At 43.1% G+C, this 127812-nt stretch overlaps 1 protein-coding gene across 2 annotated transcripts; it reads left to right on the top strand.

The window, feature by feature from the left end:
* The first annotated feature begins 7976 nt into the window (after window positions 1–7976).
* On the top strand, window positions 7977–121457 carry LOC133502180 (voltage-dependent calcium channel subunit alpha-2/delta-1). Of its 2 annotated transcripts, XM_061822671.1 has the most exons (39): window positions 7977–8254; window positions 21928–22009; window positions 23596–23712; window positions 44383–44442; window positions 45164–45199; window positions 54036–54165; window positions 64657–64788; window positions 66122–66191; window positions 68391–68441; window positions 68558–68657; window positions 76654–76812; window positions 78429–78533; window positions 79378–79456; window positions 79555–79604; window positions 79701–79790; window positions 80935–81009; window positions 81098–81178; window positions 81267–81341; window positions 82996–83067; window positions 83143–83214; window positions 83290–83351; window positions 86576–86652; window positions 93536–93596; window positions 93722–93813; window positions 95508–95589; window positions 99613–99675; window positions 102674–102777; window positions 103300–103395; window positions 105092–105159; window positions 105246–105284; window positions 105359–105430; window positions 107804–107956; window positions 108039–108091; window positions 108399–108454; window positions 108950–109079; window positions 110390–110502; window positions 112293–112375; window positions 112966–113068; window positions 116671–121457. In XM_061822671.1, exons 1-39 carry the CDS (start codon window positions 8166–8168, stop codon window positions 116682–116684), a joined length of 3246 nt encoding a protein of 1081 aa, XP_061678655.1. In that variant the 5' UTR covers window positions 7977–8165; the 3' UTR covers window positions 116685–121457. The 2 variants fall into 2 exon arrangements, with proteins under 2 accessions (XP_061678655.1, XP_061678656.1); XM_061822672.1 differs by lacking the exons at window positions 7977–8254; window positions 21928–22009; window positions 23596–23712; window positions 44383–44442; window positions 45164–45199 and adding an exon at window positions 49836–49900.
* The last annotated feature ends 6355 nt before the right edge of the window (window positions 121458–127812 follow it).

Below are 127812 nucleotides of genomic sequence, written 5' to 3'. Positions count from 1 at the left end.
CGGGGTACACCCTGAACCAGTTACCAGCCATTTGCAGGGCACATGGAGAACAAACAGCCGCACTCATAATCCCACCTACGGGCAATTTAGAGATTTGGGAATGTGGGAGGAAACCAGTGAGTCCGGAGAAAACCCACGCAGGCACGGGGAGAACATGCAAACTCCACACAGGCAGGTCCGGGATTGGACCCGGGACCTCAGAACTGTGAGGCCAACGCTTTACCATCTGATCCACCGTGCCGCCTGAACCACAGCATATTTACAATTATTATTTAAAAAAATATATATATTGTTAAACTCTTTCAATTTGATGCCTGGAACACTTAAAAATAATTTTAAAAAGATGGTAGTGGGGCATGTTTTCCACTGCTCATGAACCTGGCTTGGCCACTGCCAAGAGGGGCGTGGCTTTGGCCACTGCCAAAAGGGGCGTGGCCACGCCACTGCCCTGGGCGGTGACAACCTTCACCGCTCACAGCTGTTTCACATCGGGACTGAAATTAGACGGCCATTTAAATTGGTGAGTTTTTGTCACTGGGATTTGCCATTTTGTTGTTGCAGTGAGTTAGTGAGTTGCATTCACTGTTAGTAGGACTCTCCACCACTGAAAAATAGTGTCGTGTTGATATATATACTCGCCACAGTTTAGTCCTGGTTCACGTCTCCTAGTCATCAGACCTCGCTGCATGTCTTTGGGATCCTGCCTAGCCTATGAATAACACTACGCTTAACATCATGCAATCATCTCGGAGTCCTACATATGTGTCCAGCCTCGCACCGGAGGTTCGTGACATCACCTTTCCTTTTAACAACACCCAAAAAGGGCACTTTGTCCGTGGAATTGTTTCTAATTTTGCTTGATGTACAAATTCAGTTGCTCAACGGTCTGGGGTCTCCGTTGTTTGATTTTATGCTTCTTAATGCACTTGGCAGGCGTTTGCACGGTCTGAATTTCCCACTCACCGGTCCCAAATTGGTCTTGTGATGGCAATGTACGGCCACTAGAGGGCAGTCTCACGTAACAAATTAACAGAGGAAGAGCGCTTGGGCTTCCGTTGTTTTATGGCGACTTTCTCCTGCTGTCTCACTTTTAAACTGTTCCTGGAGGAAACATCAACCAGTGAAGGTCCACATTAAAGGTTTCTATGCACTTCAATTATGACTTTATTGTCACCCTGTGGGATCCTTCACGTTGAGGAAATTGATGTAATGGCTCGTAGAGAAATATTAGTAATCATATGTGAATGCTAATAGCAATGATTAGCGACAAGCGTGTTTGTGGCCTGCCTGCCCACCCGTCAAGTGTGAAATAAAATGATGAAATTTCATCTTTTGATAGCCACCAAGTTGTGTGTAGTTTTTCTTTTTTGTGGTACATGTCCAAATTAAATGTCTAAATTGTGCATTATTTTGCAATGGTTTAATCATTCATACATTTTTTTTTTAATCACAGTACAGTTGTATTCAACTTTGAAGTACAGTACATGGATTTGAATTCAGAACTGCTTTCTTTCAAACATTTAGATGCATTTCTCAGTATGCCGTTTTATTTCTCCTATATTTAAGCACAGTTGTTTAAGTTGTGTATTATGTTACAGTGAAAAATACAAAGTACTGTCTCCAAAAATGAAAACCCAAGACCTGCTTTTCCTGACTCGCTCACTTTTTCTTTATTTTTTTGTAGACTCGAGGCTCAACAAGTAAGCACCTCCGAGCTCTTGCCCTCGTCGTCATGGTAACAAAAGTTCTCCTCTGCTTTGGCCTTGCAATAGAGGGAGTCGGAGGGGTGAACAGTTTTTTTTTTTTTTTTTTTTTTTTTCGAGACAGAACCACCTCCCTGAATCGGGCTGATTTCAGCGAGCTTTCAAAAAGTGCGCTGTAATCGTTCGTACTTCTATGTTTGCGTTTTAAATTTTCTGTTATCATGGTTCCTAGCGGATTTGAACCCAATCTTATTTTCCTCTGATGGATCCCAGGTACTCTCTGCCATTAAGTAAATAAGCCGCAGAGCTGCAGCGTTAGCAAAGATTAGCCTGAGTGAGGCTACCAGCCCGGAAAAAACTCACGCCGGGCTTCGGGTTCCTCCCACATCCCAGAAACATGCAACATTAATTGCATACTTTAAATTGCCCCTAGGTGTGATTGTTAGCGCGGCTGTTTGTCTCGATGTCCCCTGCGATTGGCTGGCAACCAGTTCAGGGTGTACCCCGCCTCCTGCCTGTTGACAGCTGGGATAGGCCCCAGGACACCCGCGACTCTTGTGAGGATAAGCGGCCAAGAAAATGGATGGATGGATGTTCCTGATTCTAATGCCAAGCACAACACAATTCAATACTTGATCAACATAGCACAATCTGTTTTAAAGCTACCTGGCATGTGGAAAAAGTAATGGCCCTCCTCGTGAGGATAAGTGGCGAAGAAAATGGATGGATGGAGGGATAGGCTAGCAGCAGTTCCAAGGTTAGCGTCCAATACGCAACATATCCTCAGCTGTCAACATGATGGTTTTTGGTGACTTGTCTCCGGCAAGTGCAAAATGTTCGGATCCTCCCGGCTAAGTGAAAACTTTAGTGGCGAAGTGCTGCATCCACGAGTGAAAACACAATCCTTGCTGTTACTTCCCATATGAGGAATTGCTTCTTTTCCCCCTCACTTTGGACTTCCCTCGACGCAACCCACAGCTCACCCGGCTAACGAAAGTGGATTGAATTCAGCGGAACTCCCAAACAAGGTGATTCCCATCCATTTTCTTAGCTGCTTATCCTCACAAGGGTCGCTGGGAGTGCTGGAGCCTATCCCAACTTTCAACATGCTGGAGGCGGGGTACCCCCTGAACTGGTCGCCAGCCAATCACAGAACACATGGAGACAAACACTCACAATCACACCAATTAATGTGCAATTAATGTTGCCCGTTTTTGGGATGTAGGAGGAAACCGGAGTGCCCACCCGGAGAAATCCCACGCAGGCACAGCGCGGGACATGCAAACTCCACTCAGGCAGGGCCGGGATTGAACCCGGGTCCTCAGAAGTGTGAGGCCAACGCTTTTACCAGCTGATCCACCGTGCCGCACTCAAGGTGATATGTTTACTGTAAATTTTTTTTAAATTTAAACTTTCAGGCTATTTTCACAAATACTGCAGACAGATTGGAATTGGTTTGAACCCCGAAATGCCGAACGTGTCTTATTTTAATGATTATCATGATCACATTTTTTTTACCTCCCGCAGTTATTCGAAATTTTAGCAGGCGATACATTAAAACTTCACGGTATTGAAAATGAAGGTGTTGCTGGGATGAGTCTGACACCTCTTATTCAGCACCGAGGCGCACGTTAAAATGAGAAGAAGAAAAGTCCGCCTTCACTTTTTTCATTTTTTTTCCTCCAGCTATTGTATCCCCGCATTCGCTCACATTCGCGTCTTTCCCATCCCGGCAGAAGGAGGGAGGGGGGGGGGGCAAAAATAAAAAAAAAGTTCCTTAAAAGGTATATCTGCAGAATTTGGAGAGGCGCTGAGGTGATAAGATGAATGTAACCGTGTTTGTCGAGACCGGATAGACAAAGCGGAAAGAAGAAGAAGAGGGGGGGGGGTGAGGACGAGGGGGAGGAGGGTGAGAGGACACAAGAGATGGTGTGTGGTTGCCAGGCAACGATTGATAACCAAGTCCCTGAGCATCCTGCCTGTGCTACCACACTCCCCCCCCCACCCCCTCAAGGCTGCATTACACACACATGCACACGCATGCGTGCGCACACAGCACGTTCAATGTCCCCCCCCCCAATCAAAATGCTGATGTTCGCCTAATTCAAAACTGCCGACAGAAAAGAAATTAACGATACTATCGTGCAGAATTTAGTAGCTTCTACCAAAAGGTTGAAATGCGACGTTCACGGGCCGCAGTAAAGGCCGCAAACGCGATTGTGTTTTTTTTTTTATCCTCACTGTAACCTCAAAGGTCAAGTGTCATGCCAATGAATATTGTCATCAAAAATACACATAACATTATTCACTTCAATGTCCATACGAAAAAATAAATATGAGCGGCGAGCGCGTCATCCACGCGCAAAGTTGCGGAGGTCTCATTCGACAGCCGAGTGGTCGCCAAATTGAAGTGACCGAGACAATATTATCCTATCGCTTTGTTTCGAGACACATTTAGATGATATGTGGATCACTTCTAACTAACAGACTCCCAGACAGTATGTATGAGCCAGCCCGACCGAACTCGTCCGCCGCGGACACAATCGAGTGAAGTGACCGGGGCAATATTATCCTTTCGTTAAGTTTAGAGCCATATTTAGATGATATGTGGATTACTTGTAACTAACAACAGACTACCAGATAGTATGTACGAGCCAGCTCGACGGAAGCTCTGCCCCTCGTCGGAAGCCGTGCTTGGCACTAACGGGTTCGTCAGCACATTTAGCACCCCTGACTTACCTGCGCTGATCTTTAGTTACATTCTGAGAGGATTACGTCCCCCCCCCCCCCCAAACTTATTTTTTTTTTTTTTTTTTAGTAGCTGTATACACACCTACCTGTCATTTGGAACCTACGGAGCTCTCGTCCTTTGCACCCGTGCAATCCATTTCTCACGACGAACTGGGTCTTTTGGAAAACTATCCAGAGTGAATCCATCCTCCGAGTGTTTGAACATTATCCAGCAATACAGCGAGCCGCCATTTTGGCTAACACGAAGGAACAAAGAGCTACCTTCCAGCAAGTAAAACTAGTATAAACAGAGGAGACCACTTGATTGAGCGTCTGCTACTAATGTCACTTCCTGCTTCTTCTCGAAAACAAATCCCTCGAAAGGATTTTCATGGCGGGGGTGACTAAAAGCCGTATACATCAAAATCAATTTGTGTGGTGAAAAAACGAATGGGTCCATTCCGGCTGCCATTTTTTTCTTCATTCATATCATATTAAAAATCATGCATTTCATGACAGTGCCACTTTAGGCACAGTTTGAACATCGGCGTTGTGAATAAATATAGGAAAAGAAAAATGTGATTCAATTAAAATGCGTTGAATATAAATGTTCAAACTATTTTTTGAATGTGTAGAAACAAGCAGTAAGTAAAGTTTAACTGCAATTCTATTGTACAGTATTTGATGGTTAAATATAAATGACATTTTGAAAAATTGTACAGTAAATGAAAAATGTACGTGAAAAAGTTTCAACCCTCTCTTTGCACTATTGTATTTGATTGAATTTCCTCTTTTACATGCAAATTGTATTGAATTGATTCTTTCAAAAATCACTTGATAGAGCTCGCATACATCACATTTTGACAATCGTTGATCGAAGGGCTCACTAGGCGCCGGTCACAAGATGAAGTCTGCATTTCTTTGCTTCGGGATCATTTCAGCGCAAGGCGACAATCGGTGTCTGCCTCTCCCAGATCAGTTTTTCCCAAATGTGCTGCCCCAGGTTAAACGCAATGTTAGGCAGGATGGCCAGAAGCTAAAGCTTCTCTCTCCTAAATTATCAAAGCGTTGGATTTTGCGTTTGTTTGACTCTTCCACTCACAATTCCGATTCCATCAACTCAAAATTAATTTGATGCACTTGTGGCGCTCTCCTAAAATATCCATATTAAAAACAATCCCTGCCCTTTTAAATGTGGATGCCTCTTTCACGTTTTTCACCTGTCGCCAACAGTTAGCACGAACACTCAATTTAGAGCTTGCTATTTGGGATCTAAATAGACATCTGGCAATACAACACTAAAAATGATTTGAGTAAAATCATAATTTGCTAAAACTAGCATGCACAAAATAATACTACAGCACAAATGTATACATATTTTTGTTGGGGGGACATACAGTGAGAAAAATACGTCAATTTTACCATAGCATCGAAACTAAATAGATTACTACCATAATTTCCGGCCTATAGCGCGCACCTGATTATAAGCCTCACCCAGTACATTTGTAAAGGAAATACCATTTGGTACATACATACGCCGCAACTGTGTAAAAGCCGCAAGTGCCCACATTGAAACTCACGTTGAAACACGAGATATAAGACGGTACACTGAAACGGTTTTCAAAGTTTTAATACCTTAGCTTAGCTTAACATAGCAACAACATGGTAGCAGGAACAGGGCTGGTAAAGAAAAAAGATAGATAAGATAGATAGACAGATAGATAGATAGGATTAGATAGATAGATAGATAGATAGATTAGATAGATAGATAGATAGATAGATAGATAGATAGATAGATAGATGAGGAATGAAAAAGGAGGGCCTGGTAGAGTTAGAGAATTAAGAGTTTGGTGGTCACAGTGAATCTTAGTAAAGTGAGATAGAGGGTTTTGGAAAAAGATAGCTAGCGAGAAACTGGGAGAGGGAGGCAGAGAGAGAGAGAGAGCGAGAGAGAGAGAGAGAGAGTTGAGACTGGAAAAAAAAGCGGGAGAAGTAGTAGAGTGAGGGATAGAAACGAGACCAGAAAAGAGATGAGGATAATGTGAACCAGAAACAGCTGCAGAGAGAGAGAGAGAGAGAGAGTGTGTAATATGGGGATCAAGCGAGATGAAGAGAGAAAGTGAGAAGAAAAGAGAGAGAAACCGGTAGAGGTAGAATGGAGTGTTTGGTATGTTGTGAGTGTGTGAGAGAGGGGGGGAGAATGAGGAGCATAGTCTTAGATAGATAGATAGATAGATAGATAGATAGATAGATAGATAGATAGATAGATAGATGATAGATAGATGATAGAGCAGGGACTGAGAAAGAAAGAAAGATGAGTGTGACAAGAAACAGTTGGGCAGATAGAGAGAGAGAGAGAGAGAGAGAGAGAGAGAGAGAGAGAGAGAGAGAGTAATATGGGGATCAAGCGAGATGAAGAGAGGAGTGCGAAGAAAAGAGAGAGACCGGTAGAGGTAGAAATGGAGTGTTTGGTAGTGTGTGAGTGTGTGAGAGAGGGGGGGAGAATGAGAGAGCATGAGTCTTAGATAGATAGATTATAGATAGATAGATAGATAGTAGATAGATAGATAGATAGATAGATAGATAGATAGATAGATAGATAGATAGATAGATAGATAGATAACAGAAAGACAGACAGATAAACAGATGATAGATAGATAGATAGATAGATAGATAGATAGATAGATAGTAGAGCAGGGACTGAGAAAGAAGAAAGATGAGTGTGAACAAGAAACAGTTGCAGAGAGAGAGAGAAAAGAGAGAGAGAGAGGAGAGAGAGAGATAGAATATGGGGATCAAGCGAGATGAAGAGAGAGAGTGAGAAGAAAAGAGAGAGACCGGTAGAGGTAGAAATGGAGTGTTTGGTAGTGTGTGAGTGTGTGAGAGAGGGGTGGAGATGAGAAGCATGAGTCATAGAAGATAGATAGATAGATAGTCAGTAGATAGATAGATAGATAGATAGATAGATAGATAGATAGATAGATAGATAGATAGATAGACAAAAGACAAACAGATAAACAGATAGATAGATAGATAGATAGATAGATAGATAGATAGATAGATAGATAGATAGATAGATAGATAGATAGATAGATAGATAGATAGATAGAGAGAGATAGATAGATAGTAGATAGATAGCGCAGGGACTGAGAAAGAAAGAAAGATGAGTGTGAACAAGAAACAGTTGCAGAGAGAGAGAGAAAGTAAAAGGGGGATCAAGTGAGATGAAGGGAGAGAGATACTGGCAGAGTGAGAAGAAAAGAGAGAGACCAGTATAGGTAGAAATGGAGTGTTTGGTCGTGTGTGAATGTGTGAGAGGGGGGGGGGAGAAAGAGAGAGTATGAGTCTTAGACGACAGACTGGTAGAGAGATGAGATAGATGGATAGTGCAGAGACTGGAAAAGAAAGATGTGAGGAGTGTGGTCAAGAAACAGCTGCACAGTGAGAGAGAGTGAGAGAGAGAGAGAGATGGAGAGATCGTGCAAGCAATCGGGAGAAGGAGAAGGAGAAGGAGGGGCAGGGGAGGGGGGAGGAGCCCCGGCGCTACCTGTCCTGTGACCGCCGTCTGTTCCGCTGTGGCTCTGATCTGATTAGAAGCTTTGGAGCTCGCCAGCAGCGAGGACCGACCGAGCCGGGCGGCACCGGCACAAGGACGGAACGTCACGCCGCCGCTCTCGCTCGTTCGTCGGCCGGCCACCCCTCCCCGCCCTGCGTCCCACTCGATCGTTTCCAATGGATACCCGCAAGGCGCCCGCCTGGGTGTTCCTGGTGCCGCTCCTCTTGGGCGCCTCTCGGGCTTCCCAGTTCCCCTCCCAGCTCCTGTAAGTATTTAATCCAATTGGTTGGGGTCTTCCCCCCCCCCCCCCACCCCCCGAATCTCGCCTTCCGCGGGCTCCTCCTGCTCGTGGTTTTGTTTGCATGCGGGTTTGTCTGTCTGTGCAACGGATCTGCGCGCGTGGGCCGGGCGGATGGATGTGCGTGCGAGTTCTATTGTCGGCGCCATGGCCGCCGTTAACCTCATCGTCAAGTTGTTGCTCTTCATCGAGTTCGTCCTGCAGCCCAACTCACTTTGCCCGAACGAGTACACACTTGGTACTGCATGATAGATGATGTGATATTTCAGAGGCAACGTGCTGTACTTTCCGTGATCATTATGTGTCATATTTGCTCCAGTGCTGGGGAAAAAAAAAAGCTCCCTAATGAGGGTGCATTAATTTTCCGCTGCTATATTTAGGAACATATGCAACGCTTAGTATACCTTATACATACATTTAAAAAATTATGCCAATTTTTTTTTTTTTTTTTTTGGTAGAGTGCTTTTAAAAAGGTTCTCAAAGGAACGGTACAGGTTAGGAACAGAAATAAATTACAGCAAAACAGGCAAATCATAGATTTCATTTTTTTTCACTAATAAACTGCAAATTGTAGAGATCCATCCATTTCATTGGATAGCAACAAAATGACGATTCATTTTTCATGCAATTTCAACTATAGTTCCTATTAGCGACTAGAAGATATTATTGACAAATCTTGGGAGTTTTTTTTTTTTTTTAGTTATAGCACAAATAGAGCGATTTTAATATTATAAAGCGTCATCTTTAAATTGGAAGCTTGTTGAAATTTTGTGAGAAAAGTATGCTGATAAGTGACAATCGACGACTATCATATGATGACTGCTACGATATTATGAGCTATTGCGTTTATTCAGGAGCACGACTTTGTTTTATCACATCACATCACAAAAACATGCAAAATTAATTGGACACTCTAAATCGCCCCTAGGTGTGATTGTGAGTGCGACTGTTTGTCTCAATGTGCCCTGCGATTATTTGGCAACCAGTTCAGGGTGTACCCTGCCCCCTGCCCGTTGACAGGTGGGATAGGCTCCAGCAATCCCTGTGACCCTCGTTAGGATAAGCGACAAAGAAAATGGATGGATGGATGGATATATGCTTGTTTTCTCCATGTATGGATAATGGCTCTCACTATCTTTTACTGGATTCCTAAAGCTTAAGAAAGGGCTTTGCAACCTTTCCTGATAGATGTATGACAAGTGTTTTCTTTCCCTAATGTATTCTTGATTTTTTTTTTTTTTGAGGGGTTGAGGCATAGTTTTGAAGCTTTTTGAGATATTTTAGCCAGATTTTGTGAGACAGGTTTTACTGAAGTGATTTCTGAATTAAACAGGTCTAAGTGTAATCAGGATGAGGTCTGGCCAGTGAAAAGAAACGTTCTGATTTGCCGCGATGAATTCAAGGAGGGTCATCACTTTTTCACATGGAGCCACGTACCTTTAAAACAAATCGTGTTATGTTGATCAGGTATTAAATTGTGTTGTCCTTAGCATTAGCTGCTTATCCTCACAAGGGTTGCGGGAGTGCTGGAACCTATCCCAGCTGTCAATGGGCAGGAGGCGGGGTACACCCTGAACCGGTTTGCCAGCCAATCGCATGGCACATAGAGATGAACAACCGCACCCACAATCACACCTAGGGGGAATTTAGTGTCCAATTAATGTTGCATGTTTTTGTGATGTGGGAGGAAACCGGAGTGCCCGGAGAAACCCCACGCAAGGCACGGGGAGAACTAGCAAAGGCATGTGCATGCACAATTCTTCGCCTTGCGGTAGGGCCGGCTCCATTGACCCACCAAGGATATCCCCGGCCTCCCCGCGGGGCAGTCCGCAATTGATACGGGCTCCCGGAAGCACTGATTGTATTTTCCCTTGTGGAAAAAGTACTTCATCAACCTGTCATCAATTGGATAAGCGGATCATTTTTCTGGCAGAGGGGAAGTCAGCAGTGCATCTCACTTGAAAATTCACAGATCTTCACACAGGCTAGCGTTTAATTCATCTGTGGTGAAACTTGGCGTGGTTGGCAGGATTGTGTTATTTCAAATGACCCATAACTCAGTTCTCGTACAACACCCTAAAAAGCCAGTTTGTTTTATTCGGCATCATTAACTCTGTTGCTATATTCTCTGAGGATTCAGACCCTTCAAACAGCTATTTAGACCCCCGCCTCCCAACCCAAACCCCGAAAAGTAGCAACACATCAAGAGACAGTTTCTGGTTCTCTTGGAGACATTTGGAGATTCCCCACAAGCCATTGTCAGAGCAAGAGATCTTCACCCACAGCTTTTGGTTTTGAGAGAGTGTGACGTTGAGACTCGTCTGTTTTCCATAAAACAACTAGCAACAAACCAGGAGGCATTTTGTGGTGTTCTTTCAGAGACTCCCTCTCAGCTGCAGTCAGACCAGAAGCTATTTAGCCACAGTTTTTGGCATACATGTGCTTCTGAGTTCTCAAGATTTACTTGAACTCATACATACCGTACGTAATCTACGCACATGCATTTTAGCTAACACCTCATTCTTCTGAATCGGTCTTTTTCCTTTCAAAACTTCCCCCAGACGGACAACGTCCCCGACAAATATTAACCGGCGAAGGCAAGTGCCTTTTAATAACTCCGGCAAGATTTTTCCAAGTCTCCCGTCCATTCATCACCGCGACAACGAGAAGGTTTCATCGCGGTGGCAAGCAATACGCCCGCCTGTCCCCGCGCGCATCCCGATGAGATGTAAATGGTTCATTTAGCCACACAAGAGATGAAGCAAAAGAAATTAAAATGAGGCGCTCGCAAGCATCAGTTCATCCATCATTAGGTTTACCTTGAAGGAATGAATAAGGGGGTGGGGGGCGGTGGGGGGGGGGGGTTATAAAACGAGAAGCAGCTTGTTATTGGAGTTTAATTGCATGGCGTAGTTGTTTTTGAAACTATCCATGAGGGTAAATGTGAGAATCAAAATACAACCGCGGCGACAGCTTTTCGATGTGTCGTACAACTTCAAAAATTGATCTTTCCGATGACGATCCGAAGCTCCGCCCCCTTATCCATGTCCGACAAGCTTCCAAAATGGCGACTGAACACATGTTTGAAGTTGATTCTCTATCGCGTATTTCCAGATAATATCGCGGTATGTTTTTTTGGCAAATGCGTCAGACTTGACCAAGAGAGTTCTACATGGAGGTCTAAACTATTACACGGAATTAAGAGTTGGGTCGGAGCAGGACGCAATGTCAGAGTTACGGCGAAACGTTGGCGATCGACGCGAAAAAAGTTTGACGGCTCACAAACTTCATATTGAAATCTAACAGGATAAAATAGTGGAATTGTACTGCGCATGTAAAGCAGGGTGAGTACTTTTTACTTGGAAAGATCACGAGTAATATCATTGTGAGTGGGTGTATTCATTTGACTCGGCTCATAATGGAACCCAGTGTTCTGTTTTAAAAGTCTGATGTGATACAAATCGGCAAATAGACATTTCTCTCGCATGACGTGGCACATTTACGTACCCCTAACCCGACTCTTCGGCATAAAACATGACACACTTCATTCAGCAAGTCAGTGGTACACGAACAAATTGAAAGTTGTTCTCCTGCAACGTATAAAGCAGTGATAATAATTCAATCAAACTCTGAGAAGATACTTCTCCCTCACTTACCTTCGAACATACAGCCTTGTGTTTGTTGATATTGTCCACATTTAACTGTACGTGCGCTCTTCCGCGAGTCTTAATCCATCGTAGACACTTCGTCAACTATGTTTTGGGCTTTGGAAAATGAATCAAGCGGGCCCCTTGTAAGCTAGCCGAATATCTTTCATCAGAATTGCACGTTCCGTTTTCTTTGTAACATGAACTTTTCCAAGCGCACGCTACTGACAACCAGCATTGCTTGTGGGACAATACGGCGAGCGGGGCGTGTCAAGCCAGGGGTGAAGGCAATGCAGCTATCTGATTGGCTATTATTGTACGAGTGATTGACAGGTCGGAAAAGATGCATTTTGCATCCGAATATCACGTGACACTTCATTTGTAGCACCGATTCTCAAAATGTTGAATGTGTGAGTGAGCACCCTTTAGTGAATTTCGAAATGTGGGCAAATTCCAGGGCTGTTACTTTGTCAAAATCCACTATGGATTTCACCCTCACGAGCCCCAACCTAAAGCAGGTGTCTCAGACAGTTGGACATCCCTAAATTGTGAAGAGTTTTTTTTTTTGTTTTTTTTTTTCTTGGCTACACCATCTAACGTGGCCAAAGAACGCAGTCAGAGTTTGATCCAGCTCGTTATTCCCTCCGAAGTGACGGCATCATAACATCTGTCTCTTGCTTTTCTTGCATTGTTTCGCCCCATTTGCATCCCATTTGCTCCCCCCACCCCCAACCCCCCCCCCCCCCCCCGTCGGAAAAAAACAACACGAGCAATGCGTCTGACCCACTTGCCTCCGGTGCGCCTCTGTTTTAATTGCGTGCTGCTGTTGTACCGGGGACTGGACTAATCAAAACACAGCAAGCCGAGCAGGAAGAATGCTGTTCACACCATCTAAACAGCAATTATTTTCATAACCTGAAGAGTTTTGAATCAGCTACACTTGCATTTACCCACGCATCCCTACGCTTCACCAAATGACAAACGATAGAGCGAGGACGGTTATTAATTTGTAGCATTTCTGTCGTTGGTTGCAATCAATCAACTGCAGCTAACCCCTTGCTGACCGGCACATGTTAGCACACCGGCGACAACATCACATTAGCTCCAGTACTGGGCCTGGATTAAAAATTCTGCTCCTCGAGTGCCTCCCTGCAGGGATTTTGTTTATAAAGGCATGCCACAAAATTAATGTAGTTGGTTGTGGTCCAAACAAGGGCAATGCTGATCGACTTGAAAATTTGAAGAAAATTGTACAGCGTGGTGCGCGAGTCGTCGGCACATTTGCTTCGCCGTCGAAAGGTTCTGCCGGGGACTAATCTCAGCTCAGACTTCTCCGTAATCTTCTCAAACATACATGATTCAAAGGTTCCTTGACAAATGTGAAACATTGTTTGTCTAACAGTGGCTCAGGAGCACTTATCTCAGTGCTCACAAACAATAAAAAAAAACAAAACACCATAGATAGGCGAACAAATAGCCTGAGGGTCCTGGTGCTGGAACTCTCAAAGCAATGAATGTTTGAAGACAAATCATGGAGCAACACACGTAGAGAGACACAACATTGCTCAAAAGCATAAATTCTTTATCCTATGTGAAAACTGACGTTTTGACCTCCTATACAATAGTATGCTGCCCCCTGGTGGCCCAGCCATATACACCAGAAGGAGCTACATTAAATTGGACCCTCTAAATTGCCCCTAGGTGTGATTGTGTGTGCGGCTGTTTTTCTCGATGTGCCCTGCGATTGGCTGCCGACAGGTTCAGGGTGTACCCCGCCTCCTCCTCGTCGACAGCTGGGATAGGCTCTAGCACTCCCCGCGACCCTCGTGTGGATAAGCGGCTAACAAAATGGATTGATGGATGTTTCTTTGCATTCTATTTAGTTCTATGATTACTATTTGTTTGTATAAAGTACAAGATTCTAGCGTGATGGTTTCGTTATTAAAAACACTTTTAGAGGAGAGGAGATAATGAGGTTTTTTTTTTAAATTAAAGTGAATTAAATCCATAGCTTAAGGGACTAGTGTAGAATTTTTTTTTTTTTTGGGGGGGGGGGTGGAAATCATGTCCTACAAGGTTAGTCGTGTCTGATATCCTGATGGCGTTTATCAATCCGATAAACTATAGCAGCATGTAGGTCAGGTGAGATGTTGAAAATACATATTTTAAGGGGCCGAGGATATTAATAGCACGCTGGAAAAATGTCCCCAACACAGCTGACTTTTACTGTACATCCATGGCGGTCCAAGAAGTCCTCATTCCACTCTGCACGAACATACAAACTGGGAATACGACTAATTGTGCTGCTTTCAAATGCTAATTCAACAGCCGCAGTCCGTGCCCGTAGGACCACAAAAGAAAAACGAACGGGACGGGTAGGAATCATTTGATTAAAATCGGGGTATCCTATTAATATGCTGCAGCGGCGACGAAGGGTTGTTGGTGTACAGTGTGTACTGGAAGGGTGTGGAAAAAGTCATGTAATGGGAGAGGGGGTGAGGGGGGGGGAGGTGACGCACTAGATTACTTTGACATTTATAGCCAGAAAGTATATTACCTTTACTTGCAGCCCTTTGCCAAATGCTCTTACCTTTTAAAAAAATTGCCATATTAGGGAAAATGATTTTTTAATGGCTTGTATAGAAATACTGTTTGGAGTGCCTGCCCACCCATCAAGTGTGAAATTAAACAACCGAAAGGCATAAAGACCATAAGGTGTCTTATTTACATAATAAGGGCCCCAACATCAGGTTTTCTCACCTATGAACACATCCAGCTTACTGTGACAAAAATTAAATAAAGTCAAGCAAGCAAATTTATTTGTATAGCGCATTTCATACACGAGGTAACGCAACGTGCTTTACATGATTAATGGCATTTAAAAACAAAGAGATAAAACATTTAAAATGGGATAAAAAAAATAAAAATGACTATTAAAACCGCATACAGTGCAAGTAATATGATAAAAAAATTATATATTCTAAAAAACATGAGAAAAAGAGTTTTCAACCTGGATTAAAAAAAAAAAATGACACTTGGGGCTGACCTCACCTCTGTTGGCAACTTCTTAATAGCTAAATGCTGCTTCGCCATGTTTGCTTTGGACTCTGCGCTCCACTATTTGACCCGAGTCAGTCGATCTGGGAGCTCGACTGGGTTTGTGTTCCGGAAGCATTTCTTTCATGTATTCAGGACTTAAATCATTTGGTGATTTATAGACCAGTAGCAGAACTTTAAAATCTATTCTAAAGCTGACTGGAAGCCAGTGCAAGAACTTTAGGATTGTAGCTATATGCTCTGACCCTTTTGTTTTGGTCAGAACACGAGCTGCAGCTTTTTAATACTTTTTTTTTTTGGGGTGGGGGGGGTCCAGTTAGAAGATCATTACAATAGTCAAGTCTACTTGAGATAAAAGCAAGGATGAGCTTTTCCTGGTCTGCTTAACACACACTAAGACTTCACTCTAGATATGTTCTTCAGATGGTAGAAGGCAGTTTTTGTGATTGATTTGATATGATTCTTGAAAGTCAGGTCAGAATCAATCACAACACCAAGGTTTGGGTCTTGGTCTTTGGTTTTTAAAGATAGAGAGTCCAGGTGTTTACTAACAGCATTTCTCTTTTCTTTATTGCCAAAAACAATTGTCTCCGTTTTGTTGTGATTTAGTTGAAGAAAATTTTGGTCCATCCAGTTATTTATCTGATTTAGACAGCGGCACAATACCTCGATTGAACTGTAGTCATCTGGAGACAAAAATATAACTGTGTCATCTGCAGAACTATGGTCGTCAAAATTAAAGTTTTGGAGAATTTGACCCAAGGGTAGCATATCCAGGCTGAACAGGAGAGGTCCAAGAACGGACCCTTGAGGGACCCCACAGGTCATTGCCATTCGCTGAGACCGAGCACATCCAATGGTCACAAAGTAGCTCCTTTCCTCCACGTAGGACCTAAACCATTTGAGGACCGTTCCATTTAGTCCTACCTACGTTTCCAACCTGTTTAGCAGTATGTTGTGTTCTACCGTATCAAAAGCCGCGCTGTCAAGACAAATGTTCACGAAATTTTGAGCTAGTGATACAAACTTGCTCAGTCACAACATAAATTTGCACACTAGTAGCCAAATACACTACTCAGTTTCTGTACTAACACATTCACGATGACATCGTTTTAAAAGGATGACAGCATGTCTTTGCAGGTTTTACAGTCACAGATGAAGTTAGATCGTATTTCTTTTGTTCTTTTGTTTATTTGTCAACAGTGGAACATGGGTTGGTTTAACTATAAACGCCGGTATATAAAGATGAGGAAACAAGGTGTTTGCAAAATAAACATTCAAAGCAGAACACTTTGATGCTAATATAATTTGCTTTCGTGACAAATCCAAAACAAGTACAAGACTGAAAAAGGGCTTTTGATGACTCACCGATAGTGTGATGTTAATCACTTTTTTTAGCGTCATTTGTCACAACCGTGACACAAACGTTATATTTTTCCCAGCGCAACATAGACGCTGTTTATACCATGTATATACATTCTTTGTCCGAGAGTGAAGGGCTAAACCCATCTCCCCTCTCATAATCGATGCGACTCGCTGAGCTTCACTTCATAACCTTTATCTTCTACTCAAAAGCTGTTCTGAACTTGAATGTAAAGTGGTGCAATTGTGCCATCTACAGGGATATGATAGGTATTGCAGTGGTTTACAAACCTGGATCTCAGACAAGCAGGGCAAGACCCACTTTCATGAAAAATGTATTTGGAAAATACTGTAAACCTCTGTGGTGGTAAACATTTGGATTCCAGTTGACGGATGTAAACGTCCCCGGCTGTGAGTGAGTTATTGTTCACGTGTCAACTTTGTTTTATGGACTGAAAACTTTTGAATGAGGCTCTCAAAAATGTACTTTTGAACAACTGCAGTATTGTTCCCAAAAATCTTCTAAAGCAGGGGTATCTGGCTCTTTTGATGTTTTGCATATGGCTCGCAGAGATGCCCTTTCTGTCACGTAGGCCAGTGATTCCCAAACAGTTTGCCAGGGGTACAGTAGTGTGCCGTGAGCGCTCTTCAGGTGTGCCGTGGGAAGTTATCCAATTATATGTAATTGCCAAAAAAAAAAAACAATTTATTCCAAAAAATAATGTATGTTTATTCATTTATTTATGCCAGTGAGGGACAATGACAGACACAACAAAAAAAAATCCTCTACTATTAGATTCCAGGAAGTGAATACAGTAAATAATTGATCAATTTTTGGTGACATTTACTTCTGTTGGTGTGCCGTGGTAAATTTCAATTGTAAAATATGAGCCTTGGCTCTATAAAAGTTAGAAATCACTGACGTAGGCAACGCAAATTAGCGGAGACAGTTTGTCCTAGTGGGGTTGCCGTAGTTCACCGTAGCAGTCGATGTGCGCAGGCGCAGAAGGGTCCAAAAAAGGTGGCGAAGTGTACAGTTTTCGGCAAGACTGGACAACCATTCACAGATGGAGGAGTGTACCAAAGCATTCGAGCCTGATGTTGCCAATTAACTTTTTCACAACTTTTCGCATAAAGATAATCAAACAAAAGATTGTCGGCAAGAACCGTTCACCACGGTACCATCGTGATGGAAAATCAAATTTAATTACGTTCACGATGGAAGTCTCGACGCCTGCAGGAAGTTTCATCTAATGACGTATGAAAGACTAGAAAAGCCATCAGCAAAACCGAAAGTCACATTAATGGTAAGAAGTGCTTTTCTCATCATTGGTTTGCAACATCATAACAATGTTATTTTAAATAATTCAAGACTTATTGTACTCTGAAAGTGTTGGTTCTACATAAATACACCTGTATTTAGTTTAGTTTATTTATTTATTTTTTTAAATATAGCACAGCTCTTTTGAAATTACTTTTTGGCATTTATGGTTCTCTCGGCCTAAAAGATTCCCGACACCTGTTCTAAAGTGTTCGTGCCGTGCAAAGTGTGTCTGTTTTGCAATGTAAATTGTTGTTTTTTTTCCTCTCTCTCTCTCTACCGGGAAGGATTAAATTGATTATTATTATTATTTTTTTTTTTTTAAATGTGCTGTTGCTTGCTATCCCTTGTCAGCATATAAAAGGAATTAAATAGTAGGTAGCGGGCAAGGTGCTGCGGCTGCACGTCGACACTTGAGAATATACAATTATTATTATTGGTATTTTTTTCATAAGGCAGCTGCTCAGTCTGCAGTGCTTGTCCGGAACCACCTGGCTTTGGGAATTAAAGTCAAGCAGCTGCTTTGCGCTGCAATTTTTTTTTTTTTTTTTTTTTTTTCCCTATAGCCCCCAAAACAATTTCACTTCCCTTGCTGCCACCCAAATGGTCTCATCTTTCTCAACCATTAGCGTTCGATATATTCTCTGCGTACAGTCAATCGTTGTCTGTGACACATTTTTCGTCTGGCTCCTTGGGCTGCCTCAGTACTTTGCACCTTGCTTAGACTGATGTATGGCTCGTAGACGACGGCCATTACGCTCACCGGGAAATATCCTGTGGCTGAGCGTATTGCTTTTTCCATGCTTAGTCTGCCGTGTGTGATGGGAAGTAGTACATCTGTTCATACAAATGCCCACAAAGTACACCATAACATTAGAATTTTTGGCTTAGACTCATTTTTGTTATAAAAGTTGTTAGCATTATCGTATTTTCCGGCCTACAGAGCACACCTGGTTATAAGCCTGACCCAGTTCTTTTGTCAAGGAAATACCGTTTGGTACATAAATAGGGTGGAGTCTAAAAGCCGCAAGTGCCCACATTGAAACCAACGTTGAAACACGAGATATTTACAAAGAAAGACGGGACACGGAGAGTTTAACGCTAACGCCGCCACGCTAACGCTAGCCCCGCCGTACTAACTCTAGTGCTAGGCCGCCGTGCTACTGCTAGCGCAGTGCTAACAGGGCCGGTTAAAAAAAACATACTGGTAAATATCACTGAGACACGGCAGTAACACGCTAACGCAGCGCTAATAGAGCCAGTGTGACGGTCTGAGCGCTCCCCCGTGCTGAAAAGTCTCCTTGTGAGGAATGCGCAGGCGGTACTAACAGGGGAACTCTGGGTACGTAGTAGACGGTTACCTGGGTAAACCAACCTCTCATAGTTCCCCTTCTTCTACATAGAGCGAGCCAACATACGTTATATCCTAACCTAACCTTAAAACAAAAGTACACACATATCCGTATGTTCGCTGTGTTCATCTTTCTGAGACGTCCATAGCGGACATGAACGCTCGGCGACAAGTTATTAAATGGCACACGCCGAAGCATGGATGCGGATGTTTCAGACTGGCCGGAGATTTACAAATTATACGCGCATGCGCATTAATATACGCGCGTGCGCATTAATCACAAGAAGAACTTTCAGCACCCGGACCGCTCAGACCTTCGCACCAGACCGGTAAAAGTTACTTCCTCGGCAAATATATTCCACCGGTCTCACTCTTACCTTTTCCGCTCGAGTGCCCGCTTGCGGCCGTTAGAAAAAATGCACAAATTAGCCACATCAGGGTTGAAAGCATGTGAAAAATGTCGCGGTTTATAGGCCGGGAATTACGGTAGATACAAAATTTTGCAAACACAAGTAACTTGCCAAAAATGCTCAGATTTTGACCATTTGCACCGGCTAGCACTTTCAAATTAGCCACATCACCCCATAAAACGCAGGGTTGAAAAAAGTCGCGGCTTATAGGCCGGAAATTATGCTAGTGCCAAATTATTCTTTCGCCAGTTTTGATTTTTGTGGATTATTTAGTGTTTATTTTTATTTTTTCTTACAGAAGACTGATAATATACCAGATGTCTAGATTCCAAGTTCATTTACAAGTACAGTTCAGCATACTGTGGATTTGTGGATATTTTTGAGCATTAGTTTAATATTGGAGCAATGGAGCAATCGACGTTGCCGAGCAAATTCAAATTCAATGTACAGTTGATGAGAAGACCGTTAAAACCACCAATCGAGCCATCAATCCTGTTTTCTCAATCGCTCTGCCTTGCTCAAACGACATGTAAAACCGTAGATGTGGAGCATATCGAAAATACTCCGTTTCTTGCCACAAAGAAGTACGCGTGACGTCACAGCCAAAAGGTCTCGTCGTCGTGCTTTCCGGACCTGATCTCCCGGGAGATCTCACAGACAAAGCGCGGGGTTCTAAACTCGCATCAGCTTCATCGGCACCGACGTGGGACTCATTTCGCCCACTTGTCGGGAAGCGGTCTGATGAGAATCTATTGAACGCTGCCCCTTTCAATCAGATTGAGTGACCTGCTCGGTGACACCTCACCCAATGAGTCTCTTGTTTGTTTTGATCTCTCGCTACCGAGCCGCTCGCACGTCGCCGGCGGGGCCCGACGTGATTGACAGCGTAATAGACTTTTTTCAACGTGACGTCACACGTCTTTCTAGGTGGCAAATACTCTGACAGCACGAGTAGTAAATATATTTTTACTTATTTGATGAAGGGGAAGTGATTGGGGAATACATTGAATGATGATTTGAGCCCTGGTCTTTGTAGCTGTCATGTAGATGTAGAATGTGTCGGTCAAAAATAAGTTGTTAGGTGAGGTCATTTGCTTCAAAAACAGACAAAGTCCTGGTCTACAAACTAGATAATTTCCCGCAAATCCAGCGATGGATATTTGGTTCTCAGTATCCTTTGCCCCTTTCTGTAGCAGTCTTGCAATTCTCCCTGTGCAATTTACAAAATTGAGTCAATTTATCACAGGTTCTGTTAGATTATTTAGTTTTTTTTTTTTTTTTTTTTCTAAAACCGAATCCTTTATCTGGCGGTGTGACCCCCCCAAAACATGTTCATTTTTACTTCAGTCTCTGCCAGAGGTGGGATTCTCGACTCACATGACTTGACAGACTCGAGCCGTCACTTTTAGGACTTGCCACTTGCTTGGCAAAACCTTGTGAAAGACTTGACTTTAACTTGGTATTCAAGAGACTCGACTTGAATTTGGCTTACATGATAATTCGTTTTGTTTGGAGTTGAAAATCTGCATTTCGGCCACATGTATTTTTTTTTTTTTTCTTTCAATGTCATTGGTGCAAACCTGGGAACCGACGCCGCTGTGATGTGCACTTGCACAGTGTTGGGCTCGCTGAAACAACCCAAGGATTCAAGGATTATGTTTTCAGTATAACAGGCACTGATATCAAATAACAGGCCAGGTTTTCAACTCAAAGATGAAACAACGATGACCCCAAACTTAATGATTCCATCACTCCTTAACCCCAAAAACTAGATAACACTTTAGCTAGCTGATAGCTGGTTAAACAGACTAATTTTGGGAGATTTTGTGTTTAATTGAGAAGACAACAAAGTAATGGCTGGTTTAGGACCATTCACACCAAGATGATAGTGACTGTGGATTGTGAACCGTAGTTAGTGTCAACTGTTTTAGTTCTCCTGGATCCTGGTCCTTTTTGTTCAAATTCAGTGGCGTCAAACTCATTTTTGGCACGGGCCACTTTGTAGTTACGATTTCCCTCAGAGGGCCGTCACGACTGTGAAACCATAAAAATCTTTAATCCTGTCATTATTTTTACACATCAAATTTATGAACCGGTTTTGGAATCAGAACTCAAGGGTAAAGGCTTTTTCAGTTATTATTTATGTTTGGTAACACAAAAATGCTTCCCGTGTCTCAACATTATCATTGATAATATGATAATTTGAAATTTTAGTAGAGATTTATACAAGAATCATGGAAAGTTGACATTATTTGCCTTCGCAGGCCACATTAAGGCCACATCTTGAGTTTGACACCTGTGAGTTACATTGATTTGGCGCATTCGGCAACCCCACCCCCGAAGATTCTCATGTTTGTTTTGATGTGTCAAGAAGGAGCGGTTGTTTTCTGTGGGGGGGGGGGGGGGCGACGTAAATGACTGCTTAATTGCCGTCGTGATGTTTCCTCCGAAGTGGCTTGACTCAGCTTCTGTGCGTGTCTTCTGTTGCGCAGGATTAAAGATTGGGTTGATCAGATGCAGAAAGAGCTCGTCACCCTTGCAGACACGGCCACGGCTGGAAAGAGTCTTACACAGGTATGCCGTTAAGTCCTATTATGGAATGCTTTAGCCTCGTAAAAAAAAAAAAAAAAAAAAAAAAAATATATATATATATATATATATATATATATAGATAGATAGATAGATAGATAGATAAAATCTTGCAGAAGTGTGTTACGGATATTTTGATGATATTTTGGGCATGAAAAACCTGGCTAGGTTGGGTTTTACCCTGATAAAGTTGGATCATTTGTGGAGATAAATGGGTTTACGTGGCGTTAGCGTACATACAATTTTGTAAAATGTGTATCTAGGTCAGACTTTTGATATTTTTGGGGTGCTGGATGCAGCCGCCGAATAAAGTCATTCGTGAGGCTTTATCGTGCTCAAATAGCATAATTTCCGGCCTGCGGCGCGCGCCTGATTATAAGCCTCACCCAGTATATTTGTAAAGGAAATACCAGTTGGTACATATATAGGCAGCACGTGTGTAAATTCCGCAAGTGCCCACATTGAAACATGAGATATTTACAATGAAACATGGTCCACAGAAAGAGTTTTTGAACTTTTAATACCTTAGCTTAGCTTAACATGGCAACAACACAGTAGCGCAAACAGGGCTGATAAAAAAAGAGAAACGGTAAAAAAAAAAAAAACAACCACGGCAGCTACACAGTAGTAACACAGCACTAACGGGCCAGTTAAACGCAAAGTGTTGAGAAACACGGTCCACAGAAAGAGTTTTCAAAGTTTTAATACCTTTGCTTAGCTTAACATAGCAACAACATGAACATGGCTGATTAAAAAAAAAAAAACATAACGGTAAAAAAAAAAAACAACCGCAGCAGCTACACTGTAGCAACACGGTAACACAGCACTAAAGGGCCGGTTAAACGCTAAGTGTTAAGTTAATGTTAAACGTTAAGTGCTAAGGCAGTGCGGCGCTAACAGGACGGGTTAAAAAAAAAAAAAAAAAACATATCTGTAAAAATCACTGAGACGCTGCAGTAAGACAGCAGCAACACACTAGCGCACTGCTAACGGGGCCGGTTAAAAAAAAACAACAACATACTGGTAAAAGTCACTCCCTTGGCACGTATATTCCACAGGTCTCACTCTTACCTTTTCCGCTTGAGTGAGCCCTTGTGGCCGTTAAAAAACATGCACAAATTAGCCACATCAGGGTTGAAAGCGTGTGAAAAATGTAATAGGCCGGGAATTACGGTACATACAAAATTTTGCAAACACGGGTAACTTGCCAAAAATGCTCAGATTTTGACTATTTGCGCGGGCTAGCACTTTCACATTTTCCGAGTCCTGAATGTGACGTGCCAAAACCTTTATTTCTCCCACTCCAAAATGTAAATATGATTCATGTAAAATAATTAAAAGTCCTGCGGCCACCCCGAGGTTCATTGCTCAGCACCATAATTGGCGAGATTCGTTAATCGCTCTCATCTCAAAGTCTTAAAGAGCCAAACCCGAATTTGGGTAGGAGTAAATCATTTTGATTGAACATGAGAACATTATGCGGACCTTTAACAAATGCATCCATCTTCAATTTCTTCCCAAATGTAATTAACGTTGTGGTTTTTAATACGCGACTATGTTTGCGTGTGCAGATTTTCCTAAGGAACAAGCACCTCTACACCGTGGAGCAAAACGACGCCGAGGAGTTGGTGGCCCGAGCGGCCAGGAGCATCGAACAGCTGCTCCGCAAGCGCTCCGCAGCCCTGGAGGTAAGACCGGAAAACAGCGGAGCAAGCGAACGTCTGCGTGGAGGTGCGACGCCGACGTCTTTTACTAACGAGGCCTTGTGCCGAGAAACGACAGATTGCTCAGACGATGACGCTTTCCCGAGGCGAATTCATCAACCTGACGGGATGCTTTACCGTACAAGAACGCGTTTCAAGCGTGAGTTAGCTTCCCCGAAATCACAAACCCCCGAAACTTGGGTGCCCCTTTTGTGTTGCAGTTTGCAGCTGGCTCTCGTTTTGTCAAAGCGAGCCGAGCCGCGTTCAAAGACATTTTTCTTGACTTTTTTTCAAGATGTTGAGCCGCGAGAGACGCGGCCTCACCCCAGAAACCAGAATTCGAATGAATATCGCATGAGGATTTTGGTCCCGTTTTCTTTGACTTGGTTCGTACAGGATACAATGTGTGGTCACAGTCCGGCCTGACGCTGACTCGCCACTTGCCCGACCCATATCTCATATATATATGTGTGTATATATATATATATATATATATATATATATATATATATAAAAGATATAATAGAATTCAACATGAGATAAAAAGGTCACAAAAAAATAAATGTTGAAAGGTAGCACACTAATTTAAAAAAAATTAATTTAATTATAACGTATGTATCAAAAAATTACACTTAAATCATTTGTATAAAAAAAAAAAAAATTCATCCATTCACTCCTGCTTATCCTCACGAGGGTCGTGAGAGTGCTGGAGCCAATCCCAGCTGTCATCGGGCAGGAGGAGGGGTACACCCTGAACTGGTTGCCAATCAATCACATTGCACATAGGAATTGTGGCAGAACTGGTTTGAGCGTTGGCCTCGTACTTCTGAGGACCAAGGTTCAAATCCCAGCCCCGCCTGTGACGAGTTTGCCTGTTCTCCCCATGCCTGCTTGGGTTTTCTCCGGGTGGGCACTCCGGTGTTTCCTCCCACATCCCAAAAAGATGCAACATTAATTGGACACTCTAAATTGCCCATAGGTGTGATTGTGAGTGCGGCTGTTTGTCTCCATGTGTCCTGCGATTGGCTGGCAACCAGTCCAGGGTGTACCCCACTTCCTGCCCGATAGCTAGGATAGGCTCCAGCACTCCTGCGACACTTGTGAGGATAAGCAGCTCAGAAAATGGATGAATGTATACGAGATCTGGTGGCAAAGGAAATCCCTTGAAGTGAGTTGCGATATAAGCGATACACACACACACACACACACACACACACACACACACACACAGAGCTCTCATAAATATATAAAAAAGACATAATAATTGCTCCGTAGATTACGTGCTTCAGTTCTGACATTGCTCCCCGTTGCAGCGTACAAAACAATTTAGATGACATAAATCTGTGCGATCACCTCCAAATAGGTGGAGGGGTGTTAATTGTCAATTATAATTTGTTCATAAGGCATTCATAATTATATTCATTAAACAGATTTCAACAAACATCTCCACTTGAGTTTATTAACATCTTATTCCCCCCAAATATCCAGATTCCAGTCGCCATCTGGCTCCTAATTATCTGAATCATATGTTGAATTGTTTGGCTGGCTGAGCGTCGGCCGTCCCCAAGGGACGCCGAATCGAATTGTTTGCTTTTTTTTTTTTCTCGTGATAAATAAGCGGCGTCGCACTCCTCCGCGTTGCAATAATCCTCTGGCAGCTCACTTCCCCTTCCAAATACAATCAAACATTTTTGCCCAATTGCTACTAGACGCTCACAGTCGCGATGCAAAGAAGCATCCAGGCGGCTTCCTATCGTCTCGTTTTGACCGCATCTGAAGAACTTTGAAGTGGGAGAGAAAAGAAGACTATGTTGTGTTTCCCTATCGAGCCGACCAAAGCTGAGTCAAATGGCTGCTGGTGAGAAACTAATAGGAAACTAATCTGACCAATTTCCTATGAGTAATTGCAGGATTTAAATGAACAAACGTGACCATTTACAGGCAATTAAGGATAGTTGAATAAAAAAAAAATAATAATTCTAGTGTTAAAAAAAGGGACACGGGCTCGGTGTCATCTAATGTTCCCTCTAAGCTGCGCACCTGCGCAATTGCGCACTTGCTTCACTGATTCAGCGCACTGACATTTTTTTTTTGTCTCTAATAAGCTGCTGCTTAACCACACCTTGCCACACACTCTACTTCCTGATACCTGACACCGCCCACCGCCGGCTCTTAAAGGGGCACACTCATAATTACAAACACCGCCCACTACCGGTGCTTTAGTAGTCTAGGCAACGTCGAGCAAAGACGAGTTAGATGTGCTGCTTATATTTACTCTAAATAATAATGGCAAAAGTAAAAAAAAAAAAAAAAAGAAAAGAAATGTTGTTGCTTTAATGAATGTCTGAGTATGTGAATAATAATAATTAATAATTAAGAAAAAGTGGTGAAACTGGATGAACAAATTAACTTCCCGCTCTTAAAGGGGTACACTCATAATTACAAACACCGCCCACCACCTGTGCTTTAGTTAGAAACACAGTCTGGGCAACGTAGAGCAAAGACGAGTTAGACACGCTGCTTATGTTTACTCTCGATACAAATGGCAAAAATAAAAAAATAAAAATACAAAAAAAATGCTGTTGCTTTAATGAATGTCGGAGTATCCGAATAATAATGATGATAATAATAATAGTAATAATAATAATAATAATAATGAAGAAAAAGTGGTGAAACTGAATAAAAAGGTCTGGTCTGAAGCCAAAGTAGAAAGTGCAGGATAAGATGGTGTATAATGTTAAAATTCCACCTTGGCGCAGCCTGATAGATTACGAAAGCACAGACAATACAGTGCACAAAAAGCTAATTCTGTATTTGAAAAATAAGAGACCTCATAACATTCACCTTAAAACCGTTTGGCAGCATCATTCAGCTTTCACCATGCATTGCTCAAAATATTCTGCAAGCAATAATTCAGTTTTACACCAAGAAAAACAGACGGGGATATCATTGTTGGTTAAGGGAGCAGACATTTCCAATTTACAGTTCATAGTTGGCTCTGTTTGGCTTTTTGTTTGTTGACATTTTCATTGCAAGTTTGCAAAAACATAAATAAAATTCTTAAAATTTTCTGATGGTAATGTAAATGCTCTAATCTGAATATTTTAATGAGACATGTAATGGATGACACGGATCTGACCACAGTGCATCCGCCTGATGTTGGCCACAGTGGTCAAAGGGGGCGCTCACGGGCTTAGCATGTTTGCTCATCATCATCAAAAATTAGAGGGAAAGTTGCTCTCATCCCTCTTTGGAGTCATAAAAGTAGTAAGAAAACAAAATTCTCCTCAACTGCCAGGAAAACAGGCCTCGTTATGCCAGTCACGTCAAGAAAAAAAAAACATTAATGAAAGTTGCAACCCCGAGGAGGTTGCTTTCCTTTTTCCATTTCTTCTAGGAAAGAAGTGGGTCGTCGACAGACGCTCGTCTACGCGTCCCGTGCGCCGAAAGCGTTGGTCTCGCCGCACCGCCGACGCCCGTATGAAGACGCGTCCTCCTGCTCGTCTTATTAGGGATGCAGACAGTGGCTTCACAAACACGTCTCCTGCCAAGTGTCTGTCTCGCGTGTTTTAAGCAAGCAGCGGGAGCAAGATTGCCGCTGTGCGAGTGCAACGGATTTCTGGAGCCAGCCAGCGGTACCTTCGCTTACCATATCGATGCATTGAGCGACCAGACTCGGAGCTTAAATCCGTTGGTGTCTCAAATCGGACTCGGCCACTGACATGAGCGGAAATGACGGGAAACTGTTCCACGTTTAGTTATCCCTTATTCTTCTGGGGATAAGGGAGGGGGCGGTCGGTCCATTGTCAGTTGCCAAACCAGCTTCGTGGTGCTTTAGCGCCCCCGACTGATAACGTCCTTCCACTGGATGGAAGCCAATATGAATTGATGGTGGCCTGCCGTTGCGAGGCGGCGGTTTGGGAACCTCCGATTTTGTGTGCGTCCATGTGTGTGTGTGTGTGTGTGTGTGTCAAGACTCCGACAGTCCAACTCGCCTCCGAACATCCATCGCCTCTTGCTCCTTATTGCGTCTTTCTCCCGTTTGTCTCGTTCCTGCCCTGTGAGTGACCTCCAGCCGTATCGGTATTGCCTTCAGCATGCCTGAGGACACACATAATTGGATGAATGAGTGACTGAGTGAGTGACACGCACACACCCTGGTAATTACAGCCATCGCGCATGAGGCAAGTCCACCTTTCACTGGGGTGACAAATAACTTTCATATTCTGCCCCTGCTCAACAGTTGCAGACTGAGGCGACGCTTTAACCAGCCACCAACCTACCGTACGTGTGGCTACGCATGTGCACTCATGCCTCCATAAATAAGTGTGTGGGAAGAGCGCGCCATGCATTATTAATGAGCACTTGGCCGCACGCCGCGAGGAGAGCGAGCGCGCTATCAAAGGCTTCACGATCCACGCCGGGCGCGCGCATTTGCACACGGCGGGCCGTCGCGGTGTTTTGCCATTCGCCGGCTGTGGTCGCACTGATCCCCTTGCCCGGTTCATGAACCCGAACAGATAAAAATGAAAGCCAAAGGCTTGACGGTCATTTATGCGACACCTTTTCATCTTAATTGTTCATAACGGACTGACTTGAATAACTCAACTACAGAGGCAAAAAAAAAAAAAAAAAATCTATATCATGCTCAACGTTCCCTCTAATTTTTGAGGTGTCTGAGCAAACACGCTAAGCCCGTGAGCGCCCCCTTTGACCACTGTGAGCAACATCAGGCGTATGCACTGTGCTCAGATCGGTGTTATCCTTTGAAGTTAATCTGCCTCGTTTAAACATTCATTTTACAGCATTTACATTACCATCAGAAAATGGGAAGAACAATTTTGTGTTTTTGGAAACAAACAAAAAAACATTGCTAACCAATCCGAGCCAACTATGAACTGTAAATTTGAATGTCCCCTCCAACTTTGTTTTATTTATCTATTTTTAACCCACAATGATATCCCCGTCCGTCTGTTTTTCTTGGTGTAAAACTGAATTATTGCTTTAGCAATGCATGTTGAAAGCTGAATTATGCTATCAAACAGTTTCAAGGTAAATGTTACGATGTCTCCTATTTTTAAAATACAGAATTAGCTTTTTGTGCACTGTATTGTCTGTGCTTTCATCCTCGATCAGGCTGCGCCAGGGGTGGAATTTTAACATTATACACCGTCTCATCCTGTACTTTCTACTTTGGCTTCAGACCAGACCTTTTTTACTCCAAAAAAAAAGAGAAATCTCATACAGTTTCATCACTTTTTCTTCTTCATTATTATTATTATTATTATTGTTGTTCACATACTCCGAAATTCATTAAAGCAACAGCATTTCTTTCTTTTTTTTTTTTTTTTTGCTACTATTATTGAGAATAAACATAAGCAGCATGTCTGGCTCGTGTTTGCGCTACGTTGCCCAGACTGTGTTTCTAACTAAAGCACCGGTGGTGGGCGGTGTTTGTAATTGTGTGTACCCCTTTAAGAGCCGGAGGTGGGCGGTTTCAGGTAAATAAGGAAATAGAGTGTGTGGCATGGCGTGGCCGAACAGCAGCTTGTTAGAGACAGTGTGAAATAAAAAAAATCAGCCTGTGGTTCACTGGGCTCGATCGGTTTTCATGTGCGCTACAAGTGCGCAATTGCGCAAGTGCGCAGCTTAGAGGGAACATTGATCATGCCTTTGTGTTAATTTGTTTATAAAGACCACTACTTGCATGACAAGCAATATTTTTTGTTGAGATGTGTTTTATTTGAGATAAGGCATTTACGTGTTCAAGTGGATGATTATTTGAAGAAGAGCCGGGGACACTATTTGAGGAAATATTGTTGTTATTTTAAAATTCTGTTGTAACCACGTTTAAGTATTTGTGCAATGTAAGTTGCAATTTGTTGCACCAGTCATTATTCTACTGTTGGTTTGTGTTTATTGGAGATGAGGCATTTATTTGGATGGCAAAGAAATGTGCGGCACGGCATCTGTTAGAGTGAAAGTGAGGTTGAGTGTATTGTTTCCATATCAAAAGATGAAAATAGAATTCATATTTTGAAGTAAAACGAGGAAGGTAAGAAAGGAGACATTTCTTTGTGATGAGTTATAACAATAAGAGGTTTGTGTTTCCCCCCCACACCCCAAAAAAACAGAGCTGTGTGGAGGTTTGTAGTCAACATTGGGATCATAGAAAAAAGGTGGTTGCTCCAAAGTGGACGACCACGACGGAATGACTCAAATTTTATTGTGATCTTAATTGAAATGTTTATGGGCGGATTCGGTCTTCAGTGGATCGCAAAGAGACAGGGCAGGGTGCTGATGTAACGGGAATATAACACACCACCTGTATTTTGTGTACGGCATGTAGTTATACTGCAGGTGTACAATATTTCTTCTTTTATTACATGCTAGATGCTGACGCCGGTTATTGTTCTGCACAAACACGCGATAATAAAGCCGTACGGGCATTCAAATGTCGACGTGCAGCTTGACAAAGGCCAAGAGGATTCAAGCGACAATTCAGTTTTTGTTTTTCGTTGTTTTTTTCCTCTGGTGGCACAATTCCAAAGTGTGTCAAGGCAAAACCGCACAGACTGCCCCCCCCCCCCAAAAAATGTAATGGCTGCCAATGTGAGTGTAGCACAAACGCACCATGACATCATCAAAATACACCGATTGGTGCGCAAGCACACCTGTCTGTGACCCCTTAAGAATTCCCAACTGTACATTTCAGAGCTGTAACGAAAAAGTTTAACGCAAGTGCGGGGCTAGCGTTAAACTCTGTACCGAGGCTTATAACCAAGTGTGCTAACGCTAGCACTGCGCTAACGCTAGCGCCGCATCACCACATAACCCCCAGGGTTGAAAGCGTGTGAAAAAAGTTGCGGGTTGTAGGCCGGAAATTACGGTATAAAGTACAGTGATACCTCGGTTTTTCGAACGTCTTGGTTTTCGTACAAATCGGTTTTCGAACGAAAATTTTCGATATTTTTTTTCTTTTCCTTTGGTTTTCGGACGAAAATCAGTATTGGACCAGCTGACCCACGACGATTTTGTTATTGTGCTTTCGAACGCACCCCTGAAAAAAAAGGGAAAATATGTCGCGCGGCGCAACCAATTGACTCACACACTCCTCTGCTTGCGAACGATTCCGAGTACTGTTGTGACTTTTTTTCTTCAAATTGAGCAACATTAATTGTCGACTTCAAGAATGATTTGATAGCCGAGCACGAATCTGGTCCGCTGTTTCTGGAAGGGAGGAGATGTCGTCTGATGAGGCTGAAAGCAGGAAGGATGTCTCAAGTGCCTGATATTAAAGCTATCTGCGCTAAATGGAACGACATCCATAATTTTGTAGAACTTCATCACTTGAAGAAAGCTGAATGTTGTAGAGCATTGCAAAATTTTAATGATGTTGTTGTGAGCCACTTCAGAAAAAGCGCTTAAAAGACGACAGAAACAAACAGATTCGTTCTTTGTGAAAATGGGGCGAGTCACCCCCACCGAAGACATCTGAAACTGTTGTTTTGCATCGCTTTTTTCTTTTGTTCCATTAACCCTACCTCTAGTTGCAAGTAATTTTTTTTTACGTTACGTACTTTCTGTGCAAATAAAAAAAAATTTGTTCAACCCCCCCCCCCCATTATTGTTTGTTTAAAGTTTTTCTGCAGTTTTGTTAATAAAAAAAAAAAAAAAAAGGTTTACAAGTCTGGGGGCCGAGTCGCTGCAGATACGGCAATGCGCTCCCAGCCTTGCATACTCTATTAGGCTAAAGCATACATTTGAAGCAAAAAAATTATATATTTCTTAAATGATTTAATTATATAAAGTAAGTTTCTTTCGGCTTGTCCCTTTCGGGGTCGCCACAGCGTGTCATCTCAGATGAACGCACATATATGTTTGGCACAATTTTTACGCCGGATGCCCTTCCGGACACAACCCTTCTCAGGGAGTGGAGGCCCCAGTGGGATACGAACCCACAACCCCTGGTTTACCAAACCAGTGCTCTAACCACTGAGCCTCAAAATGATTTAATTATATAAAGTATTTAAACTATACATGTATTTTAACATGCAGTTTATTATCAGGATAAGCTGAAAAAAATGCTTCAAAAAATATTTTTTAGGCTTGGAACAAATTATTTCATTTTCCATTCATTGTAACGGCAAAACATGCTTTGGTTTTCGAACATTTTGGTTTTCAACCAGCCTTCTGGAACGGATTGTGTTCGAGAACCAATTGACCACTGTATCTGTAATGTCCCAACTGTGCATAATGTTACAGTAGCTTACAATCATAGTTCATATAAAGCCTGTGTGGTTGGTGGGGGAGGAGCCAGCCCAAAACCAACTGAACACTAATATTTCCATTATTTATGGATTGTTTACCTCTGTGTTGACACTCCCTGGTGATGATGCTTGTGTTTTTTTTTTCCTTTTTTTTTTTTTAAACGTGTGCTTTAAGAGGTCGGCACATTCGTACAAACAGCCAGCCGTACATGGAAATACTGTTGGACAAGTGCATTAAATCAGAATCGGACATTCGGGTCTTGGGGTGTAAACCCAGCCTAGTTCTTGTCCTTGGTGGGCTTCTCAACCTCGAGCATCCCGTCAAAGCATCCCTCCGTTATCTCCCACAAAGCAATGAGGCGCTTTCAACGAGACACAGGGGCCGCACGCATGTGGCGTTCAAATGAAAAGCCACGGTCGCGCTACGACACGTCAGGGAACGACGTATAGCATGATCTACTTTGTGGGAACGCCGTCGTCCGGATGTACGCTGCTCTCAGATGTCCCGTCGCTTTGTAGAAAACCAAATTCTGTAAAAACTGTGATGTGGATTGGTTTTGCTAATAGTTGGCCACGTCATATGAGCTACAAAACAGATTTTGCCAAAGATTCAGTATGAGGGAATGAAAATATCTGGTTGGGATTTCTTTGAGTAATTCAGCCAAACTTAATCCCTTGCTAGTAAAGGTTTGGCCTCACAGTTCTGAGGACCCGGGTTCAATTTCAGTCCTCCCTGTGTGGAGTTTAGATGTACTTCCCTTGCCTGTGTGGGTTTTCTCTAGTTTCCCTCCACATCCCAAAAACATGCAACATTGATTGGACACTCTAAATTGCCCCTAGGTGTGATTGTGAGTGCGGCTGTCTGTCTCGATGTGCCCTGCGATTGGCTGGCGACCAGTTCAGGGTGTCCCCCGCCTCCCGCCCGTTGACAGCTGGGATAGGCTCCAGCACTCCCCGCGCCCCTTGTGAGGATAAGCGGCAAACAATAACAGATGTATGGATAGACTACAGCAACAACCCAGCTAACTTAGGGGGTTCCACAGGGTTCACCTTTCGGGCCCCTGCTTTTCTCTTTGTATTTACTGTCCCCGGGATCCACCCAGTCCAATTTATATGCCAGAAAAAGGAAAGAAAAGACGTCTTCTCCTGAAAATGGATGGTTGCGTGGAATCCCTTGAGAACACCATCAAAAGAGCAACTTTTTTTAGCCAGTCACGCCAAAATCAAAACGGCTGAACTTCCACTCCCATGCATTTTTAATACCTACCTACGAAAATATAAATCGTGTTTTCTCTCCCTTTCGAGCAGTTTACCTCTTTTCATCCGAGATTTCACACTTTCAAACCGTGGCGAGGGGAAAAAAGAAGGCGTTCACCGTTCCAGCCATTTCTGCTGTTTTTCCAACGGCCCCACCTTGGTGAAATGACAGACGGCTTGGTTTGCGATGAGCGCCTGCAACCCGGAAGTACTTGCGACGCCGCGTCAAAAGGTCGAAACACGATGCCTCTCCCAGGCCTACAATAAATCTCGTTAGAATTCCCCATCTGCGCTGCGCCCTCTCGAACCAACGCACACACACCCTGACACCTCTCGTCTGCTTAATAGAATCAGTGCGGAGCGGAGCCGGACGGTTGAGCAAAATCTGCTCTGGAGACCGAGACATCTCCGATCCTGTCGTAACCTGCGCCCATTACGGGAGACGGACCGATTAACAAATATCGGCCGGCCCCCGCGACGCTGGGCCACAGCGACCATCAAACGTTACGCAAGAAACCACTCGATACTCTTTGGACGAGAAGACGTGATTTGAATTATTCACGAGGGAAGGACTCACTGAGATTACATCTATGTAAATACAACAATTAGGGAGTATTGCGCATTATAATTCCAACAGCAGCATTGTTGTATCTCGTTAATAAGGGCATAATAACAATGATCGTGCGAGAACCTTCTTTGTTTTCAAGATGGCCTGAGGTGGCCGATTATAGTAATAGCCAAAAAAAAAAAAAAAAAAACCACGAGTAATAGACGCTCCATGTAAAGGTTTACAATTGCCTATATTGATATTTAAAATGGTAAACACACTCACAAAATATGTTACTTCAACATTCTGATATAGTTTCAAGGTCATTTTACAAAATAAGCCTTTAAAATATATGACTCAGGCAATTATTCAAATTGGCGGCACGGCGGCTCAGCTGGAAAGCGTCGGCCTCACATTTCTGGGGTCCCAGGTTTGATCCCGGCCACGCCTGTGCGGAGTTTGCCCGTTCTCCCCCGTGCCTGCGTGGGTTTCCTCCGGGCACTCCGGTTTCCTCCCACATACCCAAAACATGCAACATTAATTGGACACTCGAAATTGCCCCGAGGTGTGATTGTGAGTCTGGGTGTTTGTCTCCAAGCGCCCTGCGATTGTTTGGCAACCAATTCAGGGTGTACCCCGCCTCCTGCCTGTCGACAGCTGGGATCGGCTCCAGCACTCCCCGCGACCCTAGTGAGGATGCACGGCTACGAGAATGGGTTGTATTATTTAAATTTTAAAAACAAGCACTCGGTGAGTGGACTTTACTTCTCCGCATTGGCATTTGAAGTTAGTTCTTTTCTCATTTTTTTGTATTTTTTTTGTGCATCTTGTCTTTTAATTTTTGTCAGTTTTTACAACTCTGCTCTCTGCTCCCATCCATCCATCCAACAAATTGACAGTTTTTCACTCAAGAATATCGGTTCACCTCGCTACCTTCGGCTAATCCGCCACAAGTATTAAATTATTCATAACAGCGGGACCGTGGGACTGGTGCCGAGAAACATGTAAAGCGCCACGGCCAAAAATGTTCTGTCCAATAATGCACGGGCAACGACTGTGCTAATGAGAACGTTAATCATACGCACCAACATCACAACCTAAATGGGTCTTCGTGGCAGATCTGAAGGAGCACAAAAATATCAATCAAGGTGTGTCTTTCATTTAATTAGATGGCAAGTCCTGCTCAAAAAAAAAAAAAAAAAAAAATGGAATAGGTAAATTCATGAATTGTGAACCGCGAGTATGCCGGACTCGTTTTCTGGAGCCATATGTGCAGCAATCTGGGCGGCGTGAGCATGTTGTTCTCGTTTGTTTTCAATTCCAAACAATAACGATCTGATAAGATCATTGCTGCTTCTGTTCGCACAAACTTTGTCGCCTCCTAGCACTTGCTTCACACGCTTCCACATGTCCGAACGAGTCTGGAATATTATGCACATAATTTATTACACCGCCCCCGATGCGGAAAGTTATGTCTTTGCCGAGATTTCACGAGTCAAAGAGCTAGTTTTTCACGAGCACAACAGGGTGGACAGATGTTCCCGTTCACTTATTGGGCAGGGGTTGGTCCCCGCTAGGGAGTGTGCAGTGATGCCCCCTGCAGGACTGGTGTGCATCCTGCATCTCTTCCAGCAATACTCAGTGCTTCCGAGTACTGAATGTTGGAGCACAATGTGGTACTTAAACTAAAAATGTGGAAGTCCACATTTTGAAATATTATATACCGTACAAACGTATTGAAAAGGATTAAAGATCCGCGATGTAGCGAGGCCACAACAGAAAATCACGATAGTCTTCACTGGCAGTGCTGGGAAGATGACTTTGGAAAGAAGTTGGTTACAGTTACAAGTTACCATATGGAAAATTTGATAGTAATATCAATCTGTGAATTACTTTATAAAGTCGTTTCACCAAGTAGATTTTCTCGATTTTACTAGAATACATCAACGGTACCGTTGGATGTTTCCTTTGGAAAGCCTCATCGAGCGATGAAAAGAAAATGCTTGGTGGAATTTTATCATTTCATGTCCACTACTGGTTATAATATTATTTTTATTGCTACACGTTGCCAAAAAATGTTGACTTTTTCGTAGGTTAGTGCGGATTAATGGCATTTCAGTTCATTTCGATGCGAAAAGTTGATTTGCGATACGAGAGATTAGAGTCAAGGTACCACTGTGTTTCCATCCCCTCATTATCCAAGCTGCTTATCCTCATAGGGGCCACGGGAGAGCCGGAGCCTAACCCAGCGAGCTTCGGGCGAAAGGCGGACTACACCCTGAACTGGTTGCCAGTCAGTTGCAGGGCAGATATCGACACCATCGCTGAGCGGGAATCGATCCCGCGCTGCCCGAACCAAAGCCAGGCGTGTGAACCACTACGCTATCAGTGACTCCACTGTATTTATAATCAAATTATCCTTACAATTCTTCTAAGACTCACCGATGGGGTAATTGTACATTCCGGCGTTGGCCCAAAGTCGGCTGCGGCAGTCTGGAGCTTCCTACAACCCAAAACAGGATAAGCGCTACAGAAAATGGATGGCTGGATGAATGAATGAATGAATTAATATTTATTCATATTGTTCACGCTGTATGTATGAGGCTTTGGCTGACATTTTCTGCCACTCGATGTTCTCAAAGTGAGACGGCGTTGACATCAGAGCGAGAGACAGAAAGCAGCTGCGTACATTCCCACGGGAGATTCGAGCAAGATTCTCCCACAGGGCCTCTCAATTTTTTTCATTTTTCCTTTTTTTTTTTTTTTTTTTTTTAATACCTCCTTGCCTCCGCTGCGGCCTTCCCCCTAACCCTTTGCCGCGCTCTTCTATCAAACTGGAATATAAAAACCAACATGTTGTTGATCTGCCCTGACCTCCAACATCTCACGTTTGATGTGTGTCATATTCCCTTTTTTTTTTTTTTGGAAAAATGGAATAATCCACTTGCGTCTTCAACCGTGTAGAACAAGATATTTATGAGTGGAGGTTTTCCGCGCTTTTGTTGTTCTCCGTTTTTAATGAGGTGTTTTCCTCTTTGCCTTCCATTAATCAGTGAACCTTGCAATCCTCGGCTCACTTCTTTCGACCCACCTTCTAATCTCGATGTCCGCGCTCGTCGTAGTTCTTCTATTTTTTTTTAATAGGCTTACTGATGAAAAGATGTGGATTGACGTTAATGGGCGGACACAATACAAACATTTGTGTGCGTGCGTGTGCGCGTATTAATGATCTTTTCGGGCACTAACGGCGCTTGCGAGTCTCGCTTTGATGCGTAAGAGTGAAAGCCGTGTGCTGTGAATGGATCATTGATTTCAGGCTTCAGGAACCTTTTATTTATTTTTATTTCTCACACGGGCACACAAGAGAGTCTGCGGTTAAGTCGAGCTGATCTTGTTTTTCCAGTCCATACGTGCTATATATTTTATTTCCCCCCCTCTCTCTTCAACATACTCTCCTGGTGATTGATGAGAAATGGTGCAAAAAGATTTGAGCGCTGTATTAAACGTGAGAATCCGACTACGTTCTGGCGACATCAGTTGGAAAAGATGAGTTTTCCTGAAAATTCTTTTGCATGACATAAATTCAAAAGGTTGAAGGGAATAGATAGTACTTTTGTCATCTTCTTCTTTTCCTTTCGGCTTGTCCCGTTAAGAGTCGCCACAGTGAGTCATCTTTTTCCATCGAAGCCTATCTGGTGCATCCTCCTCTCTAACACCAACAGTCCTGATGTCCTCCGTCACCACATCCATCAACCTTTTCTTTAGTCTTCTTCTCGCTTTCTTCCCTGGTAGCTCCATCCTTACCATTCTCCTACCACTTTCCTCACTCTCTCGCCTCTGGACATGTCCAAACCATCGAAGTCTGGACTCTCTAACGTTGTCTCCAAAACATCCAACTTTGGCTGTCCCTCTAATGAGCTCATTTCTAATCCTATCCAACGTGTTCACTCCGAGCGAGAACCTCAACATCGTCATTTGAACATTTTTGTTGTTTTCTTGAGTCTGAAATCACATTAAATTTCTATTGGAGCAGGACTTGGAAAGTAAATGACACCCGGCTACACCTCTTCAACAAACACTGCCACTCTTTCTCCCGTCTTGACTTCTGCTCTAAACTCAAACACTGGTTCTTATCAAACTTTCTTCAAATCAATAGTGATAAAACTGAAAACCGCTAGCCAAAGTTGACACTTGATAGTTCCTCTCGTTTTCCCATCGCTGTTTAAGAGTCTGGATGTCATCTTCGAAAGGATACGGTCCTTACAGTCACACATAAACAACATTATCTATTGTACATACTGTACTTTTGACTTATAAATGATAAACCGCCTCAGTCCATCCCTCAAGTCCACACTGCTGCTGGCCTTGTCGTCCAAAGGCTCATCACTTCCCGCCTGGATTATTGCAACTCTCTCCTTTTTGAGCTCCCCTGCAAGTCACTACAAAAAACTACACCTTCTCCAGAACTCTGCTGCCCCTATTACCACAAGGAAACACCCCCCCCCCCCCCCCGTCCCCCCACTCGGCACATCACTCACACCATGCAACAACTTCACGTACTCTCCATCTAACACTGGATCCAATATAAAATCCTGACGAGCACCTTCAAGGCCATCAATAAACTCACCCCATCGTATCTTGCTGGACTCCTTTACATAGCCACACCCTTGCTGATCTCTCAGACCTCCATCCTCCATCTTCCTTCTGCCGCTCTGTTCCCCATCTTTGGAAAGCACCACCACCTAACATCCGAAACACAGACCCGGGGACCCTGTTCAAATCCAAACTCGCTGCCTATTCATGTTCCCATCTCTTTTGCCCCTTTTGATAAGCGCCTTGCAAAATAGATGGGTGTTTTATGATTTGTTGTTTTTATGGTGTCATTCGATACATTTTGTACGGTGACCTTGAGACCTTGTGACTTTATTATTACCATTATTATAAACTCCCTCTATGGAATTTGCCCAAATGAGCCCCAATCATAAGCAGGCATTCTTTACACATGGGAGTTAGCCGAATTACATTTTTTTTCAGCACTGATATGCAGTTGTAGTGAATGTGTTTTGCTGGCTCTGCATGATTCTTCTTCTTCTTCTTCGGCACTTTTCAAACATCCTTAGATTTGAAAACGAGCTCTCCCCCTCCTCCTCCTCCTCCTCCTCCTCCTCCGCGACGAAGGTAATCGCTTTCCTCGGGTCTCCAGCGGTCAGCCGCAGAGATCGGAGTGGACTCGTTACTCCGTCGGAGCTCAGCCATCTACGCCACGATCGCAGAAGGAAATATTAATGAGCAGTTACGCCACGATTGTTAGCTATGCCCATTAACTCAATTGTTGCACCGCTGAAATTTCCTCGCGGTGGAGATCAATTTGCGCAAATGGCAACTTGTATTACGTCTCCGAGGCACCTCTATGTTAAAATAGTGTGAGTAGTGACTTATCTTCGATATCTCGCTCTTGTATTGCATTGTTTCCTCTGGAATCTACTGAAGCTAGCGTTTCCGCCTTTATTGGCTTGTCGGTTGTCTCCGAAGGGTCCCAAGACGACACATGGAAAGATCGGTCACGTCACGGAGAGCCCGGGGCTCCGTTAATAAACGCAGCTTGATATGCTTTCCCCTACAAAAGTCTTGGAACAGTAAGATTTGGGATTCGGGAGTCCTAATGAACAACCCTCGTATGAGCTCGTGGTTTGTGCTCATGAAGTCAGCACACTTTAAAAAAAATATAGAATAAAAAATATGGAGATTGCAAACATAGTTTGGTGAATGTTGATTAAATAGTGACAATTATGTCAATATGTCGTTTTAATGTGACTGATTCTCATAACTGTCATGAGCAAGGCTGGACCACGGCTTAAAGGGGCGTGGCCTGGCCACCGCTATGACACCTGTCACCGGCCCCAGTTGTTTTCCATGTGGACTCTAAATAGACCTTGTATTTAAGTTTGAAGTTTTGTCACTGGCGTTGCCAGTTGGTTGCCTTGTGTCAGTGTGTTGCATTCACTGCCAGTTGGATTCTCCACCACTGAGAGTAAGTGTAGTGTTGAGCTATCCCCGTCACAGCGATTCTCTGCCCTTTGATTAATCCCGTCCTGTTAAGCTCGTTAGTTCGCCCCAAAGTCATCGGACCTTGGTAAATGTCTTTTTTGATCCTGCCTAGCCTAGCGTTTTTGTGCCTCCACCTTGTTATGGACTGCTTTTTTGGTATCGACACGCTTCCGAACTAAAACCACGTCTAACGTCATTGCCTCATCTTGGAGTCCTGCATTTGGGTCCGCCCCCGCACCGTTGGTTCGTGACAATAACAGATGCTAGAGCAACACAAATAGCTGCTAAATAAAACTATGCAATTTACTGCTTTAATTGACAGCTTAATTGTTGTTAGCATGTCGGCGTGGCCCCCGTTTGAGGTTCTCACTTGCCCACCCTGACTTGCAGTATGGGAATGACAAGATTACTTGAATCCCACTCCACTCCCCACCACCCAAAAAAAAATGCAAAACACAGTCGCCGAATCCCCACGGACACACTTTAATCTGGTGCACTTTGATTTTTGTCAGTGTGCAACAAATTTTCTGCACCTTCACTTATTTTGCTTAAAGACTCACAACATTGAACATGAGTTTAGGTCCCATAGTATTTTTTTAATTTTTAATAGTTGCTCTATTGCTGTCAAACTCGACAAATTGATATTTATTCCTAAAGATGCTTGACCAATAAAAATGATCCAGTATTTGGAACTACTGTATGTACAAAATAGTAATGATAATGAAAAAAAAAGAGAAAAATATTTAAAAAATGCCAGAGGTGCAATGATATGCATAATGGTTCCATCTCTGAAGTTTGGTGCTACTGTGAAGTCATATTTTTCCCCCTACAGAAGTTTGATGAAGTACCGAACCGTTAGGCTGCATGAATTTCTAAAAAGTCGACAAGTTTTAATCAAATTCCATCGGTGTGTGTTTAACAAAGAAATATTCTGCTGTGTATATATAGTTAGCGATACGCTTATTAAGCTATCGCTCCATACAGACTCACAGCCCCTCCCCCCATACATCCCAGAAGTCCCGTCATGAATTTTTAACAAGCGCGTCCGTCCGTCTGCTCTCCACTGAGCCGCGTTTGTGTGTTTGTACAGATTTGTCCATGCACGTACACGTATGCACGTAGTTTAATGCAGTATTTTTTTGAGCACGCCATCCAAATTAACAGCATGTGTGATCGTCGGGGCGAATGACTATGATCATATCGCACATGGAGAGGATAAAGCGCACGCTTCATCTTCCTATGTGCGGTGACTAAATGCGTGTGGAACCATTAACCATTTTTTTTTTTAAATTCTCTTGTATCCCAGGGCGTATTTTTTTTACTTTAACTTTCTGTGCATTGAATTATTGATGAATGGGAATGAGTACAATGATCCAATCCCCCCCCCCCCCCGTTTCATAATCCATCTACACGGCTATGGAAACATTAGTTAATATTGTAACGTGTCCCTTGTGGTACAAAGTGTAGAAGTTCTTGGTTCAAAGAAAGGGTATCTTTAGATATCTTACACTGTTTGGTCCTGACTTTGAACAATTAATCAGCTTTCGGGTGATTACAAAAATGCATTCATTCACGATAAAATTGGAATATTAGCCCACACTTGGCCTTCAATTGAACTATAGAACTGCAACTTGTATACTGAAGACAAGCTCGCTGTCATTAAAGGGGAAATCCACTGGTTTGCATGAACAATGTCTCCAATAGGTCATGTCTCCAATATGTACTCTAGTTTGACAATGTGACGTTAAATCCTCTCTCATTTCATAGTGTTTTTTGAAGATTTTTATGGACGATTACGAATTTTCGCGAGTCACATGACCACATGGGCGTATGCGACGTGTACCGCGCCGCAACAAAAGCTCGATTACATGGGACACCATTTATGCCCGGTGCTGATTTCTCTGATTTATCCTCATCTGATGAAGAAATATCAATATCGGTGGATCGGGAAGACGGAGGAATACTTCCATACAGATTTGAACCTGTGGCTGTAATCAATGTTGAATATTCGGATGGTTCTGCGGAGGGGAATGACGCGGAGTCCGACGAGCGAGCTCCGGCGGCGGGCCGCGAGCGAAGCTTCGGCGTCCAGGGAGGCCATTAGCTGAGCTTCGGCGGCGGCGGAGGCCGTTAGCCGAGGTTCAGCAACAGCGGAGGCCATTAGCTGAGCTTTGGCGGTGGCAGCGACCTTTAACCAAGCTTCGGTGGCGGCGGAGGCTGTTAGCCACGGTCGCAGCAGCTCGGCTGAAGGCTTCCGCCACCGCCGAAGCTCGGCTAAAGGCCTTCGCCACCGTTGGAGCTCGCTCGTCAGACTCTGCGTCATTCCCGTCCGAAGATCCATCCGCGGCTGCTGTATGGAAGGATTCCTCCATCTTCCCGATCAACCGATACGGCTTTTTCTTCATCAGATGAGGATGAAGCCGAGAAATCAACCCTGGGCATAAACGGCGCCCCGTGTAATCAAGCATTCGGAACGGCACGTAACACGTCTCATCCGCCCAGGTAAGTCATGTGACTCGCAAAAATGTCCGCGTCCCTGAAAATTCGTAATTGTTGATTAAAAATCTTCTTAAAACACGGTTAAATAACGGTCAGCTGGACCGGGTTATCATAGTAATTGGTAGTTTTGCAAATGAAGTGAAAGTTAAGTTACTTACTGGGTTGAAGAGAAGAAGAATGGAGTTTTTTTTTTTTAACTGAAATTGTGTGGCTTACTGCCTCCATCTGGTTGGGAGTGTAGATGCGTACTGTAAACTTGGTGTAACCCACCCCCCGCGCCCAGAAAAATGACTGTAGGCTGTACCATTATCATGGTAAAGCCTAAAGGACCTATACAATACACTGAGTAATGACATTTTTATCATCAATCTAATAAAAAATGACTCCATCCTTATTAAACAATAAATACATACAAATATTACAAAAATTAGGATGCCCAAGTTGCTTGTAGGCGATGTGTTCTCAAGTGGCAGTGATATCGGATCTGATGTTATGACATGATACGATTATATACTACTGTAATGGGCAGCACGGTGGATCAGTGTGTAAAAGCAATGTATTATGTGTTGAAGTCCATCAATAAGTACAATTTTAAGTGTGCAATATGTCATTCTTTGAACGTGAGTGATGTTAAAGGTTTGTCTTAGTTTGTTGTAAAATGCCCGTTTTTTTTCTGGAGGTTGGCTGGGCCTGCAGTGTGTCTTGTAATCTTCTACCCCCCCCTCCATGGACCAGCCACCCACTCCCCTTCCCACCATCAGCCGTCTGTCTTTGGATCCGTCACTGGAGCGTGAAGCTGTATGAAAGGGTTCGACAAACAAGCGGCGTGCTTTTGGTAGCACAAAGAACCGCGGATTGAAGTATCATTGTAAATATGATGAATGGATTTGCTGGGCCGTAGTGCGTTTTTGTCATTCTCGGCCCTCTTGGGTACTATTTAGACCGTCACGATAACGAGCAAGTACACATTTAGATTTAGCTGGGTCTTTAGGTTTTGCTTCTAATTCCAATTTAAAGCGGACCAAGGCCAAACAAAGCAAAACACGACGTTCTCTTCTGGGCCAAAATGGCTGCCACATCGCAAAATGTATGCGAAAAAAGGCAAAGATGTGGCAAAGGGATTTCCTAGCGAACACACCAGTTTTATGCCTTCATAATAAGGTATTTTCACTTATTTCTATACTGCACATTTTCATTCATTTAATGAGAAACATAAACTTCAGGCGTGGAAGAGATTAAATTCACAAAAAAAGAAGTTTTAACTCTTCTTATGTTCGGTTATTCGTACTGTATTTGCAACGACTTCTGATTGGAAATAAAAGGTATTATTTAAAAAAAAAAAAACTGACACAAATGCAATTTTGAATCACTAGCAATCCGATCATCTGATTATACATACTTTTACTTACTTACTTTAGGGACACTTTTAGGGAAACCAGAATTATATTCTAGCCTACGAAGAAAATGGGTTTGACATGAGTAATGATCACCAAGGTCGAGGGAACACTCTTCTGTTGGATTGTCGGTCTACATGTGGTGCCTCACTTTTGTGCTTGGCGACCACTCCAGGTTGCTACTTGCCTTTTGCCTTTCAAATCAGCTGCGATAAATTGCCTCCAGCTTCCCTGCAAGCCCGAGGAGAATAAGTTTAATAAGTCTTTATTTAGCAGAGTCCTCCTTGAGTGACAAGCGCTCAGTAACTCACTGGCTTCGGCCGTGATTCTGAGATGTACAATTTCGTAGGCTGCAACACCCGTGTACACACTTCCACGCAGACACGAGTAATAAAACCTTTTCAGTCTGACATTATTATGCGGTGCGACGTGGCCTTTTGCCTCACAGTGCTGTAAGACCGCAATAGCGCCAACACTTTGAGCTGTGTGAGGGAGGGGTGGGAGTAATATATCCGTGTTTTGCTCCTTTCTGTGCGCATTCGCTGTCATCAAGCAGACCAATGACTGAGTGGATGTTGCCTACTATCCAGACTGAAATCCTTCTCATCCTTCACCCTCCCCCCCCAACCTTCTCTTCTAGAAACTGGCTACAGCCGCCGAGAAGTTCCAGATGAAACATCAGTGGAAAGACGAGTATGAGGTGAGGATTTTTTTTTTTTTTTTTTTTTGCAGGGCACATGGAGACAGACAACACTCACAATCACAATCAGACCGAGGGGCAATTTAGAGTGACCAATTAATGTTCCACGTTTTTGGGATGTGGGAGGAAACCGGAGTGCCTGGAGAAACCCCATGCAGGCACGGGGAGAAAATGCAAACTCCACACAGGCGGGGCCGGGATCGAACCCGGGACCTCAGAACTGTGAGGCCAACGCTTCACCAGCTGAACCACCGTTCCCTCCTCTTTCTTCTTCAGTGGCACATAAATTGGACTGGGTGGATCCCAGGGACAGTAAATACAAAGAGAAAAGCAGGGGCCCTAGAATTAAACCCTGTGGAACCTCCTAAAATACTTGGTTTGTTGCTGTAGTTTTTATTATTATAAATATTATTGAAGCCAATTGGTTAAATATAAATTTACCAGAATATGAAGAACGGGCGGGATTCCACTTTTACATCAGTAAATTTCAGGTTTTCCATCGTTACTTATTATCATTACATTATTATTACATGCATTATTTATAAATGCACAAAATGCCACTTTAGGAAGGCTAAGTGTAGCTTTATGCTAACTAATGCCATGGATGTCATCATCTTGTTCAAGACACATTATGGAGATTTTATTTATTTATGTATGCAGTTATTTATTTGTCCATTTATTTATTTGCTCATGTATTTATGCCTCTTCTGCTTATTTGCAGGATGATGAAATTGCGTACTACAATTCCAAGGACAATGTGAGTGTTCCTTTTCCTTCAACCAATGCTGTACAAGGACGAACGTATTGGGACGCACCCCTCTGGGAAGATCTACATGACATCTTTCAGAAATTGCGTCCATTTACGACACGACGGTTAGGGTTCCCACTCAATACTCAAATGATCAATGAAAGGTACTCATGGTGTACCACATACTTTCGGTCAGTGGGGGTTAGGGCTCAGGAGAGACGGTGGTATGATAAAACAATACATTTACATACAATGCAGTCACGTGACTGTCATCCTAATTGTCAGCTTTATACATGGGTTCAAATCGCATTATCACAATCAGTCACATATTGTAAAACCTCGTACTTCCAAAACCATATTTTCTGCACTATAAGGCGCACCTCCGATGAATGGCATATTTTAAAACTTTTTTCCATATATAAGGCGCACCGCATTATAAGGCGCACAGAGTAGACGTTACAGTAGAGGTTGGGTTACGTTATGCATTCTTTAGATGGAGCTGCACTAAAGACTCAATATTGATCCATATATAAGGCGCACCTCCGATGAATGTCATATTTTAAAACTTTTTCCATACATAAGGCGCATAGAATAGACATTACAGTAGAGGCTGGGGTTACATTATGCATCCATTAAATGCAGCTGCACTAAAGACTCAATATTGATCCTAATATAAGGCGCACCGGATTATAAGGCGCACGTCCGATGAATGTCATATTTTAAAACTTTTTCCATACATAAGGCACATAGAATAGACATTACAGTAGAGGCTGGGGTTACATTATGCATCCATTAAATGCAGCTGCACTAAAGACTCAATATTGATCCATATATAAGGCGCACCTCCGATGAATATCATATTTTAAAACTTTTTCCATACATAAGGCGCATAGAATAGACATTACAGTAGAGGCTGGGGTTACGTTATGCATCCATTAAATGCAGCTGCACTCTTCTTCTTCTTCTTCTTTTCCTTTCGGCTTGTCCCGTTAGGGGTCGCCACAGCATGTCATCTTTTGCCATCTTAGCCTATCTCCTGCATCTTCCTCTCTAACCCCAACTGCCCTCATGTCTTCCCCCTCACCACATCCATAAACCTTCTCTTTGGTCTTCCTCTCGTTCTTTTGCCTGGGAGCTCCATCCTCAGCATCCTTCTACCATATACTCACTCTCTCGCCTCTGAACATGTCCAAACCATCGAAGTCTGCTCTCTAACCTTGTCTCCAAAACATCCAACTTTGGCTGTGCCTCTAATGAGCTCATTTCTAATCCTATCCAAGCTGCTCACTCCGAGCGAGAACCTCAGCATCTTCCTTTCTGCCACCTGCAGTTCTGCTTCCAATTGTTTCTTCGGTGCCTCCGTCTCTAATCCGTACGTCATGTTCGACCCCACCACTGTTTTTTAACCTTTGCCCTTCATCTTAGCGGAGACTCTTCTGGCACATAGAACACCAGACACCTTCCGCCAACTGTTCCAACCCCGCTTGGACCCCTTTCTTCACTTCCTTACCACACTCTCCATTGCTCTGTATTGTTGACCCCAAGTATTTGAAGTCGTCGACCCTCGCTATCTCTTCTCCCTGTAGCCTCACTCTTCCCCCTCCACTTTTCTCATTCACGCACATATATTCTGTTTTACTTCGGCTAATCTTCATTCCTCCCCTTTCCAGTGCGTGCCTCCATCTTTCCAATTGTTCCTCTGCATGCTCCCTGCTTTCACTGCATATCACAATATCATCTGCGAACATCATGGTCCAAGGGGATTCCAGTCTAACCTCATCTGTCAGCCTATCCATTACCACTGCAAACAGGAAGGGGCTCAGAGCTGATCCCTGATGCAGTCCCACCTCCACCTTAAATTCCTCTGTCACACCTAAGGCATACCTCACCATTGTTCTGCTGCCATCATACATGTCCTGTACTATTTTAAATACTTCTCTGCCACACCAGACTTACGCATGCAGTACCACAGTTCCTCTCTTGGTACTCTGTCATAGGCTTTCTCTAGATCCACAAAGACGCAATGTAGCTCCTTCTGACCTTCTCTGTACTTTTCCACGAGCATCCTCAAGGCAAATAATGCATCTGTGGTACTCTTTCTAGGCATGAAACCATACTGTTGCTCGCAGATACTTACTTCTGTCCTGAGTCTAGCCTCCACTACTCTTTCCCATAACTTCATTGTGTGGCTCATCAACTTTATTCCTCTATAGTTCCCACAGCTCTGAACATCCCCTTTGTTCTTAAAAATGGGAACTAGAACACTTTTCCTCCATTCTTCAGGCATCTTTTCGCCCGCTAGTATTCTGTTGAATAAGTTGGTCAAAAACTCCACAGCCATCTCTCCAAATTGCTTCCATACCTCTACCGGTATGTCATCAGGACCAACTGCCTTTCCAGTTTTCATCTCTTTGTAGTGCCTTTCTGACTTCCCCCTTAGTAATCATTTCCACTTCCTGGTCTTTACTCTTGCCTCTTCAACTCTTCCTTCTCTCTCATTTTCTTCATTCATCAACTTCTCAAAGTATTCTTTCCATCTATTTAGTACACTACCGGCACCAGTCAACACATTTCCATCTCTATCCTTAATCACCCTGACCTGCTGCACATCCTTCCCATCTCTATCCCTCTGTCTGGCCAACCTGTAGAGATCCTTTTCTCCTTCTTTCGTGTCCAACCTGGTGTACATGTCTTCATATGCCTCTTGTTTAGCCTTTGCCACCTCTACCTTTGCCCTACGTCGCATCTCGATGTACTCCTTTCGCCTCTCCTCAGTCCTCTCAGTATCCCACTTCTTCTTCGCTAATCTCTTTCCTTGTATGACTCCCTGTATTTTGGGGTTCCACACCAAGTCTCCTTCTCCCCTTTCCTACCAGATGACACGCCAAGTACTCTCCTGCCTGTCTCTCTGATCACCTTGGCTGTCGTCGTCCAGTCTTCCGGGAGCTTCGGTTGTCCATCGAGAGCCTGTCTCACCTCTTTCCGGAAGGCCGCACGACATTCTTCCTTTCTCAGCTTCCACCACATGGTTCTCTGCTCTACCTTTGTCTTCTTAATCTTCCTACCCACCACCAGAATCATCCTACATACTACCATCCTATGCTGTCGAGCTACACTCTCCCCTACCACTACTTTACAGTCAGTAACCTCCTTCAGATTACATCGTCTGCACAAAATATAATCTACCTGCGTGGTTCTACCTCCGCTCTTGTAGGTCACTATATGTTCCTCCCTCTTCTGGAAATAAGTGTTCACTACAGCCATCTCCATCCTTTTTGCAAAGTCCACCACCATCTGCCCTTCAAAGTTCCTTTCCTGGATGCCGTACTTACCCATCACTTCTTCATTGCCCCTGTTTCTTTACACCAATATGTCCATTACAATCTGCACCAATCACAACTCTCTCGCTGTCTGGGATGCTCAGAACTACTTCATCTAGTTCCTTCCAGAATTTCTCTTTCAACTCTAGGTCACATCCTACCTGTGGTGCATAGCCGCTAACCACATTATACATAACACCCTCAATTTCAAATTTTAGTCTCATCACTCGATCTGATACTCTTTTCACCTCCAAGACATTCTTAGCCAGCTCTTCCTTTAAAATAACCCCTACTCCATTTCTCTTCCCATCTACTCCGTGGTAGAATAATTTAAACCCTGCTCCCAAACTTCTAGCCTTACTACCTTTCCACTTGCTCTCTTGGATGCACAGAATATCAACCTTTCTCCTAATCATCATGTCAATCAACTCCTGTGCTTTTCCTGTCATAGTCCCAACATTCAAAGTCCCTACACTCAGTTGTAGGCTCTGTGCATTCCTCTTTTTCTTCTGACGCTGGATCCGGTTTCCTCCTCTTCTTTGTCTTCGACCCACAGTAGCTGAATTTCCACCGACGCCCTGCAGGTTAGCAGTGCCGGGGGCGGGCGTTGTTAACCCGGGCCACGACCGATCCGGTATGGGATTCTTTAGATGAACGCTCATATTTGTTTGGCACAGTTTTTACGCCGGATGCCCTTCCTGACGCAACCCTCTGCATTTATCCGGGCTTGGGACCGGCCTACAGATTGCACTGGTTTGTGCCCCCATAGGGCTGCATTTAAATGCACCTGCACTAAAGACTCAATATTGATCCATATATAAGGCGCACCGGATTATAAGGCGCACCTCCGATGAATGGCATATTTTAAAACTTTTTCCATACATAAGGCGCATAGAATAGACATTACAGTAGAGGCTGGGGTTACGTTATGCATCCTTTCGACGGAACTGCACTAAAGACTCAATATTGATGCATATATAAGGCGCACCAGATTATAAGGCGCACCTCCAATGAATGGCATATTTTAAAACTTTTTCAATATATAAGGTGCACCGCATTATAAGGCACAGTGTCTGCTTTTGAGAAAATGAAAGGCTTTTAGATGCCCCATATAGTGCGGAAAATACGGTACTCTTATTTTCATATATACTACAACGCTGAGGTTTCGCCGTTGACATAAGGTGAGGGAAGAGGCGGAGTTTTGTAACACGCGTCGGATAATTGAGTCTTCGTAGATCAGTTCTCAAGCAACGAGGGGGACAAACCGTCGGTATCGATTGGTGTGTGTGTGTGTGGGGGGGGGGGGGGAGGAAATGGACCAAATTTGGACGTTATGTTTCCGCCCGGCAGGAGCGACGCGTCCCTCATCGTTAAAGGACTCCCTAAAGAGGTGCGTCCCAAGACTTTAGTCATGAAAGCCAGTCGTCTGTTTAGCCCGTTAAGATGTTGACCTCCCTTTCACATCCCCCGTCCTCCGTCTCCCTCCTTCATCTCGGCACTTTTCGCTCGTCGCGAACCTCTTTGCTTTCATGCGACGTCGTATCCTTCAAGGCTTTCTCGTCTTTTTGTATTCTCGAATTCACCCCCCCGCCCCTCGCCGCCCACCGCACCCTTTCTATTTTGCAGGTGAAGAGGCTCCTGCCATGGTTCTCTTCTAATTGACAGATGAGATAGATGAGGCAGCTGCATTGTTGCTTTATTAGGAAGCAAGTGTTGACACTCGCTACTCTCGCCTCCCGTCCTCCTCCTCCCTCCTTTTGTCCCTCCTCGCTCACCGTCCTCCACGTCTTCATGCGCGTTTCTTGACTCGGTTGTGACGGTTCTGCTGTCACCGACGCAAAACTCATTCTCATTCGGTCCTCTTAAAAATAAAAATCAAGAAATCTGGGGCCATAAATGCTAACGCAACCAACTCTCCTGCTTCTTTTTTGTCCCTCCTCGCTAACCGTCCTCCACGTCTTAATGCGCGTTTCTTGACTTGGTTGTGACGGTTCTGCTGTCACCGACGCAAAACTCATTCTCATTCGGTCCTCTTTAAAATAAAAATCAAGAAATCCAGGACCATAAATGCTAACACAACCAAGTCTCCTCCCTCTTTTTTGTCCCTCCTCGCTCACCGTCCTCCACGTCTTCATGCGCGTTTCTTGACTTGGTCGTGCCCGTTCTGCTGTCAGCGATGCAATACTCATTCTCATTCGCTCTTTTAAAAAATAAAAATCAAGAAATCCAGGGCCATAAATGCTAACGCAACCAACTCTCCTGCTTCTTTTTTGTCCCTCCTCGCTCACCGTCCTCCACGTCTTCATGCGCGTTTCTTGACTTGGTCGTGCCCGTTCTGCTGTCAGCGATGCGAAACCGTTCTCATTTGCTCTTTTTAAAAATAAAAATCAAGAAATCCAGGACCATAAATGCTAACACAACCAACTCTCCTCCCTCTTTTTTGTCCCTCCTCGCTCACCGTCCTCCACATATCAATGCGCGATTCTTGACGTGGTCGTGCCTGTTCTACTGTCAGCGATGCGAAACCGTTCTCATTTGCTCTTTTTAAAAATAAAAATCAAGAAATCCAGGACCATAAATGCTAACACAACCAACTCTCCTGCTTCTTTTTTGTCCCTCCTCGCTCACCGTCCTCCACGTCTTCATGCGCGTTTCTTGACTCGGTTGTGACGGTTCTGCTGTCACCGACGCAAAACTCATTCTCATTCGGTCCTCTTAAAAATAAAAATCAAGAAATCCGGGGCCATAAATGCTAACGCAACCAACTCTCCTGCTTCTTTTTTGTCCCTCCTCGCTAACCGTCCTCCACGTCTTAATGCGCGTTTCTTGACTTGGTTGTGACGGTTCTGCTGTCACCGACGCAAAACTCATTCTCATTCGGTCCTCTTAAAAATAAAAATCAAGAAATCCAGGACCATAAATGCTAACACAACCACCTCTCTCCTGCTTCTTTTTTGTCCCTCCTCGCTCACCGTCCTCCACGTCTTCATGCGCGTTTCTTGACTCGGTTGTGACGGTTCTGCTGTCACCGACGCAAAACTCATTCTCATTCGCTCTTTTAAAAAATAAAAATCAAGAAATCCAGGACCATAATTGCTAACACAACCAACTCTCCTCCCTCTTTTTTGTCCCTCCTCGCTCACCGTCCTCCACATATCAATGCGCGATTCTTGACGTGGTCGTGCCTGTTCTACTGTCAGCGATGCGAAACCGTTCTCATTTGCTCTTTTTAAAATAAAAATCAAGAAATCCAGGACCATAAATGCTAACACAACCAACTCTCCTGCTTCTTTTTTGTCCCTCCTCGCTCACCGTCCTCCACGTCTTCATGCGCGTTTCTTGACTTGGTCGTGCCCGTTCTGCTGTCAGCGATGCAATACTCATTCTCATTCGCTCTTTTAAAAAATAAAAATCAAGAAATCCAGGACCATAATTGCTAACACAACCAACTCTCCTCCCTCTTTTTTGTCCCTCCTCGCTCACCGTCCTCCACATATCAATGCGCGATTCTGACGTGGTCGTGCCTGTTCTACTGTCAGCGATGCGAAACCGTTCTCATTTGCTCTTTTAAAATAAAAATCAAGAAATCCAGGACCATAAATGCTAACAACAACCACACTCCCCCTCTTTTTTGGCCCTCCTCGCACACGTCCTCCACGTCTTCATGCGCGTTTCTTGACTTGGTCGCGCCCGTTCTGCTGCACCGACGCAAAACTCATTTCATTCGCTCTTTTAAAAAATAAAAATCAAGAAATTCAGGACCATAATTGCTCAACAAACCAACTCCTCCTCCTTTTTTGTCCCTCCTCGCCACCGTACCTCCACATATCAATGCGCGATTCTTGACGGTGGCCGTTCTACTTCAGCGATGCGGAAACCGTTCTCATTGTGCTCTTTTTAAAAATAAAAATCAAGAAATCCAGGAACCATAAATGCTAACCAACCAACTCTCCTGCTTCTTTTTTGTCCCTCCTCGCTGCACCGTCCTCCACGTCTTCATGCGCGTTTCTTGACTCGGTTGTGACGGTTCTGCTGTCACCGACGCACAAAACTCATTCTCATTCGGTCCTCTTAAAAATAAAAATCAAGAAATCAGGACCATAAATGCTAACACAACCAACTCTCCTCCCTCTTTTTTGTCCCTCCTCGCTCACCGTCCTCCACGTCTTCATGCGCGTTTCTTGACTTGGTCGTGCCCGTTCTGCTGTCAGCGATGCAATACTCATTCTCATTCGCTCTTTTAAAAAATAAAAATCAAGAAATCCAGGACCATAATTGCTAACACAACCAACTCTCCTCCCTCTTTTTTGTCCCTCCTCGCTCACCGTCCTCCACATATCAATGCGCGATTCTTGACGTGGTCGTGCCTGTTCTACTGTCAGCGATGCGAAACCGTTCTCATTTGCTCTTTTTAAAATAAAAATCAAGAAATCCAGGACCATAAATGCTAACGCAACCAACTCTCCTGCTTCTTTTTTGTCCCTCCTCGCTCACCGTCCTCCACGTCTTCATGCGCGTTTCTTGACGTGGTCGTGCCTGTTCTACTGTCAGCGATGCGAAACCGTTCTCATTTGCTCTTTTTAAAAATAAAAATCAAGAAATCCAGCGACCATAAATGCTAACACAACAAACTCTCCTCCCTCTTTTTTGTCCCTCCTCGCTTCACCGTCCTCCACATATCAATGCGCGATTCTTGACGTGGTCGTGCCTGTTCTACTGTCAGCGATGCGAAACCGTTCTCATTTGCTCTTTTTAAAAATAAAAATCAAGAAATCCAGGACCATAAATGCTAACACAACCAACTCTCCTGCTTCTTTTTTGTCCCTCCTCGCTCACCGTCCTCCACGTCTTCATGCGCGTTTCTTGACTCGGTTGTGACGGTTCTGCTGTCACCGACGCAAAACTCATTCTCATTCGGTCCTCTTAAAAATAAAAAAAGAAATCCGGGGCCATAAATGCTAACGCAACCAACTCTCCTGCTTCTTTTTTGTCCCTCCTCGCTAACCGTCCTCCACGTCTTAATGCGCGTTTCTTGACTTGGTTGTGACGGTTCTGCTGTCACCGACGCAAAACTCATTCTCATTCGGTCCTCTTAAAAATAAAAATCAAGAAATCCAGGACCATAAATGCTAACACAACCAACTCTCCTCCCTCTTTTTTGTCCCTCCTCGCTCACCGTCCTCCACGTCTTCATGCGCGTTTCTTGACTTGGTCGTGCCCGTTCTGCTGTCAGCGATGCAATACTCATTCTCATTCGCTCTTTTAAAAAATAAAAATCAAGAAATCCAGGACCATAAATGCTAACACAACCAACTCTCCTCCCTCTTTTTTGTCCCTCCTCGCTCACCGTCCTCCACGTCTTCATGCGCGTTTCTTGACTTGGTCGCGCCCGTTCTGCTGTCACCGACGCAAAACTCATTCTCATTCGCTCTTTTAAAAAATAAAAATCAAGAAATCCAGGCCCATAAATGCTAACACAAACAACAATTTCTGAATATTGTTCCTGTTTTTTTTTCTTCCAAAAGCTGGATTCGAACGACACGGAGGGTCGCAAATACCGACTCCGGCCTGACTTCAAGGAAGACCCGTCGTTCCGGCGTCTCACGGACTACGGCCACACGGCCGTGCACATCCCCACCGACATCTACGACGGCTGTGAGTGCACGTCGTTACCGTGGATACAGCTGACACGCAAAAAAAAAAAAAAAAACCCAAAAAGCATTAAAAGATGGGGTTGCAGTTTGCGCCGCTGCCAAATTTGCTCTTGGCTCCAAAACAGAAGATAATGATTCTATAGACAGTAATTAAAAATATGGATTTTTTCCCCCTATTTTTTTTTTTGAGGGGGGGTGTTTATGTTACAAATGACACTAATAAACACACTTTTATTGTTCTCTCTTGCGTTCCGTCCGTTTTCAATGGCGTCGTGGTTTACCTGCCCGATTAAAAGTAAAGTATAATGTATGAATGGCTGTGGGGGGGTAGCCCGGAGTTATTCAATTAAATCCAGGATATGAATAATTTGCAGATTAACTGTATATAACCCCCTTATTATGTAGCACGTATAAAATCTGCAATTTATTCAACAATTTCGTAAAAACGGCCCCATAAAAATATCCCAATTCGCCGTGTCCGAGGTCCAAACGAAAACGCGAATCGCGCCGCGTTCAATAATTGAAGACGACACGGGAAAGCGCGGCAATCTTTCGCTCGGGACGCTCGAGTGGTTTCACTACATTCGGCGCCGTCGAGTATTCTTACAACTGAGCGACGGCGGTCATATCTGCCGTTATGAAGACGATTTAAATGTTTAATAGCGCGGCGGCCGTGTGAAGGCTCTGCGTCTTTCTTTTATTCCCGTTTCGTTCCGCAACCGAACGCTTTCTTATTTCCTTTTTATGTTTTTCTTTTTTTCTTTTTGGCGTTGCAGGATTACGCAAAACGCTCGTCAATATTTTCACCAAAATTAAACAACGAGGAAAAGCTGCAGAGGCTTTTATTAAATCGTGGCCACGTGTACACATCTCAAAAGAGACACGGTGTGTGTAGTGTATGTGTATTTTTTTTTTTTTTTTTTTGATGATGAATGAATGAGAAGAAGGCGGCGCGGTGGATCAGCTGGTAAAGAGTTGGCCTCACATTTCTGAAGTTCTGGGTTCAATCCCGGACCCGCCTGTGTGGAGTTTGCATGCTCTCCCCGTGCCTGCGTGGCTTTTCTCCGGATGGGTACTCCGGTTTCCTCCCACGTTCCGAAAACATGCAACATTAATTGGACGCTCTAAATTGCCCGTAGGTGTGATTGTGAGTGGGACTGTTGTCTGTATAGATGTGTGCCCTGCGATTGGCTGGCGACCGGTTCAGAGGTGTACCCCGCTCCCTGCCCCGTTGACGGCCGGGATTGGCTCCAGCACTCCCCATGACCCTCATGAGGACAAGCAGCAAAAGATAACAGATGTATGGATAGACTACAGCAACAACCCAGCTATTTTAGGGCGTTCCACAGGGTTTAACTTTAGGGCCCCTGCTTTTCTCTTTGTATTTACCCTCCCTGGGATCCACCCAGTTCAATTCATGAGCCACTAAAGAAGAACGATATGGCGATTGGCTGGCGACCAGTTCAGGGTGTACCCTGCCTCCTGCCCGATGACGGCTGGGATTGGCTCCAGAACTCCCCATGAGACCTCATGAGGATAAGCGGCAAAAGATAACAGATGTATGGATAGACTACAGCAACAACCCAGCTATTTTAGGGGGTTCCACAGGGTTTAACTTTAGGGCCCCTGCTTTTCTCTTCCGATGAGTTATCCTCTCCTGATACCAAATTATGGCTTCAGATTAAAACACTAAAATATTTTGATATCCCTGAAGGATATAATGCATGAAAATCATGGTGTCCCAAAAATGGGACGCTGCCCACGAATGGATTAATATTATACTAATATTGCAATTCCTTTTCAAAATATTTGGCATTTATGGCTCTCTCAAAAAGGTTCCCGACGCCTGTCTTATACCGTCAACGGCATCGAAAAGAACAAAAAAGAAGAAATGGCAGAGAAAGTGCTGCCTTTCAGAATAAAAGTGCGCTTCCACGTCCTGTTCCTATTATAGCGCACAACATCACAGCATTACATATGCATGCATTATATATTCTCGAAACATACCTCTAACCCTTGTCCACAGGCGAGAATTTGAGAGTGGATCCTTCTTTGTCGATAAGTGCCCCGTGATTGACGGGCAACACCTTGCCCAGCGTCACCTCGGGTGGGATGCGGACCCCCACCCGGGGAAGAAGACGGATGGCTGGTTGTCTTTGTGTGCGATGCAGTTGTCAAGATAAACCGCTAGTTCCTTCATTGCTTGGCTCCCGTTTGCGCCAAATGATCTCAATTTTATGCCTTTGATTTATTGGCTTATTTCCCCCGTTGTTAGTGGACGAATTCCAGTCCCGGATTTGGTTTTAATTGCTTTAAAGGCAATTAACTGCCTCGCACGCTCATTTCAGCGTCTCATAAAATGACGGGATGGTTTTGTATTAAAACCGTCATAAATCGCACATTGGCAACAGACAAATGACTAATAGAGCGCAGTTCAAATTCCATGTGTCTGTAATTGCTTTAAAATGATCTAATAATAAAACAGACAGCAGACAAATTCCGCCGTATGACTTTTTCGTGTGGCCGTTATGTAAAACGCTGGATGGATTAAAAAGAAATGATGGCACAAAATTGAATCTCGTCAGGCATGCGAGCCAACATATGAGTTGAACTTTCAGACTGAAAATATGTCAGCGTTTGAATTTTTGATTCACGAACATCGATTTCGTTTTACCGTCACATCATTCGGCGTCATCTATTCAGCCCGCAAACACGCCGAAAAACATTCAGCGTACTCGGCTGTGTAATCGATATTTAGCTGCAGATTTATTCACACATTTATTAATTGGACAGGAAATCATATACATAAACGGATGAATGAAACGGCACGTAATGGTTTGTTTACTAAAGGTTGCGTGTGAGATTTTGAAACCCAGAAGAACGCGTAACATCAGGTCGAGACTGAGAAGATTTGACATTTGAGTCGTGTCCTCGCAGTCGTTCGGCGCTCGGGAGCGTCAACAAACTTGTCGAGGGCTTCGCGGCATTGGTCAGGAAAGTAATTTTTTCCCGGCGGGTGAGACCCGGTGTACGTGAGAGCGACCGCGTGGCGCCGTGAGTCACAGTATTAAAATGAATTAGAGTCCTGTGAAATGTGACGTGTCAGCATTCGCGCAGAGAAAGGGGGAAGACGGAACGGGTTAAAATTCCGCCGTGGAACCGTCTGGCCCCAAGGTTAGACGGCTCACCTTTTTGTTGCGCTTCACACTTGGCAGGAAATAAGGAGGCAGATCTCTTAAGCTTGTCTGTGTGTCTCTGAAAGTTCAGGGCTTGTTTGTTAGCTCGGGCTTGAACCCGCCGTGATTTTTTTTTTTTTTTCGTTTTGCTTTTCATTCTTTTGTTTTTTTTTTACCGTTGCGGTGACAAATCCCCGGTTATATTCTGGGCCGGCTGCCATCATGCCACACACTCAAAAGATGCTGCGTGTTGCTTGCGAGAAAATGAATATCGGAGCTGCTGGAATCTGTCCGGGGCCGGAGGATTATCTGATGGCTCAATGAGAACAAAAAGTCTGTTTACGCAGTCGCAGCGTGGAGACTTTTTACAGTTCGGGGACAAAACAAATCAGGGAAATTATGATGAAAATAATAGTTAGGAGATATTCGGAGGTTATACAAATGGGAATTTTCAAACTATCTATCTATCTATCTATCTATCTACTATCTATCTATCTATCTATCTATCTATCTATCTATCTATCTATCTATCTATCTATCTTCTATCTATCTATCTATCTATCTATCTATCTATCTATCTATCTATCTATCTGTCTATCTATTTGTTTATCTGTCTGTCTATCTATCTATCTATCTATCTATCTATCTATCTATCTACTATCTATCTATCTATCTATCTATCTATCTATCTATCTATCTATCTATCTATCTATCTATCTATCTATCTATCTATCTATCTATCTATCTATCTATCTATCTATCTATTTGTTTATCTGTCTGTCTATCTATCTATCTATCTATCTATCTATCTATCTATCTATCTATCTATCTATCTATCTATCTATCTATCTATCTATCTATCTATCTATCTATCTATCTATCTATCTGTCTGTCTGTCTGTCTGTCTGTCTGTCTGTCTGTCTGTCTATCTATCTATCTATATCTATCTATCTATCTATCTATCTATCTATCTATCTATCTATCTATCTATCTATCTATCTATCTATCTATCTGTCTGTCTGTCTGTTTTTTTTGTTAAGTGTGGTCAATATGGCAAAAGTGCGTTCACATCACGGAGACTCATTTTACCGTGGGAGCCAAAAATCGGCTACATAAGGAAAAGCAATTCATGGCATTCATTTTGAAGCAGAATGTTTGTATTTAATTGTTTATATTTATCAACTATCCATATAGTCCATTCGTGTTTATGTTTTGTTTTTTGTCGGCTCGTGTTTTGCGATATTCACGATTGTATGGGGTGAAAAGGGATGTAACACAGCCGCATTTTGGGACATAAAACACCCAAATGTGATGAATTTATTTTATTTTATTTTTTTAACCACGGCGGCCCATGTGACAAGTGTGCAAACAGTCATGTCGTGGGGGCCTCTTGTGATGTGAGGACCAAAAATCCAGAACCATTGGGGAAACTCATTAATACAAGTTTTGCAGATATTCTGAATGGTGGTTTTTGGCATGTATATGTATAAAAATTGATTTTCGCCATGAAGGTGACAGAGAACCGATTCTCAAGGTGCGGGTGTGGTTCCTTGCGATGAAAACAGATTGTAGACACGACCACGCGCCGTCCTCACCTAATTTTTGTGTACCCGACAGCCACCTTCGCCACAGAACACAATTTCTGTGCACTCTGAAGGGAAAACGATGACATTTGTATGCCGTCGAGGCTTCGCCTCTCCCAATTGGATCTGTACGTCGTCGATGTTCCGGGAATAGCCTTTTTCTCACGCCAGACGGGAGAAATTGGATTTCTGCGGGTAAAGTGGGAGGCGGGGTTTGGAAATTAAGGACGGGACACGCAGTAGATTATGTGCACTTCACAATTGCCGCATCTGGATGCCCTGATGAGTTCAGAGGCGGCGTAATTGCTCTTTCCATGAAGAAAATGACTCTTCGAGAAAATTTCTCAAGAGATGAGCTAATCATTTTTATTTACTTGCAAAACAACAAAATCCATGAATTTTAGAGATTTTTTTTTTTTTATTCCAGATTTTTTTATAGCACTGGTACACACCATTCCTACATTTTCTGCCAGAATGTGTTTTCTGGGGAGATCAATTTATGTACTTATTCAGGTTTTGGGGACCTGTTGAGGCGTGGGCACCATAAGGAGCACATTCCAGTGTCGTGGCAGGAACCATTTTGAAGGTTCTTCTTTCCCCACTCTGTCAAATATGAAATGTTTATGGTGTGGGGAGCACAAACCGGTACACAAATTCTTTTCCTGTAGGAGTTATTTTGAAATCGATTTTTTTGTTTGTTTTTTTTAAGCAATGGACCCTATGGAAGTAAAATATTTGCCACCAGGATCCGAATTAAAAATGTTGTAAAATTCACATTTCCAATAGCTGTATTTCAGTTTAACTTTTCAACGTTAACAAATTCGCCATATAAAAAAAAAAAATTCAACCTATGAAAATTAAACAATTATTTTCAGTCTCCTGAGATTCAACTGGCTACAATTCGCTGTCTCAAATTCAACTGGCTGCAATTCGCTGTCTGAAATTCACCGTTCAACACGCAGCCAATCCAGTTACACTTTCTTAGTATGTGACATCATGTGACTAAGAAAGCGGAACTGGAACGGTGAATTTCAGACAGCAAATTGTCACCAGTTGAATCTCAGGAGACTGAAAATATTGCGTCTGAATTGTAAAGGTTGAATTTTTTTATATGGTGAATTTGTTTATATTGAAAAGTTCAACTGAAATACAGCTTTTGGAAATGTGATCACTTTGAAATAACAATTTGAATTTTACAATATAAAATTTTCAATGGCATTTTTAATTCAAATCCTGCTGGCACATATTTACTTTTATAGGACCGTACCGTCTACACGTTTTCCACAAGTGTGTGCCCTTCATGGTTCTACTGGTACTAGCCCGAAAACTGCTGGGATAGGCTCCAGCACTCCCGCGATTGTTGTAAGGATGAGCGGCTCAGATAAAAGTTCATTTATCTGTTCGCATTTCTGGGATTTGTGGAGCTATTTTTTTCATGTCATTTTCCCCCGAAGCACATCCCATATGACAAAAAAGTGTTTACAGTCGCCACATGCAGCATGGGGACCAAAACTCAGTGACAAATTCCTTTTGCGTTTTTGACATTCTCGGCAAATAAAGATGATTCTGATTCCATAACAAAAATATGAATGCAAGGGGTATTCTGAAGCGGATTTTTTTAATACATAAACTCAGAGATATACATTTTGACTTAGTCGCAATATGTTTATTATTCTGCTGATAGAGTGCAGTCATTTAGTCATCCATTTCATTGTATTATATTCATTTGCAGTATTAATTCATCACTGAATCTGTGCAGTCCCGACTACACGCTCAGCTAATTTTGTTCGGTAGCTCAGTCGTAACTTGTAGCCTGGCTCAATTTGAACTTTTCTCATTATGCTCCACCCATTATAGCGCTATTTTATCCCCCCCGCATTTAGAATTCACCACTTAATGAAAGAAATGCATAATGTGCACACACGCACACACACACACACACGCATGTATAATTCAATTTAAAAACAATAAAATCGCCACTCTCGGCCACGCAAGGCTTCATTAACTCCCGTCTCGAGAGCCGTGAATGCAAATGGAAAGTGTTTGCACATCAATGAGCCGCGTCACAATAAATATACACTCACGGACACGTTCGGAAATTTAAAATAAGACAAAGAAAAAAAAAAAGATTTACCTCACCGATGTTGTCGTCTCTGCCAAAAGGAAACAAAAACCTACAGAAATAAAAAAAAAACAATAAATGTTTTTCTTGGTAGTCCCAGCCTGATTAAATTAAAAAAAAAAAAAACACGAAACAAATGTCATTGTCATACTACGTAAAAAATTGCATTAATATTGAGTACATTTTTCACACTTTATTAATGGACAATATAATTTATGATATAATGTTTTAATTCATAGATACTGAATTATCTTATAATTGTCCTCTATATTTGGTTAATTTTGGCACAAAAAAAATCACATTTTATTATGTTATTTTTTATCATATGTTACAATATCAAGAAATAAAGTGTTACAAATTGTAAAAAAAAAGGAATAATAATAATAATATGCTTTGAGGCAATGGTTAACTGATTCAGGTTACCCATGGAATTATGAGTACAATATAAAGGTAAAATGTAAATATAATGTTAAATCTATATATATATATTATATATATATATATATAATATATATATATATATATATATATATATATAATAAAAATACAAAAGACAAACATTGATCAAAAATGTTGATTTTCATTATATTGTTTTTGTATAGAAAGTGGACAACGCCTTCTGAACTGATGACATCATTCTATTTGCTGTTTTTATAAAATGCAGGGAATGATTTTATTTTTTTTTTTATTTCACTGTTTTGCACTTAATTTATTTAAACCTTCTAACTGAAATACAATTCAATACAATCATAATATATTCTTAGTACATGCCGTACAAGAATTACCTGTAACACGGCTGAGTCACGTGACATTGGGAAGATAATTGATTCATTGGATGCAAACCGGACATTTTCACTTAGGGGTGTACTCATTTTTGTTGCCAGCGGTTTCTATGCTTATAGCTGTGTGTCAAATTATTTTTGAGGGGACAGTAAATTTAGACTTATACAAGCTGTACACTGGCTACTTATAATGAAGTCTCATTTCCTCAGCATTGTTTGAAATACTATATACAAAACTCCACACACCAGCATCCCTTTTTCAAAGTATTAAATAACTATAATTTGACATATCTTAATCAAGAAATAAAAATGTGCTTTACTTTTTGGGGGGGAAACCTGACATGCATAACAATAATAATTAGATATTAAAACTGAAAAGATTCACATTTGGGTTGAAGCGCTTCTACATGAAATATATACAGAGTTAGGCGAGAGAGTCCCCGAGTCTTCCTCCCTGTTGTTGTAGTCCAGATGTGGAGAAGTTAAATGTACACGGTCCTTCCGCGTAGAGTTGTTCTCCCAAATGATTCCCGAAAACTTTGTTTTTCACTCCCTAAATAAATCTAATTAAAGTTTCGTCCTGTTCAATGAATAAAATGTACGCGCCAACCTCCTTCCATTTTGTAACTCAATTCATTCCGCCAACCTCCAAATTTAGAAAACCACCAATTAAAAAACATTGATTCAAGATTCGACTAAGCCCTCGGCGCAACGTTTCGGCATGAGTGTGCCTTCCTCAGGCGCAGCTTGCTCCAAGAGAAATCTGTCAGTCGTCGGCGTGGTCCTTTCGGACGCCGTTTGTGTTTGTGTCGAATGTTACGTCTGTCAGAATGTTTTTGTTTCATTTCCTTCTCATTAGGTTGTTCTTTTTAGTGACTATGCTTTTGGAATTTAGAAAACATGCCAATAGAGCCAATTAGTTTTTCCTGCCTCCTTCCTAAGTTAAAGTAGTTATTAAGTTATTTAATTGAATAATTAATTTAGGGGGGATTAAGGTTATGGTTAGGGTTAAGGTTAGGGTTAACCCTGAACTGGTCGCCAGCCAATCACAGGGCACATCGAGACAAACAGCCACACCCACCTAGGGGCAATTTAAAGGGTTCAATTGATGTTACATGTTTTTGGGATGTGGGTGGAGACCGGAGCACCTGGAGAAAACCCACCCAGGCACGGGGAGAATATGCAAACCCCGCACAGGCAGGTCTGGGATTGAACTCGGGGACCTCGGAACTGTGTTGCCAATGCTTTACCAGCTGAGCCACCATGCTGCCCTTTATTAAGTTATTTCATTAAATAATCAATTTATGGGGATTTAAGGTTATGGCTAGGGTCGGGGTTCAGGTTAGGGTTAACCCTAATTTATATTTATTTTGATAGTTCGCAACAGTTTTAACTCCACCAATTTTTTTGCCGCTTATCCTCACAAGGGCCACGGGGAGTGCTGGAGTCTATCCCAACCGTCAATGGGCAGGAGGTGGGGGAAACCCTGAACTGGTTGCCAGTCAATCACAGAGCACCTAGGGGGCAATTTAGAGGGTTCAATTAATGTTGTTTTTGGGATGTGGGAGGAAACCGGCGCACCCGGAGAAAACCCACGCAGGCACAGGGAGAACATGAAATCTCCACACAGGCGGGTCCGGGATTGAACCGGGGACCTGGGAACTTTGATGCCAACACTTTACCAGCTGAGCCACCGTGCCACCCTTTAGTAAGTTATTGAAGGTTATGGTTAGGATTTAGGGGGAATTCAGGTTATGGTTAGGGTTGGGGTTAAGGTTAACCCTATCTTATGTTTATTTTGGTAGTTAGCGACGGTTTTAACTCCATCCATACATTTTCTTAGCAGCTTATCCTCACAAGGGCCACGGGGAGTGCTGGAGCCTATCCCAACTGTCAACAGGCAGTAATCAGGGTACACTCTGAACTGGTTGCCAGCCAATCACAGGGCACATCGAGACAAACAGCCACACCCACAATCCCACCTAAGGGCAATTTAGAGTGTCCAATGAATGTTCCGTGTTTTGGGGATGTGGAGGAAACCGGAGCACCCGGAGAAAACCCACGCAGGCACGGGGAGAACATGCAAAGTCCGCACAGGCGAGTCCGGGATTGAACTCGGGGACCTGGGAACTGTGAGGCCAACGCTTTCCAGCTGATCCACCCTGTCGCCCGCTTTTAACTCCTTCGACTAATACGTTGGTTAAATCGGCGTGTAAAGTCGAAACTAGTAAAAATGGAATCTTTCTCTCTTTGTCAAAGTAGCCTTGTTAACGCAACCCCTGCGTCATATCTCGAGAGGCGTTCCTCATGAATGGGCGGGTCTATCCTGAACAACGCCATGTTTAACATAATCCCCACCGTCAGACAAATGAGCCGCCTGTGCAAATGCAGTCTGAAATTGTCACTGGAGGGAAGGAAACGAAAAATGAGGGGGAATGGAAGAAGGGGGATAAAGAAAGAGTGAGGTGTGAGGCATGCTGAGCCACTTGGGGGGCAGCCAGCGGCAGTGCCCTCACCCCCACAATCCATCATTGCGGCTCTGGGCTGTCCAGGTGCTGTGTCACTGCATCCATAATGGCCGTTGCCTCCCACAACACACACCATCAATCACACACAATCACACACAGACACACACGTCCAGGTTATCGGTTATTCCGAGGTCGGCTCGTTTTTCCCTGAAAACGCACACGTGGCGATCGAAACGATCCACGCGAATCTGGAGTCATTTCCCAGACCCCGGGAAAACCAACCCCGTGTATTAAGCGTTTATTTTTTTTTAGGGTTCTTTTAATTTTTTTTTACGACAGCGTTTGTCTCGCCTGTTTTCAGCCACCATCGTGCTGAACGAGCTGAACTGGACCGAGGCCCTCGAGGACGTGTTTAAGAGAAACAGGGAGGATGATCCCACGCTTCTCTGGCAGGTGTTTGGGAGCGCGACCGGTCTGGCCCGCTATTACCCAGGTAGGCAAAGGAAATCTAAAACTGCACGTTCAAGTGATAATATTTCAAGCTTCGGCCCGACACTTTAGAATACGTCAATACGAGTATCTCGAAACGATAACTGAAGCAACTTTGATACAGGGTTATCTGCACGTGTGAACGTTTTCTTGTAGGCAGGAAGATCGGAGAGAGTGTAGTAGATATGAGAGTGAGAGGGAAGGTGAGGCAAAGACGTGGAGGAACCAAGTACACGGAGTCCAGGAATCTAAAAAAAAAAATAAAATAAAAAGATCCAAGAACCAATCATCAAAGCAACAAAGACAACCTTAAATCAGGGGTGTCAAACTCGTTTCTGTCACAGGTCACATTTTCGTTACGGTGTCCGTCAAGAGGGCTGTTCTAACTGTGAAACCATAAAACTTGTTAATTTGCCTCATCTTATTCAGAAATAGTACAGGACATGTATGAGGGCAGCAGAACAGCGGTGAGATGACAAAATGAGCACACGAGGCGTGGAAAACAGGAAACAAACAGAACCAAAAACGGACACCAGGACATGGAGGAAGAGAAGGCTAGATAGTTCGAGACTTAGAATGGCGGAGGGAACAAGCCGGAAAGGTGGAGAACAATGTAGGAGTTGCCTCAGAATTTCAGCCATTTTCAGTATCAGTCGGTGGAACGACACGTCCCAATATTTTAGTGCTTTTGACCGCATTTATCATCGGGCTCGAGTCAGCCATTTTTTTTTTCACCCGACTACACTACACAGAATCCATCTAGGTTTATTTTCCAAGCTTTTTTTTTTTTAAAATGACCTTGACTCAAGATCCAACACTTTGAAATACGTTCTCATCGGCGTGCACAAAGGCTCAGCGCAAAAATCCCATCCAACCCGGTCCGATACAAAGCAATCATTCGGCGCTTAAGCTGCGTATTTTGTGTTCCTGTTCCCGACCTCGAGGTCGGGCTCATGTGCAATATTCCGGAATGATCAACCGGCTTAGACTGCTTTATTATTCTGTGTTTTTGGAATGCTACTTAGCATGCACGAAGAGCGAGCGCAATCTCTCACGCTCACTTTTCAAGCCCCCACCCCCCCCCCACCCCCCTGCGCTAACACCAAACTTGTGATTGTCAAAGCAATTAAATTCAGTCCACACGCCTTGCCGTGAATCATCTCTCCAGCTCCAGAATTGAATGATTAGCGAGGTGACGTCCAGAAATCTGTCACCGCTCAATACGTCACGCGGCGGCCCGACGCGACGGGGGCGCCGTAAATAAAAGACGCAATTAGCGGTTTCATCTGCCGGCCGCGTGAGACAGGTGCGATCAACACACTTTTCATGTCCCGCAGCGTCTCCGTGGATGGATGCCCGCAAGACGCCCAGTAAAATTGACCTGTACGATGTACGCAGGAGACCGTGGTAAGAGCGCTCACTACATCGTCGGCTGCTGCTCGGAAGCCGGAAAATTGCCCGTCGGTTTGAATGCGCAGGTGACGGCGCCGTCGCCGTTTCTGGAATAGCGCCGAGACGTTTCACGGGGTACAAATTGCCGCTCGAGCTGTCGTTACCCGAGCCTCGTTACGTCGTCGCAATGCAGCAGAGGGATCTGGGGCTCCCTCTGGCTAGGATGAGGCGGTCGTCTTGTATTCACACAATTGATAGTTTTACAATGACCCGGCATGCCTTGCGACGACCGCCATCTTGTGTGTCCAGGTCAGAGAACATAGGTGAAGCGTGAAGTTTTTTTTGTTTTTTGTTTTTTTCTATCGTTGATTTATCCGACCGGGGCTTACAGCCATGACAACGCCCGATCTCGTCAGATCTCGGAAGCTAAGCGGGTTTGGCCCTGGTTAGTACTTGGGAAGAGACCTCGTGCACCTACGTCATCAAATCACGTCACTCAGCGTCGGTCAAAGAATGCTGTCTTCAATGCTAAGCTGGTTGGAGAAGACGTGAAAATCCGTTTTATGATACGACACCCAGATTTTTGTCCGATACCGTTAAATATTTAAAATGTGATAATAAACTAAGGTCTGTGGAAAAATGAGAAACACTTTGTTAAAACCCATATTTAATGCCGAAGTTGTTTTCTCCGATAAGTGGGCTGGACTTGAACAACTGGATCTAAACATGTATCTGGTGAGTAAGTGGTCGAGATTTACACGGAAGAGTTTGAAAGCGTAGAAAAGTCTGGACGCATACAAATACTTCATTGCTGGATCTGTTCTCAATCAAGAATAAATCCCACATAGTGATGGGGTCACTCTGATTTTTTTCAATATAAATACCAATATTTAAATAAATGACTTTGGTTTTACACAAACTCGCATTCATTAACTATGATTGGGGAAAAAAAAACAGAGACAGAGAGCCGTCTCCAATGTACACGGAAGCGTGTTGGGCCACATGTTAAACTTTGGTAAACTTCTCTGTGACAGAGGGTTTTTTTTTTTGTTGTTTTTTTTTTAATATGCATTGTTCTCAAATGAGTCCAATGTGTATTTAAAAAAAGAAACTAAACCGCTGGGATAGGCTTAAGCCACCGTACACGGAAGTGCGTTGCGGCCACACGTTGAACTTTGGTAAACTTCTCCGTGACAGACAGTTTATATATATATATATATATATATATTTTTTTTTTTTTTAATATGCATTGTTCTCAAATGAGTCCAATGCGTAGTTCAAAAAAGAAAATAAACCGCTGGGATAGGCTTCAGGCCCCGTACACGGAAGCGCGTTGCAGCCACATGTTGAACTTCGGTAAAAGTCTGTGTGACCGACGGTTTATTTTCTTTTTTTTTAAACATGCATTGGACTCATTTGATTTTCAATTTATCCGATTGGTTGAAGATTTATGACGATGTAGAAAAATGGGAATTCTGGGACTGTGGTGATGTCATCGAAAACGTATCCACAGCAGAAAGCAAATATTTCTTTTTAAAGATATATGAATTAGTTGTCGTCGTCTCGAGCGTGACAGATTTTTCCAAACACAACCTGAAAGCGCCACCTTTGGCGCGATTTATTATTTGTCTGAGATTTAGAAAAGGTTTAGGTGATTTGAAACGACTTTTGGGCAACCTCCCAAGGTCCTCCTGATGCGTTCATTCGTATTTAACAAAAGCAGTCAAAGTGTCATTAACGGCCGTGTGTTACTTTTGGAAAGTAATTGGAACGGCTGCACATTTTCAACGATATAACGAATCGTCAACCATATTTCCAAAGTAATTGTCCCAGCGCTTTCTGTACTACGGCAGAAGGAGTCGATAAAAGCGACGACGCCAGCTCAGAGCTGTTAAATCATTTCAAAGCCGTGGACATCGAGGCACGGAAAGACGTAAAAGTGAATAAATGTGGCAATTAATTCAGAAAAAAAAAACTGTTCATTTTATATGACTTTACAGCACAATAGATATGTTTCAAATTACCGGTAGTGAAGTGACACACAAGATGGCGGACATACAGATAGGTTTCCAATTACCGGTATCGGAAATCTGTGTATACTGCACAGTGCTATTATTTTTCATCTCAATGTGGAGCGATAGTTTGCGATTTGTGTGTTTATAACGGCGCCACGAAAAAAATGGCGCAGTGCTTACGGGTCAAGCGTGTGTGCAGGTACATCCAAGGAGCCGCCTCGCCCAAAGACATGCTCATCCTGGTGGACGCGTGAGTTGAATTCCTAACGTCATTCAATCCGTTTGGACCCCGAAAGGAAAAGGGAACCCAACCCCTCCCCCGCCCGTAATCCGACAAAACGCAATGTTGTCATCTGTCTTCGGCAGGAGCGGCAGCGTTTCGGGCCTGACGCTCAAGCTGATCCGGACGTCCGTCAGCGAGATGCTGGAGACGCTGTCCGACGACGACTACGTCAATGTGGTTTACGTGAGTGTTATTACCATTTAAGCAATCACGGCGGCAATTTGCACCGTTCGCTTTTTTTTTTTTTTTTTTTTTAATATATATATATATATATGAAACGTTCTGTTGAATGGAAAGGTCAAATTTTGGGGTACTCATTTTGAAAGCATTTTGACATTTGCAGTTTCCGTTGTTGAAATGGGCTTAAAAATGAAAAAGTGTCCTCGTGACATCCAAATGTTTGATTCCGATTTTTTTTCTATGAGCTTTCGAGCTCTAAACCTGATAAAAGTCCACCAGATGGTTTTGCTTTTTTACCCATAAAAAATGTCCTTGCTCACGCTACTGGATTGACAACTTCTATTAGATATCCACACTCACTCATTAATAAATTCCATCCACCCATTATCCAAGCCGCTTATCCTCACAAGGGTCACGGGAGAGTCGGAGCCTCGCCCAGCTAGCTTCCGGCGAAAGGCGGACTACAACCTGAACTGGTCGCCAGTCAGTCGCAGGGCAGATATCGACACCGTCACTGAGCGGGAATCGATCCCGCGCTGCCCGCACCAAAGGCAGCCGTGTGTACCGCTACACCCTCAGTGACTCATTAATAAATTAAGCAAAATATGATTCATATCAGATTTAAGGCTGTTGTACCTTTTTAAACATTTGAAGTAAAATGGGGGAAAATGTCAATGTATCAAAGTTTCACACAGCAGTTTTTGGGACACTACTCCAGGATGTACTTGGTGTAAATGTGTAATATTCATATTTGTACACAAGATGGCAATAGTTTTTCGCATACAAATCATGCGACAAAGTCATACGTTTTACTGATACGAGATGTGATCGATAAAAATAAGATCTTTTTAGAGGGGTGTTTGTTTTTTTCTTTTTTTTGTTTTTTGGTATCATAATTTCCGGCCTACATGCCGCGACTTTTTTCACAAACTTTCAACTCTGCAGCTTATGCGGTGATGCGGCTAATTTGTGCATTTTTTTTTTCTAACGGCCGCAAGGGGGCCCTCGAGCGGAAAAGGTTAAGAGTGAGACTGGAATATAAGTGCCGAGGAAGTGACTTTTTCCGGTCATGTTAGTGCTGTGCAAGCGTGTTGCTGCGACTGTTGTCTGTCTCCATGAGCAGTTCAGGGTGTACCCCGCCTCCTGCCCAATGACAGCCGGGATCGGCTGCGGCATTCCATCGAACCCTACGAGTCACGCTGAGTCATCGCTTCCACGAACCGCTTACAATTGATTGAAGCACCTGATACGTTTGAAAACAAGCAATCGTTTCAATTAAGGTCAAGATCGTTACCGGTTTCCACGGCTACCTGCCGGAAGATGCTCCAAAACGATCTGGCCGATATTTTCGCAACAGTTTTTGTCGGTGGCAATTTTCTCAAGGGTTCTCAAGGGTTAAGCGCGCTCTCCGACAACGAGGTGGCGCGGCGCAATTGCTTTGTCCCGCCCGCGCTTCACGGAGATGGATGAGACGTAATGAAGTATGGATTTCTGCCACGTCTGGCCGCCTTCAAGCGGGCCTTTAATGAAACGCCAGCTGCTCTATTTGCTGAACTGGATGAAACTTTGCACTCTCTTCGCTGCCTCTCCTTTTTATTTACTGCATGCACAAAAGCGTTGTGACATCCGGCCAACTTAATGTGGAAAGAAAATATGGGGGAGCCCTCGCGACTCTTGCGTCGGACTCAAATAATTCAACCTGAATCGGGAACAATTCAGTCATCATGGCGATTAGTTTTGGGCCCATTCATCTCTTTGTATCAATAAACAGTGCGTGTGTGCACCTTCACCATCTGCAATTGCGCACTTTTGATTTTTTTTTTCCATCTTTCTCGTTCGCTCCCCTTCACTTCCCATTTTTTCGCCGACCAATCACTCCCGCGACTCGCCGCACTCTCATTCCTCGAAATCTTCCAGGCTTGCCAATCGGGAGGCCGAGCGCCGTGTCGGTAGCGCCGCGCTCTCGCCGACCAAGGTCTTTATTGCGACGGGAACCGGCAGATTGGAGCATTGTAAATCCCTCGGGGAACGTTTGCCTTTTTCCTGAAAATAATTTCGTGCTTCTCAGAAAGATCGGTCCTTTTGTGTTTCTGAGAATGAGGCAGATCCAATCAAACGGAGAAGAGACGCCCATGTGCAAAAAGCGATCATTGCTTCATGCTTTTAGGATATTGACTGCATTTATGGTGTATCGTATCATTTAATCAGGACAAACATAACACTTCTGGACAAAAGAGGCTTCAAGGTATTAAATGAAACTCCTCAGTTCACGTTTACTGTCAGAAAAGACAATTTCAGGTTGTGTATTTAACTGAATTATTTTATTTCGCCCGTCGTAAATTTGTAGGCGTTTTTATGCTTTCCTAAATTGATCAAAGCAATAGATTTATTTGGTCCTTTTTGTAACTCATTCATATGTTTTTGGTGTTTTGCCAAATTTTCCGTGGTGAAAACCGATCCAAGCTTTTTTTGCCATCAGCGCACACAATCAGTTCATCAGCTGCTTTTTTTTTTTTAATCCGTCACGCGCCATCGGTGCGGGGGAGGACCCAAATGCAGGACTTCAAGGCAAAGGCATGATGTTGAGGTTGTGTATTTAACTGAACCATTTTATTTAGTCTGGCGAAAGTCTTCGAGCTGAATGCTAACAGACAATGTGAAAAGCCATAGAACGGCTAACACAAGTAGCATTGATGTTGCGGTAGTGTTATCCCTTAAAGCTCAAATCCAGAGGAAATATATTTTATTTGTCTATCATACAAATGTAGCGAAAAATTTCATTTAAAAAATATTTTAAAAATTCTCAACACAACAGAAATGAAATTAGCGTTAATTGAGTGTCCAAATTTTGTCCAAAATGTCACTTCGATTCGGCAAGTTCCTTTCACTGACTGGTCGAGTGGGGAGGTTGGGGGTGTTCAAAGGGTATGCAGTCATCATGGCCATAAATTCCCTCGGCCCCGCCCCCCCTTAGATAAATCAATTAGCGAAGAGCAAACGAAGTGAGGTCACAACTCCTCGTAAGCCCCTCGTTTTGTCTCGGTCTTTCATCCGCGGGCTCGGCGGACCACCGCCGGCGCTGGCGCGCGCCACCCGGGGGTGTCGCGGCTTGACACGCGATCGCTCATCTCGAATGTTAGCGATGAATCTCTCCTCGTTAACAGCAGCCGAGGGACCGAGTTGGCATTTGGTCAAGGAAGACGTTCACATTACACACGAGTGTACGCACACCTCGACAGCTGCTGTAGGTCAGAGGAACGCCTGTTGGCTACTCCTTTCCATTCTTCATCTTTCATATGTTCTCTCTTTTTTTACTTCTTCATCCCGACTGAGCACTTGATGGCTTTCATGTTTTTATTTTTTATTTTATTTTTTTTCTAAAAAGATTCGCGCTTTTCTAAAACGTGCAAAATCTGGAGTTGTTCTACCCGTGACTGCGGTTATTGTGGCGAGGCGGAGGCAAAAATGTGAAATGGCGTGGCGGATCTTTTCCACTCTGTAAACATATTTCACGTGCCAGAAATAAACATTTTCGAGGCGAATCGTAATCCAGCGTTACAATTTTGACGTTTGTGAATAATCTGAGGGCTGTCTTGGAGCCAATCACAAGATGGAGGAATTGGCATATCCACTCGATGACAAAAGTTCTTTCCACTGCATCTGGTTCATTTTGGTGCCGGTGTGACGGTCTGAGCGCTCCCCCGTGCTGAAAAATCTCCTTGTGATTAATGCGCATGTGTTATCAACGGCGGAGCACTGCGTACGTAGCCGATGCTTGCTCGGAAATCCTCTGCTCTCATTCCTCCTCCTCCTCCTCCTCCTTCTACGTCGAGGGAGCTAGCATACGTTATATCCTAACCCCAACATAATCTTAAAACAAAAGTTGATAAAAAGATATACACATATACATACGTTCGCTGTCTTCGTCTTTCTGAGACACCCGTAGTGTTACGTGTGAATTTAGATTAACGTCCCCTTTGTTCAAACCAGCAAAATGCGAACACGGCCGGGTTTCTGACAAGTTCATCTCGCACGCAACGCAAACACGATAAAATAGCCAACAGGAAATGGGCGTTCAAGAGCAGGGTAGTTGAGCCGCAGCGGCGAATAGTCACCAGTGTTGAACGAGCGTTCCCAAGCGAGCAAATGTTCGTCCTAGCGGGTATTCAAACGTTTGCAAAAGGTCCAAAAACGAAAGGCAGCCGCCGTCCGTGTACTTAGTGTTCCAAGCAGCGTGGTTTCCCAGAGTAGCGGCGAGAAGAAGCCTCCTTGTCCGTCTTTCTCGTCCTTATATAGGCACTCCTTGAAACATTTCACAATTTCGCAACAATATCGAACACGAACACTCGGCGACAAGTTGTCGAATGGCACATGTTGAAGAATGGATGGAGACGTTTCAGACTGGCCGGAGGTACGCCAAATATACGCGGATGCGCGTTAATCACTTTTCAGCATGGGGGAGCGCTCAGACCATCACACCTGCCTTTCTCCTCGTAGTTCATCAGGGTTCCGGTCCAAAATTTTTAGGCACCTGCAATCCAATTTCCAAGCACTCAGAATGAGTTGAACCACCCAAAAAAAAAAAAAAAAAAAAAAATATGCGGTTTTATGCTTTCCTAAATTGATCGAAGCAATACATTTATTGAGTTCTTTTTGTAACTTATTCATATGTGTTCTGCCAATTTTTTTTTTTTTTTGTGGTGAATACCAATCCGAGCTTTCAACCAGCATTTTTTTACACCATTTTTTGCCATCAGCGCACACAATCAGTTCATCGGCTGCTTTTTTTTTTTAATCTGTCACGCGCCATCAGTGCGGGGGAGGACCCAATTGCAGGACTCCGAGACAGAGGCATGATGTTGAATGGGCTTTTTTATCAACTAAGTCGTGCACGACAACATAGTCGAAGAAGGCAGGATCCACAAAACAAGAAACCAGCTCCAGAACTTTGTAAACATACATTTTCATCATGGAGTCAGTGATGGTGTAGTAGTACACACGCCTGTCTTTGGTGCAGGCACCGTGGCATCGATTCCCGCTCAGTGATGGTGTCGATATCTGCTCTGCGACTGACTGGCGACCAGTTCAGGTTGTAGTCCGCCTTTCGCCCGAAGCTAGCTGCGACAGGCTCCAGCTTTTCCGGAACCCTTAAGAGGATAAGCGGCTTGAATAATGACATTGTCATACATTGATAACAGACTGACCTGAGACCCATTTGGGAAAGCCTCTCAGTGTAACAAATGTGCTTATCCCTCACAGGCTCGCTGAAAAAAAAATAAAACAATACAAAAGTTACTATGAGAGAAATTTACATGCGGTTATGCCCATTGGTTCGTGAACAATCACTGAATTAAATTGTGCGTACTGATACAGTGGGGCGACACGGTGGAGCAGCTTGAAAGCGTTGGCCTCACAGTTCTGAGGACCCGGCTTCGATCCTTGCCCCCCCCGTGTGGCGTTCTCCCTGTGCTTGCGTGGCTTTTCTCCGGGCACTCCGGTCTCATCCCACGTCTCAAAAACTTTCATTCATAGGAAACTTTAATTTGCTTTCTCTCTGTCTGCCTGTTGACAGCTGGGATAGGCTCCAGCACTCCCTGTGACACTCGTGAGGATAAGCGGCTAAGAAAATGCATGGATGGATTATGCTGGGGGTGGCACGGTGGAGATGCTGGTAAAGCGTTGGCCTCACAGTTCTGAGGTCCCCGGTTATATCCCGGACCCACCTGTATGGAGTTTGCATGTTCCACTCATGTCTGCGTGGGTATCGTCCGGGTGGGCACTCCGGTTTCCTCCCACATCCCAAAAAGATGCAATATTAATTGGTCACTCTAAATTTTCCCCGAGGTGTGTGATTGTGAGTTGCAGCTGCTTGTCTCCATGTGGCCTATGATTGGCTAGCAACCGCCTGTTGACAGCCAGGATATGCTCTGGCACTCCCTACGACTCTTGTGAGGATAAGCGGCAAAGAAAATGGATGGATCTTACAGTGGCTTTAACTTTTTGTTTTTTCCAACCTAATTCAGTCCATCTTCAAAGTTCTGTTCAGTTGCATTCAACATTGAAGTCGGACACATTAGCATCTTAGCACCTTTTAGCATTGCTTGTTTTTAGGTGCAAGTTTGGGAATGGTGCCTTTGTATTAAAATAAAATAAAAAAAAAAAAAAAAAACACGCTGCCCCTCCCTGAATCGCCACCTGTGTAAACCGACATATCTCGTGACATAAGCTCGTTTCGTTGCGCACACCCTCCACCTGCCTTCATATTCCATAACCTCCATTGTGTTTGCGTACTTTTATTTGCCGTCTTCTTGATTCGGTGGTTTGTTTTTTTTTTGTTTTTTTTTTCATTTTTTTTGTTTGTCCCCAGCCATTGTGATCAGTCAAATAGAAATGGGTTTGTCTGTGACTTCAAGGCTCGCCATCAGACACACCCGTGTGGGGGTTTTGCCTCCTACCTCGTTGGTGGTTGCGGGCTCGACCGGGAAATCTGATGAGCCGAAAGGAGTTTTGACAAAATAGCGCGGTGGCCGCTATTCTAATCACTCTTTATTTATTATATGGCATCATTACAGCTACAAGTGGGCCTTTCGGGGTCCAAGAGGGATTTTTTTTTTTTTCCTCAAACAACCCCACCGTAATCCATCCATCAATCCATTTTCTTTGCCGCTTATCCTCACGAGTGTCACGGGGAGTGCTGGAGCCTATCCCAGCTGTCGACGGGCAGGAGGCGGGGTACACACCGAACTGATCGCCAGCCAATGGCAGGGCACATCGAGACAAACAGCCGCACTCCCGATCACACCTGGGGGGCAATGTAGACTGTGCAATTAATGTTGCCCGTTTTTGGGATGCAGGAGGAAACCGGAGTGCCCACCCGGAGAAATCCCACGTAGGCACGGGGAGGACTTGCAAACTCCACACAGGCGGGGCCGGGATCGAACCCGGGTCCCCAGAACTGTGAGGCCAACGCTCTACAGCTGATCAACTGTTCCGCCCACCTTAATCCAGCCATCCATTTTCTTTGCCGCTTATCCTCACGAGGGTTGCAGGGAGTGCTGGAGCCTATCCCAGCTGTCAACGGGCAGGAGGCGGGGCACACCCTGAACTGGTTGCCAACCAATCGCAAGGCACACAGAGACAGACAACAGCAGCACTCATAATCGCACCTAGGGGCAATTTTAGAGTGTCCAATTAATATTGCATGTTTTTGGGATGTGGGAGGAAACCGGAGTGGCCGGAGAAAACCCACGCTGGGCCGGGATCGAACCCCGGTCCTCAGAACTGTGAGGCCCGCGCTTTTTCCAGCTGATCCACCGTGCCACACCCACCATAATCATAAAACTAATTTAAAAAAAAAAACAAAAAAAACCCAGCGAGTTTACTGAAGTTACGGCGGACAACCGTGTAGCGGGTTGGCCCACATTTTGCAGGTCGCGGGTTAAAATCCGGACCGCGACCTTGCCCGTGTGAAGTCGGCATGTTTCCCTGTGTCGATTTTCTTCCTGTGCTCTTGTTTTCTGGCATCTTCTCTCGACACGCATGACACGTTAATTGACAACCCTAAACTGGTTCTCTGTACGTCCCTCGCGGACGGCTAGCGACCCTTTTGCCGCGTGATTGGAAATGAGGCTTCCTCACGCCCACGACAAAAAAACACGGAATAAAAACCTGATAGTGTTGCGCATAACCTTGTTCTCATGTAGTGTAGCTGCGATCTTGTTGCCATGGCTACCGAGTCGTGGCGCTCCAAGGATGTGAAGCAATTAGCGGGGCTTGATGAATGTGTCTATTTTTTTTCCACACTGGCTGAAAACAGCCAAAGCCAGGTGGGAGCGACGGGCCCGTTCATCACGAGCGTGTTTGCGTGCGCCGCGTTGTATTTCATTTGCACATATGCCGCACACGTGCTAATGTATTCCAAATTCATCGGCCGCCCGCTTACGTCCGTCTCCGGGAGCCTGCGCCCGTCATCCGCTAACCCGCCGGTTGTGTTTGGCAGTTCAACACCATGGTGAAGAAGACGGCGTGTTTCGAGCATCTGGTCCAGGCCAACGTGAGGAACAAGAAGCTGCTGAAGGATGCGGTGCAGAACATCACGGCCAAGGGCATCACCAACTACACCAAGGGATTCGAATTTGCATTTCAGCAGCTTGCGGCGGTAATGTTTGGCCTCCCTTCAACGTTTTACTTGCGCGATTTGAATATATATATATTTTTTTTCATTTCCATTTATTTTCCTCTCCTGACATGAAATGTAACACTTTCAATAACATTGTATTGAGTTATAGTTCATGTTTATTATTTAATTTTATAAAGTGTTATTTAATATACAAGTAACACTGCAACATTTAATACTTGATTTAAAATCTTATAGATTTTAGGTATACTAATATACCACAATTTAAGTATTTCAAATCATTGCAACTTGGCTAATTTATTTCCATTTATTTTCCTCTCCTGAGATGAAATGTAACACTTTCAATAACATTGTATTGAGTTATATTTCATGTTTATTATTTAACTTTATAAAGTGTTATTTTTGATACAAATAACACTGCAACATTTAAAACTTGATTTCCAATCTTATGCATTTTAGATATAGTAATATACCACAATTTAAATATTTCAAATCATGGCAACTTGGTTAATTTTATTCTAATTGATGTTTGAAGTTATATTATTATTATTTAATCGACTTGAATACATTTCTATACAAATACAAATATATGAAAGGTATCTTCAGTGTATTTTTATACAATTATTTTCCATTTTATTCCACCTAATAATTTAATATGCCATTTCTGTTAACATTTGCCTCTAATTCAAATAATCTTTTTTTGTTGTTTGAGTATTTAATATTTTCAGTTAGTTTTATTACTTTTTGGATACTAAATAAAAATAAAGATAAATTATAATATTGCTTAATTGTATTGTGTACAAAACAATTATTGGTAATTCATGAAAAACATGTAACAGTTTTTTCATAATGTAAATATTATAAATATATATTATACATATAATATCCCATTGATTGTTTTTATTTGACTTTATTTCAATGTTTTTTATTTTAATTTGAATACAGTATTTAAAATATTTTTAACACTTTCCCACTTCAAATAACCTAATGAGAAGAATAAATAAATAAAAATGAATGACAAATATGTGTACTGAAATGTATTGGTATTTTGTATATCTGATCTATAACCAATAAATAACCGTACATGTTGGTTTAGTATATTTTGAATGAAACATTTTTTCATTTCTCCAGTTAATACACATGAGTGTTTTTGTTTTAGTACATCTTGAATTAAAGATGGTATGTTTGTCCTAATGTATTTGGTTTTGAATTAATTTGCTAATATTTTTAAAAAATCAAATCAATGAAATATGCTTTCCATTTTGCTTTCTTTCATCCTCAAAATCTCCTAACCTTTAAATGTTTTCTTTGCATCTTTAAATGTACTATCAAGTAATGAGACTGACTTGTTTTCTCTTTTTTCATGCAATGAATGCCATATTACGTTTATTACATGATATGTACAGTGCAGCATTACTTTTGCATGGATGACATCTTTTACTAACCTCTGCCGCCATCTGCTGGATACATTCTGTACTTCACCTTAAACTCTTCCCTTTAGTTCCGACGCTTCTTGGGGTTTCAGCACTACACTTGATCGATGAACTCACCTAAACTAGATCAAATATTTGATGTTGAAAAGTCCCAAGTCCTAATAATCTATGTGTGTGTGTGTGTGTGTGTGTGTGTTTGAACAGACGAACATAAGCAGGGCAAACTGCAACAAGATCATCATGCTGTTTACTGATGGAGGAGAAGAACGAGCGCGGGCCATACTGGAGAAATACAATGCGGACAAAAAAGTACTTTTTACACGAGATGCAACATATCATCCCGGAAAGTGGTAGAAAAACGAGACCGTCTGACTCAAACCCTTTTTAGTCATCCAAAGAAAGAGAAAGAAAAGCACAAAAGATAAAGTTAAAACAACGTGGCCCTTTTATTGATATTATTAGCATAGCAGCTAACACAGCTAGCGGATTCCAAAATTGGCAACCCTGTTACGGCGTTTAGAAGAAAACTAGTTATTGGCGTATTCAAATGAAGTTCAGCTTTCTTCATTTTGGAGTAAAGAATTTACTCAGCATTATTTTATATAAATATATTCATAATATTTGAGAGAGATAAAGGAGGCAAGTTAAAGATCGCTTGAATTAAAATGGAGGACTGAGAATCTCGAGTTCTCACAATCAACAGAGAAAGATTTAGAAAACGTTTTCCAAGGTTACAATTGAATATCGTATCGCAAAATTAATTTTCATAATTTTCAAATGTCTTTTTTATGAAAAAAAAATACAATTTTTGTAAGAGTTCATAATTTAATAATTTTCACAATTTCCAAATGTCTTTTTTAATTAATAAAATTACTTACAATTTGTCTAAGCGGTTTTAATTCATTTTTACACAAGTGTTGTTAATATTTGTATACTATTGAGTATTTTCATATAATGTCTGATGAACGTCAATGATTTATACTGATTAGCGTTCATGAAGCCCGTAATAACTTAACCAATCCAAAGTTGTGTTTTATGCCTCCAATCTCGAACCATTAATTCCCTACGATGTCACCGTGCAACAGCACTCAATCAAGTAGATGAAATAATTTTTGTTCATCTGTAAACTCGCAACATTTGATCAACGTCGCAGGTCCGCATTTTCACCTTCTCCGTGGGACAGCACAACTACGACAAAGGACCCATTCAGTGGATGGCCTGCACCAACAAAGGTGGAGCACCATTTGTGTGCAAAAATGTATTGCAAAAAAAAAAAAAACATATTTATATATATCATCCATCTTGTGGTTATTCTCTGCATTTCTTCTAGGTTACTTCTATGAGATTCCTTCCATTGGAGCCATAAGAATCAACACTCAGGTGTTTGTTTGTTTGTTTGTTTGTTTGTGGTGATGCATTTATCAACACTTCCCATGCCATTACTTTTTTTTGTTTTGTTTTTTTTGTCCAATTTAGGAATATCTGGACGTTTTGGGCCGACCCATGGTTCTGGCGGACAAGCAAGCCAAGCAAGTGCAGTGGACAAACGTGTACCTCGACGCACTGGTGTGATATTTTTATTGTGTGCTTGAGTCTCTGCTGGTCAAATTTAACCTGTGGTTACTACATTAATTTTTTTTTTTTTTTTTACTTTCAAATTTACTAGCGTGAGTGAAATTAGGGCGGGTGAAAATGGTGGTCATGAGTATAACCTTACAAAATGTGAACCGGTGTGACGGTCCGAGCGTTCCCCCGTGCTGAAAAGTCTCCTTGTGATGAATGCGCATGAGTTACTAACAGGGGAACTCTGGGCACGTAGCAGACGCTTACTGGGAAATCCCCCGGTCTCATAGTTCCCCTACTTCTACGTAGAGGGAGCTAACATAAAAACAAAAGTTGATAAAAAGATATACACATTTTTGTACGTTCGTTCGAACATGAGCACTCGGCGACAAGTTGAAGCATGGTGGGGATGTTTCAGACTGGCCGGAACTTTACAAAATATATGCGCATTAATATACGTGCATGCGTACACAGTAGGAACACAGTAGCACAGCACTAACAGAGCTGGTTTAAAAAAAAAAAAACATACCTAAATCACTGAGACGTGTCAGTAACACAGCAGCAATACGCGAGTGCGGCGCTAATGCTAGTGCGGTGCTAACGCTAGCGCAGCGCTAACAGGGCCAGTTAAAAAAAAAACATACCGGTAAAAATCACTGAGACATGGGAGTACCACAGCAGCAACATGCTAGAACGGCGCTAATGCTAGCGCAGCACTATAGCAGGGCTGGTTAAAAAAATACATACCAGTAAAAGTCACTTCCTCGGCACATATATTCCACCGCTCTCACTCTTACTTTGTCTTACTTTTTTTTTTTTTTTTTTTTTAGAAAAAATGCACAAATTAGCCTAATCACCGCATAAGCCGCAGGGTTGAAAGCGTGTGGAAAAAAGTCGCGGCTTATAGGTTGGAAATTAAGGAACAGAAATCGAGCTCAGATCTAATGAGCTTTGCAACACCAAAAGGTAAACCTTTGACCTTTGTTCACCCGGCCTAGCGTCCGCATCAAGGGTAAGAATTCTTGGTGTGTGGGTGCTGTTATTTATACTACCGCCACAGGCACTCCAGAAACCCAAGAAAAACAAAAGAAGTTCAAAAGTAACCTTGTGTTAATGGAGCATTTGTTGTGCTTGTACCTCATTCAAGGAACTGGGTCTGGTCATTACCGGGACCCTTCCCGTCTTCAATAAGACCAAAACCAAAGACGACAGGAACGGCGAGGTGCGGGGAAGTTGACGCGCGATCGCCGGTGCAAGTGAGTCGCCGGCAGAGGCCGACTGATGCCTTTCCCCTCATTTCTGACTTCCAGCACCAAAACCAGCTCATTCTCGGCGTGATGGGCATCGACGTGTCTCTGAATGACATCAAGAAGCTCACGCCGCGTTTCACGGTGCGTCGGAGCGCGTTGTTTGAATTCGAGATGGCTTCGTTTAACTTGAACTTGCTCGCTTTCCACACTACGCTGTTTTCCACACCAGATCGGTCCCAATGGCTACTACTTTGCCATCGACCCCAACGGCTACGTCCTGTTGCACCCCAATCTCCAGCCGAAGGTAAACGTCACAGGATGACCACGGAAAGAGCGAACGTTCTGCCGTTCGGCTTGGCTTTAGCTGCATATCTGACTTTCTCCTAGCGCTAACTACCGCATGGCATTTACTGTATGTTTTACAACATTGTACCGTTGAGGTTAGCTTAGCCCTGCGTTTACATTTTGGAGACTAAAAATAAACGCAGTTAAACTTCATGTTAGTTGACTATTCAACGTTTCACTACAATTAACCTTAACCTTGTGTTTATATTTTGGAAGGAAAAAGTAGTAACATTGTGTGTTTTAGGTTATTTTTTAAATGGAGTTTATGACTTGTTTGCTAAAGCTAATCATAACATGCATATGGTTAAGGTCAGCTTCAATGGAATATGCCACAATGAGCAATAGCTAACCTTAACTTCGCCTTTTTATTTTATAACTTATAACTATAAATACGAACACTGTAGAGTTAAGATTCACTTTAGCTGGGGATCAAATATTTAAGTAAAGCTAACTTCAACCTTATACATTTTGTAAACTAAAAATAGCAACATGGTAGTCTATTTTTTATGTTAGCGGTAGCATTAGCTGAATCTTCTGCCCATTGCTGAAGTTAACCTTAAATTTACATGTCGTCGGCTAAAAGTAACAACATTGTAGTTAAAATTAACTTCAGTTGAATGTCATTTCTTTTGCAGGCTAAAACTAGCAACACTGTACAGTTTAGTTTAGCTTTAGCCAGCCAAGTTTTCAGATTTTTTTTTTTTTTGATAGACTCATAGAAATCTTATGTTAAGTTATTATATGTTTTTATGCCACTCTGGCACCGTATTTTGATGACCCCCCCCCCCCCCCCACAACCAACACAACATCTAAGATTAGAATCTCATTTCACGAAACAATTTGTTTTTCACGATTTTTCCCAGAAAAGGATCCATAACCGGAAGCTCAGACTTAATAATAAGTATGCAGTCACTTTTCACGAGGTGAGATCGTACAAGGTTGTGCACGTAGGGGTAGTCGTTCCGCTCGCTAGCTCAGTTTGCGCTGAACATGTTTTACTGCATTTTGTAGAATTTCATAGTTAACATTAGCCGTGCGCTTCGTAGTTGATATTACGCCTGATGTGTGGTGGTTTTTTTTTTTTTTTTAGAAAAATAACATTGAGTTTTTACTTAAAAAAAAAAAATGTCCTCTCTTCTTTCTTTGAATTCCTTCCATGCACCATTTGACTTGGTTCTTGCCTTCCTTCAATATGTTTGATGTCTTATTCTCTCTCATGTATCATTGCTCGCCCTTGATCATTGATCCTTTTCCTTCTTTTTCTCTCATTTTCATGCTCTCGCATCCTCTTTCGTCGCGTTTTTTTTTCATTTTTTTTCCCACTTCCCACCAAACGTAAGGAACTCGTGCAATTTCAGTGTGTCGTTGAATATTTTACGCGCTACTTTCCCGCGTGATGCAAGTGTACTGTTTAATAATGTCCTTTTATCCGATCGGCACTGTCCAGTCCGGAATTGAATATTTGTTCACAAAAACATCAAAATGAATAGGACCAAACCACTTAAAAGTTAGCTGTTGAGTTATATATTATTCAGTTAAAAGCACGAAGCAATAAAAATGCCACCACTTAACTTATCACTGGGTCTTTTTTTTTTTTTTTTAATCCTTTGTAGAATCCTAAATTCCAGGAGCCGGTCACCCTCGACTTCCTGGATGCCGAGCTGGAGAATGACATTAAAGTCGAGGTACTGCCGGCAGTGTTGTCTTTAAAAACGAGCCGATTCTCAGTGAACTGAAGTATCGCACCCGTCGCCTTGCAGATCAGGAGAACGATGATCGATGGCGAGACGGGCGAGCGCACCATTCAGACCCTGGTGAAAACTCAGGACGAGGTCAGGTCCTCCGTTTTGAATGACGTGGTTTTCGGTCGTGGTGCAGCTAAATTTGGGTTTGGTATTATCTTGCAGAGATACATTGATCGAGGAGTAAGAACATACACGTGGGCGCCGGTCAATGGAACAGATTACAGGTGAGACATCTCAGCTCTCTCGAAGAGCTTCACGCGCTGTACAGTACAGCCTCAGTTCAAGAAGGCGGTTCGAGAAGTGATTTGTTCGAAAACTGAGTCGACATTTCCCATTACAATGAATGGAAAAAGAAATAATGCGTTCCAAAGGCGATTAAATTAGAGGTTTTTAAAGCATTGTTTTTAGCTTTTCCTAAGAATAAACTTCATAGTTGCAATACATGTATAGTTTAAATACTTTATATAATAAAATAATTTAAGAATTTTTTTTTCATTTGAAAACCGATTTGTTCGAGAAGTGATTTGTTCGAAAACTGAGTCGACATTTCCCATTACAATGAATGGAAAAAGAAATAATGCGTTCCAAAGGCGATTAAATTAGAGGTTTTTAAAGCATTGTTTTTAGCTTTTCCTAAGAATAAACTTCATAGTAGCAATACATGTATAGTTTAAATACTTTATATAATAAAATAATTTAAGAATTTTTTTTTTTCATTTGAAAACCGATTTGTTCGAGAAGTGATTTGTTTGAAAACTGAGTCGACATTTCCATTACAATGAATGGAAAAAGAAGTAATGCGTTCCAAAGATGATTACATTAGGTTTTTAAAGCGTTATTTTAAGCTTTTCCTAATAATAAACGTCATAGTAGCAATACATGTATAGTTTAAATACTTTATACAATAAAATAATTCAAGAATTTTTTTTTTCATTTGAAACCCGATTTGTTGGAGAAATGATTTGTTTGAAAACCGAGTCGACATTTCCCATTACAATGAATGGGAAAAGAAATAATGCGTTCCAAAACTATTAAATTAGAGGCTTTTTAAAGCATTTTTTTAGCTTTTCCTCAGAATAAACTTCATAGTAGCAATACATGTATAGTTTAAATAATTTATATAATAAAATAATTTAAGAATTTTTTTTTTCATTTGAAAACCGATTTGTTCGAGAAGTGATTTGTTCGAAAACCGAATCGACATTTCCCATTACAATGAATGGAAAAAGAAATAATGCGTTCCAAAGACGATTAAATTAGAGGTTTTTAAAGCATTGTTTGTAGCTTTTCCTAAGAATAAACTTCATAGTAGCAATACATGTATAGTTTAAATACTTTATATAATAAAATAATTTATTAATTTTTTTTCATTTGAAAACTGATTTGTTCGAGAAGTGATTTGTTCGAAAACTGAGTCGACATTTCCTATTACAATGAATGGAAAAAGAAGTAATGCGTTCCAAAGATGATTACATTAGGTTTTTAAAGCGTTATTTTAAGTTTTTCCTAATAATAAACGTCATAGTAGCAATATATGTATAGTTTAAATACTTTATACAATAAAATAATTCAAGAATTTTTTTTTTCATTTGAAACCCGATTTGTTCGAGAAATGATTTGTTTGAAAACCGAGTCGACATTTCCCATTACAATGAATGGGAAAGGAAATAATGCGTTCCAAAACCATTAAATTAGAGGCTTTTTAAAGCATTTTTTTAAGCTTTTCCTGATAATAAACTTCATAGTAGGAATGCATGTATAGTTTAAATACTTTATATAATAAAATAATTTAAGAATTTTTTCTTTTTCATTTGAAAACTGATTTGTTTGAGAAGTGATTTGTTTGAAAACCGAGTCGACATTTCCCATTACAATGAATGGGAAAAGAAATAATGCATTCCAAAACTATTAAATTAGAGGCTTTTTAAAGCATTTTTAAGCTTTTCCTCAGAATAAACTTCATAGTAGGAATGCATGTATAGTGTAAATACTTTATATAATAAAATAATTTAAGAATTTTTTCTTTTTCATTTGAAAACTGATTTGTTCGAGAACCAAGGCTGTACTGTATGGATAACTAAATAATTAAGTATCCGGTGAATCTTTTCTTTCTGTCAAGATGACTTGACTCAAGAACAATACAGTGGAACCACCTGTCACAAACGTCGCAGTTCATGGATAATTCGGTTTATGAACCACATCTTCAAAGCTCTATAAAGGCTCAAGCGCAGAATGCTCAGCTTTGCTTTTCTTTTTTTGTCTTGCTGTTAAAAGAAAGCCTAAGCGTATTACTTTTGGAAGAAATAGGAGGAAGTACAATGTTTGCGAGGGACCCGTGTCGCAAAATACGAATGTCCGCGATGAATTGAAGCGCCCCGAAAGGGTTTGTAAGTACGTTTAAATTTCACAAGAGGGGGGAAAACAACAACTTTTGTGGAATTGAAGAACACAACCCACTTGAATTTGTTGGCTAGTCACCAAGATGCAACGAGATGCCACCAAAGTCGTTGCTTTGGCCTGAATACAAAAAGAGAAAGCTGAAATCTGTTATTTGGAGATTTTGCAGGGTATCGGTGTAAAAAAAAAGTCCGAACATGAGAATAGCGTTTGTTTGTGAGCTCCCCACACAGTTTGGACGGGCAGAATCTGCCATCTGGACTGTTGTAAGAGTCGTCCCTGTAAAGCGAGGCCCAACGTTCAACATGGCAAAGACTTCTCTGCTACTCTATCCTTGCGCCTCACAGATTAGATAGATAGATAGATAGATAGACAGACAGACAGACAGATAGATAGATAGATAGACAGATAGATAGATAGATAGATAGATAGATAGATAGATAGATAGATAGATAGATAGATAGATAGATAGATAGATAGATAGATAGATAGATAGATAGATATATAGATAGATAGATAGATAGATAGATAGATAGAAGGATGGAAGGATGGACGGACAGACAGACAGATAGATAGATAGATAGATAGATAGATAGATAGATAGATAGATAGATAGATAGATAGATAGATAGATAGATAGATAGATAGATAGATAGATAGATAGATAGATAGAATGGCGGAAAGACAGACAGACAGATAGATAGAAAGATAGATAGACATACGATGGACAGAGACGGACAGATAGATAGATAGATAGATAGATAGATAGATAGATAGATAGATAGATAGATAGATAGATAGATAGAATGGCGAAAGACAGACAAACAGACAGATAGATAGAAAGATAGATAGACATACGATGGACAGAGACGGACAGATAGATAGATAGATAGATAGATAGATAGATAGATAGATAGATAGATAGATAGATAGATAGATAGATAGATAGATAGATAGATAGATAGATAGAGCATCACCGTCGCCGTCGTGGATATGGAGACGCGTCCACTTGAGCAAAAGTGACACGTTGTGGTGTTTGTTTTGTGCGCAGCCTGGCTCTGGTTCTGCCGAAATACAGCGAGCACTTCATCCAAGCCAAACTGGGCGATGACATCAAGCAAGCGATGTGTGAGTGCAACGCCGTCCATCATCGCTGAAGGCGCGCTTTGGTTTCCTTGGATTGGCCCCTCACCAGCAACCCCCCCACGCCCGACAAATTCTCATCGGGTCGCCCGCCGCCGCTTCCCAGCTGGAAGCGGGGGCCGCTCCTGGCGCGCCCCGTCCCCGCCGCGCTTTTTCTTTTGTACTGCAAGCCGCACGAATCGGGTGACCCGACCCAAGTGCCGCGGTTCTTTTGATCCTCCCTAAACTTTCCCTCACCCTCTTCCCTTTTGTTCTGACCTGCTTTTCGGCTTTTGGCTTCGCTCGCGTTTGCGTGCCTGCGAGCAACTTTGCCGTCTGGCGTCGCCGGTTTAGATGCAAAATATCCCGCCGAAGTGGGCTGAAACGCTGACGTGGCGAATATTTACGCCGGTGGTTCTCAATTTGGGCTTTCCGGAACCCAGAGGGCCCACCGGCAGTATCTAGGGAATCCGCAAATTCATTTGCAATTGGTCATTGATCATTCATTTAGACAAAAGTAGTCATTTGACATCATCTTCCATCCATCCATTTTCTTAGCCGCTTATCCTCACAAGGGTCACGGGAGTGCCGGAGCCTATCCCAGCTGTCAACGGGCAGGAGGCGGGTGGGGTACACCCTGAACTGGTCGCCATCCAATCGCACGGCACATGGAGACAAACAGCCACACTCACAATCACACCTACGGGCAATTTAGTGTGCAATTAATGTTGCGTGTTTTTGGGAAGTGGAAGGAAACCGGAGTACCCACAGAAAACCCACGCAGGCACACGGAGAACATGCAAACTCCACACAGGCGGGTCCGGGATTGAACCCGGGGGCCTCGGAACCGTGAGGTCAACGCTTTCCATTTTTCATAAATTGTCATGATATTTGAGTATAAACCTTTTGGGGGGCATAAATGATTTTTGCGTAAAAAAAAATATGTACGAAACCATTTTATTCCTCCCTAAATCCTTGCGTGAATTTTTTAAAAGACAAAATTTGTACTTTATCTATTAAAGAGTAAATGGCCCATTTTTCTGAGAATATTGTCCCATTTGTGCATGAATAAAGGGATTGTTTGCAAAGTCAAAGTACGAGAATAAAGTTGTATTTTTGACAATCATTACTACTAAAATATGATTGACCTTATTAAACTTAAATATGTTTTTCCAACATTGTCTTGGAAAAATAGGAACTTGATCTCGACAGACTTTATCCTTGAAAAACATTTTCTTTTCGCTTGATAAAATGCAACTTTGTTTGAAAACGTTTTTGTTTTATGATTTTATTGGAAATTCAGAAGTCGGATTCATTAAAAAGGCGGCACGTTGGATCAGCTGGAAAGCGTTGGCCTCACAGTTCCGAGGACCCGGGTGTGATCCCGGGACCCGCCTGTGTGGAGTTTGCACGATCTCCCCGTGAATGCGTGGCTTTCCTCCCACATCCCAAAAATATGCAACGTTAATTGGACACTCTAAATTGCCCGTAGGTGTGGTTGCGATTACGACTTTTTTTCTCTGTGTGGCCTATGATTGGCTGGCGACCAGTTCAGGGCGTACCCCCCCCTCCTGCCCGTTGACAGCTGGGATAAGCTCCGACACTTGTGAGGATAAGCGGCTCAGAAAATGGATGGATGGATGGATTCATTGACAATATACCCCTAAGCTGAACAGTCATAGAAAAGATAAACTACACAATAAGTAATTTTTGAAAAGGTTACCAAAAATGTGATGTTAAAATAATACAAATAACTATAATGATGAATTTAAAATGTGTATACACTATAGCACCTTTTGAGGAGACGGGGATACATATTGAATCTTATTTATGAAGATTTTAACAACTACACAAGAAAGTGGAAAAAAAACCCACAAGTATTAATAGGCATATGAAAATTGCTTTATTTAGTTTGTGGAGTTTTTTAAAACTTGATTTTCTACAAAAAAAAAAAGTTTTGCAGTAATTATTTAATATATAATGATGATGTTAATATATTATTATAATATAAATTGTATTATTTTTATATATTAATAGTACATAAAAAAAACCTAAAAAAAGATCAATGTGTGTCATAATCTGACTTTTAATGACCATTTTTAGTACGTACATAGACAAAAAAAAAAAGCCTCCTCCTCCTTTGTTCGGGTTATGGATTGTTTTTGAACACTTTTCTCCTGACTTCTGTGTGTGTCATCTGCTCTGCTGGACATTTACAGCATCGTCTTGGGGCAAGTACTCGCTTTTATCTCTTTTTTTCCACCCCCCTCCCCCTAACGTGATGTTCCCTTCTGCCGCTTGCATGCTTTTTTTTTTTTTTATCCTCCACACGTTGGCGTGATTATTACATTTAGCGATCTGTTGACGATTACTGGAAAGTTTAAGGATGCCTTGCAGGGCGTTATTAGAAAGAGTGGAAAAAAAAAATGGCGAGTTCAGCGTAAAAAAGAAAACATCTGTCTCTGGCGCGTTTTCAGCCCTTTGATGCGTCTCCACAGAGCCGTCCGACGAACGGTCGATGCGATTTTTGACTGAGTGCTTCTGGCCTTTGTGTCGCTGCCCCCTCGCCGCCGTTAAGAGCCTATCGACGTTTACGGGGTCAATAAAATTCCCCCCAAAAAATCCCGAAACCCACCGTGGCGCTCAGTCAGGTGGGGTCTTAACATTTTTGGTGTGCAGCCATCTTAAAGGAGACATATTGCGGATTTGATTCCCCACAGTTTGCTTTAATAACACCTCCGTGGTTGGCAAAACGCCTCAAGCATCCGGAATTTTCGCACGCTTCGTTCTCTACGCTCTGTGGATGTGGCACGTGTACTGCTGGGCCAATAGGAAGGCTGCTTTTATTACTATGACAACCAAAAGCGTACTCAGAGAATTAAAAAAAAAAAAAATGGCCTGTAAAGACAATAACGCCATTGTCACTTCCTTTTCTACCCCATCGTGATCAATTTCACGTGTGTGTATTATTATTGTATTGTATCATTATATTATTATTATATACTGTTGTCAAACTCAAGGCCCGGGGGCCAGATCTGGCCCGCCGCATGTTTTTATGTGGCCCGCAAAGGCAAATCACGTGTAGCAACTTCCATGATTTTTGTTCAAATCTGTACCAACGTTTCAGCGTTGAGATATTGCAGGCATTTTTTTCTTGCCAAACGAGGATAATAGTTGAAAAACCCGTTGCCTTTGATTTCTGAGAACAAAACATAATCATAAATCATAAATTTCACGTGTAATCATGATGAGGCTGTTTAGGATTTTAATGGTTTCACAGTGGCGGCACGGTGGACCAGCTGGTAAAAAGCCTCACAGTTCTGAGGGACCCGGGTTCGATCCCTGCCCCGACTGTGTGGAGTTTGCATGTTCTCCCCGTGCCTGTGTGGGTTTTCTCCGGGCACTCCGGTTTCCTCCCACATCCCAAAAACATGCAACATTAATTGGACACTCTAAAGGTGCGATTGTCTCTATATGCCCTGCGATTGGCTGGCAACCAGTTCAGGGTGTAACCTACTTCCTGCCCATTGACAGGCAGGGTAGGCTCCAGCACTCCCCGCGACCGTCGTGAGGATAAGCGGCAAAGAAAATGGGTTTGTCACCCCTGATTTTACACCAAGTCAGCACGAGAGTAAGCTACCAACCAATGTTAGGAAACTTACCTACGAAATTGCAGATGTAAGATGAGATGCAGGACTTGAAGTGAATAAATATTAAATACAGACAGTGAGCAAAATAAGACTAGCTTCACTTCACTGGAAGTTGATTATTATTATTATTTTTTAATATAATGTCAGTCAGCTCGGCAGGCTGTACTGTCGGACCACCCACACCTTGTTCCTGTCGATCCCATAAAATAGGAGCTACTGCCCAGAGAAAACCTTAAAGAACAGTCGCTAGGTAGAGTTGTGCGGCCCAGACCGGATTAACGTCACAAAATCAGGCATCAGAGATGAACGAAAAAAATTGACATTTTCAAAGCATTTTCTTTTTAATGTCAATGCTTTTATGAGAATTTTGTCCTCAAGGAACGTTATGTGGCAACCACCGTCCGTGGTGGGGCGGCACCCTTGCGCCCTCTATTGACCAGCCGTCAGGAGAGATGCTACAAAATGTACACTGCTTGATTTAAAAATAAATAAAAAAAAGTCTGCGTTTCATAATATATTCTCTTTAATTTTGGCACCAAAAAAAAAAAACAGACAACTATTTTTCCCGGTTCTGACACATCGGGAACGGTCCCCCCCCCCCCCCCCAACCCCAAGTCATGCGGTTCCTATACCGGCGGGTGCCGTATACAGTGCAGCGGCGCCTGCAAAGACCCAGTCAATAAATCAGATTTTTACGCAAAGGGCCGTCGTTCCATCCCGCAGTACGTTTCCGTGACACTTTTCAAAGCGCGGCGCTCGTTGATGGCTTTTGCAGGCGGCGCCTTCACCCCAGCAAAGCGCTCGGTAAAAAAAAAAAGCCCGAGAGAGCCGGCGTGAATGACGGCCGTCCACGCCTGTCTTGTCATTTACGAGATTTTGAACGCTCGAGATTCTTAATTTTGTTTACGACAGTGTTGCTTCGGTGCATACTCTGATATTGTACTTTAATATTTATTGAATATTTTCCTCCTATATTCTGACTTTTCTTCTCTCTTTCTTCTTCCTCGTGGGGGTCACAGGGCAAATAGGCAAGTATTTCATTCCTTATGAGCCGCCACTCTTTGCCTCGCACCTCATATCTGTCTAATATTTCAAAAATGTCCAAGTGTGTGGATGTGCACGTTGTCATGTCTTTATTGGAATGTATATATAACGCACATTGTGGGAAGAACATTTTTGGAAGGGACCAAAAAGTTGTTCCAACAGAAGCCCCCTGAAATTTTTTGGTTGTTTGTGGTCATCCCAAAATTTGTCTTAATCCGGTTAAAATTGGTCTTAAAGGTCAAGTGTCATCCCTATAAACATTCTGAAATAGATATTGAAATGAAAAATACATATAACATCATTCGCTTCAATGTTTGTACGAAAAAATGAATATGAGCGGAGAGCGCGCCATCCATGCACGAAGTTGCCAAAGTGTCATTCGACATCCGAGTGGCCGCATCTACTGCCCGTGATGTCACCCCGGACATTTGCCATTGAAAACACGCTGTGGCCCCTACTGTGGGACACGGAAGCTCTTTTCAATGAAGAAAACATCTCACAATCGAATGACGTGTCCGGGGAAATATTACCCTATTGTTTCGAGCCATATTTAGATGATATGCGGATCACGTCCAAACCATCACCCTGCCCGATCCACCTCCGCGCAGCACTGATAAAAATAACACCACCCGGCCGCAACAAGCTACCGTGGGCCGAGAAGGCCGGGAAAGCCCAGCCGGCCGGCTCAACCTTGTCGACAAGGCCAGTGGCGATTCACAAGGCCGGCTCGGCCTTGTCGACGAGGCAGGTGGCGATCAACAAGGCCTGCGGAGACCGTCCTTCAGCGGCTGCTGCACGAAAGCCTCCCGATGCGCGCATCGACACATTTAGCACCCCTGATTTACGGATTACGCCCCCCCCCCCCAACTATTGTTTTTTTTTTAGTTGCTGTAGACACACCTACCTGTCATTTGGAACCCACGAAGCTCTCGTCCTTTGCACCCGTGCAGTCCGTTTTTCACGACGAACCGGGTCTTTTGGAAAAGTATAAAGAGCGAATCCATCCTCCCGAGCAATGCGACGAGCCGGCATTTTGGCTAACACGAAGGAACACTGAGCTATCTTCCCGCAGGTAAAACATCGAAAGAAACGAGTCCGCTACCGCCTCCGTCACTTCCTGCTTCTCGTCGTAAACAAATCGCTCGAGAGGATTTTCATGGCGGGAGTTACAAAAATCCATATACGTCAAAATCACGTTTCGTGAATACCGGGTGCTGTTTTTTCATTAATAACATTCTAAAAATCATCCATTTCATGACACTTGACCTTCAATAATCACCCTTTTTACCTCTCCAAACCTTAACGGCCTTGTATAGGTGGTGTAGTATTTTTGTCGAAATCAACATACCGTAATTTCCGGACTATAAGCCGCTGCTTTTGTCACACGCTTTCAACCCAGCGGCTTATAAAATGATGCGGCTCATTTATGCATTTTTTTTTTCTATCGGCCGCCAGGGGCACTCAAGCAGAAAAGCGAAGAGTGAGATAGGTGGAATACATGTGTCGAGGAAGACGCAAGTTTAATGTAACTTCGCGCTTTGTGCATGAATAAAATTAGCATAAACAGACCCTTAGAAGATGTAAGAAGATATTAATATGACACAGGTTTCAAGTTAAAAGCAATCGCGCTGGCCTATCAAGAAGTAAACGGAGCTGCTGTACGTAAACTTGACATAAATGAATCGATGGTGAGATGCTTATGTATGTACAAAATGTACTGGGTGAGGCTTATAATCAGGTGCGGCTTATAGTCCAGAAATTACAGTCATTGGTCATTTTTTTTTTTTTTTTACACAAAGTAGTAGCATCTAAAAATATAGTGAGTGAGATTGGATTTTCATGGCGAAAGTTACAAAAAGCCATATTACGTCAAAATCATGTCTTGTGGTGGACAAAAAAAAAAAAAACGATGGATCCATACCGGCTGCCGCTTTTCTCCATTAATAACATCCTAAAAATCATCCATTTCATGACACTTGACCTTTAAGCCCCCACGAAAAGATTTTGCTTGAATGGGGGGAACATTTACATCAGTCGGCACCCCCGCCAATTTGTGAAACCTAGCGAGGGTCCTGAATCAAGGTGTGTGTGCGCACTATCCGCGAACATAAATCGGATTGTACATAAAGATTTTATTTGGTGACCAAAACAATGTTCATTGGGTGTAAATTAAGATTTGCGTTTGTCTTCTAAAGTGATGGAAACTCTGCAGCTGGAGAACTTTGACAACTACGGTCACACCTTCATCGCTCCACGGTGAGCGGGCTCGAGCCCGGACCCCCCTCCCCCGGTTTCCCAACCCCCGACTCTGAACGTCGCGTTGAGCATGCCGGGAGAAAAGTTGGTGGCGAGAGTGAAACTGACGGTTGCTGTTTCTTCAGGGAGTACTGCAAAGAGCTGACGTTGTCGCTCAACAACACCCAGTTTCTCCTCGATTTCAACCAGTACATTGATAGGAACACTCCAGATGCATGTGAGTCATGCATCTCTCTCAGTGTTTGGCTTTTTTTCTTTTTTTTTTTTTTTTTTTTTGATCATGAATACTCGCACTGATGGTGTTTCAGCCTTCATCAATGTACACTTTGTGCAGTCGTATATAGAGTTGAGACCGTTTGTGCATGCGTCGCCGTCTATTTTGGTGTTTGAAGTTGTGCGATTCTTCAACCCCCTGCGCTCGGCGTCTGAAGGGGGCAGCGCCTCGTCTGATGAGTCAGGTCTGAGCGGGGGCGACGTCAGGCACGGTCGACTGAGCTTCCTCGAAGCCCCGTCTTGTCATTCCGCGCGGTGACTCATCGCGTTTTGATTGGATGTCATCGAATGGATCTCAGCGGCCGGCGTAGCTTTCAGCCAAGGTCGCGCTCGGCCTGCTGCCGTTCGGAGTCTGACCAGGGGTGTCCGAAGTCCGGCCCGGAGGCCATTTACAGTTGAAAATTTCAAGAAAATTTGAAAAGTTTAAAATTGCCGGTGCGGTTCGATCCCCGCCCTGCCTGTGTGGAGTTTGCATGTTCTCCCCGTGCCCGTGTGGGTTTTCTCCGCTTTTCTCCCACATCCCAAAAACATACGACATCAATTGGACACTCTAAATTGCCCCTAGGTGTGATCGTGAGTGCAACTTGTGCCCTCTGATTGGCCGGCGACCAGTTCAGGGTGTACCCCGCCTCCTGCCCGTTGACAGCTGGGATAGGCTCCGGCACTTCCCGCGAACCTCGTGAGGATAAGCGTCAAAAAAGATGGATGGAAGTGTAAAATTAAAGGGGGCCAGATCATAAGGTTATGAAAAAAAAAAGATAAACTACTAAGAGATGGCAAGCTAGTATCTAAAGTTAAAAATGTAATTCTTGAAAAAAGTGGAATGAAAAACTCTTTTTGGGGGGGGGGGTGGACAAGATACGATCTTTCAAAAGAACTTTTTAGTTTGTCATCAATAACATATAGATACCTTTTTTTTAATGATATTAATAATAGCTAGGGATGGCACGGCGGGGCAATTGTAAAGCGGGTTCAAATCCCGGCCTCCCGTGTGTGGCGTTTGCATGTTTTCCCCGTGCCTGTGTGGATTTTCTCTGGGCACGCCGGTTTCCTCTCGCATCTTAAAAAAAAAACATTGATTCATTTTCTGAGCCACGTATCCTCACAAGGACTCGCAGGAGTGCGGAGGCAGGGTACACCCACAACTCGTGCAAGGCACATAGACACAATCACACCTAGGGGCAATTTAGGGTCTCCAATTAATGCATGTGGGACGAAACTGGAGTTCCTGGAGAAAAGCCACGTGGGGGAAACAGGGAGAACGGCGGGGGTGGGATTTGAACCCCGGACCTCGGAACTGTGAGACCAGGGCTCTAACCAGCAACGTGCTGCATTAAAATGCAAATGGAACACATTATTTTCAACTAGGTGTGGCCTGGTTTTGCACCGTTAGACAATGCACTCACTTTTCAAAATGGCTGTTGTCGGCTCTGGCGCCCGTATTTGTCAATGGCGTCAACGATGTTTTACAAGTTGAAGCGCCCAAAAACACACCCTACCCTTTAAGTTCGGTTCGGACATCCCTGGCCTAAACTCTTTTTTTTCCTTATCATTTGGTCATCACAAATTCGTTTGCAAGCCGGGTTATTAAAATCGTGACACGCATGATATGTTGACGGCATCTGTCTCCAATCACAGGTAACGTGTCCCTCGTGAGTCGACTCATCCTGGACGCCGGCCTGACAGCCGAGCTGGTCGACTTGTGGAAGGAGCAGAAAGTGTGAGTAGGACTTGCAAAGATCTCCGTTCATGCGGACGGTGCTACTAGTGCAGATGCTCCGAGGTATATGCATACAGTTTTGTTTTGGATTTTCTTTTTAAATATCAGAATGGGGCGAAAAAAATACGTGTTATTACTGATCTTAGAACATGTGGCGTTCTCAAGATGACCAACGTAGCATCACACAAAATTGCGGGAATTCTGGCGTAGTACCAAAACTGACCTGTGAGAGGTAGCGTGGTGCCACAGGGCATCCGGACTGCTAAGAAATGTGAGGAAGAAGATACTATAGCTAACTAATAGTAAGTTTCTTTCGGCTTGTCCCTTTCAGGGTCGCCACAGCGTGTCATCTCAGATGAACGCACATATATGTTTGGCACAATTTTTACGCCGGATGCCCTTCCTGACGCAACCCTAATGCACTGATGTAAAAAAACAAAAACTCGATAGCGTATCCACATGTCGATTGGTTGAAGCCAGTTGGCCCCCCATCTTGGTACTCCCAAAACGTGAGGAGGACGTGGTTTACAGGTTGGATTATGGCGGGGTTTTTCCTCCAAGTTTGGCATGTAGAATTAAAACTGGTCGTGTGAGCTTGACATGTCTTCAGTTCTGGTAACATGAAGGATTTTTAATTTGACTTGGTAAGCCAAAAAAGCCAATAAAAAACATGACTAGCAAGAAACCTTGCATATTACCTAGGGCCCGATTTCCGTGGCATGTTAACTTTTCCCAAAATACGCTACGAAGCACTATCATCATAACATAGCAAAAAAATAAGTGTCACGAATGAGGCTCGAGGGCGGACCCAAATGCACGACTCAAGTAGCAAGCAGGCAGTACGGAGGAGGTCTTTATTTGTGCTGAGGTCGGTTACCAGCAGGTCAGTCCAAAAGAGCAGAAGTACTAGTAGCGGCAGGCTTACAAGGGTGGTCAGGGGACAGGCGAGGGTCGGTACACAGGAGATCGATCAAAGGAGTCAGGCTTACGGGGTCGGTCGGTACACACGGTGTTCACGATCAGAGATACGGGAGTGCTGGAATGGGGCATGAGATGTGACGATCTGGCGGTGGACCGGTCGTCCCCGGGGTCCGATATATGCAAGGGTTCATCTGATCGTATGAGGCGCAGGTGTGCGAATCCCAATCAGCTGGCCACGCCCAGCCAGGACTGAAAGGCAGGGACATGACACTAAGCATTTTTTGTCATAAAAACATTAGAACTTAAGTCAATCAGTTCAATGTGTTTTTGGAAATAAGGACTAACAATAGGAAAATACACGCTAAACGCATTGTTCATTTGTTGTCTCTGCGACGTCCCATTTCGGACGGAAAATTTAAACTTGTTTCCCTGCATTTGAAAATCAAATTCAATTTGCAGGGTTGCGTAGTATGAAATTCATCAATAATTTCACAGAAAATGTGTTTTTCTTGCTTATCCACTGATGACGTTTAGGAAAATATTGACATCATTTTTTCGCGAAAAACCGTCGGCCTATAAAGGTGAAGCGGAGAGTGAAGAGTGAACAGCAACAACTTTGTTCAACTGAATTAAGTTCATCAGAAAAAAAAAAAAAAAAAAAACCTTTACAAACAATCTTTAACTGTGTCAAAGTAAATCTTTCTAACTTACCTGTGGAATGTTTTCGCACAGCCACGAAACTGGCGATTACCGCGCAGGTCGACATGCTTGTTTTGGGAGTACCAAGATGGCGGATGGGGACATCATTTTTTTTTTATTGGCAAATGAGCCATACAGTCTGTTTTTTTTTTAAATCAGTGAACTAATGAATAACCGCTGCGGTTGCAAAGCGCTTCGCCTTTTCATTTCTATTCTGCCGAGTGACTCGTAAAACGTGTTTTACAAAGACTCGACAATCTGCTGACTTTGATGACAAGGGACCGAAAATGCTCGAGCTTGGCCCGAAAGTTGCTGCGTTCCCATCTTAGCTGCAAAACAATTCTTATTGCAACCAGACACACGCGGTTCTGCCAGGAATCTTTTCAAAACACGTATCAGATCGTTCCATATTCCTTACAATTATACCTACCCAGCCACTGACACATTTAAATACTATATCGGGTTCCAATTGGAGCGACGTTCCTTTCCACCGACTTGAGGTTCCTTTAGCGGGTCCGTGCGTAGCGATCCCTGCTCCACAAGCTTGCCAGGAGCGAAAACAAGACAATGAACCACACTATTGAGCCCTAACATTCGTCTTTCATTCACTTAATTCATTAAAGAAAATACAGAGGACAATAAAAATAGACATTCAGTAACATTTGAGGGTATTTAATTAAGTCAATCACTTTTCAAACCAGCTGTTTTACACAATTTAATAGATTAGAAACATCCATCCATCCATTTTCTTTGCCGCTTATCCTCACAAGGGTCGCGGGCAGTGCTGGAGCCTATCCCGGACAGGGTACACCCTGTACCGGTCGCCAGGCAATCGCAGGGCACGTGGAGACCAACAGCCGCACTCAAATTCGCACCTGGGGCAATTTGGAGTGTCCGATTAATGTTGCGTGTTTTTGGGATGTGGGAGGAAACGGATACAAGCGGCCGAAATGAGTTTCCTCCGCAGGGTGTCCGGGCTCTCCCTGAGAGATAGGGTGAGAAGCTCGGTCATTTGGGAGGGGCTCAGTGTCGAGCCGCTGCTCCTCCGCGTTGAGAGGAGCCAGATGAGGTGGCTGGGGAATCTGATTCGAACGCCTCCCGGACGCCTCCCTGGTGAGGTGCTCCGGGCACGTCCCACCTAAAAGAGACCCCAAGGATGACCCAGGACACGCCCGAGAGACTATGTCTCTCGGCTGGCTCGGGAACGCCTCGGGATCCCTCCGGAAGAACTGGAAGAAGTGGCTGGGGAAAGGGAAATCTGGGTATCCCTGCTGAAGCTACTTCCCTCGCGACCCAACCCGTAAATCCGGGATATAATGGATGGATGGATGGATGGATGGATGAGAGGAAACCGGAGTGCCCGGGAAAAACCCACGCAGGCAATAGGAGAACACGCAAACTCCACGCAGGCGGGGCAGGAATTGAACCCGGGACCTCAGAACTGTAAGGCCAACGGTTTACCAGCTGATCCACCGTGCATTACCTGAACAGAATATTGTGCTCTGTGACTTTAAGCACCGAAACAACCAGATGAAAGCGTAGACTCTTCTCTCACCACAATTAGTTTTTCCTAATTTTCATCTTTCGTCTGTAATTAGCCGTAGAACACAAGTTTTGACCAAAAAAGCGGAGAAAGCGGCTATTTATGAAAAAGTACTTTGACGCTGATATTTCTTTAGCTTTTGTGACGCCTCAAGCTGTAAAACGACTAAAGCATGACCGTGTTAGGGCTTTTGATGGCAACATAATTGCTTATTTATCCATAAAAAGTAAGTTTCTTTCGGCTTGTCCCTTTCGGGGTCGCCACAGCGTGACATCTCACAGGAACGCTCATATTTGTTTGGCAATATGCAATTAAGAAATGTGCGGCGAGCGAAACTAAAAGTTATCAGAGGCGGTTTTACATTCCCTTTGTCATTCGCTCCTTGAACTGCGTCTCACGGTCATGATACCGATTTTCTACTACCCACAGTGAATCAGACAACGTACACAATACATACTGTACTGTACTCCGTTCAAGTGGGAGGTGCCAGAGTGTATCCGACTTCCACCATATTGACTTCCCTCACTTTCACCACCTAATCTTTCTCTTCTATTCAAAAGCTGTGCTGATCTCAAATCCTTTGCGATGCAACACTGAAACAGTCCCAATTGGAACACACAAAATAAAGAGCGAAGGAAAACACACGAGAACCCTTCCGGAGGCAACGGATTTGATTCCAATTTCCGTTGGATTCTTTTGACGTCCGGACCGCATTTTTGCTCAAGGGCGCTCGGTCCATGGACATGTGACTGCGGTCGTGAAATTCAAGAGCCGTCTTTTCCCCCAGCTGGGATACGCAGATGCACAATTTGTCGGCGCGATCCCCTTCCACGCTTGACCGTGTTTTTCCATCCTCTCAGGAACGGGACCGTGGCCAGGTTTGTAGCCACAGACGGAGGAATCACAAGAGTCTTCCCGAGAAGGTAACCCGGCTCGCAGTCGACGTTGTCCGTCTCTGGCGCGGACAATCTGGGCCGCGAGCTTCGGACTATTATCTGGCCGTGCAAAATATGTGCCGTGAAAATCGAAAGGCGCTGTGATATTTTTAGTCGGGGCTCTTTGGCTACTCCAGCGTGGAGGATGAGGCCCGTCCAGGACATGGATCACGCAGCAGTCACGTGCATCTTATTTTTTCCTGTATTTCCTCATCTTTGCTACCCATGAGTGCGCTACAGTTTACATAAGCGAACTTAATATTAGAGATGCTTATAGTTCTCATATTTGTCGCTTGGTTCGTAACAAAATAGATACTGCGATGCATTGTTTTGACACCTCTCGTTACATACAGTGAAGAAAATAAGTATTTGAACACTCTGCTATATCGCAAGTTCTCCCACTTAGAAATCAGGGAGGGGTCTGAAATTTTGATGGTCGGTGCATGTCCACTGTGAGAGAGAATCTAAAAAGAAAAATCCAGAAATCACAAAGTATGATATTTTTTTAACAATTTATTTGTGTGATACAGCTGCAAATAAGTATTTGAACACCTGAGAAAACCAATGTTAATATTTGGTGCAGTAGCCTTTGTTTGCAATTACCGAGGTCAAAACGCTTCCTGTAGCTGTTCACCAGGTTTGCACACACTGCAAGAGGGATTTTGGCCCACTCCTCCGCGCAGATCCTCTCTAGATGAGACGGTTGCTGAGAAACTCGGAGGTTCACCTCCCTCCAAAGATTTTCTATTGGCTTTAGGTCTGGAGACCTTGTTATGCTTCTTACGGAGCCACTCCTTGGTTTTCCTGGCTGTGTGCTTCGGGTCATTGTCATGTTGAAAGACCCAGCCACGACCCATCCTCAATACTCTTGACCGAAGAAAAGAGGTTGTTCCCGAAAATGTCACAATACAACGGCCGCGGTCATGTCACACAAATAAATCGTAATAAACCTGGTGAACAACTACGGGAAAGGTTTGACCTCTGCAATTGCAAACAAAGGCTACTGTACAAAAAATTAACATTGGTTTTCTCAGGTGTTCAAATACTTATTTGCAGCTGTATCACAAAAACATCCTCCATTGTGATTTCTGGATGATCTCTCTCACAGTGGACATGCACCTACCATGAAAATTTCAGGCGCCTCCATGATTTCTAAGTGGGAGAACTTGCAATATAGCAGTGTGTTCAAATACTTGTCTTCTTCACTGTGTACTCACGTCAAGCATAGATAGTCTTATTTGATATTCTTAAAAGATTTAGATTTATAGATTGGAAGAATAATACTGACAGTGAGTATCCATACTATTCCAAAATAGTGTCATTGATTATCAAATAGTCAGGGCGGATTGAAACAATAAAATATAATTTGCATATGTATTGAATATCGAACATCGCTCATATTGTTCTAAGATTTTTTTTTTTCTTGTGTCAGGATAAGTTTCCTTCTTTTTGCCTTCTCTTTGACATCAATTGGTACCATTTTGGATTAAAAAAAAAAAACAAAACAGAAAGAAAAACTCTCAATGTGTAAAAAAAAAAAATCATTTTGATAATCCTAATTGACGTTAAAAAGAAAATCTTGGATTTTCTGTCACACAGTGAGATAAAATAGCATATGTATCATTTTACATAATGCATGTAAACATTCGGTTTCAGCGGAATGCGAGTCAACATTCTGTTTGGTTTGTTTCTTGGGTCGGCGTGGCCCACTGCTCGTTTAAACATAAAAACAAAACACTACAAATCTTTATTTCCTCTCCATGTTTAGTGCAATAATTCAAAGTTGTTGTTTTTTTTTTTTTGCATGTGAAAATCTAGTCGATAAAAGTTTACACACCCCTCTTCAAATGGCAGCTTTTTCCTGATAAAAATGAAAACACGATCAATTATTTCACACAAACATCCCAAAATTATTCAACACACACCCGCCACCATTTAAATCTCCTAAATATATTTCAGATGTCCTCGTAGGCTTTGTGCTGACACTAGTTGCTATTTGGAACTGCTCGCAATTCCTTCCACCTTGTCTCAGGTCCCAGTTCCCACTGAAGAAAAACTGGTAGCAGTCAGTCTTGTTCCAAAAACTTCTGGGTTCTCCTCTCAAGCCAAAACAAAAGTCATTAAAAGCCTACTAGAACATCTGCACTTCATTTGGGTTCATCAGAGACACTCTAAATGGTTGCAGGTGCTTGCTGATCCCCATTTAATATCAGCTTGAGTGTGAATGATTAATTGCAAACACTCCCTGATCCCAGTTACCAGAGGGTGTGTACAATTGTGCAAGCACATTGTATTTTTAATTAAGCACTCCAAAAGGTCTTCATTTACAGTTGAGTTGTACAGATTTGAGCCAAATTAATGGTTGAAAAAGTGTTGAACTGATTCCTCACATGTTGATTTGTTGATCTATTTCACTGTCAATGAAATATAATGTATGCCGAGTATTTTTTTTTTTTAAACAGTGAATGAATTCAACACATCTTTGACATTGTGTCACTGCTTTAGTGAATTTATGATGTGCAGGTAAATTTAAAAAGAATAAAATAGATCAGGGTTGTTGTGGTTCTGGTTTCCCTCAGAGGGCCGTTACGACTGAAATCATTGTATTTACATAATTTATGAACTAGTTTTGGGATCAGAACTATTCATATTTGGTAACACAAAAATGCTTGTAATATCTCTAGTTTACCATTTATGATACACGACAATTTGAAATTTTGGTCCCGATTTTTACAAGAATCATGAAAACTGACACTGTAGATTTGGCTTCGCGGGCCACATAAAATCATGTGGCGGGCCAGATCTGGGCCCCGGGCCTTGAGTTTGACACCTGTGAAATAGATGATAAGGCCAGCAGAAGATGCTCAAAATATATATTTTAAAAAGCTTTTAAATGGGTCAATTTGACTCCCAACTTAATGGGAGAATGATCTCCAAGTTATATGTTACATGACATGAGTATTGTACTCTTTTTTTTCTTTTTTAGTGCCAGCGAGGAGTGGATAGAAAACCCCGAGACGTACGAGTCCAGTTTTTACAAAAGAGCCCTGGACAACGACGTGTATATTTTCACGGCTCCGTTGTTTACCAGTAAGAACCTCGTGTGTGTGTGTGTGTGTGTATGCAATTTGGTGATGGAGCTTCTTTTCAGCGTGGTCTGGCACGGGTCCCTTGGCGCCTTTTGGAAGTCATCCCGTCGCGTCCTGGCTCCGATCACGTTCGCACGTCAGTGACATCATGCCTTTTTATCCTCGGCTCTTTCCCCCGCTTACAGTGCGTCTGTCGACACTGATCCTCGGCATCACTCTTGGACCGCGCGCCGTCTCCTCTCGCTTATCTCCAGTAATCTCCCCGGCGGACGTCAGGGGAGGCAAGCACTGCGCGTAATGCAGTCCGGGTAACACGGCACTGGATTAACGCGTGGCGCTCGCGAGCTCCACTGGGCTCACCGTGAATTACAAGCGTTTGGAAGCCTTCCCTGCCGCGGATAACAATTATTCCCATTTTTAGCGCGCTTCTGAAATGCTCGCTCACGAGGGCTTTTCCGACCAAATGTTGCCGTGATTACATTCAACGTTCACCCCCCCCCCCCCCCATGTGTCCTTCGCACAGTTGCGGCAGAAGGCAGGGAGAGCGTGTCCGAGTCTGGTATCCTCGTCAGCAAAGCCGTGGAGCTCACCGTCAATGAAGTCACGCTTAAGCCGGCAGGTCAGTTGCGCTTAATCCCGCATCGATCGGCGCTCGCGACAAAGACATGACAAAAAAAAAACCCAAGACTGCAAACTCGAGGGGAAGCTCATCAGTCCTCAAGCAGAATGTTGATAATGCAGCACCTTCCCATAAGAGTTTACATACTGACAAAAGAACATTCATTTCAAGACAGGCGTCCAATGAGTTTAAAGGTCAAGTGTCATCCCTATAAACATTCTAAAATAGATATTGAAATGAAAAATACATATAACATTAATATGAGCGGAGAGCGCATCATCCATGCGGTGGTCACCATATTGCCTTCGTCTCCTGTCTGTGACATCATCCCGGACAGTCGCCTTTGAAAACATGCTGTGGCCCCGACTGTGGGACACGCCCCTTCAGACACCAAAGCTCTTTTCGAACAAGAAAACATCTCACAATCGAGTGGAGTGTCCGGGGCAATATTACCTTATTGTTTCAAGGCATATTTAGATGATATGCGGATCACGGGCAAACCACCTCCCCGCTCGATCCACCTCCGCGCGGCGGTGATAAAAACAAGCGCGCCCGCGAGCGCCTTCGACGCCGCGGCCAAACCACCTCCCGGTCGGATCCAATTCCGCAGCGGAGATGAGCCACCGCGGCCCAGTGCAGCAACGAGCCACCGGCTCGGCCTTGTCGACGATGCCTGTGGCGATTCACAAGGACAGTGGAAGCTGTCCTTCAGCAGCTGCTGCACGGAACCTTCTGATGCGCACATCGACACATTTATCACCCCTGATTTACGGATTAAGCTCACCCTCCCCCCCCCAACTATTGTTAAAAATCATCCATTTCATGACACTTGACCTTTAATATTCACACTTTTTACCTCTCCAAACCTTAACGGCCTTGTATAGGTGGTGTAGTATTTTTGTCAAAATCAATGTACCTTAATTTCCAGACTATAACCCGCGAATTTTGTCACACCCTTTCAACCCTGCGGCTTATAAAATAATGCGGCTAATTTATGGATATTTTTCTAACGGCCGCCAGGGGCACTCGAACAGAAAAGCTAAGAGTGAGATAGGTGGAATACATGTGTCGAGGAAGACGCAAGTTTAATGTAACTTCGCGCTTTGTGCATGAATAAAATGAGCATAAACAGAGCCTTAAAAGATGCAAGAAGAAGTTAAGATGACGCAGGTTTCAAGTTAAAAGCAATCGAGCTGGCCGATCAAGAAGGAAACGGAGCTGCCGCACGTAAATTTGGCATAAATGAATCGATGGTGACACGCTGAAAACGGCAGCGGGAAGAACTGGAGCAATGTAAAAAGATGAAAAAAGCTTTCAGAGGTCATAAAAGCAGGTGGCCTGAACCATGTCGCTGCTGTGTTACTGCCGCGTCCCAGGCACCGTTTGGAAAGAAAAGCTAAGGTATATTATGAAAACTCTTTCTGTGTACCGTCTTTCTTTGTAAATATCTCCCGTTTCAATGTGGGCACATGTGGCTTATAGGCAGGTGCGGCTTATGTAGAAAATGTACTGGGTGAGGCTTATAATCAGGTGCGGTTTATAGTCCAGAAATTACAGTAATTAGTCCTTTTTTTTTTTTTTTACACAAAATCGTAGCTTCTAAAAATACAGCACGATCAACACCAGCATTTAAAATGAGCTTTCCGTTCGTCATTTAATGTTTTTGTAATGTTTTTGCTCCTGGTCTGGTTTGTAGTTGTGGGAGTGAAACTCAATGTCACGTTCTGGATGAACAGCTTCATAAACGCCACACTTAAAGAGAACGTAAGTGATTTTTTTTACATGGCCCTGTAAATGCACTAGTGTTCATTTTCACACATTCAGCCGTTACACTTGTTTCTCCGTTTTAGTGCAAAGATGAGATCTGTGGCTGTTTGAGGAATGACAAGGTACGGCGATGCATTTAAAAGAAATGACAACACATTGCCGTGGCTGGAATTTGAAGTATTTTGCCTCTTTGCAGCACGTCGACTGTGTGATCCTGGATGACGGTGGATTTCTGCTCATGTCCAACCAGGATGATTACATTAGCTTGGTAGGTTATTATTAAATAAACGTGCATGTAAATATACCTTTTATAGAAATTACTAGCACTTCTTCGAATAATAATACCATATCCAATAAAAAAGACACATTGGAGTGGTCAAATTGAACGCAGCTGATATCGAGTCAGACGCTATCAATCATCTATCTGAATTTAGTGTTAATTCCGAGTTTTGGATGAAACAGTGATTTTACTCCATTGTATCCAGATGTGTCATCCACATCAATTTTAGCTGGACAGTATATATATATAAATCCCACGTTAAATCTACAGGGATGAGAATTTTCCTCGGATTCGCGGAATTCCAAGTTTTTTTTCAGCTGAAAATGTCATTGTTGTGAAACGTGTAGATTCGTTGCAAATTTTTTTTTTTTTTTTGGGGGGGTGGGGGGTTTACGGCTTGACGCGGGGCGAGGCTGCGTTCAAGACCGGCCGCCAGCAAGTATCGGCAACGCTCGGCGTGAAATTAGTCACAGCTGTGATCGCGGAAAACGGCATTGCTATCTGTTTGCATTAAATTTGGTGTTTATAATAACGGCAGCATTCCGATTTCTGGCAGCATTTTGTCAGTATTTCATTGGTATTTTCACTCTGATGTTAACATTTATTAGAGCAGTGATTCCTAAACAGTACGTGCCGTGAAAAGTTATCCAATTTTATGTAATTCCTAAAAAAGAAACATTCATTTCCAAGAAATAATGTATCGTTATTTATCTATTTATGGCAGTGAGGCACAATGACAAAAAAAATCCTCTTCTATTAGATGGCAGGAAGTACATACAGTAATTAGTCGATCCATTTTTGGTGGCATTTACTTTTGCTGGTGTGCCGTGGGATTTTTCAAGTATAAAATATGTGCCTGGGCTCTATAAAAGTTGGAAATCACCGTCTTAGAGAAGCATTCTGTTTACTACGACATCGATATAACTTATAGACATGCGTACACATATGTTATCGAGCGGTCTGCACGTTTGTTTTCCAGTATGGCGAAAGTCTTGGAGCCAATAGATGACGATCGCACTCCCCTTTAACTTCCCCCCCAAGGCAGACATTTTCAGTGTTTTTTCCAAATTGGTCACTCTCATCCCAGAATCTAGGAGAATAAGCTCATCTTTAGCAGTCATCTTGGCAGTAGTATGAGAGAATATCACAGGATGACACATCCAGCCACATTGTCGGTAAAAGGTGAAATCAGAAACTTTGTATCTCGCGGGACCGCATCAATCTCCTACCAAGGTCAGGCAGAGGACCCGCGGCTAAGTTACAAAGACGGCCGGCTGGTTGGCTCGCTCGCGCTGAGCTCCTTTCAAAGTTCCCGTAGGAAGGGGGTTCATCCGTGCCCCTGCTAAACTCCAACATCAGACGCTGGAGGATGATCAAAGTTCAGGTTCTGTCAGTCGGGGATGCTTTATTGAAGCGAGTCCCTCGCGGATGCGAGTGCCTCGCACCGAGATACCGAATACAGTCCGCAGTCGCTCCCTGCGGTCCAATGGCGGTACACGTGCTGGTCTGACAAATGTTTCTTGTCAGTCACGACAAGACATACCGCATGTTCCTGCTCTTAAAGGAGACGTTATGCTTTCCCAAGTGTCTCAATAAAATGCCCTCGTCAAAATACTCCAAAGATCAAGAAGTCTGTCGGCGGCGCGGAAACCGTGCACACCACCGTCACTGTGATTTCTTATTTTATCAGCTGGACCATAGCGTGGGATTTTGTGGCATTTCATTCACTTTACGTGTGGCTGCAATTGCAGTTCTTGACCACATATGCTGCAAATGTTCTCCTGTTACAACTCCAATGCTGATTTTTCAGGACTGGCTCTATTAATTCAAAGATATTTTTTGTTGTGAAATGTCTGGCACTAGACGAGAGCGCTTTAAATTTCTCTCATCGGGGTCTTTGTTGGTTATCAATGTTGTTTTCATAATGAGAACAAAGAAACAAAGGCCCGTTGTTTGGAAATATCAGTGATGTGCTTTGTCTGGGCATCGAAAAAGAAACGGAACATTCATTTGCTCATCAGGCCACTCTCGGTTTTTGTCAACGTCGTAACCTTTAAGTACGCGATTTCAGCAAGAAAAATTGTTTAGCTGCAGCCATGGAAGGAACATAAAACTGTTGCATAACATCTGACATTGTAGAACTGAGCAGAGAGGCAAAGGACACGGCAACGGCGTACTCCGTCACATGCGCCAGAGATGCGTTGACAGCTGCCCGCTGAAAAGGATTTTCTGCGTATGACTGAACGCTCCGTGCAAATCGGCCACGGAAGCAGATGCCAGTTTGCGGCGTACTGATGCCAAGCCAAAGTTCAGCTCCTTAAAAAGTTTCCCGAACTCAATTTTCCCTTTCCGTGTGTCCAGATAGGTCAGTTCTTCGGCGAGGTGGATCCCGTGCTGATGATCAACCTGGTCAACACGTCTCTGTACTCCTTCAACAAGACCTACGACTACCAGTCTGTCTGCGACCCGGAGAAAGACAGCAAGGCTGCGGCGGGGCCTCGCTCTGTGTTTGTGGTCGGTTGCTCATTTGTCTTGCTCGACCGCTCGGGACTATTCTTAAAGGGTTCTAACTTCCCTGTCTGACTTTCTTCTGCAGCCAACCGTAGCCGACTTGCTCAGTGTTGGCTGGTGGGCCTCCACTGCTGCCTGGTGAGTGCATTTGTGCTATCGATTCTGGACCAATCGAAGGACTGTGTAAATGACTTTCATGGCAAAAATGTGTTTCTTGGGTGTAAAAGTGGCAGGTCAGTGCTACAAAATTAGTACCGCCATGGAAAATGCAAATGTACCCATTAAAATAGCATTTCCCAATGTTTGAATTGAATCAGATTTTTATTGTCTCATCAATTTATAGAGCAAAATCCACTTACCGCAAGTGAAATCCTGTCCTGAAGGTCCAGACAGAGTTTTTCTATGGGTGCCAAACTAGAACAACCGAATATTTTTTCTTGTGTAGGTCTATACTCCAGCAGCTCCTCTATGGCCTCATTTTCCCTAATCTCCTGGAGGCAGGTGAGCAACAAAAGCATTTACAATGTCTCGGGTTTTTCTCACAGCGCCCTTTTCCACGACCTGCTTGACACAGATTGACTTGCTATTGATGCGTATCAATTGGAAAAAATCACACATTTACGACAAATTACATTTTACGATTGCCAAGTAGATGCAGTAAAGAAAATGAGTATTTGATCACCCTGCTATGTGCACCTCCGATGAAAATTTCAGGCGCCTCCGTGATTTCTAAGTGGGAGAACTTGCAATATAGCAGGGTGTTCAAATACTTATTTTCTTCACTGTACGAAATAGGTGATGTAAAAGCACAAGATTTTGTCACTGAGGCACTATTGTCTAAAAATGACAGAAAAATAAAGGTCTACCTTGTTGTCTCCTTACCATGGCCACCGTTCAAATGCCAATCAGTACACAATAATGCGCGTCATAGAACCGAGACGAAAAGCAGCCGGCATACGTTTGGAACTAACGCCTCCTTTTGCAAACCTCACTCAGCGGAGTCAGCCGACGAGGACATCCCCGACGCCATGTTCAAGGAAAGCTGCATCACGGAGCAGACGCAGTACTTCTTTGACAACGACGAAAGATCCTACTCGGGGGTTCTCGACTGCGGAAATTGTTCCCGGTACGTCTGTTAATTCCCGCGCACATCAGTTCTTCACGACTCCCGGCAAACTATCATCTTTCTAATCTAAGTGTGAATGTAGCGCGTATGACACTATAAAGCTCAGATCTTTTCCCAGCACATCCTTCTGTTTAATGATCCGTAGGGATAGGTTAGGAATAGCGTTGCCATCCTGAGGGGCCTCTTTGGGTTTTTTTTTTTTACTTCAGGCGGCTTCTCTTACGAGTTCCAATCAGACACGTTTGACCTTGATCCGTCACTGACAGGAACTGCAGGGGGGAAGCGCAAATGTTCCTTTATCTGTTTGGCTACCCCCCCCCCCTGCCAGTCTCTGGCTTTGCTTCAAATTCGCCAATCTTCACGGGCTGCTGCACATTTACTTTGCTCTAACCTTCTTTTGTGTCAATTTGGGGGGTTAAATATGGCTGTAATTACCCGGTGTTATGGGTCCCGCGTGTCTGGTTCCCGATGTTAACGGCCGAGCTCGAACAATGGCTCGCGGTGGCTATAAAAAGCCAAATAAGAGATCAGCTTAGAGAGGCCACGTGCACACCTGCATAGGGTCCAGCCAGTGGATATCAAATGGGACTGCTTATATTATTACACAGCAACTCATAAAGTCAATCACTGTAATTATACTACAACTACTAATACATATTTGCACAACTTGGGGGGGGGGGGGGGCTTAGCTAGAATGTTGGGAACGTAAGGTACTGCAACACAAAGTAAATCCCGTTTAAATGATGACAACATGGGATGGATGGGTGGATGGATGGATGGGTGGATGGATGGATGGATGGATGGGTGGATAAGGCATGGATGAAGAGATGGATAAGCTAGACAGGTAGAGAGGTGAGTCAACAGGTGATTAGATAAAAGGATGGATGAAAACGTTAGGAGGCCGTGTTGATGAAAGGTTAGGTAATTGATGGATGGGTTGGCGGATGGATCAATTGCTCGGTAGATTCGAAGGAAGAACAATAGATGACTTGATGGCTGGGAAATGGCAGGAAGTGAAATGCATGAGTTTGTAGATAGATAGATAGATAGACACGCGGAGAACAAATGAATGGGTAGGTAGATGGATGGATAGAAAAGATATGGAAGGATTACCTTGATACAATTTTGACCTGTGTCCAAAATTTCAAAAAAACGGAATTGGAACTGAAAACCGAACTGAAGGTCACACAATTTCGACAAACCCAACGCGAGGGTCCACAGTCGTCCACTTTTTTTTGTTTGTTTTTTTTTTTTTGACTCGCCGATTCCTTTCCGAACTCCACATTGCGTCACCCCGGCGTGCTCTTCAGGATGTATCGAGCCGAGAAGTTGCCCAACACCAACCTGGTGTTCCTCATCACCGACGCCAAGGCCACGTGTTTGTCATGCGACCCCCGACCCCTGCGACAGGCCGAGCAACCCTGTATCCTTTCGCCCGAGTCATAAATAGTCAACAAGAGAGTGACGCGTCTTTTTTTTTTTACTCTCGAGCGGTTCCATCCATCATCCCTCGTGACAAGAGAGCTTTAAAGTCAGCATCCAAGGACACACTCTGAAGCCCTTTCCAGCGGGTCCCCCTTCCGAGCGTCTGCGGGTGAGCAGTAAACCAGATGCGGCGAGAATGAAAGACGCTCTCACGTTACCGGCAGAATGTCTTTTTCTGTTTTTTTTTTTTTTTTTTTTGTCGTTTCTTTTTTTCTGGCCGCCATCAAGTTGAATTAAGGTTTAAGAGCAGAGGTGCACTTGCGAGTGGAGACGTAGGCGGGATATCTGTTTGACAGATGCGGCTTAAACGCGGCTCCTTGCCGCGCGAACGGTAAAGGTGTCGTCGCCGGCGGAGGCCGCGGGGGTCACCGCTGGGCCCGTTTGAACAAATGACCCCGTTTGGAACTATTTGTTAGCTTTTAGTCTCCATTGGGCTTTCGCTTGTGATTGTTTTTGGACCGTTAGTTTTTGTTCAGTCGGATTTATTGTTTCCTGATGCGATCCGGTTTTGCTCCCTGACATTCGCCGTCAAAATTTGTGTCTTGTTAGCTTTGTTTTATGACTTCTGTGTCGGGATAATCAGTTCCCTACCCAGCTGTTTTTCTTTTATTTATTTTTTTAAACCACCTTTGTATATTGTTATGAGGAGGGAATAACAATCATTCATGTTTGATAAATGATGTTGAATCTTCTCCCCGGGTGGCAAAGTTGCATGCATCCGTTTTATTTCTTTTTGAAAATGTTATTTCTTCCTTTCACACCATCAGCGTCAACATAATTAGAGCCTTACCCAGACGGCCTTTGTCTGAGTGCGTTTTTCTGAGAAGGACATAACAATCATTTATTGAGCGGAATAATTATGGTTGTGTAACTATTATAACTATGTAACTACTGTTTTCAGAGGCAGTAAACTTGCCTTCATTCCTTTTATTTGTTTGGCTTAGCTTGTTTTATGCCTTTTGTGTCGAGATGAGATGTTAGATATGTGTTTTTCCAGTCTTTGTCTGGGAACAATAATTACAATAATTATATTTTTTGTAGATTATGTCCAATATTTTCACAAGTAGCAAAGTTGATTTCACCCCTTTCAGTTGTTTTTTCTGTTGTTGTTTTTTTAGTTTGCAAGATTTTGAAGAATCAGCACGACTAATTGATTTTTTTTCTTATCTTGCTTTTTTTTTTTTTTTTGTCAAAAATGCTCTTTCCAAAGATGTAGACGATTAATGCGTAACGTGGAAAATTTGCTTGATTAAGGTTCCTTTGAAAGACGTTTCCATTATTATAAAACTGGTTCCGGTCGCTGTAATTGAATTTCTATTTAAAGCACATTATGATCCCTCAAGGGCTTTTCTTGCTTTTATGACAGCTGGTCTAATATATTTGTGATGTACTGCGAGGGATCAAAAGAGGAGAAAGTCATATTTTTTTCCCCAAAAATAAATATGATGTTCTTTAAAAAATGAAGTCATTTTGAGGTGGAAGTGAAAACAAAGTCATCGAGAAAATGAAGTCATTCAACTCGTCAGAATCAGAGGATTATTAATTTTTATAACTAAAATGAAGAAATAGGGGTCACATGATGAACCTCACTGACTGTAACTTTGCATCTTTTTTGTATGGTACAAAAACCTGACTTATGTCCATGTACTGCACTTTACAGTTTAGTTGGGAATGTGATTCTGGTCCATTGCCAAAACGTGATTGTTTTCCTGAAGTCAGTGTGTTCAGCTGAAGGTCCGGATCCATGTGAGTTGGCCCAGAACCCGAGGTACCGCAAAGGGCCCGACGTGTGCTTCGACAACAACGAAAGTGTAAGTCACTTGTATGCTGACATGACGCATTTACAATAGCTGTAATTCTTCACCAATGTCATTCATCCATCCATCCATTTTCTTAGCCGCTTATCCTCACGAGGGTCGCGGGGAGTGCTCGGGCTTAGGGCACATGGAGACAAACAGACGCACTCACAATCACACCTAGGGGCAATTTTAGACTGTCCAATTAATGTTGCAGGTTTTTTTGGGGGGGATGTGGGAGGAAAGCGGAGTGCCCACCCGGAGAAAACCCACGCAGGCACGGGGAGAACATGCAAACTCCACACAGGCGGGTCCGGGATCGAACCCGGGTCCTCAGAACTGTGAGGCCAACGCAGTTGTTACACAGTGCCGCTACAAATTATTATCATTATTTTATTTTTTTAAACCAGCCCTTGGGTAAAATGTTAAATGTCAGGCCACTACATCCACTCCTCTTTTATGTCCATACTTGTCTTTTTTCACCATGTTTCTTCTTTTTTTTTTTTTTGCTACTCATTTGGTATTTCTTCATTATTTCTGTCTTCATCCTTTCATTTTATTTTCTTCTTCCCCCGATTGGCTGCCGCTCATGCCCGTCACGCTAGGACGAGCCGTTGTGTCCAATCAGCCGAGGGGCCACACTGAGCTCCTCAGACCTCCTCTTGTTTCTGCTCCTGCCGCTGCTGCTGCTGCTGCTGAACCTTTTGGGTTAGTGAGTCCAAGCAGGGGAGGCAGGTCCTGAATAGAATCCGATGTTTTATGCCAGACGTACTAATTTTGAATTCCCGTCAAAAAGGCTTTAAATTGTTTGTTTATTGCCATGCCACACATTTCAACACTTTGCATGTGAATTGAACATCTTAAAAGCGAGCTATTATAACACTTTAAGTAAAATCATCATTATTATTATTTTTAATTATTCAAGATAATGATTGACTAACTGAAAATTAATAAATTTTGTTCATATATTTATTTGTATTTTTATGTTGCAGTAAATATGGAGGATCGAATCAAATGTATTAAGTAACAAAAACATTGATCAACGTTTTGATCATCACTTAATAATTTATAGACATTGTGTAAATTAAAGTTTTCCAGAAAATATTTTGGTTTTGGTAGTCCTCCAACAATTCATGAATTGTATTTCGTTAAAATAAGACATTGGCAGACATTTATTTTTACTTTAGAAAACAATCATCAAAATATTTGACTTTTATCTATGTGATCGACAAAACATAATCAATATATGGGCATTTGCAGAACTGTCAGTTTTGTCTGATTCATTGATTATTTAAAAATAAAACTAGTGACATATTACTAATGTGTAAAAAAAAAAAAATAATTATGAGTTCGTTGCAGCCCTGTATTGTATTTTTACATCCATTTTATTTCAGTCATAGAAAAGAATGATTAAACACGGAATGAAAATAATAACCAGATTTTATTTCATTAATTTATGACATATATAGGATATTAAAATATTCTCCCATAAAACATTGATATTTTGTTTGATTAAAAATATATTTATATCATCCTTATTATTATGATTACTATTATTGAATTGATCAAAACTCAAAGTGAATCCTTCCCATCATTTCGGGAAGCAATATTTCAGCCGCTTTGTTCACACCCCTTTGGAATTCACTTCATGACGTGGCTTCCGACCAAGACAAAAAAAAAAAAAAAAAAAAACGAGAGGTGATGCGGTTCACTCGTTGCATAAATCAGCAAAAAAATAGGCACAATCAAAGCAGGAACGCGGATAAAATATCGTTCACGACCAGCTAACTTTACAGAGTTTATAAGATGTCTAAATATTTGGTCTTAAAAAAAAAAAAAACTGCTCCCGTATCTGTGAACCCTGCCTTCCATTGTTTTTGAAGCACTTCTTAGATCAGGACTCTTGATGTCTGCGTTAGCGTCCTGGGATGCCAAAAAGGGGGAAACAGGAAGTGGCCCTTTCTCATCTTTCCATCTCTGCCCGGCTTACTTTTAGCTCCGCTCCTCATAGGAAGACAGATTGTGTCATTTAAGTAAACACAGGAAACTCCTCGCGGCTTTCCTGCCTTTTGAATCCGGGCCACTCCGAAAAACCTGCTCAAGGCCTGCTGCTGGCGTGCCCGAGCTTCCTGAATTTCTCCCGACACACGCAGAGTTGCACCGAGGTGTATGCCGTAAATTATGTGAAAAGCATAAACAATAGTGAAAGGGATCATATAAGTGTATTTCATTGGAAGCACGGACTATCGATTATTAATTTCAGTACAATAGGAAATGAGTAAATTGAAGCTATCGTTCGGACGTGGACGTGAATTCTGAGGTTCACCGAACTCCATTGGTGACCAAAACAGCAGCACCTACCAAGTACCGTTATTTTTCCACGGATTTTAATTAATTGGGTTTGTACCAATTAAGGTCTTTCCTAATAAAAATGGCTTCATAATTCAGATTTATGTCGGTGTTCTTCATGACCTGCCTTTGAACCCAATACCTTTAAAACCTGGTTTTGTTTAGAACATCTGGTTGTGGTTAACGCTGGAATGAGCATAAAAATAAACAAGCGCAGGTCAAAAACTTAAAATAACTTTTACGACCATCAACACTCTCGAGCCTTGCGGGCCTTTACTAGTGAGTAGGAGATAGCGGGAGACTAAAGCCATCATGCATAAAACCAAACCTGTTCTCAGTACATGGGAGAGAATTTAAGTACTGTACTGTACTGTGTTGTCGAATAACAACACGAGGGGATGAGAACCAGTCGTGTCACTGTACTCTCCGCATACAAGCTGTTTTCACATCAAACAGCCAACCACTCCATTTGAAGCCAACAACTCCGTCTGACTCATCTCCCTTTACGATACACGTCGCTGGCCAACGTCTCCGTCTTGTGGGGTCCACATTTCAGTCTTTGTTTATCACTAACATATGCTAGCAAAGTCATAAAGCCATTATTTTTATATACATTTTTACGAGAAAAAAAAAGCAGTAAACATGTTTGTAACTTAGCGTGTCACAAAACGACGACATCTTACGCTATTACACAAATTAGATCAGGGGTGGTCAATGTGTCGACTGGTCGATCGCGAGGCAGTTTTGGTCGATCATGGGACGGCGTGCCAAAAAAAAAAAAAAAAAAAAAGACGTCAACCAATGTTCCGTCTAAACTGCGCGGGTGCGCAAGTGTGCACTACTGATGCAGTATCTTTGCAGATATTCTGCGTTGCACGCAAAAAAACAAATAAATCCAATGCAAATTGAAAGTATAACATCCAGCTATTCAGTTTTTGGCATTTTGCAATTTGATTCAACGAGTGAGGGATGACTTGTTGTTACATCCAATGGTACAGTTCACATACGTACTGTAAAAAAAAAAGGAAAAGAAGAAGCCACTGGTTTCTTTCAGGCAGCACAGAACTTTCTCTAACAACGAACGCTGCTCCGCCACACTCTCTTTTTCCTACTTTACCTTACATGCTCTTAAAGACGTACACTCATAATTACAAATGTTACAGTATTTACGCAGCCCATCAATGTGTTTTATAACGTCAGCGCCCACCACCGCTGCTTTAGTTAGCAACACAGTCTGGGCAACGTAGAGCAAAGATGAGCTAGACATGCTGCTTATGTTTACTTTCGATAATAATGGAAAAATGTTGCTTTAAGAAGCAATGACTGTTGGAGTGTGTGAATAATCGAAGAAAAAGTGGTTAAACTGGACGAGAGATTTTCTCTTCTCCAAGTGGGAAAGGTCTGGTCTGAAGCCAAAGTAGAAAGTGCAGGATAAGATGGTGTGTCATTTTAACATTCCACATTGGTGGAGCCTGATCCAGGATGAAAGCACAGACAATACAGTGCACAAAAAAGCTAATTATGTATTTTAAATATGGCCTTAAAACGGTTTGGGAGCATCATCAACCCCTCTGCCGTCGTCGGTAGCTCGCATGAGGCTGGCTGCTTGAAAAGTAGATCTTGGGGTAAAAAAGTCTGGGCATCCCTGAACTAGACCAATGCTTGGTGTTAGAGCTTCCAAACCTTGTATGACGGTACCATCATAAAGTGTAGACCTCGACTAGTAGTAGCAGTAGTAGTAGTACAAACTGTAATTCCTTCCATTCCAATAACATTTTCCATATGCCCTCTCTGAGTCCAATATTTGCAACGTATTGATTATGATTTGCATTGCCTCATCACCTAACTTCATTGAATAGTCATTTTTCCGTTCATTCCCACACATTTTGGGCTGAATATTTTTCACGAGGCTATCGTTGACACTGTTTGCATTTCTCACCGCTGAACGATTTCCCCCGCAGGAAGACGACTCTGATTGCGGCGGCGGGGCCGACCTGAGGCCGAGCCTTCGGGCCACCCTGGTGGCCCAGCTGCTTCTGCTGCTGTGGCTCGGCGCGCCGCTTCGGCGCTCGTGACGCGTGGAAATGCGTTCGTAGAGGAGAACGAGGCGGCGAAAACGCCCTCACCGAGTGAAAGTCTCATGTCACGCGAGGAGGGCCGAGGACGCCACCCGGGGGGACGGTATGCGGATGATTTGCAAACGGTGTTAATTTCTTCGCAGTATCGGCGTCTTCATTTTTCCGATGCCAAAGGTTTCTCGCTCATTTCCTTCGCGTTTCCTTTTCAACGACGAGGCCGCTCGACTGGTTCTCGTGCCGTACCCCAAACGATTCTCCCGCGGGGTGCGAGGGTAAGCGCCAACCAAACCCTTTAAGTCGGTTTCATTTTTCGCAGACTGTGCGCTCACTGACAGCGTTGATTTGTGTAGTTGTTGCTATCGTTTGTATTTATTGCGTGTGACGGGTGAATAATTCCCGGACCCTTCCTCTGTTTTTTGTTGTTATTGAGTATCTTAAAAATGTACTGTACCTGCTCAACAGGCATTTTTGCTACTAGCTCAGTGTTGTATCGTTGCGGCGTGCGCTTCATATCAAGCAAAAGATAATACAGTAATTTGAGCCCTAACGTGAAAATACCGAAAATGTGCTTATTGAATCCATCGATATACCACCAAGTATTATCCCAAAACGCTTGATCATTTCAAACTCATTTTACATTAGCCTGAAAAACAAATGTGGCACAGATTATTTGATATTTGACAAAAATATACCTGAACCGGGCAATCCGGTTTCCTCCCACATCCCCAAAAAAAAACATGCAACATTAATTGGACACTCTAAAAATTGCCCGTAGGTGTGATTGTGAGTGCGGCTGTTCGTCTCGATGTGCCCTGCGATTGGCTGGCGACCGGTTCACGCTGTACCCCGCCTGCCTCCTGCCCGTCGACAGCTGGGATAGACCCCAGCGCTCCCCGCGACCCTCGTGAGGATAAGCGGCGAAGAAAACGGATGCATGGATACACCAGAACTGCACGTGCACATGTTGGCAAAAACTTTTCCGAGCAACCAAATCTATGACTCCTCCCTGACATAAAGCCCTTCCTCGTCACTCAATATGTATCGCTTGAAATACTGTACTTCCTTGAGACCAATTCTTCTTTAGATAAGGCTTTGACACCATCTTGAGGAGTTTTAGGGTGTAAAAGAAAAAAAAAACTTTTTACGGCAAACGACTGGGTCTAAAAATAAATCAATCACCGATCGAGCTTTTCATAACTTTGTAAACAATAAGCGCCAGGGGACTTCTGGGTGGTAAAAAGTGATTTAGCGGCCCCTCGATGATCACGCTGAGTATATTTTCAATCGGCTTTGTTTTTAAATCGTAAATTACAGCTGGCGTTCCATCTCCCTTGGAAGCAATTTACTTCACGTGACATGCCCATTTTTTTTTTTTCAACTGACGTCACACATACAAACAACGGCGGTCGAGAAGAAGGCTAAACATCATCCTTCAAGCTATTAACTCGTTTTATTTTTATTTTTTCAATCGCTTTGCTTTGCTAAAATGACAGGAAAGGGTTTGTGGACTACCGGTGGGGCCGTTACAAGATGGACGCCTCTTGCCGCCGGGCAGTACGTGTGACGTCATGGTGTAAAAGCTTTTTTCAGTGAATTTTAAACAGGAATTGCTGTACCTTGAGTCTGACACCAAAGCGCTACGTGATATCCAGAAACGACACTGAAACCAAACATTATGAAATCCCTCAGAATCGGGTGTGGACATGCTCAGACACCATCCGCAGTTTGGTCTTGGCCTGTCCTTAATTTGATGAATTGAACACCCAGTGCCTACATCTTAGCTCAGACGCCCCTTTTTTTCCCACTGAACAGTACCTCGACTCGCTATAGAGCTCGTGCACCTACGTCATAAAATCACGTGACTTTTGTTTACATATTGCCGGTCTAGCAAAGCATTGTTCAATGCTAAGTCGGTTGGAGATGACACCAAAATATGTCTCCCAGAGTTTTGTCCGATACTGGTAAACATTTAGAAGGTAATAATAACTGAAGGTACGTGGAAAAATTAGATAAACTCGGCATAGAAGACCTGTACTCAATCCCAAGTCGATGTTTTCGCCGATAAGAAATTGGACCGTTAATTCGCTTCCGCTCGTCTTGGACAACCGGATCTACACGTGGATCCGGTGAGTAACTCGTTGAGATTCACACGGAACAGTTGGAAAGCGTAGAAAAGTCTGGACGCATACGAATACTCTGTTGCTGGATGTGGATCGATCTACAGCGTGTATTCAATACAAATACCAATATTTAAATAAATGACCCCTGGTTTTACACAAACTCCCATTCATTAACTGTGATTGAAAAAAAAAAAAAAAGACGACGGGTTTTCGGATTGTGGATGCGGAGGTTTGTTCGGCGACATGTTAACCTTGGCCGGAATCCATCGATCTTTTCAGCTAGTATTCAATAGAAATACCAACATTAAAATACATGACCCCTGCTTTTACACAAACTCGCATTCATTAACTATGATTGGAAAAAAAAAAGACAGGGAGTCAATTCCTCCGTACACGGAAGCGTGTTACGGCCACACTTAACCTCCGTAAACCTCTGCGACAGAAGAATAATTCCTACCTGCGTTCGCTACACAGGCGTGTGTGTATTTTGGTTGGGCACCATCCATCACGTTTAATTGCCGAAATCCATCATTCAACGTCCCCCACAACGTCGAGCAGCTGTTCGACTGGCAATACGGCGCCGTGAAAACGGCGACGTCACGTGCACGAGCTCTATTGACGGGGACAAGTTACCGTCTCTAGTTTCTGGTCCAACCGTTTGTGTAACGATGACAAAAATGCTCACGTGAGTTCGCCCCGTTGCTGAGTCCTTCGTTTCACCCAATGCGGGTTAATATTCCGGGCTTCAGTCTCCGCTTAGCTGTAGCTGCCCTAAGTCGTCCCTGGAATCAAATTTGTCAGCCCCAAAGTGAAGGGAGGCGAGTGAAGCCGAGCTGGTTTAGTGCTCTGAAAATGCGAGCAAACGGAAGAAGCAATTTGTAAGTACAATTTCATGTGTCATACATATTGATGACCTCTGGTTGCGAATCACTAGTCCAAAGCGTGTTGCCCATGAGTCAGTTCTCAAGAGAATTTGGGATGATTTAATTCAAAAAGTAATTCATCAAATGTGCATTTTGGTGGTTTTACTACTTCTGGCAATGGTTTACCTCGTCCAAGCACAAAAACAGATTTTGATCTCCGCTGGAATAATGCCAGAATATTGGTGGGGATCCAGATTTATTCAGCCTGGTCTGAGTCACCATTGGAACTGTCCCATCCCTGTCCACAATCAAGAACATTTTTAACCCCTTTTGGCATCTTCCGATTAACCACTCGCAGTCGGCTCGACGTAAACGCCACCTATTTTAAAACATTTTTGCCTAAATCACATTCTTGTTTTTGGATCGTAGTTACTTTGGTAGCTAGCACGATTAGGCACAAACACATTTGAATGAAAAGTGTGTATCGAAGTAGTGCATGGACCATGGAAAACCTTGTTAGAATATTAGTGCAGATTGTGGAATTTACCTCCACTTTTTTTTTTTTTTTTTGCTATCATATTCCATTTGCATTGGGGCCAAGTGAATTTAAAACCACTGAGTTCGGTGAAGACTCGCCACCTGGAGGACGGGAGTGGAAAAATCGTTAGCATCTGCATTAATGTTTTAAATTACGAATCTCAATCCTGCACTGCCCGGAACATCAAAAATGTTGCGCCGTAATATTTTGCGGTGCTCATTTTTCTACCAAATGATTAGAGCGGTCTTAATCAATATTTAATGTATATAATTTCCCACTAAATTCTCTTGAGACGACATTAGGGCCAAAAGAATTCACTTCCTGTCTGGATCCACCTCAGCCTGAAGTAGAGCTGAGTTCACGCTCCAACATCTCCCTTCGTTTACTTTCTATTTTGCGTGTGCGTCACCCAACTCAGGAGCCAAAACGACTTGTGAATGAGCTCAATATCAAACACGACTGTTGCTTTGTTTTCCCGCCGCTCCGTCCCGCCTCTTCCTGCTCGTTTCCTCTCCGTTGTTTCCGCGACTAAAAAGTGCTGTGACGCGGACGCCGGGCCGAGGCCTCGGCGTCCAAATGCTGCAATGTTACCCGGGGTGAGCTTCTTTTCGGTTTTGTTTTTTGAAATGTCCGTCGTGTTTCGAGCGCTCTCGTGGTCAGCATCAGGGCTCGCTGGAGAGAACGCGTGAGGAAAAAGGAATCAGCGTTGGTCCAATATTGCCTTACCTCGCCGTTTGAATCAGCGTCGTGGTCGCCACGCGCATGCCTTCTGAGGTTTTGAGTTCTCTCCACCTCGCCCTTCGTGTTGAGCTGCCGGTGCTACGTGTGTAGGTGATGCCTGTTTATCAAAAGTGTTGACGTGTGTTTTAGCCAGCGGAGTGGGCGCGGAGAGGGCGTCGCGTCTTATCGAAGCGCAGGCATGTTGGTGTGCCCCCCACCCCTCCCCCTCCTACTCTTCCATGCTATCCAATCGTGCTTTCATACTGTACATTATTTACTCTTTTGTGGAACTTGACTATAGCCTGACTACATTTTTGTATACATTTGTACACTATTTACTGTATAAAAGAGGAGAAATAACAGAAAGGTGAAAAAATGTTTATAACACGGTGTTGAATATTGTGCAGATATATTCACAATAAAAGTGTCGTATTGCTATGGAATTTGTCTGATCCTTTTTTTTTTTTAAATTGTTGGCAGCACCCCACAGTTGGAGTGCCCGGAGAAAACCCACAAGGAGAACATGCAAACGTCACACAAGGGCGGCCTGGATTTGAACCCTGGTCCTCAGAACTGTGAGGCCAACGCTCCAATCAGTTGGGCCTTTCGGCTTGTCCCATTAGGGGTCGCCACAGCGCGTCATTCGGCGTAGAACTGTGCCAGACATATATGAGCATTCATCAAATGACTTCCATAACTGGGCCCGCTGTCTATATTTGGAAAAAAATACAATATTTAATGAAAGACTTCTAATCTGGTGAAAGAAGATTGTACTCTTATTTTGATTGGTTCAGCGCTTATATTGTGGCAGGACGCAAAAATTTTGTGTGTTCTGAAAAGCTGTCAAAATGCTAATAATAATAATAATAATAATATGCTTTGGGCATGGCTGACAGCGAATCGCTTCTGCCCAAATTCCTCAGTCTCTGGAGCCCGTGCCCACTTAAGTGTAAAATTACACCCCTCGGTCAACATTTTGTAACTTGCCAATTTCCCTACGTGATTGAGCCGCTGTGCTAGTTCCCATTTTGAAGAACAAAGGGGACTTGCAGAGCTATGGCAACTTTCGAGGAATAAAGTTGATGACCCGCACAATGAAGCTATGGGAAAGTCAGTATCTGTGAGCAACCGTATGTTTTCATGCCTAGAAAGAGTACCACAGATACGTTATTTGCCCTGAGGATGGTTGTGGAAAAGTACAGAGAAGGTCAGAAGGAGCTTCATTGTGTCTTTGTGGATCTAGAGAAAGCCTATGACAGTACCAAGAGAGGAACTGTGGTACTGCATGCGGAAGTCCCGTGTGGCAGAGAAATATGTTAGAACAGTACAGGACATGTAAGAAAGCAGGAGAACAGCAGTGAGATATGACATAGTTGTGACAGATTTTAAGGTAGAGGTGGGAGTGCATCAGGGTTCAGCTCTGAGCCACTTCCTGTTTGCAGTGGTAATGGATAGGCTGACAGATGAGGTTAGACTGGAATCCCCTTGGACCAGGATATTCGCAGATGATATCGTGATATGCAGTGACAGCAGGGAGGAGGCGAAGGAACAATTAGAAAGATGGAGGCACGCACTGGAAAGGAGAGGAATGAAGATTACCCAAAGTAAAACAGAATATATCTGTGTGAATGAGAGGGGTGGAGGGGGAAGAGTGAGGCCACGGGGAGAAGAGATAGCGAGGGTGGAGGACTTCAAATACTTGGGGTCAACAATTCAGAGCAACGGTGAGTGGTAAGGAAGTGAAGAAATGGGTCGAAGCAGGGTGGAACAGCTGGCGGAAGGTGTCTGGTGTTCTATGTGACAGAAGAGTCTGCGCTAGGATGAAGGGCAAAGGTTAAAAAATAGTGGTGAGGCCAGTCATGATGTACAGATTAGAGACGGTGGCACTGAAGAAATGACAGGAAGCAGAACTGGAGGTGGCAGAAATGAAGACGTTGAGTTTCTTGCTCGGACTGAGCAGGTTGGATAGGATTAGAAATCAGCTCATTCGTGGGACAACCAAAGTTGGATGTTTCGGAGACAAGGTTCGAGAGAGCAGACTTCGATGGTTTGGACATGTCCAGAGGAGAGAGAGTGAGTATATTGGTAGAAGGGTGCTGAGGATGGAGCTGCCAGGCAAAAAGGAAAGAGGAAGACCGAAGAGAAGGTTGATGGGTGTCGGGAGGGAAGACATGAGGACAGTGGGTGTCAGAGGGGAAGATGTACGAGATAGGCTTGGATGGAAAAAGATGACACGCTGTGGCGACCCCGTACTGGACAAGCCGAAAGGAAAAGAAGAAGTCATCAGAAGAGAGTTGACATTGAGTGACAAAGCGGGTTGCAGCGGAGGTGGTTTGGCTTGACGGAAAATACTTTACATCACAGACAAAAAAGCTTCAAATGAGTCATCAAACAAGACCCATACAAGTTGTCCACTGAAAAAACATTTGGCAACAGTCTGTGCCAAAATAAGTTAGTCAGAAGTTAGAATCCCTGAAATTTTGAGAAGGATATCTTGAAAACTGCTACAGGAGACATGTTGACCCCGTACGGGACAAGCAGAAAGGAAAAGAAGAAGAAGAAGAAGGCACTATTACGCCCAGGCCAAACGCACAGAAGAGTTGCAGTGTCATTTGGCCACTTGGTGACCAAGTTCTGCCTCCACAAATGAAAAACACAATCGATGGGTTTACCGTCCTAAAGCAGGCTGACACGCTCTTTGGTGTTTACACTCACTCATGCCCGTTAGTCATCATGCTAATAAAATCTGTTGCCTCAGACTGTAAAAGGAGGAGGCGGGGGTAGATTAAATGTTGTTGAAGGTAGTGTGTAATGTCTACTCTGCGATGTGACTGTTATTCCCGGGGAGTCCTTTGTCTTGAAATACAGACACCAATCTTTGTACCTTGACACAGGTGTCTACTGTCAGTTTCTCGTCCCGTTATATATCGGCCCTGTTTTTTTTTTGGCCCCACTGCACTTGTGTTCGCAGCTCCGTGTGTTTACTGCGATTCCAATCTCGCCATCAACGTGGCCGCAGTTTGTTTCTTCTCGAGATGCGTCAGACAGGGAGGTCTCTGTGCGTTTTTTTGGGGTTTTTTTTTTTTTTCGGGAGTGATCAACTAGAAGGCAAACTGTAAGGGGATACCCTTGAAAACGTGGGGTGAGGTCGTAGCCCTGACCGTGGCTGACTTAAGGAGTTGCAGACGCCGAGAAGCAGCGGCAGCGGGTCTTTCGGCTCGTCTTCATTTGGGAATCTCGAATGTGAAGGCATACCAGTCTTTTGCTCTCGATCGTGATGCAGGACCAGCAATCAAAACAATTACCGACACTTTGAATTTGAATGATATTCAAATAAGATAAGACCTTGGTTCTCTGCAAAAAAAAAAAAAAATTGTCAGTGTCACTATGAATCCTACTTTCAGTCCAGGTTTGAATCACTTTATGGTGTTTGTATAGCCTACCTGCACTTGTGTAGTTTTCTCCACGTGCTCCAGATTCTTCACCAATTTTCAAACATGCAGGTTGTTCAAAGCCACCAGAAATCTTTCAAAAGAAGACAAATCCATCAGAGCTACACTCGAAATCAACGCAGTTCATGATTAAAAATACATGCATAAGAAAGGTTTAACAAGTTTTAATGAGCCCATGAGCACTTTAATCAGAGACGGGCACTGGATTACATTTCCTTGATTGATCATTTTAATTCCAATGTAATTACTGCGTGGGTCAAGGTCTGAAGGAGGTCCGAGGTCGGGCGAAGCTCAACTTCAACCGCGGCTGATGTCATGTTTGCCGCTTCTTTGCGTAGCAAACTAGTTGAGACGAGTTAAAGACGCAGCAAAAGTGAGCACAAAAATGCATCGTGACATTGACACATGACAGCCAAGAGTGTTGTTAACAGGTTCTATCATCTTGTAAAATAGAGCAGGCCCTCCAGCGGTGCGGGCGTGTCGGCAAAAGGCGCGCCACGAAATCGTCAGGTGTCAGCTACTCACGTCTCCGTAGCGCAAATTGCAAACTTTCGCTATGTCTATTAAACAGTCAACGTTCGCTAATGTGTCACTGTTAAAGTGTATCGAAGGTCCTCAATGCACCTTTGCGCTCATATTATACAGTTCTGTTAATGTGTAATTCAAATCTGAAATCCGTTATGAAGGAAACATTTTTAATTTTTTGATTATCGGCAAAAAAAGGATCGCACATCGCCGGATTCGCCGGAAAAAAAAAAAACGGAAACGAATCGGAAACAGCCGAGTAGGGACGTGACGTCGGAACCGGTGACAACAATGGCGAGCATTGGAATACACTGTAAGAACGACGATAAATTTTCCGATATTTCGAGCGATGAACATTATTCTGAAGGGTCCCACCAAGACGGTGAAGAAGAATACAAGCTTTATAAAGGCGTGAAAGGTTATCAATTTGAGTCAGACAGCGCACACGTTCGAATGCAGACGAAAGTGCCGAGCTAGCAGACGCACGGAGCAGGATATGGCTCGTGTTGGAAACGAAGACTGGTAAGCATTTCTGAAATTCTTGCTTGGTTTACTTAGTCATAAACTGATAGTAGTAGCTTTGATATCACAAATGTATATACAAATTTTTCGATCGTTTTAAAATTCTGCAAACGCCGAGTATTTAGCAAATAGGTACGCGAAAACACAGCCGTTCATTGTACAGTGCGATGGATTTGCCTGTGCTTGTATGAGAAACTATCTGCAGTACGATGTGTTTTCCTGTAGTGACGTCAGAGGTCAGCCACACGTGGACAAGGGAAACTAGGTCAAAGTTCGCGGACTTTAATTCATGAACACATTTTTTGGTAAAACCATTGAAAAGGTTATGCATTTCATGGTATAGTTGAAGATATATTTTTGTCTAGATAAGATCATTTGCGTTCAAAATGAGACATTCCATACACTTTAAGTGGACGCACTCTTGACACTAAAACTAGTGAGGCAGTGACTTTGGACAAGCTAACGCTGTCCTGGTGAGATCGGTGCTTTGTTAGCGCACCATAGCACATTAGCTCACGAGCTAGCAAAAAGAAGAAGTAAACAATTATACCTTCCCAGAAGTGGCTCCGTTGTGAGGCCCCCACGCGGTTGGTACAAGGTTGGTACGCGTGACCGCGGGTGGACACTAACTCGACGGACTCTGTTTGGGTAAGTGGATCTGTCTTTTCAACATCAGAACCCCAACTGCGCCAGACTCGGGAGAAAGACGGTAAGAAATTTGTCTTTTTCTCCATTTCTTAGATTGCAAATTCTCTTTGTTCTCGCATGTAAATTTACATGATTGCAAATGTTTTAGTAAATAGCAAAGAATAACCAAACACAGATTAGCGATTTAAACCCTACCTAGGATTCATACTCACAATAGTTAAGTATAATCACTGATGATATTATTCTGAAAGACCAAGTGCACCACTTACGGTTGCAAATTGGCCGTTGACTTAGTGATGGATTTGTAAGTTTTATAATTAACATGGCACAAAACACTATTACAGTATTCTGTTGCAACAAGTAATGGCTAACGCTAGCAAAACACGCAATGTCGACTTGAATCAACCACTCACGTCGCGCGTGTAAACAACAGAGAAACCTAAACTGTACGTTTGTGGAATTTGGAAGTGCCTGGAGAAAACCTACACAAGCACGGAGAGAATTATCCCAAATGAACACGAGACTACCAAAGCTGAGATTTAAAACCCAAACCTCAAAACCGCGAGGTCGATATGTGGGTCACCGCTTTATTAGCAAGTGATGGCTACACAACAGCAGGAACTCATCAACTGCTGAACAGTGACACATGCAGTTACGGACGTATTCAGCCAATGATAGCGTGACTCACGCATCGCGCGACGTTTTATTTTGTCGGTGTCAAAGACAGCAGAAGAGAGTTTTATGTTTCTCCGCATCAGTAACTTTTCTCTTTCGCTCTTTCTGCAACGTGCTTATTTTAGCGCAACGTCGGCCCGCTCAAGCAAGAACATTTCGCTGCGAAGCCGCGTGACTCACTGCCGCGTAGGTCAAAACAGCATCTCCTTTTCGGAGTTTGTTCCGCTAATTGCAGGAAGTGACCCACGCGACTGATGCTGACGCCGGCAAAATGATTTCATGTTCTGCAAAGTTCATCAACACCATTTTGATCGTAATAAAAACATGCCTCGGTGGAGTTTATGCTAACAAACGCTATCTGCGGCGAAACACAGCGATGGCGCGAGTCTAAATTTAGCCGCAACGCTCCTCGGAGGGCCTCGGCCCCCCGTGACTTCACCCGGGGGGGGGGGCAATCAACCCGCGTCTGGATAAACTTCCTTGAAATCTGCTAACAAGAGCGGACAAAGACTTTAATTGGCAAGCTTTGTTTTGCTTCTGTTTTTTTCAAGGACGACCAAATTGCCGCAGAGCCACCAACGTAGAGGTCAATACTTAGTAATAGCATTCTGTGCACATTAGCTTCGAAAAAAATTTACATTAGCATATGGTATAGTATAAAGTACAGTTTTCTGTTTATATATGAGTTCATATATAGTTTTTGATCCAATCCTGCTGCCTTTTCTTGATTCATTCACTATTTACTAACAACGTTAACATCTGCGGATACTCAAACTAATGATTTACGCTGCATAAATATTTTTAGCTATACACAACGCTACAAAACTTGCTCCTGTTCACATTCGCATCCGAATTTCGTATTGTTTCTCCGTGTAAGTTTGTGGTTATTGTATGTACATCCAGCTGATATGTACGCGCGGTTTCGATTTTCACATTTTTCTATTTCTCTTGTGTTTTTTTTT

Source organism: Syngnathoides biaculeatus, chromosome 6 (assembly GCF_019802595.1).
Source record: "Syngnathoides biaculeatus isolate LvHL_M chromosome 6, ASM1980259v1, whole genome shotgun sequence".
Lineage (NCBI taxonomy): Eukaryota > Metazoa > Chordata > Actinopteri > Syngnathiformes > Syngnathidae > Syngnathoides > Syngnathoides biaculeatus.
The sequence above is the reverse complement of the archived record's forward strand: the minus strand, read 5'-3'. Positions and strand labels throughout refer to the sequence as shown.

What these genes read in the sequence shown, in the direction of transcription:
- LOC133502180 (XM_061822671.1), top strand. Translation starts at nt 8,166, where the DNA reads ATGGATACCCGCAAGGCGCCCGCCTGGGTGTTCCTGGTGCCGCTCCTC. An exon ending in AGCGCTCCGCAGCCCTGGAG is followed by an intron (nt 23,713 to 44,382) that starts GTAAGACCGGAA and finishes CTTCTCTTCTAG; the next exon opens with AAACTGGCTACAGCCGCCGA. An exon ending in CATTTCAGCAGCTTGCGGCG is followed by an intron (nt 76,813 to 78,428) that starts GTAATGTTTGGC and finishes GTGTTTGAACAG; the next exon opens with ACGAACATAAGCAGGGCAAA.